We start from the raw sequence: 144,179 nt of genomic DNA on the forward strand, positions 1-144,179 counted from the left end.
CATTATGACTGAAGCAGAGTCATCATGGTCGAATCTGCATCACCATGGCCGAACCTGCATCATCATGGCCAAACCTGCATCTTCATGGCCGAACCTGTATCTTCATGGCCGATTGCCTAAGGACTGACTAGCAAATGGCCGACTGCCAAGCTACTGACTGTCAAATTGTCGACTATCAAATGGCCAACCACCACATGACCAACTCATATGACCGACTTACATGGCTGACTGCCACGACCAACTGATATGGCCGACTATCATGACCGACTGACATGGCCGAAGCAGCATCTTCATGACCGAAGCAATATCATCATAGCCGACTGACCATCATGGTCGAAGCAGCATCTTCATGGCCGACTACTTAATGGCTGACTGACCATCATAGCCGACTGACCGTCATGGCCAAAGCAGTATTTTCATGATCGACTGCTTAATGACCGACTGACCATCATGGACGACTAACCATCATGACCGAAGCAGCATCTTCATGATTGAACCAGTATCATAATGGTCGACTGACTAATTGCCGAGTGACTAATGATTGACTGCCTACAATCACGATACCACAATCATAGGTAACAACCACATACCACGATTGTTAGTGGGTATAAACTGCCCACTAACTCTATGATTATGGTCCGATAATATGAGTTAACTATTCTTAAGTACCATAAAAAGTGGAGCTCCACATTCGACGGCTACACCTAAGTTATCTATAAAGGCCCACTAACTCTGTGATTATGGTCCGATAATAGGGGTTAACTATTCTTTAGTACCATAAAAAATGAAGCTCTACGTATTCGACGGTTACACCTAATTTATCTATAAAGGAGAGATAAGGGAACAGCGATGGTAAGACACTTTTGGACTATTATTCTGTCGAAATCTACTTTCAACTATCATGTTCATCACTCTCCGCTGACTTAGGCATCGGAGGGTCTTCGTCGGACATAACTTCGATCAGTGTAGACTTTTTTATAAGTTGCTCTTCACTGGAGTCAGACACACTCGAAGATTGGCCGCAACAGATTGGTACACTAGGTAGGGGTTGGAATGAATCCAATCATGGTAAAAACAAGAGCCCAAAACATCTCCGTCATGCCGTCTTCCCATTAGGAAGATCTCCTGCCTCCACCTCCACCAGCAGAGCTCAGCTCCTCGCATTCGGTCATCACCGTGGATGCTCAACAATTTACTATCCTGATATAGCAGGTAAAAATACTGATGGAGGTAGTGCACAGCCTCCAACAGTAACAAACACAACAACAACAACAGCAACTACTGACAGAGGAGTCGGCATCGCACACAGTGCCATCTGGGCACAGTCGCCGCACCCCACAACAATCTCCTTCTCCATCTCCAGAACGACGGCTGGCTCGACGTTCCCATCATATCGAGCCACCACTATCCCAACAAGAGGAAAAGTCCAAAATACGTCCATTATTATTGAGGTAAGCCTCAAGACTCAGGTGAAGACATTCATCTAAGCTGTTCACAGTCTTTAATAGACTGTAGAACAATGACAACAGCAATCGAAAGAGCTGGCACCATAGATTGTACCTTCAAAGTACAGCCATCCTGTCCCACTCTGCATCGACAATACTCTTGGCACTTGCAGCGTGTCGACTCCTAGCCCCCCAACATTCATGATATGCCAGCTCTCGACATATTCGGCATTCATAACAAGCTGACTTTCGTCGATCGAATCTACAAACCAATTCTAGTCGGTCAAATCTACATGCTGAATTCGATCAGTCGAATCTATAAACCAACTCTGATCAATTGACTCTACATGCTAACTCCGATCGATCGAATCTACAAGCCGACTCCGATCGATCAAATCTACAAACCAACTTCGATTGATCGACTGTACATACTGACTCGACTACGGTCGGACAGAATAATATGTCGATTGGACTATAGTCGGATGGAAGAATATGCCAACTTAACTATGGTCAGATAGAACAATATGCTGACTCGACTACAGTCAGATGGAAGAATATGCCGACTCGACTATGATCAGATGGAATAATATGCTGACTCGACTATGATCGACAGAATAATATATCAATTTGACTACAATCAATCGGAAGAATATATCGACTCGACTACGGTCAGACAGAATAATATGTAACTCGATTACGGTCAGACGGAATAATATGCCGACTCGACTACGGATGGACGGAGGAATATGCCAACTCAACTATGGTCGGGTAGAAGAATATACCGACTCGACTCCGATCAGATAGAAGAATATGTCGACTTGACTCTAGTTAGACAGAACAATATGCCGACTCGACTATGATCTGACGGAATAATATACCGACTCAATATGGTCAGGTGGAAGATACAGACTCGACTACAGTCAGTCGAAAAATACATCAACTCGACTCTGCAATAGTCATCTATGACGAATGATGATCACATTCAGGGAGATTCAGCACTTAGAAAATTTCTATCATTATCGATTGAAGGCTACAAAAATCAAACTAAAGGTCCTACGATAAAGAAAAGTCGGACTAAGGTCCGATAACCAAAAAAAAAAGAGAAGAGAGCCGAGAAAGAAATGATAAAATGGCTGGAGATTCTATTTTTGAGAGAATCATTGATATTTGCAGCCGAAACGATCATAAAATCGGAGCTCGAAGTCATGACAGAAGATATGCTCACTCCCATCGTCCAACATGTCCGATCATCTTGGATTTGTGAGTGGGGGGAAACTATTGGGATGATCAGATCTACTCCCCCCAATTCGAGATCGGCTCCTTGCTCCACACCTATATAAGAAGAGTCAAGAGATCCCAAGAGGGGAGGCTCTGGAAGGAAAGAAATTTTCACAATTCAACTTTCATAAGGTGAGGTTCTAACACCTTCACCGGTCATCTCTTTCTTTTCTAGGTCTGCAGGTCATGACCGAACCAAACTCATCATGACCGAAGCAGAGTCATCATGATCAAAACAGAGTGATCATGGTCGAACCTGCATTATCATGACCGAACTTGCATCTTCATGGCCAAACCTACATCTTCATGGCCAAACCTGCATTATCATGGCCGACTGCCAAACTACCGACTGCCATATGACCAACTGACATGGCCGACTAACATGGCCGACTATCATGACTGACTTGCTAGATATATGTCCTAAAAGCCATATTGACTGACACTTATAAAATATTTTTAGGATATAATTTATAATTTAACTTTAAATATTAATAAAAATTAGATTATTTTCATTCACATTATGTCTAACATGTTTGTGAATCATCTATTGGATTAATGGGTAAGATAACACATACTCAAGAGTTGAGAATTTGAGATATGTGCTAATCTTAGTTAACTTATAAATTACTTCCGATCATAGGATCATCATGGAGATGGTGATTGACCCAAAAGATTGATATATGATCATTTTCTTCAGATAGATGAGTCTTAAATCTACGGTATGGAGACATCAGAGTGAAAGTACAGGTGCTTGTTAAGAATAAGAGTACTGAGTGTGACTAATTACGAATAGTCACAAAGATATCTACCTTTTCATCAGTGACTTATTCATAGTTGCTATTGTGTGTCTAATTTTCTGATCTGAGGTGCATCGACAGTTCACCTTGAGGGTGCCGTAGTTTGACTACAACATAACTCAGTCTTTTAACCATACAGAGTCTTGAGGTATATGTTGGCTGCAGTATGTTCATTATAAAAATTGGATTATATCAAGATGGGATCTATCGATGTCGGTAGAAGAGTAGTCCTATGTAGATCATGAGATTAAGTCCATAAGTCCATGACCATGACAGTGTGAAAGATAGAAAAGAGCTTCTATTGGATTTTATATCAGACTCGAATTAAATGATTCTGTCATATGATAGATATGAGGTTTGACGAGTTTATCTTAACTTTGATTCTGTCAGAACTCACGATAGAAGAACCAAATCGCATGGTAACTACACCTAGAGATTCTTATTCAGTTTTAATAGGTTGTCACTGCATACTGCTAGGTATCACTGATGAATTATGGGATCAATTAGAATTATTTTGATGATCGATAATTTTAATTAGCTAAATTAGAAAAACTTTCGATCCATCGAAAAGAGATTTCGATGATGTTGATGATAGAGATCACAATATATCCCATTAACATACAGAATTGAACCTATGGGGTCACACAATAAAGAATTTTGGTTTAGGATTGTTCAATTAGACTCAATTGATCCAATTAGGTCTAAAGTATTTATGCTAGCACATGATTTGATCCAAATTTCTCTTGATTGGGTTTTTCTATGAGATAGGGTTAAGCCTAATCCAATTGGGCTCTTAATTTGGCACTAATAATTGGTCCTACAATTGAATTTGAATTTGATTCAAATTCAAAAGGTGGTTTTTGGACATGGATGTTACCCATTCAATTTTGAATGGGTTGTTATTATTGTCATAAAGAGGTGCCCTACTTTTTTATCAGTGATTTCTCTCGAGAGAAAAAAGGGGTGCACGTCCCATTTGAATGTCAAATGGGGGCACGCCCTAGTGGATAAGAGATGAGGATAAGAGGTTGTTCCATTTAAATTTAAGTTTGATGTGTTCAAATTTAAATTAAGTTATTAGAGAGTTACCCATTTAAAGCTAAACTTTGAATTTGAAAGTTTCAAATTCAAAACAAGTGGTTAGGATGAGATCCTATCTAAATTCAATCGAATAACTCCTAACCCCTATCTGTTTTCTCTCGTGCAAAATGTTATATGAAGAAAATCATCAGAGAAATGAAGGGTTTCCTCCCCTCCTTTTCTGCATGGAGAACTTTAAGGGCCGACGGCCTTATGGATTAGGTGGTTGGGACGGCACCATTTGAATTGGAAATTTAAATGGGAGCCATTCCATGGATTAGGGTTTAAGAGTTTATAAAAATCCGCCTTGTAAAGGGTTCGGTATTCATTATTTTTAGACCCTGAAACCTTGCTAGCTCTCCACCTCCTCCTCTCTTCTATATCCACACGCCTAAAGTAGGCTCCCTCCATACCTCATGCCCGAAGGTGTTGGGCTAATTTCTTGTTCACTTGAAGGAGTTCATGCGTTGTCCCACCAAAGGAAGGAGAAAGGCTGCATCAAAAGTTGATCCGACAGCCCCCTCGGAGATCAGATTGTCACTGATCAAGAGCCCTGATCCACCTTGGAGTAAGTGGATTAGATTTGAAAAAAGTATCCTAGATGAAGGTCCAAGTGGATATCCGTAGAGGTCGGATACATACGTGGCTCAACAACGGATCTCAACCACACTATGATCATCGGACTATGGAGATCATCTTCGCACACAAGGTGATGAGTATTGTTCTAATTATTTTAATACATGATGAATTTGGACTAACGATCTATTTTTTGATCTATATTTCAGGTGCTGGATCAAAAAAAATAAATAAATTCTGTTGTGCTAAGTTTGATCGATCCGAAGAGTGATCTGCAACTTTTAACTGGTATCAGAGATAGGTTGAGGTCTGAAACATAAATCAAAATCAGATCTGAACAGATGAGATCTGATGTAGTTAATAGATCTAAAATAGTTTAGATTTATTTTTCAGTATGTGCTAGCTAGATCTAACGTAGTTCTTATATATGATATGTTAGAACTAGTTTTTACATATGTGATATGTAGTAGATTAGATCTAATTATTGTCCGAGTAGTCTAGTACTCGAAATAGATGTACCACTAAGTCATCCGATCATAGGAGCAAGTAGAGTTTAAAGATTCTCTCTTTTCATTCGATGAGGTGCTCTTATGGTGTGTAGAGGTACCCTATGAATACATCCATGAAGAAAAATCATGAAAAGAAAAAACTTATTTTTTTGTAAAATTCTAGATTCAAAATTTTAGATTCGATTGATTATGATGCATGATTAGTTATTTAGATATGAAAAAAGATTTTCAAATCTAAATTAGAACTATTTTTGTAATGCATATATGGATCAAAATAAGAAAATTATGAAATCCTAAAATCTGCTGCGGCACATTGCTGGGTCGACTCAGTCCTTGTTTGAGTTGACCCAGTACCCTGTGTAGGAACTAGATCTAGGGTTTCAAGATTAGATCTTGAAACTTTTTCAAGATCAGGCAGCGGAAGACTAAAATAAATCAAAATTTATTTTCTAAAATCAGAGAATCTCTAAATCTAAGATTTTATTATATGATTATTATATAGCATTAAATCAGAAATTAAAATATTTAGAGCATGAACTACATGTGGATCATATCAACATATTTCTATACTACATCTAATGTATGTATTAAACAATAGATCATATCTATTACCTTGCAAATTAGATGTTCTAACCTTGCTGATCCGAGCTTGAGGATGATGTTGCAAACCGCACACGCATCCGATCTCTAGGAGTCATCCACACGAGCCCACGAATCTCGACCAGAAGTCCTGCTTCAGAAAATCAACACAATATGCTAGTACTGCGCTGATCCTTCTTCGATGGTTGATCAGGTGCCTCATTCTTCTTGATTTGAGCTCTTCCAAAGATGAAAAGTAGGAGGAGGAGTTTTAGATTTGAGATGCTCTCAGAAAACTCAAGATAGAGGAAGAGTAGAGATGAAACTAACAACTCTAGAAGAAGACCCTCTTCTTCTTCTCTTAACTCTCTCCTAGACACCCTGTCTTGTGTCTATTATATCTCCATGACTCAAAGATCTTTCTCTCTGATTTTTGGATGCCCCAAAGGTCTCTCAAATCTCTGTGTTCTATAAAAATTTCATGAAGAAACTTATTTTATAGAGAGAGATATAATAGAGTCTTTGTCTAGGTCAAATACCTAGTCAAGGCTTATCCAAACATGGCAAGATAAGGGACGTAAGGTGAAATCCTAGTCTTACTAGGATTCTATCTTATGACTTATTTTAATTTGGTTTCTCAAACTAAATCAAACCAAAATTAGATCAATTCAATTAAAATAGGTCTTAACCCAATTAAGAACCTAATTTAATTAGATTAAATTAGATTTAAATTAAATTTAATTTTTTAATCAAATTAAAAATTAGATTGATCCAAGTCCTAATTGAACTAGGACTAGTTTTTTTCTTGCACTTGGCTTATCCAATAAACTAATTGGACTTGATCCAATTAAGTCCAAATCAAATCTAATTAAATCATATTCAATTAAACTTAATCTCAGCCTATTGACTTAATCAAATTAAACCAATTAGCAATCGAATTGCTAATCGATCCTCCTACAATACTTGCACTAGGTTAAATATCAATCATATTGATCATTTAACCCTAGAACGATTCTTAATCGTTGATCAACCATCCGATCGGATCATGAACTCTAATGTGTGTGACCTCATAGGTCCGAACCTAAGCCAGTAGTACAGGAATAAATTTTTGTACCAATCGAAGTGATCATCTAGTAATGATACCCGACGATCAGATAGGTCGAATGTATAGAACAATATTTTTAGAATCCATGCGGATATAGTTTTCATATAATTCATCTCCTTGACCAAAATGATCATAGGACACCTCAGAGTTCAACTGTCAACTCTGATCAGATTGTCCACATTGTATTTCAAAATATCAAATCCATCTGATGGATTATCCTGGCCAAGATTTTGCTAAATTAAAATACAGTAACTCACTCTTCTCCAACTCTTGAAGTGGTCAATCTCATCTCGATCACACTCTGACTTCGCAAGTACTTGACTATGCCCAGAAGCCTTCCGTCACTGAATTAAAAATTCAGTTAGTCTAGTACCAAAACACAATGAGTTGCTTGCAGGTCTAAGGGACACTTATATCTATATCCCATCAGAGACATTCTCGACAGCAGAATGCTCAGGAGTTGGTCATGTTCAATGATGATGTACCCTTATATCTCACTTGTATGTCATATCAGTGTCTCCACACTCTTTGGTTAAGAGAACAACCAATCCATATGGCCTACAGTGACCTATGCTCGATAGAAGCTATCGTCTTTATTAACAGCCTATCATTTAATCGTGAACAGTTTTAAAGACTAATCGATAAATCCTCTCTTTATCAAATCTAAATAGTCCTAAGGACTTCATCATAACAACAAAGTTCATTAGAAGATGAATGCTTATGATGAAAATATCAAATATATTTTATTTATTAACAAATCAATTACCATACTTGGTTGCTCAACCATCAACAGCTTGACGATTGACTTTTGAGACATATTTTCCAACAACTTTTACTTGTCTTAAAGCCACTCGGCACAGTATTTAATACCCATCTTCGACTTGTGGTTGTCGAACTCCTTTATCGCCAGGACTTTAGTGAAGGAGTCGGCCAGGTTCTCCTTTCCGTCGATCTTCTGAAGGTCGACGTTACCTCGATCCATGATCTCTCAGACTAGGTGGAAGTAGTGCAAAATATGCTTCATCCGCTGGTGTGCTTTAGGTTCCTTCGCCTGAGCTATGGCACTAGTGCTGTCGCAGTAGGGCAGGATCGAACCATCGAGGGAGGATGCTACTTCGAGCTCGGTGATGAATTTTCTCAGCCACACAGCTTTCTTTGTGGCATCCAATGCTGCGATGTACTTCACCTCACAAACAGAGTCTGCCACAGTATGTTGCTTAGAACTCTTCCAACAGATAGCTCCACCATTCAGAGTAAAGATATAATCCGACACACTTCTGCTGTCATCATGGTCAGATTGAAAGCTGGAGTCTGTGAATCCCACAAGTTTCAGATCTGACTCGCCATAAATCAATCATTGATCCTTAGTATTTCTCAAATACTTAAGGATGGCTTTAACCACTTTTCAGTGATTTTTTCTAGGATCAGATTGGTATCTATTCACTACTCCTAGTGAGTATGCCCCATTTGGTCTTGTACATGTCATGACGTACATGATAGATCCCACGGTCGAAGCATATGGGACTCTACTCATACGCTCTCTCTCTTCAGGAGTTGTCAGACAATCTTTCTTAGAGAGAAAAATTCTATGGTCTATTGATAGATAGCCCTTCTTGGAATTTTCCATACTGAACCTCTTCAGCACAATGTCTATGTACGTGGACTGAGATAACCCAAGCATCTTTTTAGATCTATCCTTATAGATCTTCATCCCTAGGATGTAGGATGTTTCACCCAAGTCCTTCATGGAGAACTGCGATGACAACCAAACTTTTATTCTCTGTAGTGCGGGGATGTCATTCTCGATTAAGAGAATGTCATCCACTTACAAAATAAGGAATACCATAACTGGACCATTTGCCCATTTATAGATGCAGGGCTCTTCTTCATTTTTAACGAAGCTATACATTTTAATCACTTTATCAAAATACATGTTCCAACTCCGAGAAGCTTGCTTCAATCCATAAATAGATCTCTGAAGCTTGCACACCTTGGACTCATCTGTGGATGTAAACCCCTCAGGTTGTATTATATATACCTCTTCGATCAGCTCTCTATTCAGAAAAGCTGTCTTTACATCCATTTGTCAAATCTCATAATTCAGATGGACAGCTATTGCAAGTATTATCCGAATGGATTTGAGCATTGCCACAGGAAAAAATATCTCGTCATAGTCAATACCATAACGTTAATGATACCCCTTGACAAACAGACGGACTTTACAGGTCTTCACCTTTCCGTCTGTGCCTCTTTTTCTTTTGAACACCCATTTACACCCAATGGGTTTAACCCCTTCAGGTGGGTCAACCAATGTTCATTCATCGTTGACACATGGACTCCATTTCGAATTTCATGGTTTCAAGCCATTTCTCGAAATCAGGTCTCTGCATTGCATCCATATAGGTGATCGGATCCTCATCATTCTCATCGAGTTCGATGGGATTACCGTTCTGGACTAAAAAACCGTAGTATCTATCTGGCTGATGCGGTACTCTATTGGATCGTCTTAATGGTGCAGGTATATTAAGCTCCAGATCTGATCTAATCAAATCTGACTCAGGTTCAGCTATTGGTGTCGGTCCTTCTACCTGTTGAACTTCATCAAGTTCAACCTTAAAGGCAACGATTCCTTCACCAAGGAACTCTTTTTCTAAAAAGATTGTCTTAAGACTGACGAACACCTTTTGTTCATCAGCATGGTAGAAAAAATATCCTTTGGTCTCTTTGGGGTACCCTATGAATGTGCATTTGTCAGACCTAAGTTCAAGTTTGTCTGTGACTAATCATTTGACATAAGCTGGATACCCCCAAATCCTAAGGTGTGAAGGTGCTGGCTTATGCCCTGTCCATATCTCATATGGAGTCTTAATTACAGACTTACTTGAAATCCTATTTAACAGATAACATGCCGATTCGAGTGCATATCCCCATAAGGATATCGGCAAGCTGGCAAAACCCATCATGGATCGGACTATGTCTAACAGAGTCTGATTTTTCCTTTCAGACACACCATTATGCTATATTGTTCCTGGAGGAGTCCATTGGAAGAGAAACTCACTAGAAAGATATTCTCCTTCTCGATTAGATCGAAGAGTTTTAATACTCTTTCCAATTTATTTTTCTACTTCACTTCGGAATCGTTTGAACATTTCAAATGAATCCGACTTATGTTTCATTAGATAGACATATCCATATCTGGATAGATTATCCATGAAAGTTATGAAGTAGAAAATATCCACCTCTAGCACTTGTGCTCATGGGCCTGCATACATCAGTATGTACTAGGCCCAAGAGCTCAGTAGCTCTCTCACCTTTTCCAGTAAAAGGTGACTTGGTCATTTTATCAAGAAGACAGGACTCACAGGTTGGAAGTGATTCACAATCACTGACTTCGAGGATTTCCTCTTGAGTCAACCTATTTATTCTGTTCTTATTTATATGACTTAGCCTATAGTGCCATAAGTAGATATCTGACACACACTATCTAATCTAGGGTGCTTGCCAGTAGAATAGACTCTTATCGAGCTTGATCTTTCTAGTCTGACCCTACACTGATGTCCCAGCCTGAACTTACACCTTTTTTACTTTTTTCTTCTTGTTCTTCTTCTCTTTTTTAAAGGATCGAGAACCAGAAGATGAACCTCCCACTAAGTTCACCGACTCCTTATGGAGTTGGTGATCCTTCTCAAAGTTCTGAAGTAACCCCAGTAACCCGTGGTAGTTCACTTCAAGCCTTGTCATTCTATAATGAGTGAGGAATGGGAGATAAGACTTGGACAGCGAGTTTAGTATTCCATTTTTTCCAAGCTACTCATACAAAGAAAAGCCGAGTTTGCTCAATCGTTCCATCAGCTCGATCATGTACAATACATGATTAGTGACAGAGGCACCATCCCGCATTTTGATGTTGAAGATGGCACAACTAGTCTTGTGCCTCTCCACGTCATCGGGTGTGCCAAAGATATCCTCCAACACTTGAAGCATGTCCTTTGGCTGAGCCGTCTCAAATCTGTGACTGAACCCATCGCTCATGGCAGCCAGCATGATTCAGCGCACCGTGGTCCGGTCACTGAGCCACTTCTGATAAGTATCTCTGACTGTTCTACGTGCATTGGCAGCTGGATCCTCAGGTGCAGGATCCATTATCACATATAAAGATCCGTTCATGCTCCAGGACTATCTTCAACTTTCGGTACGAGCTATCGAAGTTGGGTCCTACCAACTTATCATTGTCTAACAATGATCGAAGCGATAGGGAAGTGGTCATATCTGCACAAAAGAAAATCATAACCTAATTAGTAATTTATTCATTAAATCTAAATATTTAGACTTTAATCAAAAGGTTTCTTCCACTATTTTATTTGAATTGGTAGCCTCTACCTCCAATTCAAGGAATTATCCTAATTCCTTAGTGGGTACTAGAATCCACTTAGACTGCACACAAGCTCAACTTTGGTTGGCCAATCCATGTATATCTAAGGGTAGGTTTATAACCAATTATTTTTCTAAATAATTTTTAATAATTTTAATTTTGTCTCAGAAACCTAATCAGTAGGCTTTGGCCTCTACTGTAAGGATCCGGTTAGGTCCAACCATTAACATAACTATACTTGGTGCATCTAACCAACGAATGATTAAACTCAATTTTGGTTGGCTCACCTAACCACCATTAGAGAGACACTTCTAAGTCATTATATGATGAGTGATAATTTCATTAGTCAACAAGCACCAGGCCTTTGGGTCTGCAATGATTATTGAGTTAATGGACTCATTATCAAACACCTTAATGGGAGGTTATGACTCAGTTATCTCCATAACTTTATCATTTTAAGGATCTAATAATTTTAGAAGATTTAAATGACTTAGAGGATGAGATCAGATGAACCAGCTTATCATGATCCTCCCACTAGCTTCACCAAGTCAGCTTAAGGGAGACCATTAAAAGGGCTGGTCTAGAAGCACCTAAATCAGTCACACTGATTTACCTAGCTGACATGGGTCAGCTCGAATAGTCAAGTGATCCGATCAAAATATAATTTCACCAAGAGGCCAGGTAAGTTCGATCAGTGGGAGGGTCGGCCAAAGCTTGCCTTAGACACCATCAAAAATGGCTAGGTAAGCGGGCTCCCAATTAAAAACCACCAATCTAATTTACCTTAGATACCAACTGGTTTAATTAGTTTCAATTAGATCAACCTAACAGTTCATGCTAGACTGCTTAGCCAAGAATCAAGTCCATTTGGTTCTTGTTAAAAATATGGACTTGACCAACTACAACTATTGTAATTGATCTAGAGAATCCTTGATCTAATCTAAGATAATAATTGATTAGATTTAGTCAATTCTCTAATTAAGTCCATCTTTAATCTAACCATAGGTCTAACCTAATTAATGGACCTAACTTCCATTAACCCATTAACCCAATGTGTTATGGTTTGTGTCTTAGGTTCTTCAATTCACAATCCTAGAACCTAATCAAACAACTTCTTAATTCTTAATTAAATTTTGGGCTGAGGGTTGGGTTCGGCTTTTTGAAAATAATTTTTATATTTGTAAAATAATTTTACAATATGATTCTACCAACCATATTACATGTTTGATTCATAATCAAGATGCAAGTAAAATAAATATGAAACTACTTTAGATCTAATCTAAACAGGTTCATGTAATTGAAATAATTTCAACTTTAAACAATTTTTTTTACACAAAAATTATTAACAAAAAGATTTTATTTTAGATTTAAATATCTTTTAAATCTAATAAATTATAAATTTAATCTAAATCATATTTAACAAATTTATGATTAAAGATAGATCTACACGAACTAGGACAACCTTTGCACTGTAAGGGGTAAACCTTACAGCAGAACAACCTTGCAGTTCGTGATTGATCTAAAATTTTAATTTTAGATTTAATAATCAGATTATAAATTAGATCTAATCTAAGAGATAATCTAAGTATGTATAAATAATCATGTAATAAACAATCTTAAGCTCTGATACCAACTGTAGGAACCAGATCTAGGGTTTCAGAGTTAGATCTTGAAATTTTTTCAAGATCAGACAGTGGAAGACTAAAATAAATTAAAATTTATTTTCTAAAACTAGAGAATCTCTAGATCTAAGATTTTATTATATGATTATTATATAGCATTAAATCAGAAATTAAAATATTTAGAGCATGAACTACATGTTGATCATATCAACATGTTTCTATACTACATCTAATGTATGTATTAAATAATAGATCAGATCTATTACCTTGCAAGTTAGACGTTCTAACCTTGCTGATCCGGGCTTGAGGATGATATTGCAAACCACACATGCATCTGATCTCAAGGAGTCGTCCACACAAGCCCACGAATCTCGATCAGAAGTTCTGCTTCAGGAAATCAGCATAGTATGTTAGTACTGTGCTGATCCTTCTTCGATGGTTAATCAAGTGCTTCTTTCTTCTTGATTTGGACTCTTTCAAAGATGAAAAGTAGGAGGAGTTTTAGATTTGAGACACTCTCAGAAAACTCAAGATGAAGGAAGGGAAGAGATGAAACTAACAACCCTAGAAGAAGACCCTCTTCTTCTTCTCTTTACTCTCTCCTAGACACCCTGTCTTGTGTCTATTATATCTCCATGATCCAAAGATCTTTCTCTCTGATTTTTGGATGCCCCAAAGGTCTCTCAAATCTCTGTGTTCTATGAAAATTTCATGAAGAAACTCATTTTATAGAGAGAGATATGGTAGAGTCCTTGTCTAGGTCAAATACCTAGTTAAGGCTTATCCAAACATGGCAAGATAAGGGGCGCAAGGTGGAATCCAAGTCTTACTAAGATTCTATCTTATGACTTATTTTAATTTGATTTCTCAAATCAAATCAAACTAAAATTAGATCAATCCAATTAAAATAGGTCTTAACCCAATTAAGAATCTAATTTAATTAGATTAAATTTGATTTAAATTTAATTTAATTTTTTAATCAAATTAGAAATTAGGTTGATCCAAGTCGTAATTGAACTAGGACTAGTTTTTTTCTTGCACTTGGCTTATCCAATAAATCAATTGGACTTGATCCAATCAAGTCCAAACTAAATCTAATTAAATCATATTCAATTAGACTTAATCTCAGCCTATTGGCTTAATCAAATTAAGCCAATTAGCAATCGAATTGCTAATCGATCCTCCTGCAACACTTGCACTAGGTTAAATATCAATCGTATTGATCATTTAACCCTAGAATGATTCGTAATCATTGATCAACCATCTGATCGGATCATGAACTATAATGTGTGTGACCTCATAGGTCTGAACCTAAGCCGATAGTATAGAAATAAATTTTTATACCAATCAAAGTGACCATCTAGCAATGGTACCCGACGATCGGATAGATCGAATGTATAGAACAACATCCTTAGAACTCAAGCGGATATGGTTTCCATATAATTCATCTCCTTGACCAAAATGATCATAGGATACCTCAGAGTTTAACTGTCAACTCTGATCAGATTATCCACATTGTATTTCAAAATATCAAATCCATCTGATGAATTATCCTGGCCAAGGTTTTTCTAAATTGAAATACAGTGACTCATTCTTCTCCAACTCTTGAAGTGGTCAATCCCATCTCGATCACACTCTGACTTTGCAAGTACTTGACTATGCCCAGAAGCCTTCCATCACTGAATTAAAAATTCAGTTAGTCCAGTATCAAAGTACAGTGAGTTGCTTGTAAGTCACTGAGGTGATCTCAGGTCTAAGAGACACTTATACCTATATCCCATCAGAGACATTCTCGATAGCAGAATGCTCTGGAGTTGGTCATGTTCAATTACGATGTATCCTTACATCTCACCTGTATGCCATACCAGTGTCTCCACACTCCTTGGTTAAGAGGACAACAACCCATATGGCCTACAATGACCTATGCTCGATAGAAGCTGTCGTCCTTATTAACAGCATATCATTTGATCATGAATAATTTTAAAGACTAATCGATAAATCCTCTCTTTATCGAATCTAAATAGTCTTAAGGACTTCATCATAACAACGGAGTTTATTAGAAAATGAATGCTTATGATGAAAATACTAAATATATTTTATTTATTAATAAATCAATTACCATACTTGGTTGCTCAACCGTCAACAGCTTGACGATTGGCTTTTGGGATATATTTTCCAACACCCTGGTGGGTCGGCTCAGTTTTTAACTGAGCTGACTAAGTTTTCAGACTAAAGCCAATTGAGTTTCTATGTGTCATAGGTTAGTCGACTCAGTTCTTGAGTTGAGCCAACTAAGTGTATTGAGCCAACTCAAAATTTCAAGGTGAGTTGACCCAGTCCTACGAACAAAACTTGAATGTGATACAAATAAGTCTAAATTGTTTGGACATCTGAATTAGATCCATAAACTTAATTAGGAATTAAAGATGGAATTAAAAGATCTAATTAAGAATTCAAATCTGACACATTTTATAAATCATGAGTCAAAGGTGTGGACAGCTTAATTAGGTCTAGTGGGAGCAGTTGATCAAACCGACTCAAGAGTTAATTAGATTTGGATCAAGAGTACTTCAGACCAATCTAATAATTGTAAGTTTGGTCAGATCGATTAACAGCCATATGTTATCGATTAACTTAAGATCTAATTCGGTTCAGTGGTTCGAGCCTGGATAATAGGCTAACCTGATCGATTCTAATCCATCAATTTGATGTTTAAGGTAAGTACATAGACGGTGGTTTTTTAATTGATTCTGTTGTCTTGATGGCAATGGAAGGACTCTCACATATCTTAACTTACTTGACCATTTTGGAAGATTAGTTTCTATATTAAGTCAACTTGTTGAACTCGAGCTAGTCCATGTCACTAGATTAGTCATAATTATTATGACTAATTAAAAAATAGACCTAAATCAAATCTTTCTAATAAAATATTAAGTCTAGCGGTCTTCCACTGTTGTAATTATGTAGGCTCTTCTTGAAGTTGATTGTTCTCGACTGGATATAGTGGTTCAGTTGCACTGAAAAGATGTAACCATGACTATTATCCATAGGAGATAGAGTTGGGCTCAATATTTTGGATACGATGAGAGTCCCAATGACAGATCCATTTTGTGCAAACGATGGGTCTGACTTAATTAAGGAGTGGGCCAATATACTGGATGTAGTGAAGCTCATGAATTAGAGATCGAAGTTGACTGTAATCTATTTGGAGAAACACTAGATAAGAGTTGTCCACTTATCAATTGATCCAACATCAATAACTTTTAGGTGAGGTGGTGAGTCAATTGATGAGACTGCAGCACCCATTTAAGACTCTTAATCATAAAGGTCTTTGCTTCTCTTTCAAGAAAGTATGGGGAATCAAAAAAATAGTGGAAGCTCTAATTTATTTTAAAAATAAAATTTTTAAAATAAATTAGTTAAGTTAATTATAAAATCTAACTAGAATTTTTGACTCTCTATAGGAATCATGTCTGCTTCCAATCTCCTAGTCAGAATCTTAGAAACCAATAGATTGATCAGATCGAATTTTAAGGATTGGCTTTGAAACTTGAAATCATTTTGAGTTTTGAAAAATTGATCTGTGTCCTCGACCAGGACCTTCCCCCTCTACCAGCTCGTCCGACTGCTGATCAAAGAGCGTTTCATGAAAAGTGGTTGGACGATGACAATAATATTAGGTGCTATGTGTTGGCATCAATATCTAACCAATTGCAATGCCAATATAAGGACATGAGGACTGTAAGGCAAATGCTAGCTCACCTATAAGTATTATATGGTGAATAGAGCCACACAGCTCGCTATGAAGTGTCCAAACGACTCCTCAAAGTAAAGATGCATAATGGATAGTCGGTCCATGATCATTGTGTGATAATGATCAAGGATCTCAAGGAGCTTGAGAAGCTCGGGTTGTCCATAGATAAGGACTTATAGGTTGATTTCATTCTGCAGTCCTTGACTGATTCATATGGACAGTTTATTATAAACTTTCATATGAATAAGATTCAGTGCACCATCTACGAGTTGGTCAACATGCTGGTTACAATTGAAAAAATCTTGAAGAGTTCAAGAGGCTCTGTACTTACTGTGGAGCAGACTTCTTTCAACAAAAAATCTATTGGAAAGAAGAAAAAGTCTGCGAAGAAGCAGAAGATGGAAAGCAAGAAGGAAAAGAAGGCAGTCCCGAAGAAGAAGGCCATCGAAAAGAAAAAATATTTTCACTGAGACAGATGGCCATTGGAAGCAAAACTGCCCTACTTATCTGGCAACGCTGAAAAAGAAGGAAGGTGGACCTTCTGGAGGTATGCTTGTCATAGAAACAAATCTGACAGTTTCTTCTACATCCAATTGGATGCTTGACTCTGGATCTAGTGCTCATTTATGTACTTCTTTACAGAGTCTTGAGGAAAGCAGGAGACTGAAGGATGAAGAAATGATCCTACGCATTGAGAATGGAGTAAAAGTTACTGCTATAGCCATGGGAACCTATCCTTTGCGATTGCCATCAGAGAATGTTTTGATTTTGAGAAACTATTACTTTGTACCTACCACGAGCAGAAATCTGATTTCTATATCTTATTTAACATAGGAAGACTATGTAATTAGTTTCTTTAAGGACAATTATACTATTTATTTAAGAAATAATAAAGATAGAAATAATTTTCTTATCAATGATCTTTTTCAGTTATATGTTGATGTTTTTGTTCATTGTGTCAAGCAAAATGTGAATGCTATAGGTTCCAAACGTCCTAAAGATAATGTGAATGAAAAGTACTTGTGGCACCTTAGGCTAGGTCACATTGCAAAAGACAGGATTAATAGATTAGAAAAAATCGAACTGTTAAGTCCATTGACTTTTGAGTCGTATTCGATTTATGAATCATGCCTTTAAGATAAAATGATCAAACCATCCTTTATGGGATATAAGGAAAGGACCACAGAGATACTTGCTCTGGTATATTCTGATATTTGTGGCCCATTCAATGTGTCGGCCAAAGAAGATTTTATCTACTTCATTACCTTTATCGATAATTTTTTATGGTATGGATATGTATACCTTATGCATCACAAGTTTGGAACCTTTGAAAAGTTCAAAGAATTCAGATATGAAGCGAAAAAATAAATCAAAAAGCTCTTTAAGGCTCTTTGATCAAATCGAGGAGGTGAATATCTTAATGAGAAGTTTCTAGATTATCTCAAAAAATATGAAATTATCTCATAGTGGGCTCCATTTGGAACGCCTCAACTCAATGGAGTTTTAGAATGGAGAAATGGACCTTATTAGATATGGTCCATTTCATGATGAGTTTTGCAGACCTTCCTAATTTTCTTTAGAGATATTATATTTTGACTACCATATATGTACTGAATAGGATTCTATCTAAAATCATTCCTATCACACAGTATGAGATATGGCATAGTAAAAAATTGAGTCTGAGTCATCTCAAGATTTAGGATTGTTCGATCCATGTCAAACGACTACATGTGGATAAGTTAGAGACTAGATCGCTTAGAGCTCATTTTATTAGACATCTTAAAGGGTCATTAGGATATTATTTCTATCTTTCAGAAGATCATAGTATGATTGTGAGTCGACATGTAGTCTTTTTTGAAAAATAATTTATTCAAAATGGAGGCATGGGAAGATAGATTAGGATCAAAGAGAAAGTCTCTAAAGAGCGATGAGCCTTAGAACTTGAGGAATCTGTTCAGTCTGAGCCGATCCACATACTTCCTACCACACCTTGTAAGTCTAGTAGGATTTTTCATCCTCCTAAGAGGTACTTAGGTATTATCTCAGAGGATGTAGAGAAAATATTTCTCATGAAAAATAAGGTTCATGGAGATGACCTAAAAACCTACAATAAGGTTGTTGGTGCAGAATTCCATCGATGCCGGATGAAGCTGGAGTCGAAGGGATCGCGGTCGCCTTTGGAACCTGCAAGGAAAGTCTAAATCGGAGTTGGAGGTGCTTCAACAAGATCCTCCGACGCTCAAGTCAGTACTCTACTTCAACAGAAATGGAGCACTCGAATGAAATTTTAGCAGAATTTAGAGATAGTGTCTAGAGCTCAGAGGAGAACGTATCTGGGAGGTCTCTTTTATAGATGGAAGAGCATAACCGATTGACAGCGACGTCCGTAACTGCCTGATAGTGGGCCATTCGGGGTCGCATGGAGTTTGTTACGGAGAGTAGTGGTGTCCGTTGTCGCAACTTGTTGGAGAGTGGTGGGGCCACGTGGAGTTTGTTACAGAGAGTGGAGTGGTGTCTGTTGTCGCGACTTGCCAGGGAGTTCGGGCCGAAAGGCTGAAGCTCGGTTGGGACGTCTGGTGGAGCGGAATAGCTCTCTATCTCAACAATCTAAGAGAAGCTCGTTGTTTTCGAGGTTGCTGATGGGTTAACTGTTGTTGGGTGCCTTATACGTTGATGCTGCAAACGGAAGTTATCTGCTGTAGAAGCCCGAACGAAAATTTTCTGTTGGAAAAATCTGACTGGAGTCCGATTGCTAGAGAAGTTCATCTGGAATCCATCTGCTGTAGAAGTTCGAACGGAATCTGGTTCTTGCAAAAGTCCAGAAGGAGGCTGCTTACTGTAGAAGCTCAGATGGAGATCGGTTGCCATGGAAATCCAGATAGAGATTGCTTATTGTAGAAGTTCGGCTGAAGTCTGCTTGCAATAGAAGTTCGGACGAAATTCGCTTACTGTAGAAGTTTCGATGAAATTCGAAAGGCGGTCGACAACTGTAGAAGCTTGGATGGAGTCTGATTACTGTAGAAGTCCTGCTACTGGAGAAGTCCGGACATTGACAAAGTCCAGAAGAAACTCGGAGTAAAGTCGATCGTGACAGAAGAAAGTCTGGAAGAGATTCGGAGAGTAGTCGATCATTGTAGAAAATCGACTGATAGTGAAGCCCAGAGAGTATTTGGAGTAGTCCGATAGACGACTGAAGGAGCTCATTATCGAAGAAGTTTAGAGGGTACGGTAGGAGTTCGTCTACTGTAGAAATCTAGAGGACACTGTGGAAGCTCGACTGCTTGAGGAGTCCGGACAGTACTGTGGAAGCTCGAATGATAGAGGGAGTTCAGAAAGATGCCGCACAAGATCAGAAGCCGGAAGAGTTCTGGGAAGGTTGGCCTCTTATGAACTTCGACTGGGGTTATTTTATACCCAACACCAGTCCTCCTACTTTCGAGTTTGGATTTCGAATGAAGTACAGAGAAATTTTCACAGTCGAAGTTGTCTCCTTTAATTTTTGTACTCGATTGTTTCCAGATATCTTGGCGTTGGACGTACCGATGTTGGAGTCTTTTCAAATCGAGATGATCCGAAAAGATTTTTTCGAGATTTCTACTAGAGTATTGCCTCAGGTACGATACAATAATAATTCTGTCAGTCGTCAGCCGTCTGCCATGATGAGTGGGACACGCGGCGGTTGTAGGTCGGCCAAAAAAAATCTACAATCATTATTGCACTGGATCCTGAGGTCTATTTAAACCCATCCCCCTCCTTCAGGGGTTTCACCTTGCCTGAGATTTTTCTTCGATCTCCTCTTCTTCCCCAAGAGCTTCGTCCTCCTCCAGTATCCCTCACAGTGTTAGGCGCCCTTCAGGTTAACCTCCATCGCCTTCGCTGCCCTCCTGCACCTCTCGGACCAACCTAGGTTAGTTCCGAAATCCTTCTTTTTCTTGCTGTTCTTCCATTTTTCTTCCTCCGCATTTTGTCCGTTCAGTTTCTCCGCGAGCGCTTTGTTTTTTATTTTTTTTAATTTTTTTGAGATTTTTATTTGATTCAAAATGTCCTCCAACACTTCCTCCTCTAGCAATTCTAGAAGTTCGTCTGCTCCAGCCCCCTAAAATTTTGGTACTGTAGATGAATCCGCACTTAGGATCGAACCTCGTTCGGTCTTTGTACCAGATACCATTCCCAGTTCTTTGACCTCGGACGAACTCTCGCTGATTAGGATTCAGTACGGGGTTCCTCCGGAGTATGAGCTTGAGCTTCTCGGGCCAACTGACCGGGCTAGCGCCCCTCCCCCTGGCCACTTTTGCTTATACCAGGAAGCCTTCCGCGTCGGGCTTTGACTTTCACTCCCACCTTTTGTTGTTGTTTTTTTTTGCTTTTTAAATATTTCTTTAGTTTCTGTAGCATCGAACTCCTTTAGATTTCTGATATGATTTCTTTTCCTCTGTCATTTAGCTAAAGTCCGGCTAACTCTTTCCTTGTTTAGAAACTTTTATACCTTTAAGCGTCACCCTTCGATAAAGGACTGGTGGTACTTCTTCCTCCAGTTCGGTAGAAAGGGGTTGCTGAAAGGTGCCCCCTCTTCTATGCATAACTGGAAGGAGAGGTACTTCTACATCCAATGCCCGACCCTGAGGCTGGGGTTGCCCCCTGGGGCTCCCTGAGGGACTCCATCCGTTGGGCTTCTAGTCTGAAAAAAGATGATCTTGAAGCCTCCAATAAACTTAAGACTTATCCAGCTCCTCTCCTCTCTGACCTTCTGAAGGAGCAACTTTTATTCAATATTGGTCTGAGCCCTCTCAATCCTGCTGGTATTTTTTTTTCTCAAGTCATTCGCTGCTTCCTGTTTCTCTTATTCTATTTCTAAGCTGTGCTGATCTTTTTTCATTGCAGATATGGATGCAGACGCAGCTCGGATACTAGCCAAGAGTCTCAAGGCCCACAAAAGGAAAGGCGCCGCAACTTCTGGGTCGGCGAAGAAGGCAAGGGTAGAGGAGACAAGCTCGACTGTGCTTGCCTAGGCGGCCATTGCCAGTGACGGTCCCTCCGACATCAAGCCCGCAGTCCCCCGAGCTTCTTCAAGAAGCCCTTCGGTCGAGGTTTCCGCTCCCGAGTCATGTCCTGAGAAGGCACCGGGGGTCGAAAGGAAGAGAAGGAAGAAGATGGTGGTCCGCAAGATCAGCAGCAGCAAGACTGCCATCAAAAGATCCAACGGCTCCGAAGAGGATCCGACGGAGAATCCCTTCAACAATAGAGATTTAATAAAAAGGTTGGTCGACGGGTGCGTTTTGCCTGAGATCGTCCACAGGATCGTCTAGGCCGATCCTGAACAGTGGGTTTGGGACTCTCTGGGATCCTTTCTTGAGGTAAGCCGGTTTACTTTTTTCTTTCTTTCGCTTCTTCACTTAGTGCATTCCTTAGCTTTCATATTGACTTCCTGGCCGCTCTTGTAGATTGGACACCAGCTCATCGCCAACATTGAGGCGATGAATAATGCCAAGAAGGAAGCAGCCCAGGCAGAGGAAGGTCGCAAGGCCGAGGCCGCCCGTCTTAAGGAGAAGGTCGCCGAAGTCGCGAGTCTCTAAGAGACACTCCAGAAGGAGGAACAAACTTCGACGGATCTGAAGGCTGCTTTGGAAGAGAAAAGAAGGAAGGCAGAGGCTGAGGTCTCCAAGCTGAAGGAGCAGATCCCGACCCTAGTCTCGGAGGCAAGGGCCCAAGCAGTGGAGGAGTTCAAGACCTCCTCTGAGATGAGGGATCTGAATATCAAGTTCGGCCAAGCTGCCTTTATCGAAGGCTTCGAGCTTTGCCTAGAGAAGGTGGTCGGAAAGTTTTTCGAACTCGACCTCAGCTTCCTGGATGAAGCGTCCGACGATGAAGTCGGACCTTTCGAAGCTACTGCTGGTCTCCCTCCAGTCGGGACCTCTTCAACTGCCGCAGCCGTCATGACCGACCTTCTGGGGGCATCGAGCTCCTCCACTTCTGCTCCAGAGGTCTGAGACCTCTAACTTTATACTTTTTTTTTGTTATAATTTTTTTTTGTACTTAAGAATTATTCAATCAATAAAATCGGATTCCTCTTTACAGAGAGCTCTTTTTTTTTCTATTTTTTTTTCTTGCAATGATTTGTGTTGTGACGCTCTTGTTTCCCGACAACAGCACCCTGCCGAAGCTCTTCCCCTACTGTAGGAGATTCCTTTGAAGTCCATGGTCCAGGATCTGAGAAGAGAAGTTTGTTACCTGACGAAGAAATCAAAGAAGATGGACGACGAACTTCACAGGCTGAGGAAGAGCCATTCGAAAGCCACCGTGGAGGTTACTCGCCTTTGGAACCTGCACAAAAAGGACTTCATAGACTACAACCGGAAGAAGGCCAACTTCGTGAAGGAGCTTGAGGAACTCCAGAAATACGCCAGCGATCGATCTTGGACTCAGGCCTCCAAGATCAGCTCCCTTGAGGTCGAGTTGGCGGCTGCACGGAAGAAGATCGGCCAATTAGAAAGGAGCTCGTCCTGACTTACAACTCAGGCCGACTACGGTTGGGACTGGTCGAAGAAATTCTTCGACCTCCAGAAGCAGCTACAGGATGTCAAGACTAATTACAACACTCATCGAGTCAGCTGGTGCGGACAAATAGATAACTACAGTAGGAGGCTCAAGACGGCGACCGATGAGGTTGCTCGCCTTCAGAAGCAGTTGTCCGAAAGAGCCCAGGTCATTTCGGTTCAAGGCTCTGACGAGCTCCGATCCTTGAGGGGGACCATGAAAGAACTGTCCGTAGTCTTTGGAAAGGAGAAGATCGAACTGCAGCGGCTGAAAATTCAGCTGGCCTATGAGCAACAGGCAGTCAATGATGCAGAAGTGGAGTCCGAAGTTCTGAGGAAGAGGCTTCAAAAATCGAAGGGCGAAAGCCGGTGGTTTCACCAAATATATCGGAAGATACTGTTAAGAAAGAAGGAGCTGGAAGAAAAAGTTGAGAACTTAAAGCAATCCCTAATAATGGCTGGAACCGAGAGTTCGAAGTCAGAAGGAGCCAAGCTTCCTTAGAGCTTCTTTTATCTTTTGTTCCATGTATTCTTTTTTTTTCTTGTTGTTTTTTTTTTGGCCTTCAAAAGCTTTTGTAATACTCTCTTTACTAATGAAATGAAGAGGAATTTTCTTATTACCTTGTCTATTCTTGCTTTGAGTTGTCATTTTCTGAGCTTCTCTTGTCTTTTGTCTTATTCGATGTCGACGTTGTTTGAAGGTTTCTGATCATCGTCGTGTTTTCGCCCTTTTTGATCATGACTAAAGGTCTTTTCGAGGCCATTCGAATTTGATGCTTTCTCTCAATGTTTGAGCTTGGAGCCCGAACTTCTCGTTACTTTGAGGAAGTCTATTTTCTCCTGCTAGTGTTGGGTTTTCCCTTAGAGACTGAGAATTTTTGACAAGAGTTTTCTTCCTTGTTGAGATGAGGTTCCTTGTATCTTAGATGTAGTTGATTTTTTCCTTTTTCTCTACCCTTCTTTTTTTTTATGTTTGGGTGAGGATTTTCTCTCAGCTCCTAACGGGGTTGTAGGGGTGTAGAAAAGCCATTGAAGAGGCTTTTTTCCTCATCCGATCTTAAACGATCAAGTCTTCGTTTGTGTCAGGATGAGGTTCTTCTCCTGTTCTCGACACAGTCAATTTCAGCTAATGTTAGGATGAGGTTTTTCTCCTGTTCCTAACAGGGCTGTGGGGGCACATAAGGGTCGTTGCGAGGGCCTCTCTTTTCATCCGATCTCTTAATAACTAGGTCTTTGACTTTGCTCATGTTAGGATGAGATTCTCCTCCTGTTCCTAATATGGCTGTGGGGGCGCATAAGGGCCGTTGCGAGGGCCTCTCCCCCCATCCGGTCTCTTAATAATCGGATCTTTGACTTTGTTCATGTTAGGACAAGATTCTCCTCCTGTTCCTAACATGGCTGTGGGGGCGCATAAGGACCGTTGCGAGGGTCTCTCCCTCCATCTGGTCTCTTAATAATCGGATCTTCGACTTTGCTCATGTTAAGACGAGGTTCACCTCCTGTTCCTAACATGGCTGTGGGGGTGCATAAGGGCCGTTGCGAGGGCATCTCCCCCCATTCGATCTCTTAATAATCAGATCTTCGACTTTGCTCATGTTAGGACGAGGTTCTCCTCCTGTTTCTAACATGGCTGTCGGGGTGCATAAGGGCTATTGCGAGGGCCTCTCCCCCCATCCGATCTCTAAATAATCGGACCTTCGATTTTGCTCATGTTAGGATGAGGTTCTCCTCCTGTTCCTGACACGCTTAGTTTCGATTGTCTGAAGGAGCTATTTTCTGTTGTTATAAGCTCATGCCAAAAGGAAAGATATGCGAATATGAAACTTTTATTTAAGGCAAAATTATCAGTAATACATTCATAAATTTTTTGAATTCTATGATCGCGGAAGGTCCGCTCCTTCGAGCTCTTTTAGATAGTATGTTCCGGACCGGACTACCTCCATGACTTCATACGGGCCTTCCCAGTTTGGGGCAAGTTTTTCTTGATTCTGAGGTTGTGAAACAGTGGCTCGCCGAAGTACTAAATCCCCTGCTCTGAAGGCTTTTGCTCTTGACCCAGGAGTTATAGTAGCAAGCTGCTTTCTGCTTGTAGGTTGCCATCCGAACTTGAGCTGTCTTCCGCTTTTCTTCTAACCAATCGAGGTTGGCCTTGAGATCCCATGAGTTGCGCTGCTCGTCGAATGCCACGACTCACACCGATGGAAACTTGAGTTCAATCGGGATAACGGCTTCTGTTCTGAAGGCTAAGGCAAAGGGGGTCTCCCCTGTGAGCAGTCTTTGGGTAGTTCGGTATATCCATAACACATGATAAAACTCGTCTGTCCAAGTTTTCTTTGCTTTTTCAAGTCTCACCTTGATTCCTTGCAACAGAGTCCTGTTGGTCACCTCGACTTCGCCGTTTGCCTGTGGATGGGCTACTGACGTGAAGTTATGGGAGATGTTTAAGTCCTCACAAAATTCAGCAAATCTTGCTCCAGCACATTGTCGTTCATTATCAGTAATGAGAGTTCTGGATAAGCCGAACTTATAAATGATTGACTTCTAGACGAAGTCCTGCACTTTAGCTTCTGTGATTTTCGTCAAAGGTTCGGCTTCGACCCACTTGGTGAAGTAGTCAATTGCCACCAGAAGGAACTTTCACTGTCCAGACGTCATGGAAAAAGGTCCAAGGATATCCATCACTCATTGTGCAAACGGCCATGGGGCACTCAAGGATGTAAGTTCGGAGGCGGGTTGTCTTTGGATGTTCGCATATCTCTGACACCGATCATACTTTCTGATATATTCAATAGAGTCGTGGTACATTGTAGGCCAGTAATAATCTTGTCAGAGCAGTTTGTGGGATAAAGATCTGACCCCCAGGTGACTTCCGCAGACTCCTTCATGTACCTCCCACAAGGCAAAGTCGGCTTCAGAAGGTCAGAGATATTTCAGGAGGGACAAAGAGTATGACCTCTTGTACAGCTTGCCCTCATAAAGGATATATCGGGAGGCCTGATTTTTAAGCTTCCGAGCTTCTTTTGCATCATAAAAAAGAACCTCGTCTTTAAGGTATGCAACCAGTGGATCAATCCAGCTGGGTTCATGGCTGATCTCCATTACAAGCTGCAGTTCTTCTGTACTTGAATATTTCATAATTTCGAAGAGTACTTCTTTGGGTAGTTCAGTCGAAGCTAGTGTAGCCAACTTGGAGAGAAGATCGGCCCTGGTATTTTCTGCTCTTGGAATCTGCTTGATGTCAAAGCTGCCAAAGGTAGGGATGATCTCTTTTATCTTTTCGAGATACTTGGCCATACTGTCCTCCCGAGCTTCATAGTTTTTGCTGACCTGTCCTACCACTAATTGGGAGTCACTGTAGACTTGGAGCCGATCTACTTCTAATTCTTTGGCAATCTTCAATCCTGCAATCAGAGCTTCATATTCTGCTCTGTTATTTATCGCAGAAAATTCGAAGCGCAGCGCATACTCCATGATAATTCCTTCCAGATTGATCAAGATCAGGCCCGCGCCCGTGCCCGACATGTTGGAGGAACCGTCCACGTAGAGGACCCAAAAACCATCAGGGAGATCTGCTCTTTCCTCAAGGGAGTTCGGCTGGAGCCTTGGGTTGTCAGCTTCACCTCGTTCAAGTTTGGCTTGTTCCGGGATAGTGCATTCCACTATGAAGTCTGTTAATATCTGGGTTTTTATCATCGACCGAGGTTGATAGTTGATGTCGAATTTCGTGAGCTCGATCGCCCATTTCGCTATCCTTCCGGAAGCATCCGCTTGATGCAGAACTGTCTTGATCGGCTGGTCAGTGAGCAGTGTTATGGTGTGCTCTTGAAAGTAAGGTCGGAGCCTTCGGGCTGCAATCAATAGGGCGTAAGTTAGTTTTTCTAACTTAGTGTACCTGATTTCGACGTCTCTCAGTACTCGACTTATGTAGTAGATCGGTCGTTGAATTTTTGCTTCTTCCTTAACCAGAACTGCTGTGAGAGCCACAGGGGAGACCGCTAGGTAGAGGAACAACTCCTTTCTAGGTTCGGGCTTTGCCAATAGTGAAGGTGAGCCGAGGTAGTTCTTTAATTCTTCGAATGCTTGCTGATATTTAGTGGTCCAACAGAAGTTCTTCGGCTGTTTAAGAGTTTGAAAGAAAGGTAGGCACCGTTCGGCCGACCTTGAGACGAAGCGATTCAGAGCTGCTACTCTCCCAGTAAGATGCTGAACTTCCTTTATTGACTTCGGGGTGGTCATTTTTTGGATGGCACGAATCTTTTTCGAATTTACTTCGATCCCGCACCCCGATACCATAAAGCCCAATAATTTTTCTGAGATTACTCTAAAAGCGCACTTGATTGGGTTCAGCTTCATCTTGTATTTTCAGAGGGCACTGAAGGTCTCCCCAAGGTCGGTGACGTGGTTCATTGAGGATTCACTTTTTACAAGCATGTCGTCTACGTAGACCTCCATATTGCGGCCGATTTGCTCTTTGAAGATCTTATTCACCAGTCGTGGATAGGTCATCCCTGTATTTTTGAGGCCAAAAGGCATGATCCTGTAACAGTAAAGACCACGGTCAGTGATAAAAGCAGTCTTTTTTTCGTCCTCTGGTGTCATCCTGATTTGATTGTAGCCGGAGAATGCATCCATGAAAGTGAGAAGCTCGTGGCTCGAGGTTGCATCCACTAATTGATCAATTCTGGGCAGAGGGTAACTGTCCTTCGGGCAGGCTTTGTTCAGCTTTTTGAAGTCTATATACATCCTCCACTTGCCATTCGTCTTCTTGACGAGAACTACATGGAGATCCAGTTCGGATAGTTGACTTCTATGATGAACCCGACTTTCAGGAGTTTATCAACTTCCTCAGCTAATGCCTTCTGCCTTTCTGGTGCATGACCTCAGATTTTTTCCTTCATCGGTCGATGTTTGGGATCAACAGCTAGACGGTGTTCCATGACTTCCGCATCAATCTCCGGCATGTCCGTCGAAACCCAAGCGAAGACATCTGTATTTTTTTGTAAAAAATTGATGAGCTATCTCCGTACCTCTTCTCCCAGGTTGGAGCCGATCTTCACCACATGCTCTTCATTCCCATCGTTCAAAGGAATTGAGACAAGATCTTCAATTGGCTCACCCCGTTCTTCAGTAAGATCGTCGCGGGTGTCTAATCCATCAACCGAACAGGGGTCAGACTGACTATTTCTTTGTAAGGCTATGTTATAGCAGTGTCTTGCCAGAACTTAATCTCCTCTGACCTCTCCGACCCCTTGGCTTGTAGAAAATTTCAATTTCAAATGGTAGATCGATACCACAGCTCAGAGGGCATTGAGGCTAGATCGGCCGAGTATTGCGTTGTAGGCAAACGGCGCCCTTACTATCAGAAAATCCACTTGTGCTCTAAATTATTTCGGGCACTGACCTGCAACTATGGTCAAAATTATTACTCCTTCCACTGGCACAGCATCGCCAGTGAACCCTACTAATGGGGAGCTTACCGGCCCTAATCGATCATCCAGAATGGATATTTTTGAGAATGCATCATAAAATAAAAGATCGATCGAACTTTCATTATCAACAAGAATGCGGCGTACATCATAGTCAGCAATATTTAAAGAAACTACGACCGCATCATTATGGGAGAATTGAATCTCCTGAGCATCTTCTTCAGTAAAGGTTATATATTCCTCAGTCCTCTGCCGCTTGGACGATCCGGTCGATCCACTGGCTGCTCCCCATCAGGGTCCTCCAGAGATGATGTTGATGATTCTGATTGGAGGCAGATCTTCAAGCTGTTCTTCCCTCTTTGATGGCTCTGGTTGTGATAGGGCCCTCGACCGATCTTTCCTACCTTCAGGCCGGCGTCGGATGAATCTATTGAGCCAACCTCGTCTGATGAGCTCCTCGATCTCATCTCAGAGCTGAATACACTCCTCTGTGTCATGACCGTGGTCACGATAATAGAGGCAGAACTTGTTAGGGTTGTACTTCTCGGGGTGTGTGCGCATCCTTTCCGGTCTTGGCAGCTGCTCCTTGATCTCCATCAGCACTTGAATTTTTGGAGCATTGAGAGGGACATAGCTGTGGAATCTTTCTGAGGGAGAGCCCCGTCAAACTCTGCGGTCCGGGCTTCTCTACCTACGAGCTCGGGGGGAAGTTCAGATACGCTTGTATCCGGAAAGAGTTCGAGAACGTGATCGAGCTTCACTCGATCTTTTTTCAGCTATGGGCTTGCTGGAGTTACCCGCCTGCCGCTCTTTCACAGCCTCCTCATCCTTCAGCTTGAAGGCTTCCTCTACTCGGGCATATCCTTTGGCCCGAGCCAGCAGATCAGTGAAGTCCCTGGGAAACTTCTTTTTCAGAGAAAATAAAAGGTCATTCTTTTGAAGACCGCTCTTCAGGACGGCCATTGCAACTAATTGGTCCAAGTTTCGGATCTCCAATGCGACGGCATTAAAATGGTTGACATAAGTTCGGATGGATTCTCCCTCCTTTTGCTTGATGTTGATGAGGGACTTCGAACCTCTCCGGGGACGTCGGCTGCTGACGAAATGAGCCACAAATTGGTGGCTCATTTGATCAAAGAAAAAGATAGTACTCGACTTTAGTGCCAAGTACCAATTTCTCACTGCTCCCTTTAAGGTAGATAGAAAAGCTCAGCACAGGATGGCGTCTGGCGCACCATGGAGCAGCATCATTATCCGGAAGGTCTTCAGATGGTCAACCAGATCCGAAGTCCCATCGTAGCTCTCAAATTGAGAGAGCTCAAAATTCGACAGGATCAGTTCCTGCATAATCCTTTGAGAAAAAGGAGGGTCAGTACAGATATCCTCACCATAAGCAGAGGGAGCATGGCAGAGCTTTTCGATCCGTCGGTTCATCTCTTGAAACTTTTGATCCAGGAGATCCTCTCGATCACGAATCTTGTGGGTCTTCTGGCAGAATGGAGGTAGGGACCCTCCGAGGATGGAATCGTGATCAGACAAAGGACTCTCCACCTTCTTCTTCCCCTTTCCGGGGGATACAAGGCGACTGGCCCAAGTGGGCCACCCGATCATCGGATTCTGAAACTCCGACGATGCTCTTTCCAGCCGCACAGATGCCTGCGGCTGCTGCTGCTGCTGCTGCAAGGCCTGCACCACTTCGGTGAGGCTTCTGACCTGCTGAACTAACAGTTCGAACTGCTCCATGCCGACTGCCATTGCCGGAGGAGGAGCCTGGAAAATTGGAGACGAGGTCGGAGCTGGTGGATCTTGTTGAGATCTGGCCATGGAGGTCGTAGATCGCCTGATGGATACCTTTCAGGGAGGCATCAGGTTGGGATCTGGCCAGAGAAGAAGAAGAAGATATCGAAGAAGATGATCGGAGACAATTTCATTGAGTACTCCTTTAAGAACAAGGGTCCTGCGAAGACACAGCACCCTCCCTCTAGCGTCAATTCTGTTGGTGCAGAATTCCATCGATGCCGGATGAAGCTGGAGTCGAAGGGATCACGGTCGCCACCGGAACCTACAAGGGAAGTCTAAATCGGAGTTGGGGGTGCTCCGACAAGACCCTCCGACGCTCAAGTCAGTACTCTGCTTCAACAGAAATGGAGCACTCGAATGAAATTTTAGCAGAATTTAGAGATGGTGCCTAGAGCTCAGAGGAGAACGTATCTGGGGGGTCTCTTTTATAGACAGGAGAGCGTAACCGATTGACAGCGACGTCCATAACTATCTGATAGTGGACCGTTCGGGGTCACGTGGAGTTTGTTACAGAGAGTAGTAGTGTCTGTTGTCGCGACTTACTGGAGAGTGGTGGGGCCACGTGGAGTTTGTTACAGAGAGTGGAGTGGTATCCGTTGTCGCGACTTGCCAGAAAGTTCGGGCCGGACGGCTGAAGCTCGGTTGGGATGTCTGGTGGAGCAAAATAGCTCTCTATCTCAGCAATCTAAGAGAAGCTCGGATATTTTCGAGGTTGCTGACGGGTTAACTGTTATTGGGTGCCTTATATGTTGATGCTGCATACGAAAGTTATCTGCTGTAGAAGTCCGGACGAAAACTTTCTGTTGGAGAAATCTGACTGAAGTCCGATTGCTAGAGAAGTCCATCTGGAATCCATCCATTGTAGAAGTTCGGACGGAGTCTGGTTCTTGCAGAAGTTCGGAAGAAGGCCGCTTACTGTAGAAGCTCGGATGGAGATCGATTACCGTGGAAACCCGGATGGAGACCGCTTATTGTAGAAATTCGGCTGAAGTCTGTTTGCAATAGAAGTTCGAACGAAATTTGCTTACTGTAGAAGCTCGAATGAAATTCGAAAGGCGATCAACCACTGTAGAAGCTTGGATGGAGTCTGGTTACTGTAGAAGTTCTGCTGCTGGAGAAGTCCGAACATTGATGAAGTCTGGAAGAAGCTCAAAATAAAGTCGATCGTGACAGGAAGAAGTCTGAAAGAGATTCTGAGAGTAGTCGATCACTATAGAAAATCGACTGATAGTGAAACCCAGAGAGCATTTGGAGCAGTCCGATAGACGACTGAAAGAGCTCATTATCAGAGAAGTCCAGAGGGTACGGTAGGAGTTCGTCCGCTGGAGAAATCTGGAGGACACTGTGGAAGCTCGACTGCTTGAGGAGTCCGAACGGTACTGTGAAAGCTCGGACGGCAGGGGGAGTTCAGAAAGACACCACACAAGATCGAAAGCAGGAAGAGTCCTGGGAGGGTTGGCCTCTTACGAACTTCGACTGGGGTTATTTTATACCCAACAAAGGTGATATCAGATATCAACTCTGAGAAATAGTTAGAGACAATGAAATCAGAAATTGACTCAATACACTCAAACCAAGTTTGGACCTTAGTAGATATACCTAAAGGTATTATATCTATTGGGTGTCAATGGATGTTCAAGAGAAAGATAGGTGCATCTGGAAAGATAGAGACCTTTAAGGCTAGGCTCATGGTGAAAGGATATAGTCAGCATGAAGGTGTTGACTATCAGAAAACTTTCTCACCGTAGCCATGCTTAAGTCCATCTGCACACTGCTTGCCATTGCAGTGTATTTCGACTACGAAATATAGCAAATGGATGTAAATCGACTTTTCTGAATGGGTATCTTGAGGAAAATATCTATATGGAACAGCTGCTTGATTTCACTTTCAGTGATGATGATCACAAGATTTGCAAACAGTAAAAATTTATTTATAGACTAGAGCAAGTATCTCGGAGCTAGAATGCTCATTTTATAATGTAATAAAATTGTTTGGTTTCATCAAGAATGAGGAGGAGCTGTGTATCTTCAAGAAGGTCAGTGAGAGTGCTGTTATTTTCTTCATATTATATATAGACGACATCCTCCTGATTGAGAATGATATTTTCATATTGACCTCGATTAAGTTTTGGTTGTCTAAAGAGTTTTCTATGCAAGACCTAGGAGAGACATTCTTCATTTTGGAGATCAAAGTCTATAGAGATAGATCTAGGAGGATGCTACGATTGTCATAGAAGATGTACATTAAGGAGGTGCTAAAAAAGTTCAGTATGGAGAACTCCAAGAGGGGTTTGGTACTCTTCTGACATGACATTCATCTCTCCAAAATGATGTACCCCAACACATCGGAAGAGATTGAACGTATGAGCAAGATCCCTTATACTTCGGCTATAGGGAGTCTCATATACGTCATACTTTGTACACGACCTGATATCACTTATGCTGTGAGTATCATAAGCAGATATCAATCGAATTTAGATAAAAAGTACTAAACTTCTGTGAAATATATTCTTAAGTACTTGAGAAGGACTAAAGATATATTTCTAATCTTTAGAAATAAAGAACTCAAAGTGCAAGGGTATACTGATTCAGACTTCATGTCTGATATTGATGATCAAAATTCGATATCAGGAAGCATCTTCTTATGCAATGGTGTTGCTGTCAGCTGAAAGAATTTCAAGCAGACTGTGATAGCAGACTCTACTATGAAAGTAGAATACATCACCGCATCGGAGGCTGCGAAGGAGGTGTTCTAGTTCAAAAAATTTGTTGCAGAGCTAGGAGTGATGCCATCAAATACCATCCCTCTCTACTATAACAATAACGGCACCATGCCCTAACTAAGGAGCATAGGTCTCATCAGAAATCCAAATATATCGAGCGGCAGTTCCATCTCATCCGTGATTACCTCGAGAAAGGATACATCAGGGCCAAGAGAGTCGACACCGTGGACAACATGGCTGACCCACTGACGAAGTCGTTAAGCCAGCAAAAGACTGAATCTCATCTTAAGAAGATGGAACTTAGATTTGTTGTCAATTGACTTTAGGTTAAGTGAAAGTCTGTTAGATATATGCCCTAAAAGCCATATTAGCTTACACATGTAAAACACTTTTAGGGCATAATTTATAATTTAACTTTGAATATTAATAAAAATAGAGTTATTTTCATTCACATTTTATTTAAAGTGTCTATGAATCATTCATTGGGTTAATGGGTAAGATAACATATATACTCAAGAGTTGAGAATTTGAGATATGTGTTAATCTTAGTTAACTCATAAATTACTTTCAGTCATAGGATCATCATGGAAATGGTGATCAATCCAGAAGATTGATATATGATCACTTTCTTCGGATAGATGAATCTTGAATCTACGGTGTGGAGATATCAGAGCAAAAGTATAGGTACTTGTTAAGAATAAGGGTACTGAGTATGATCAATTAAAATAGTCACAATGATATCTACCTTCTTGTCAGTGACTTGTTCATAGCTGCGGTTGTGTGTCTAGTTCTCTGACCTGAAATGCATCGACAGTTCATCTTGAGGGTGCTGTAGTTTGACTACACTATAACTCGGTCTCTTAGCTATATGGAGTCTTGAGATGTATGTTGGCTGCAGTATGTTCATTGTAAAAATTATATTGCACCAAGATTGGATCTATCGACCTCGGTAGAAGAGGAGTAGTCCTATGTAGATCATGAGATTGAGTCCATAAACCCATAACCATGACAGTGTGAAAGATAGAAAAGAGTTTTTATTGGATTTTACATCGGACTCGAATTGAATGATTCTATCATATGACAGATATGAAGTTTGACGAGTTTACCTTAACCTCGATTCTATCGAAACTAGAAGAATCGAATCACATGGTAATTGCATCTAGAGATTCTTATTCAATTTTGATGGGTTACCACTACATACTCTTAGGTATCACTGATGGATTATGGGATCAATTAGAATTATTTTGATAATCGATAATTCTAATTGACTAAATTAAAAAGAGTTCTGATCCATCAAAAAGAGTTTCAATGATGTTGATAATAGAGATCACAACATGTCTCATTACCATGTAAAATTGAACTTATGAGATCACACAACAGAGGACTTTAATCTAGGATTGTTCAATTGGACTCAATTGGTCCAATTAGATCTAAGGTATCCATGCTAGCACATGATTTGACCCAGATTTCTCCTGATTGGGTTTTCTTATAAGATAGGGTTAAGCCTAATCCAATTGGACTCTTAATTTGGCACCAATAGTTGGTCCTGCAATTGAATTTGAATTTGATTCAAATTTAAAATGTGATTTCTGGACATGGATGTTACCCATTCAATTTTGAATGGGTTGTTATTATTGTCTTAAAGAAAGGATACGGAGGAGGGGCGCCAATACTTTTTTATCGATGATTTCTCCCGAGAGAATAAAGGGGTGCACGTCCCATTTGAATATCAAATGGGGGCATGCCCCAGTGGAGAAGGGATGAGGATAAGAGGTTGTTCCATTTAAATTTGAATTAAATTTAAGTTTGAAGTGTTTAAATTTAAATTCAGTTGTTAAGGAGTTATACATTTAAAGCTAAACTTTGAATTTTAAAGGTTCAAATTCAAAACAAGTGGTTAGGATGAGATCCTATCCAAATTCAATCGAATAACTCCGAACCCCTATCTGTTTCTCTCATGCAAAATGTTGTACGAAGAAAATCATCGAAGAAATGAAGGGTTTCCGTCCCTCCTTTTCTGCATGGAGAACTTTAAGGGCCGATGCCCTTATGGATTAGGTGGTTGGGACAGCACCATTTGAATTGAAAATTCAAATAGGAGTCGTTCCATGAATTAGGGTTTAAGGATTTGTAAAAACTCTCCTTGTAAAGGGTTCGGTATTCGTTATTTTTAGATCCTGAAACCCTATTAGTTTTCCACCTCCTCCTCTCTTCCATATCCACATGCCTAGAGTAGGCTCCCTCCATACCTCACACCCAAAGGTGTTGGGCTGATTCCTTGTTCGCTTGAAAGAGTTCATGTATTGTCCCACCAAAGGAAGGAGAAAAGCTGCATCAAAGGTTAATCCGTCAGCCACCTCGGAGATCAGATCATCACTGATCAAGAGCTCCAATCCACCTTAGAGTAGGTGGATTAGATCTGGATAAAGCATCCTAGACGAAGGTCTGAGTGGATACCTATAGAGACCAGATACTTGTATGGCTCAACAATGGACCTCAACCATACGACAATCATCGGACCACGGAGATCGTCTTCACACACAAGGTGATGAGTATTATTTTAATTATTTTAATAGATGCTGAATTTGGACTAACAATCTGTCTTTTGATCCATATTTCAGATGTCGGATCGAAAAAATTTTTGAATTCTGCTGTGCCAAGTTTGATCGATCTAAAGAGCGATTCACAACCTTCACGACTGACATGGCCGACTGCCACAATCGACTGATATGGCTGATTGTCATGACCGACTGACATGATCGAAGTAGCATCTTCATAACCAAAGCAATGTCATCATGGCCGACTAACCATCATGACCGACTGACGATCATAACCGAAGCAACATCTTCATGGCCGACTGCCTAATGGCCGACTGACCGTCATAGTCGACTGACCATCATGATCAAAGCTGCATCTTCATAGCTGACTGCCTAATGATCGATTGACCATCATGGCTGACTGATCATAATGGCTGAAGTAGCATCTTCATGATCGAACCAATATCATAATGGTCGACTAACTAATAGTTGACTGCCTACAATCACAATACCACAATCATGGATAACAACTATATACTATGATTGTTGGTGGACATAAACTGCCCACTAGCTCCATGATTATGGTCCGATAATAGGGGTTAACTATTCTGTAGTGTCATAAAAAGCGAAACTCTACATGTTCGACGGTTACACCTAAGTTGCCTATAAAAGGGAGGTAAGGGGACAACGATGGTAAGACACTTTTGGACTGTTATTCTGATGAAATCTACTTTCAACTATCCTGTTCACCATTTTTCGCTGACTTAGGTATTGAAGGATCCCAGCCGAACACAACTCCGATCAGTGTGGACTTTTTTTACAAATTATTCTTCACTGGAGTCAGAGGCATTCGGAGATTGGCCACAACAATATATATATGTATGTATGTATATATATGTATATATATATATATATATGTATATATATATATATATATATATATATATATATATATATATATATATATATATATATATATATATGTATCTATACACACACACACATACATACATATGTATATATATACATACATATACATACACACACACACACACACACACACATATATATATATATACATACATATATACACATACATACATACATACATACATACATACATACATACATATATATATATATATATATATATATATATATATATATATATACACATTCATACATACATACATACATACACACACACACATACATGCAATCAAAAAGATATATATGAATACATTACGAATATGAATGCAATCAAAAAGATCGCATACAATCAAAAAGATATATATGAATATATTATGAATATGAATACAATCAAAAAGATCGAAAAAAAGAGTATTATGGAGTACCCGCAGCACCTCAGCTAAGTCAATCTACACAACTCCTTCAGAGTGCTCAGCCATAAAGGAGGCCACCCAGTCCGTCGTACTATTGGTCTCATAATAAATGTGTCTGAAGTCAGTCGAGGAGCAATCCTGTACAAGACACCAAACATCACTGAGGAGAAGATGAGCATCTCAGACCCTCGACTGCTTTCGCAATCAGTTGATAACTATAGATGAATCATCCTCTACCATCAGTCTCTCCATCTGCAATCGCAATAGCACGAAGGAAACACCTGCCAGGCCGCCCGTAGCTCAGCTATAGAAATGGTACAATCAAAAAGAGGACACCCGCCAGTTGCCACAAATCTGGAGTCGGGGCCATGGATGACAAAGCTAGCACTACCTCTGGAATCTCCCACACTGCTGTCGAAGTTGACCTAGGCCTGCAAACAGATTTTCTTTCACATGAAGGAGTCCCTCCGTCCAACCTGAATGACAGAACTAGCTGTCTAAGAGTCATACTTATACTTGGCTCGCATCATCTCACTCCACATGGAGTTCGGCTAAAGCAGAAGTCTGGCTGCATGACGAGCAATCAGGATCTCACGTCGAGCCATAAGGGACTGAATCTCCAAACCATCCTTTCTAATCGGTTGGTAGATGATATCCCACACCGAGAGGTGGACTCCACTACCAACCCTCAGAGGAAGTGCCTGAATTGATCCATATATTTAAAAAACAAAAGAAAGCTTAAATGGTTAGATGTGAAATTGATCCATGATCATGACGTCTAATAATGCTGAGTGATGCTTGAGATTTTTTTGGAATCGACCGAGCAAATAATCTTTAGTAATTGTCTAAGATATGTTAAGATTTCATTGTTACATATGATTTTTCTTTTTGTTGAACTTCATGTCATCTAGTTGTATAGTCCAAGTGCCAGTGCATGCGTTATGCTGCACTGAAAGAGTGATGCAGCTTTAGACAATTGCATATCCTTTTGTTTCTGACTTTCGTCAGCGGTTCCAGACCTTCCCCCTAATCAGTGGTGGTTACCGAAGGATTCCTTCCTTTAAAGCCGCATTTGTGACCCAAATGGAATCTTAAATCATCATGACGTATTAACCGGTGGAAATTTAAGATCACTACTGTGCTAAAATTATCTCTGATATATTTCATATATTTTATAATTATTAAATAAAATTCTTAAATAAATAATGAAAAAAATACATTAACATAAATCAAATTATCCGAACCATCATTCCAGGCTCATTCAGCAAGATCAAAATTAATCAAAATCTATTAAAATAATTTTAAAAGATATATATATTTTTTAATAGGATCATCAATTCTTTTCCCTGATAAAAAAATTTTCTTTTTCAAAAATTGATACTTTTGAAAGTGATTTTTTTTTCACCGGATAGAGGGATATCTTTGTCTCTAAATTCCGATCCAACACTCCTATCTTAAGGTGGGTTCAATGCCACTAAATTCAATAATAATTTAAAAAGTAAAAATAATTTAGAATCATTATCATATATGATCACTGGGCATAATCAAATATGGTAATTTTGTTACATTGACCAATGTCACCTTTGATTTCGGAAATACTCTGACAAGAATATCAACTTTCATCCATGGTTTTTTTGAACCAGCGATCGATACATCAACTGTAGTTTCAATTTCAAAGAAGTGGATGGACCAGAATCTTAATACTTTTAAAGTTGCATTTAATAGTTAGTATTATGGATAAGAGCTCGGTCCGTCATGTGAGGTATTGTCTGCTTTGATTCATGGACATCAAGATTTTATCCTTTAAAAGGCACCTCACGTGGAAAGAATTTTTTCCTTCTTATAAGCACGAGTCTCCCTTGACTCACAACCGATGTGCTTCTAATAATATAGAGGGCACCAATAGTCCCACATCGGTTGTGAGTCAAGAGGGACTCGCGCTTATAAGGAGAAAAAAATTTTTCTCACGTGAAGCATTTTTTAAAAGACAAAACCATGAGATCCATGGGCCAGAGCGGACAATACTTCACGTGATGGACCGAGCCCTTATCCGCAACAATGGCAGCCAGGAAGGGGTCGAGGTCCATCTCGATTTTCTGAGGCTGAGGTCTGTCTCGACTGACTGTGAGGCTCCTCGGACTGTACACATCAGAGTCTCCCTTGACTGGGGGCTCTGTTGTGGTTCTAATAATGTGGAGGGTACTAATAGTCCCACATCGATTGTGAGTCAAGAGGGACTCGCGCTTATAAGGAGAAAAAAATCTTTTTCATATGAAGCGCCTTTTAAAGGATAAAACCGTGAGGTCCATGGGTCAGAGCGGATAATACCTCATATGACGGGCCGAGCCTTTGTCCGCAACAGCTAGCAATCTATCCAGATTACTGGTAATTTAAAGTGGATCCATCGGATTACTGTGTTTGATATACTTTTTGGGTGGCAATCCATATTACTTCTTAAGAGGTAATCTAGATTGTCTTGGAAAGAGGTGGCTATCCAGATTACCACTTATTTGGCAATGTTGTAAAAAAAATTTTGGATAAAATTATCCCTAAAAAAATTATATAAAATCTATCTCTCCACCCCTCTCCCCCAGCGACTCTCACCCTCCCCCTATTATATATAATTATAATATGATATAATATATTATAATATAATATACTATTATTATATTATTATTATATTTTTACAGTAACTATATTATATTACAATAATATAGTATATGATAATATATTATAATATATATTATACAAATCCTATTATATATAACAATAAATTATACTATATTATATTATATTATTATTATATTATATTATTATAATATTATATTACTATATATTATAATAATATTATTATTATATATTATAATAATATATATTATATTAATATCTTATATTAATATAATATAGTATATAATATAATGTTATTATATATAAAAATATAGTATATTATATTATATTATAATAATTTATTATTATATTATCACATAATATTATATATTATATTAATATATTGTAATATATATTATATAAATATTATTCTATATAATAATATAATAATTATATTGTTATATTATTTTATTATAATATATTGTAATATATTAATATATGAATATTATAATATATTATAATAATATATTTTTTTAATATAACATAATATATAATATAATATTATTATATATAACAATATAGTATAATATATTATATTAGTATATTATATTAAAATAATATGATATAATATATTATATTATAGTAGTTTATTATAATTTCATAATATAATATTATATTACTATATATTATTATAATATATTATAATAATATATATTATATTATATTAATATCTTATATTAACATAATATAGTATATAATATAATATTATTATATATAACAATATAGTATATTATATTATAATAATTTATTATTATATTATCATATAATATTATATATTATATTAATATATTGTAATATATATTATATAAATAATATTCTATATAACAAGATATTAATTATATTGTTATACTATTATATTATAATATATTATAATATATTAATTTATAATATATTGTAATAATATCTTTTATTAATATAACATAATATATAATATAATATTATTATATGTAATAATATAGTATAATATATTATAGTATTATATTATTAAAATAAATAATATATTATATTATAATAATTTATTATAATATCATAATATAATATTATAATAATTATATAAATATCATTATATATAATAATATAATATAATATAATATAATATAATAATATTATTATAAGATTAAGAGGATATTTTAAAATTTTAATTTTATATTACCGATAATTTGATTGTCATACCAAACATATCAATCAAGATTTTCAGTAATTTTACTGCAACATTACTTATATATATATCAAATACAGTAATCAACATTATTGATAATTTAATTGTGGCAATCTATATTGAAAGTAATTCATATTACCTTCTAAGATTGTCTGGTGATGCACCAAATGCAACCTAAGAGTAGATCTCACTCGCTCGTGCTCTCATGGTCTCACTGTTGGCCTTCAATCGGACATAAGGACATTAATTGCTCAGCCGTATGAATATTATTCTAGGAAAGCCAGATTTCTTTCCTCATAATTTAAATATTACTAGTTTATTATATGTATTTTAAAAATATCTATGATTCATACATGTTATCTATTTAAAATATTTATGATTCTAAATAACATATATTTATCTATTTTAGTGTGTATAAATATTTTATTATATATATTTTTCTTAATCCCAACGTAGAAGCCTCCATTTTAAAACAGCTTTCTATGATTTTAAACATAATTCCTACCCAAGCTTTCAAAATGCCACCTCCTATCTCACCAAGCTAACGTTCAGAAAGTAAAAAAAAAAAGGATATATGACACCATAAGCTTTGAGTCTTTGTTTATATGTATTTTAAAGATATCTATGATTCATGCATGTTATCTATTTAAAATATTTAGGATTCTAAATAATACATATTTATCTATTTTAGCATGCATAATTTTATTACATCTATTTTTCTTAATCTCAATGCGAAAAATCTTCATTTTAAAACTGATTTCTATGATTCCAAGCATAATTCCTACCCAAGCTTTTAAAACACCACCTCCTATCTCACAAAGCTAACATTTAAAAAGTAAGGAAAAGGATATATAACACCATATATGAGCCTTAAGTCTATGTTCATATGTATTTTAAAAATATCTATGATTCATGCATGTTATCTATTTAAAATATTTATGATTCTAAATAATATATGTTTATCTATTTTAGTGTGTATAAATATTTTATTATATCTATTTTTTTTAATCTTAATGCAAAAATCTCTATTTTAAAATTAATTTCTATGATTCCAAACATAACTCCTATCCAAATTTTCAAAACACTACCTTCTATCTCACAAAGGTAATACTCAAAAAGAAAGAAAATGACATATTATATTATAAGCCTTGAGTCTCTGTTTCTCTCGTTCTGTGGTGGTGCAAGCTAACATGACACACATTTGGCCCTTGAGTTGAGTAGCATGAGAAAAGTCTTGTTGATGCATCCACATTATAGTTCAAAAAGATGGAACAGTCCAGTGCAACTCTCACACCATGGATCTGGTATCATATTCATGTTCATTATTAATCTCTTCCCTTCCGCCGCATCAAAATAAGTGCCCGTAACCTGCACCCCTCGGCCCACCACTAAGCATTGGTGTGATTTCCATTAGCCTGCTGTTTGAATGGCCCCGTGTTTCGCCGAGTTTCCACTCGGCCCTTTTCCATTCCCACCATTGGGACCACCCTCCCCTGCAGGCGATGGATCGCGTCAAAGGCTCCTTCAGTGCGAGATTCCGGGAGCTTCCACGCACCGATCCTCAGCTGCTGTGCCTCTATAGGGCTCCTTCTCAATAGATCTCCGCATGCTTTCGCGAACAGAAAAAGAACACGTGGCACGCAGTGCGTTGAGGAAAGAACAATAGGCGGAGGCTTCTCAACGAGCGCTGAGGAAAGTATATATATATATATATATATATTAGATAGATATTAGATTATTAATATCCATTTGCTATTCTTATTGCTATTGTTATTCTTTCTCTGTATATCTTGTTTCCTCTACTCCGGGGTCTCATTTGTGTGCGTGTGCGATGGCGATGCGGGGGAGATCATCTTCGTGATCCGCCGCCGCCGCCGCCTTCGCCTTTGGAGGGCTGACGCTGACGCTGCTCCGCTGGATTGATTCGTTCTCTTTCTCCGCGGGCATGGGACCGATCTGGGGCCTCACGAGAGGTGTCCTGGATCTCTTGATCGTACTCTATTTCGCGGTCTGGTTCTTGGGCGCCAGGTTCTTGCTCGACCGCCTCGTCTACAAGGTACCAAACACACCAATCCCAAATGCTGCTGCTGCTGCTGCTGCTGCTCCGTTCGTTTCAGATTTCTCCTCTCTTGCTTTAGATTATTTTTCTCTGGGAAACGGAGAAGTGCCCAGAGATGTATGGGTTCTCGAACACTTGAACGATCCGTAATGGGAGGCGATTTAATAACTATATTTTTCTCTTTAGCCAGGCCAAGGTAGATGAGAAAACGAATGTATACTCGCCTAAATGTTGTGATAGGGTTATCAGGAACATCCGACAACAACATCTCAAGCTCACGCAGAAAGGGAGGGAAGGCCGGCAGTAGGTTGGTTTGGTTGTTGTAATTCCTAGCATGACCGACCTGACTTCTGATTTTTCTCAGCTTACGCTATTTTGAAGACAGGAAAATAATCGATGAGAAAAAGGAAAGGGGGAAAAAAATCAGATGCTCATCAAACATGTCTGAATTCTGAAATCACAACCTTGGTGACTTTTCAGGTCACGACATGGATCATTTGGCTCACCAAATAATCGTTCCTGAAAATCCGATAATTTCTATATGGTCTGCATGATGTGTCATGTATGCCCACAACTTTGTTTGTTGCACATATGGAGCTCTGGATCTGTTAGATCACATCTTCATCTGTCTGATGATGCAATCATACAGGTGCCTGTTGTTAGCTTTGCCTTGGAATCAAAATGTCTGCAGAGAGGTATCTAATGGTGGATCTTGAAATATCAAGAGGAACCAGTTGGCGTTAATTTGATAATCAAATGTATGCTGGTAATTAAGGTCAGTTCACTGGTAAATCAGGTCTGGGCTTGCAAAAGCTTGATCAGTCGCCGTGTATGATAATTTATAGTCCTTGTAATCTGATCTTTAGTGACAATCAAATATTTTTCTGGGCTTCTCTAAGAAAAATTACCATATCTACCAGTGCACGTCATTTGCAACCTGCTTAACTACTTGGGTAATGCTACTTATTTTTTTATGAAAAGCTTTTGCAAATTGCATAATATCAAAGTTTTAAATCTAGCCATTGCTGTTACTTGGAGTAATGGTCTGTTCTGTGTTGCAACGCTCCATTTGATTGTGAGTCAATTTTATATGCTGAAGCAAATTTTCAATGTGAAAGTAGTCAACAACTTGCTGTTTTGAAACTTACACACATGCATGGTTCACTTTCAGCCATTGGCTATAATATTATTGAGAGCTTTGCTGATCAATGATGAGGCCAGACAGTCAAGGACTGCAAAGTGTTCTGAGACAATGTGGAAGCTCACATATTATGTTAGCGTTCAATTGTGGGTTCTATCAATCATCAAACAGGAGCCTTGGTCATTGGATACAAAGCAATACTTTAAAGGGTGGCCTAATCAAGAACTGAGGCGAGTCTATAATTTTTTGTTGCTTATGGTAGGATTGTATGCAATTCTTTAAGCTCATGACTATACTAATGATGTTCGCTAGATAGCTCTAACCTTTCACATAATGTACAAGTTCTTTTGGCTGCACACTGACTCGCATGCCTTGTATGCTTCTGAACATTTTTTTTTAATATGTGCAACAATGCTTAAAGGTTAGAAAGATAGTTCTCTAGCCCAATATTTTCAATCCCGCAGGATGGGGTTGTCCCAGTTTTCCTATGGAACAGGATGTGTCCCCATCCTGCCCTGTTTCGACATTTGGGATAGGGGATGTTCAAGATATCCTGATCGGGATGCTGGGGTGCTAGGGGGATGGCCCTGTCTCGATACATGGGATGGTATTCTATCCCAGTGTCCCACGGAACGTCTCGCTAGGACTTAAATCCTTGCTCTAGCCTTGTGTCCAAGAATGTAGCATATGGAGAAATTATGCTGCAAACTTTTGCAGATCAAACTGCTAACATTATCTGTATGAGAAATGATTACTAGGTCTTAGTTTTTGTATCTAAGCACTTCTCTGTCCTCAATCTTCATAATAAATCCACCTACTAGGCAAAATAGGTTTGCTAGGTATAAAGAAACTTGGCTTTTTGATTCTTTGGTACATATTTGTTTGGCCGATAAGCTTTACTTTTCATTTATCTAATATACCTTTCTTAACTACAGCATTTAATTGCTTTTCCAGCTGTTCTTCATCAAACAAATTTTAAAAATATTTACATTTAACTTAGAGGGAGGGAAGAAGGAAATGAAAGGAAATATAGCTTCCTATGCATATTGTGCCCTGTAGAACACCATATTTGTTCCTTAACAGCTAAAGTGGAGAGTTCCTACAGCTTCTGTCTGGATTTATTTGACCAAAATATTATCCATCTCACATAATAATACAAGTTAACATTTATTAGAAGTCAAATAGCAATATGAATCATGTATTATAAGAAAACAGTGTAGAGTAGGTCATGTATTGGACAATCCATTGCTTATACATGAAAAATTCTTTAATTTATATATTTATTAGATTGATAACGTAACTGGCCAAATATCATAACTCTTGCAGAAATATATATGACATATAATTAGGTCATTCTCTTCCTCTCTAGTTTGTCCCCCCCTCCTGCCTTGGAACAATCTTTATTTTCAATTAGACAGCAGCAGGGAAACTAGTATGAATCAAAGATCTACTGGCCCTTGAATATGGCCTTTTATGAAAAATGATTAGTCACCAAACCAAGATGCAGAATATGGACTGAGGGATTCGCTGAAATGATTTCATCATCAAATATGTCATTTAGAGCTTAGTTTTCTGTTAAAGTAATATTTCCTTCCCCTCGAAATGTAATTGGTTTCTATTGGGAAATGCAAAGCCTGCTGAACTTCTAGAGAGATGGTGTTCACTTTTTAAGAAAAACAGTTCATTTAGGAGACATGCAGGAAGGTTTTGTATGTCTTATTGATATGAGTATCAACTAATTTCACATCTGGAATTTAGGACAACTAGCATTGTCCACACAAGACCTCAGAATTATGGTTATCATATATTACACCATTTTGGACTCATTCACCATATATTTGGTCTTGTAGAGGACTCATCCTATTTTGTGTCAAGTTTGTAGTTCTTTTCTGCCGGTTACTTCCTCAATCGCTCATGTAAAAAAAACACTGCAAAATGACCTTGTTGTTATTGAAAAGTGTCAAAGGCAAATCAGGACTTCTGTCATTTCCTTATCTCCATCTTCTTAGTAAAGAAGGCCATGTAATGTTTGTGCGGAAAGATCTAAATATCACTTTTAAACTGACCTCATGCATTGCATGCTCTAAAGTTACATGACTACTAATTCTTGTCTCCCCCTTTTGGTTAGGCTTTCATTGATGCTTTTGTACATGTGCCAATGTGGTTCCACATATAGAGCATCGGTGCTCTCGTTGCATGGGAAACCTGCAAAGATTTCTTTATAATGATGTCTCATCATATAATAACTTCCATTTTGATTGGATATTCTTATATAAGCAGGTATACAGCATTTCTGCTCTTGTTGGTGAACTTCATTATGAGTGACTTTAGTATTATATATGTATTGAATTGATTGTCGTACAATAACATTGTCACTAATTGATTATTCCTGTCCAAAGCTTGGATGTTCTTCTTCATGTAGGAGTGTTTAGAAACTTTCAGAGGAAAAAAACAGACACTGTCTGGTGGCTAGGATCATGCAATCAGATGAATGAGATCTATAGATTCTAGACCTATTTAAGTAGTGATCCTTTGATTGGTCTGTTGAGTAAGATGTAGTATCTTGATTGCATTCAAACTTTCAAAGTTTAAAGGGAATGGCAGTATATTATCAATATTCATCGGCATAGTTTCATGAAATAAACATGGACTTCAAATACCTCGAAAGAGTACAAGTTTTACATTCCCTGGCCGCCTGATAAAAAAGGCAGTTGTTGATGGAGCAATGCTGTAACATACAAATTTTTCTCACATCTCACGGAACAACATTATATCTTGACTGATCGCATGTGAAATGAGGGACAGAGAATAATGTGTTGCGTGAGGGCAAATTGCAAAATGCAGAAGCAGCACAACTGTATGCTATTATGTCATACATGTTGTTGATTTTTATTTTTATTTCTACAGGTCTTCCCTGTTCTCTTTTCACCTAAGGAACACTAGTATCTCTTCAAGTATTGAAAATGATCAGGCTAGATTGATGCATCTCTGATTACTTATGTTTTCGAATGTTAAGGAGTGTTCCCAATTGAGAGACCTAAGAAGAGCTTCCTGCCATTAACATAATGGATCAATCTTTTGAAAGAAAACTGATAAAAATTCACAACAGAAAAAGACCAAAGCAGCTCTTTGATCTTTATCCGATCCAATTATTTTTAAGGTTGGAACCAAGGTTCCTGTACCAGTACCGGACGGCGTGCCGGTGCCGGCCTGGTATGGTACCGATATTATACCGTACCGACACACGATACGCCAAAGCATACGGTTCGATACCGGTACATAATTTTTTTTTCGATTTTTATTTTTTTTTGGATGTTGAAGTTAATAATTGATAAATACAATCTCAAAATGGCATTATATTGCATATTATTGACATATTTGGGTTCAATTTGGAGTTAGGTAGCGGTACAAAGACTCTTAATCTAAAATTAGACATATATTTATTTACATTATATTTCAACTATATCATCTTAAAACTAAAGAAAAAATACATAAAATATGCATTAAAATATATTTAAATATTTAAGTACAAAGCACAATAACTGATATACGAACCTTAAGATTTACTTTGCATTTAATTTCTTGTTGAGTGTCTGTGATGCTCGTAGATGTCTGGATCATTAACATAGTCTGGAGGGACATCAGTTCAACCCTCTAGCCAAGCTGCACCGTACTCTCGAATATTCATCCCATAAGGCATCCTCTTTGGATTGTAAGACATCTCAGACCTCTCACTAAAACTCTAGCTCTGAGAAGTATTTCCAAGATGATGGTACGGCTGTAGAGGAGTCCATCCAAATATGCCAGTAGCAAAATCTGATCCGTAAGATGCTCCAAGCTACATAGGATAGTAACCACTAGAAGACGATGCTTCGGATGCACCATATGCATATGGATCATAAGGTAGCTGCAGATAATAGGATCAATAATGCGAGGATGATGCAGATACATTCATGGACCTTACTCCACGTGTAAGATCGTCTGCAGCTGCATCGTGTGCTGGACGACTTCTAGGAGCCTGTCGTCTATATGAAATCGGCTCTCCATGGTCTCTACCAACTCGTCCACCATGATCTCTATCCTGTGTGACATGTGTAAACTGAGACTCACCGGTGAATTGAATATCACCCTATGGCTGTGTCTCATAAACGGTGGTCTCCTGTCCTCCAGTTCCTCCTTGATCATCAGATCCATGGCTACTACTACCAGTATCATCATCACTCTCTCTGGTATCCGTATCTAAGCCAAATAGCTCTTGTACTCTCGAGAGTGGTGCACGTACAACTATTTTTTTCTTTCTCCCCTTGTGCTCCTCTGTGACTGAGTTTTCTGTGATTGGGAGGATGGATGCCTTCTTGCTGGCTGTCGGAAGGATCGTCTATACATCTCTCGCTTGAATCTCTGAGAAGATGTATCGGACAGCAAGTCATGTGATGAATGAATCCCTTGTGTCCCCTCAGGCTGTGGTTGATCAGCTGGAATCCTATGTGGAATATTTTTTTTTCCCCATTGTCCTGGATCCACCGTGATCTCTCTCGCCACCACACTGGCTGGTCGTGGAGGGGACCCCGGCTCATCAAGTTCTGGCTCCTACTGCTGACCTGCAAGCCATCCGATGATCGAATCGTCGTCCTCGTCGGCATAATCATTCAGCATCGAATCAGTGTATTTCAACTAAACTTCCTCTTGAATGCATTTTAGCCTCAACCTCAGATTGTAGTGAACATATACAAAATCATCGAGGCATTTTTGTATCAGACGATTTCTCTGTTTGCTGTGGATAAGGATGAAAGTGGATCAATTATGCTCACAGCCACTAGCAGAGACCGTCTGAGAAAGAATACGGACAGCCATATGTCTCAAATTTTCTGCTGATATTCCAAAATGAATCCACCATTCAGCTGCAAAAGCAAAATTACATATCAAATTTGATGATATTATTAAGCAAAATTACATATCAATTTATGTTGCTCATTATTGATATGTAATTTATTTGGATTCATCTGTTTTTTTGCTTACGACAGCTGATGGGACTCCAAAACTGTCTGATCCCTCTCTAAACTGTTTCGTCTGAAACAAAATATATTTATTATTTATAAATATATCAGATCGAATTCAGTTGAATAATTACATCTGTTTTAAACTAGCATACCTCTTGCAGATACGATGCGATTTCTGGATCGGGCACTATCTTATATATGACATTGCAAAGAGCAGCAAGAAGCTCGCTGTCCATATCTATCTCCGGAATGGTATACTGAAATCTCGGATTCAAGTAATAAGCTGCAGATAAATTTCAAGACTAATTAAGCACACTTTTATTTTCATGCTTCGAAAAAATATTTTAAAACATTCTTGAATCCAAACTTACCAGCTAGATGTAAATCTCTACCCATCTGATAGTCCCAACAGTACTCAATGATGTTAATGAATTCTTGAGTATGCTTGGGATCATTCTCACTGATCTGTTTCTTTGTCCTCTCCATCATGTAATATAGGAAGTCCATTTGGAGGTATCTCTCGCTGTCCACGATGCGAAGCACCTTATATAAAGGCTTGATAGCCTTCACTACCTTCTTAGCCCACTGCCAAAATGACTGACTCGTCATCAAGTTCTTCACATACTTCCATCAGTGCCGGCCCTCGCATATCTGCTCTCCTGCCACTCGGCACTGACAAACATCTGACATAGGGCTGCTTTCTTCTGAAGAAGACTATCAAGTGCTATGAGTTGGTAGCAAACCGTGTGATATCCGGTCGTAAGATCTTTCTCCCAGTATACGTCCGCATCAATGAAAGAACCCATGTATGGTTTTAGATAAATCTAGTAATGGTCTGGGCAATCTCCACTATCTGCTGCACCCTGCAAATCTTTTCAATATCCATCAATATAAGATCAATGTAATGTGCAGCACATGGGGTCCAGTATATCTGCGATCGCTGCTCCATCAGCAACTCTCCGGCAGTCTTATATTATGGTCCATTAGCTGTGATGACCTGCACGACATGCTGCTCACCCACTGAATCAATCACCTCCTCCATCAGACCAAGGATATATGTGGCATCGTGCATCTTATCTGAAGCATCAATTGATTTGCGAAAAAATATTTTTTCATCATAGTATGTCAAAAAATTAATGATGCTTCATCTGGTAGGACCTGTCCAATCATCACACATTACTGTCAGACCGTATGTAGGCTATTTATTTTTGTAAGAAGCAATCAATCTCTGCAAATCCTCTTTGTTACTGTCAAAAAGCTGACCATAGATGTCCTTAGGTCCTGGAGGATCTACATCCTGGCCGGCAGCCTCTATGGCTGAAATAGCAAATCGGTAGTAAGGATTGGCTGCTGTATTTGCTGGAATATGACTGAAATAAAACCATGATCTAATAGCTCACCACATATCCTTCTTCTTATCTTTTTTCAGCGTACTGTCAATTCTCTCCTGCTTTGAATCCTTGCTGGACAAAGCATGTGGATCCAAATCCTGAATACTGGCTCCTGCTGGAATATCTCTGGAGGACCTCCTCCTACTGCCAAAAGCTTCCAACAAAGAAGACATGCTGCGTCTACTCCCTCTACCACCAAGCTCTCTGACTGAGGTAGTCCTTCTTAACTCATTCTCCTGCACCAGTCGTTGATCCAGACTCTGATTCGTAACATGATGGTCCGAATCGCTCTTTGTACCGGGCCATCTCCTTCTGCCGGTACTGATCCACCAAGCTCGCCTGAATGGCAGTCTCAATCTGTGCCTCCTCATTATCTGGAGCAGAAGTCTCCTCTGACTCTCTAGAGTGATAAGAATGTGGTTCTGCAGCTCGACGGTCTACTTCGGTCCTTTTTTGCTTTGTCCTTTTCTTTGCTGCTTTCGAATTAGTAAAGTGCTTTTTCATTAATTGTCGGACCTTTTACGGATATTTTTGACACATGGACATATCAGGATAACCACCAGCCAGGTGCTGCTTCAACCTAGTTACCCCTCCTTCCTTGAACTCTGTGTTTCACCATTTGCATTTCCAATGATGCCGAGTCGAGAGCATCTCGCCGATCCCAACCGATGTCATGCTCTGGGTCTTTCTTCTTACTCATTTCTGCAGGTATAACAAAATACTAATTATTTCGAATTAACTGTAATATAACACTAATTACATATATTTTTTATTTGATAATATATTTTACTATTTAAATATTTACAAAAAGAATTTCAAAAAAATCTCAAGTTAGATTCAAATATTTCAATTGTTTTGAATCATTCTAAATATTATTCTCAATTTCAAAACTAACTCTGATTTTTTATTTTTTTATTTTTTAATAATTTTTATATAAATAATATATACTATAAAATAGCTGATTAAGTAAAGTGAACGAACGTCATGCTTTAAATTTTTTTCTTATAAATATATGCAAGTATAACAAAACACGATAGTTTAATGATAATTAAAATAATTATATATAATTTTAAAATAATTTTAATAATTATTTTAAAATTTATAAATTCAAAATAAATATGTTATATGCTTCAAATAATATTTTTAAATTAACTAAAATATAATACTATTTTTATATATTTTTTATTTTATAATTAATTTTTTTATTTAAATAATTAAAAAAAATATTTTTAAATTTTAAATATTTCAAAAAAAATTTTGAGATTAGATTTAAGTAGCTCGAATCATTCTAAACATAGTTCCCAAACTCTGATTTTTTTCTTAAATTTAATTTTTTTATTAATTTTTAAATGAATAAATATTTAAAAATATTTAAAAAATATATAATTAACAAAAATTAATAATTTTGATGTTATCGTGTAGATCTTCCAAAGATTTATCACATATAATTAAATCATACCAAAATCATAAGATTTTGGCATGATTTTCTTCTATTTTCATTTTACCTCATTTTTATCCTATTTCTAACAATAAAAATAAAAAAAAATATTTACTAACAAAATAACAGATTATCTTACTTCCGATCAAAGATCAGCCTCTTCTCAAATCACTCCTTCAATTTCACGAAATTTTATCTTCTTTTTTTAATTTTTTTAGGTCTCAACGAAACCATTGAGACTTGAGACCAAGGTTGCCCATAGCCACGGGTGTTCTCTGAGAACTCTCAGAGAACACTGAAGGCCTGGTGCTTATTAAAGCGCCAGGCCCTCCCCCCCTCCCTCCCCCCGGAGGCCTAGTGCTTATTAAAGCACCAGGCCCTCCCTCCCCCCATGTGAAATGGGCCACGTCCATTTCTTTCCCCCCTCCCCTCCCCCCCACCACGTGAAAAGGCCCCCACCTCCCCCCCCACGTGAAATGGTCCCCCGGGCGATACGATTCGGTTCATCCTGAACCGGTGATGAACCGAGCTATACCGTCCGGTTCCGAGCGGTATGGGCCCGAACCGCACCGAACCGGGCGGTTCGGTGCGGTTTGGGGTCGTTTTCGGAAAAACAGGCCCGAACCGAACCAATCTTTCGGTTTGGGGTCGTTTTCGAAAAAACAGGCCCGAACCGGACCGGTAAGAGACCGATCCGGCTCAGTACACAAACCCTGGTTGGAACAATGATTTGCTTGAAGAGATTAAATCACTTCATGGCAAGCATTTCCCATAAAGAATGAAAACACATCCATTGTTTTTGTTTGGTAACGAAAAACATGTCCATTTTTAATGAGCATATATTATCAAACATCAACATGACGGAACTGTTGAAAGGTCGAGAGCAATACTTGTTGCACATAGGTAATATGCTTGGGCCTGCAAACTTTCTTCCTTCTGATTATGTTTCTTTTCCCATGTAGTTATCTCCATTTCTGTTAGTGCATTGTGGCCATTACGAGTAATTCATTTTTACATCAATATGGTGGAAGAAATATATTCTCCAGGTTAGTGGGGCTACAAAGCATGCAGACTGAACATCGGTTTGACAGATTCTTTGAGTTGATGATCTCATGGCTTCTAAAGTTCTTTGATTGATTACCTGTTGAATGTGACTAGCATGACTCAGGCCATATTATACCTGTCTATGTGAAACATATCATTATCTGTGGAAGTGATACTGTGAATATGTCTGGAAGAATGTGTGCAAACTTTATTGGGAATTGAAAGAGCTTCTGGGAGTTAAGTTTGCCATTCCCTAAAATGATATGAACTTACACTTCATTGGATCCACATTCCAAGCTAATGGCTGGTCATGGTGAACTACTTAATGTTGCTAAAAGATCCAAAGATTGATGTGACAATTCATTTGTTTCAGTCATCCATCTTGATGTTTCATTTTATTTGCCAAGATGCTGCTAATTAGTTTACTTGATTTCTAGAAAACCTCATTTGAATTCAGTTATCTGATTCTTTGATATTCAAAAGATGCTCTTGTTTGATGTGTTTATAAAAAAAGATATGGTCATCTGTAGAACCAAAATCTATTGAAATGATGATTGAGCAAATACTTTAATGCATAAAATCAATCATAAGCTACTAAATTTTAATGCACAGAAAATTTTATAGTATGGAGAAAGATAGACAACGTAGTTGCTCAATCAGGTCCTAAGGCCAGGAATCAGGTTATTACTCATTTTGTACTTACATGCTACAAGGCATTATGTATAATATACATATTTGTTATGAGATGTCCTATTGACTGCAAATGTCGGTTTGTTGCACCAATAACCTAATAATTCAATATATCAAGCATGAACTGAACTATAGAAGGTGCGATCTAGGAGAGAGAACCTTTGTTAGAAACACTAAAAGAGAGAGAGATAGGTAAAGGTGGAGAAAAATGATTGTATTATATTTTATGTTACAAGAGGCTCTATATATAGAGCAATAAATGTCTAGATACAATGAATCATATAATAGGGTCTAGATACAATGAACCATATAATAGGAGTCTAGATACAATGAACCGTCTAGGCATAATACATCTATTGATCTCCTAATTGATATATTTTCTACACAGAATTATACAGGGAATATACACAATGATATATATGTTAACATAATGTATTCTAATATATGTTAATATAATATGCTACTAATTTAACACTCCCCCTCAAGCTGGAGCATACAAATTATATGCACCAAGCTTGTTACAAATATAGCTAATCCGAGGATCTTTAAGAGACTTAGTAAATATATCTACTAGTTGATCATTGGAGTTGACAAAAGTAGTGGATATACACCCCGATAAAATTTTTTCTTAGATAAAATGACAATCCACTTCTATGTGTTTAGCCTTTTCATGAAAAATCAGATTTGAAGCAATGTGTAGAGCAGCTTGATTGTCACAGACCAGCCTCATCTGTTTCACTAATCCAAATCTTAATTCCTGAAATGATTGCTTCATCCATATAAGCTCACATGTTGCTAGTGCCATAGCTCTATATTCTACTTTTGCACTGGATCTGGCAACAATATTTTCTTTCTTGCTCTTCCATGATACCAAGTTGCCACCAATGAAAATGCAATATCCTAAAGTAGAACATCTATCAGAAGGAGACCTTACCCAATCGGCATCAGTGTACCCAACTACCTGAGTGTGTCCTTAATCTTCATATAATAATCCTTGGCCTGGTGCTCCTTTCATGTATTTAAGGATGCGAATTACAGCATCTTGATGACTATCACATGGAGACTGTAGGAATTGACTGACCACACACAGCAAAGAAAATATTTGGTCTAGTAATTGTCAAGTAATTCAACTTCCCGACGAGTCTTCGGTATCTTCCTGGATCTGCTAGAGTCTCCCCCGTCTTGGTAGAAGTTTAACATTTGGATCCATAGGAGTACCAATGGATTTGCAATTGAGCATGTCAGTCTCCTCTAGTATATCTAACGCATACTTTCTCTGTGAGATGGCAATACTAGTGCTAGATTGAGCTACCTCAATACCAAGAAAGTATTTGAGTTTACCCAAATCTTTTATCTGAAAATGGTGTGAGAGATGCTGCTTCAACTGTTGAATTCCGTCATGGTCATCGCCTGTGATTACTATGTCATCAACATAAACAACCAGGTAAATGCTACGAGTCGAGGAAGTATGGCGATAGAAGTTCGAGTGATCTGCTTCACTGCGGATCATACCAAATTGCTGAATAACGGTGCTAAATCCCCCAAACCAAGCACGAGGGGATTGCTTCAAGTCGTAAAGGGATCGACGTAGTCTGTATGCCGGTCCTGACTCCCTTTGAGTAACAAAACCTGACGGTTGCTCCATATAAATCTCTTCATCAAGGTGGCCATGAAGGAAGGTATTTTTGATATCCTATTGATGTAGGATCCAATGATGCATGGCAGCCATAGAAAGGATCAGACGGACAGAAGCAATCTTAACAATCGAAAGGAAGGTATTACCATAATCCAAGCCATATATCTGGGTATACCCCTTTGCGACCAAACATGCCTTAAGATGATTAATCTGGCCATCAAGATCAACTTTGACGGTAAACATCCAATGGCAACCAATAATTATTTTACCAGGAGGTAAAGAGACAAGATCCCATGTGCCAGTCGAATGCAAAGTTGCCATCTTATCAACTATCGCTTGCCGCCACCCAGGGTGATTAAGAGCCTCACAGACAGTCTTAGGAATGGAGACAGATGATAAAGAAGTAATGAAAGCAAAATATGGTGCTAAAAAATGGTGATAGCTCAGAAAATTATAAATGGGATGGGGATTGCGAGTAGAGCGAGTATCTTTTCTCAGGACAATAGGAGGACTAGCATGAGGCAGGCTCGTGGCAGATGGAGACAACAGGGCATGGGATGAGTCGGCAGGAACATCAGTAGAAGGTGGTGGGGGACGTCGCGAGTAGACATGAAAAGGTTTAAGAGAGCAAATCTAGAGGAGCAAAATAGGGAAGAGGAAGAACTTCAGACACCTGAGTGGTCTGAGCTGCAGAGGAAGGAAAATATGGAGTTTCCTCAAAAAAGATGACATCGACAGAGGTGAAGTAACGATGGGTGTCTGGGAAATAGCAGCGATGCTCCCTTTGGAGATGAGAATATCTCAAAAAGATGCATTTAAGAGACTTGACGGAGAGCTTATCTTGTCCAAGGGTTAGATTATGAACAAAACAGGTAGAACTAAAAATATGGGGAGGAAGAAGATAAAGAGATTGATTTGGGAAGAGAAGTTGATGAGGAACTCGATGCTGCAAGACAGAAGAAAGCATGCGATTAATGAGGTAACATGCAGTGAGAACAGCATCTGCCCCAAAATGATGTGGAACATTCTGATGAAGAAGCAAAATCTGGACAATTTCAATGAGATGTCGGTTTTTACGCTCGGCTACCTCATTTTGTTGAGGTGTATGTGGACATGATGATTGATGAATAATTCCTTATTGAGACATAAAACTGAAAAAAAAGGCAGGAAAGTATTCGCGGACATTATCACTGTGCAAAATGTGAATAGAACCATTAAATTGATTTTTAATTTCAGCATAAAAGGATTGAAAATGAGAAAATAACTCAGAACGAGTTTTCATCATAAATAACCAAGTGCATCTAGAATAGTCATCAATGAAGGTAACAAAGTATTGAAAATCTAAAGTGGAACAAATACGATTTGGACCCCAAACATCAGTATGAACTAACTCAAAAAGGGACACAGCCCGATGATTGATGCATTTGGGAAACGAACCATGGGTTTGTTTGTCAAGCTGACAAGATACACTCTAAAGACAACAAAATAGAGAGATTAGGAACCATCTTCTAAAGCTTTAAAAGATTGGAGTGACCAAGGCGACTATGGATAATGGAAGGAGAATCTCTCGAGAGACAGGCTTGTGGAGATGGAGGGGTACTGAGATGGTAAAGTCCATGCAACTCATGCCCTATACCAATCATCCATCCCGTACCTTGGTCCTGCAAGGTGACAGTATTGTCAACAAAGATAATAGAACAATTTAAGGATCGAGTTAATTTGCTAATGGAAATAAGATTGAAAGGACATTCAGAAACATAAAGAACAGAATGTAAAGGGAAAGAGGGAAGGGGTTGGGCTTGGCCAATATCTTTGGCAACAGTTTTCGAGCCATTAGCTAAAGTGACATTAGGAAGGGAAGGAGAAGTAACAAAATGAGAGAAAAAATGTTGGTTACTAGACATATGATTAATCACTCTGGAGTCCAGAATTCAAGGGCCAAGAGATGAAGACTGTGTGAGGAAAGTAGTAGAGTTACCAATCTGGGTGACGGAAGTGGTGGAGGATTGGGTGGCAATCTGATATTGAAAATACTTCTCATAATCTGCACCAGTCAAGGTAATAGAGGAAGATGACTGACCGACAGAGGAAACAGGAACAGGAGGTGAAGCAGCAGTAGCCTGAGCAATATTAGCAGTGTGGGGATGGCTGTGGAGATCATAACAACGGTCTTGGGTGTGGTCAAATTTATGATAGTAAGTACACTGAGGATGCTGGCCTTTGGTGCGGACACTACTCCATCCACCACCTTGGCCCCCGTGGCTGGAAGATTAGGAGGCCAAGATAGAAGAATCAACCATCGGAGGAGAAACAGTTGGAGAACATTGAACACGGAGCAAACAAACAAAGGCATCCTCCAAGGTCAGAATAGTGGCACTGACAAGGAGCTGATCACGGATAGGCTCAAGCTCAGAAGGAAGGTCAAGAAGAGCCAAAATCAAGAATTACTTATCAGTTTGGGTCTCGTGCGTAGCAACAGTAGCAGTAGCGGGCATGAGAGGCATATACTCTTCCTTGAGATCCCAATTCGGCCAACATAGGTGGACATATCCATATTTTGCATTTTGAGACTAACTATATCAGACACAATGCGGTAAAAGTGCTGAATGTTATTGGTATAAAGATTTTTGGTCTTGGTCCAGACTTTATTGCAGGTCCGATAAGATCAAAAAATTGAGATTGCTATCTAATATAATATGCTATCTAATTTAATACTCCCCCTCAAACTGGAGCATACAAATTATATGCACCAAGCTTGTTACAAATATAGCTAATCTGAGGATCTTTAAGAGACTTAGTAAATATATCTAGTAGTTGATCATTGGAGTTGACAAAAGTAGTGGATATACACCCTGATAAAATTTTTTCTCAGATAAAATGACAATCCACTTCTATGTGTTTAGTCTTCTCATGAAAAATTGGATTCGAAGCAATGTATAGAGCAGCTTGATTGTCACAGACCAGCCTCATCTGTTTCACTAATCCAAATCTTAATTCCTGAAATGATTGCTTCATCCATATAAGCTCACATGTTGCTAGTGCCATAGCTCTATATTCTACTTTTGCACTGGATCTGGCAACAATATTTTCTTTCTTGCTCTTCCATGATACCAAGTTGCCACCAATGAAAATGCAATATCCTAAAGTAGAACATCTATCAGAAGGAGACCTTACCCAGTCGGCATCAATGTACCCAACTACCTGAGTGTGTCCTTAATCTTCATATAATAATCCTTGGCCTGGTGCTCCTTTAATGTATTTAAGGATGCGAATTACAGCATCCCAATGACTGTCACATGGAGACTGTAGGAATTGACTGACCACACTCACAGCAAAGAAAATATTTGGACTAGTAATTGTCAAGTAATTCAACTTCCCGACGAGTCTTCGGTATCTTCTTGGATCTGCTAGAGTCTCCCCCGTCTTGGTAGAAGTTTAACATTTGGATCCATAGGAGTACCAATGGGTTTGCAATTGAGCATGCCAGTCTCCTCTAGTATATCCAATGCATACTCTCTATGAGATGGCAATACTAGTGCTAGATTGAGCTACCTCAATACCAAGAAAGTATTTAAGTTTATCCAAATCTTTTATCTGAAAATGGTGTGAGAGATGTTGCTTCAACTGTTGAATTCCATCATGGTCATCACCTATGATTACTATATCATCAACATAAACAACCAGGTAAATGCTACGGATCGAGGAAGTATGGCGATAGAAGACTGAGTGATCTGCTTCATTGCGGATCATACCAAATTGCTGAATAACAGTGCTAAATCTCCCAAACCAAGCACGAGGGGATTGCTTCAAGTTGTAAAGGGATCGACATAGTCTGCATGCCAGTCCTGACTCCCTTTAAGTAACAAAACCTGACGGTTGCTTCATATAAATCTCTTCATCAAGGTTGCCATGAAGGAAGGCATTTTTGATATCTAATTGATGCAGGATCCAATGATGCATGGCAGCCATAGCAAGGATCGGACGGACAGAAGCAATCTTAACAGTCAGAAGGAAGGTATTACCATAATCCAAGCCATATATCTGGGTATACCCCTCCGCGACCAAACATGCCTCAAGATGATTAATCTGGCCATCAAGATCAACTTTGACGGTAAACACCCAACGGCAACCAACAATTATTTTACCAGGAGGTAAAGAGACAAGATCCCATGTGCCAGTCGAATGCAAAGCTGCCATCTCATCAACTATCGCTTACCGCCACCCAGGGTGATTAAGAGCCTCACAGACAATCTTAGGAATGGAGACAGATGATAAAGAAGTAATGAAAGCAAAGTATGGTGCTAAAAAACGGTGATAGTTCAGAAAATTATAAATGAGATGGGGATTGCGAGTAGAGCGAGTACCTTTTTTCAGGACAATCGGAGGACTAGCAGGAGGCAGGCCCGTGGCAGATGGAGACAACAAGGCATGGGATGAGTCGGCAGGAACATCAATAGAAGGTGGCAGGGGACGTCGCGAGTAGACATGAAAAGGTTTAAGAGAGAGCAAATCTCGAGGAGCAAAATAGGGAAGAGGAAGAACTTCAGACACCTGAGTGGTCTAAGCTGCAGAGGAAGAAAAATATGGAGTTCCCTCAAAAAAAGATGACATTGGCAGAGGTAAAGTAGCGATGGGTGTCTGGAAAATAGCAGCGATGCTCCCTTTGGAGATGAGAATACCTCAAAAAGATGCATTTAAGAGACTTGACGGAGAGCTTATCTTGTCCAGGGGTTAGATTATGAACAAAACTGGTAGAACCAAAAATATGGGGAGGAAGAAGATAAAAAGATTGATTTGGAAAGAGAAGTTGATGAGGAATTCGATGCTGCAAGACAGAAGAAAGCATGCGATTAATGAGGTAACATGCAGTGAGAACAGCATCTGCCCAAAAATGATGTGGAACATTCTGATGAAGAAGCAAAGTCTGGACAGTTTCAATGAGATGTCGGTTTTACGCTCGGCTATCCCATTTTGTTGAGGTGTATGTAGACATGATGATTGATGAATAATTCCTTGTTGAGAAATAAAACTAGAAAATAAGGTAGAAAAGTATTCGTGGACATTATCACTGTGCAAAATATGAATAGAAACATTAAATTGATTTTTAATTTCAGCATAAAAAGATTGAAAATGAGAAAATAACTCAGAACGAGTTTTCATCATAAATAACCAAGTGCATCTCAAATAGTCATCAATGAAGGTAACAAAGTATTGAAAATCTAAAGTGGAACAAATACGACTTGGACCCCAAACATCAATATGAACTAACTCAAAAAGGGACGCAGCTCGATGATTGATGCGTTTGGGAAACGAACCACGGGTTTGTTTGCCAAGCTGACAAGATGTACTCTAAAGATGACAAAATAGAGAGATCGGGAACCATCTTCTAAAGCTTTAAAAGATTGGAGTGACCAAGGCGACTATGGATAATGGAAGGAGAATCTCTCGAGAGACAGGCTTGTGGAGATGGAGGGGAACTGAGATGGTAAAGTCCATGCGACTCATGCCCTGTACCAATCATTCATCCTGTACCTCGGTCCTGCAAGGTGACAGTATTGTCAACAAAGATAATAGAACAATTTGAGGACCGAGTTAATTTGCTAATGGAAATAAGATTGAAAGGACATTCAGAAACATAAAGAACAGAATGTAAAGAGAAAGAGGGAAGGGGTTGGGCTTGGCCAATATCTTTGGCAACAGTTTTAGAGCCATTAGCTAAAGTGACATTAGGAAGGGAAGGAGAAGTAACAAAATGAGAGAAAAAATGTTGGTTACTAGACATATGACCAGTCACTCTGGAGTCCAAAATCCAAGGGCCAAGAGACGAAGACTGTGTGAGGAAAGTAGTAGAGTTACCAGTCTTTGTGACGGAAGTAGTGGAGGATTGGGTGGTAATCTGATATTGAAGATACTTCTCATAATCTGCACCAATCAAGGTAATAAAGGAAGATGACTGACTGGCAGAGAAAACAGGAACAGGAGGCGAATCAGCAGTAGTCTGGGCAACATTAGCAGTGCGGGGACGGCTGTGGAGGTCATAACAACGGTCTTGGGTGTGGTCAAATTTATGATAGTAAGTACACTGAGGATGCTGGTCTTTGATGCGGATACTACTCCATCCACCACCTTGGCCCCTGCGGTTGGAAGATTAGGAGGCCAAGATAGAAGAATCAACCACTGAAGGAGAAACAATTGGAGAAGATTGAACACGGAGCAAACGAACAAAGGCATCCTCCAAGGTCAGAATAGTGGCACTGACAAGGAGCTGATCACGGACTGGCTCAAGCTCAGAAGGAAGGTCAAGAAGAGCCAAAATCAAGAATAACTTATCAGTTTGGGTCTCGTGCGTAGCAGCAGTGGGCATGAGAGCCATATACTCTTCCTTGAGAGTCCCAATTCGGCCAACATAGGTGGACATGTCCATATTTTGCATTTTGAGACTAACTATATCAGACACAATGCGGTAAAAGTGCTGAATGTTATTGGTATAAAGATTTTTGGTCTTGGTCCAGACTTTATTGCAGGTTCGATAAGATCAAAAAATTGAGATAACCTTGGGATCAATAGACTGCCACAGAAGTGCACACAATCGAGCATCCACTTTCTTCGAAGTGGGGCAGTCAGTAGCAGGAATATCATCATCCGTCTTGATCAGATGGTCATCATATACTTGCCTTTGGAACCATAGTTCAATAGAAGCTGCCCATGCCATGTAATTGGCAGCACCAGTCAAGCAGTCGGTGGTGATAATCGGAGAACCTGAGACAGTACAAGAAAAGATGCTGTTGGGCCGAGAGGCAATGGAGGAACCATCCACACCAGCCATGGCGTTTGGATGGAAGGGAGCTCGCAGCAACAAGAGAAAGAAGAAGAGAGTGAATCCAAGTCGTAAAGGTCAGAAAAGGAGGATTAAACCTTAGAAATGAGTTGGTCGAAAACACACCACGGGACAAGACACACCGTGGAAAGAGTGGAAACATAGCATGGTAATCACCATCGGAAAGGATCTAGGGTTTTCTCTCCCCCCCCGAGCTCTGATACCATGTAGAAGATAAGATGTAGGAGAGAGAACCCTTGTTAGAAACATTAAAAGGGAGAGAAAGATAGGTAAATGTGGAGAAAAATGATTGTATTATATTTCATGTTACAAGAGACTATATATAGAGCAATAAATGTCTAGATATAATGAACCATATAATAGGAGTCTAGATACAATGAACCATCTAGGTATAATAAATCTATTGATCTCCTAATTGATATATTTTCTAAACAGGATTATACAGGGAATATGCACAATGATATATATGTTAACATAATATATTCTAATATATGTTAACATAATATGCTATCTGATTTAACATGAATAATTTTGTTATTTCGTATATCAAGTCATAGGATCAAGCAAGAGACATGTTTGTCAACCCATTGGAAGACACATCTACAAAAATATTTTCACAAGTTGTGCTGTCATGAACCATGATTTATAACTTTTTATGATTCAGACTCTGCAAGTGTTTAAGATTTGCATGGTTTGGTTGAATGTAGGTGTGCTTTTAGTTATTTAGTGTTTTAATGCAATGAGAGCTAGTTGACTTTATGCAGTTGTATCTTACATCTATACATGCTGGTTTAAAACCCACTATCCGTGGTGCAAGTTACATGAAATGCTAGGCATACCCTAAAAGGTTATCACTTGCGGACATCCTAGCCTATAAATAAGAAAATAGGGGTGCATGCTCAGAAAATATAGAGGGAACACCTCTTTTTCTATTTTTTTGGTTCTTATTCCCTTTTATTTTATGCTATTGTCTGTCCTTACCGTTTCTCCTTTGTAATCAATTTATGAATAAAGAACAACATCAGATATTTGCAGAGGTATGACCATATGTGAGATTGACTCAAGACTTGGAGGCTTTTCAGGGTCAAGTCTGGTGCCATAGTGTCAAGATCTTGAACCTTCACATCCTTTTGTACTTCATGGTTGGCAGTGGCCCATCATGGATTCTAGTGATCTGCTTGTGTGGACTCATGAATCAGGAATGAACTTACATTTAGGAAAGTTCATGGTATCCATGTGCATTGAAAAATAGAGAAGAAGAAGAGGAATTTTGTGGAAGAATGACTTGTATTTATTTCATGTTACAAGAGGCTCTATATATAGAGCAATAAAGATCTAGGTATAATGAATCTATTGATCTCCTAATGATATATTTCTTAAATTGGATTTGATATATTTCCTGTTTAGGATTATACATATTTGATATATATCCTATTTAGGATTATACAAGGAATATTCACATAATATGCTATCTAATTTAACATATTCTCAACATTCTCCCTTAAGTTGGAGCGTACATGTCATATGCTCCAAGCTTGTTACAAATGTATTCAATCTAAGAGCCTCTAAGGGATTTAGTGAAAACATCTGCTAACTGATCATTTGAATTGACGAAACTGGTGGCAATACATCCTGATTTAATTTTCTGTCTAATAAAATGACAATCCACCTCTATATGTCTTATTCTTTTGTGATCGGATTTGAGGCAATATGAACGGCAGCTTGATTGTCACATATCAACTTCATTTGTTTAACTTCATCACACCCCAATTCTTGAAGAAGCTGTCTTAACCAGATAAGTTCACACGTTGCAAGAGCTATAGCTCGATATTTTGTTTCTGCACTTGATCTAGCAACTACATCTTGCTTTTTACTCTTCCAAGAAATTAGAATCCAATCATGACAGTATCCTGAAGTAGATTGTCTATCTGAGGGAGAACTTGCCCAGTCTGCATCAGAGTACCCAACAATTTTTGAGTGACCCTTGTCTTCATATAATAGACCTTATCCTGGAGCTCCTTTGAAATATCTGAGAATGCGGATTACTGCATCCTAATGACTATACACGGAGCCTGAAGAAACTGACAAACCACACTTACAGCAAATGGAATATCTGATTGTGTGATTGTGAGATAATTTAGCTTCCCAACCAGTCTTCGACATCTACTAGGGTCTTCCAATGGCTCCCCTTGTTCAGGAACAAGTTTGACAATCGGATCCATAGGAGTGTCCACATGTTTGCAATCTAACATGCCTGTTTCCTCTAGTACGTCTAAAGCATATACTTTCTTTATGAGACAGTAATGCCTGTTTTGGACGTGCTACCTCAATCTTTAGAAAGTATTTTAATTTTTTCAAATTTTTGGTCTGAAAGTGGCTGAACAAATGCTGCTTGAGTTGAGAAATCCCATCATGGTCATTGCCTGTTATGACAATGTCATCAACATAGACCACCAGATAAATGCATTTACCATGACCATCATGATGGAAGAACATTGAATGACCAGCTTCACTTCAAAACATTCCAAACTATTGGACCACAGCACTGAACCGTCCAAATCATGCTCTTGGAGACTGCTTTAGACCATATAGTCACCATCGTAGACGGCATACCAAGCCAGACTCCCCCTGAGCAACAAACCCTGGTGGTTGCTCCATATATATCTTTTCGGCCAGCTCTCCATGTAAAAAGGCATTCTTAATATCCAGCTAATGAAGTGTCCCGTGATGCATTGCTGCCAAGGAGATAAGAAGACGGACTGATGTAATTTTAGCTACTGGAGAGAATGTATCACCATAATCAAGTCCATAAATCTGAGTGTATCCTTTGGCAACAAGACGAGCTTTCAGCCGATCAATTTCACCATCAGGACCTACTTTCATGGTATAAACCTAGCGACACCCAGTAGCAGATTTGCCCTGTGGTAGTGGAACCAACTCCCAAGTACCATTATCATGAAGAGCAGTCATTTCCTTTATCATTGCATCTCGCCACCCTGGATGTGCCAATGCTTCTCTAACAGTCTCTGGTATGGGAACATTAGACAAGGTAGAAACAAAGGCATAATACGATGGAGATAAACGATGGTAACTCAGAAAAGTATAAATGAGATGTGGGTTGCGAGATGAACGAATACCTTTTCGAAGTGCAATGGGTGGAGTTGCTGCTTCTGTTGAAGGCATGACCGGAGTAGGTGATGGAGGAACAAGAGAAGAGTCATCAGGAGCTGTCATTGTACCTGTATCATGGAGAGAAGTATCATTGGTGTTAGCAGGAGGGTGAGAATGACGTGACTAGACTTGGAGAGGAGGACTGACTTGTGATAGAGGAAGAATAGGAATTGGTAGAGTCTTAGGAATGAGATTTGTGTTTGCAGTGTTTGGTGAAAAATATGGAGATGTTTCAAAGAAGGTTATATCTACTGAGATAAAATATTTGTTTGTTGTTGGATCATAGCATTTGTAAACTTTTTGAAGATGGGAGTATCCTAAAAAGACACGACTGATTTGGGCTGGAGTTTGTCTTTTCTAGGAGTGATCATGAACAAAACAAATACAGCCAAACGCACAATGAAAGATGATGGGGATTTTATTTTGAAAATAGAATTGAGTGAGGACATTGATGCTGCAACACAAAAGAAGGCATTCGGTTAATTAAATTACAAGCGGTGAGAATAGCATCCCCCCAAAAATGAAGAGGAACATGATGGTGTATAAGATACGGGCAGTTTCAATAAGATGCTGATTTTTACGTTCGGCGACTCTGTTTTGCTGAGGAGTATATGCACAAGAGGTCTGATGAGTGATTCCCTGAGAAGATATGAAATTGGTAAAGGGGAAAGATAAATATTTTTTTGCATTATCACTGCATAATATGTTAATTGAAACACCAAATTGATTACGAATCTCAACACAGAAATTTTGAAATATAGAGAATAATTTAGAACAATTCTTCATTAAAAATACCCAAGTGCAACGGGAATAATCATCGATAAAAGTAACAGAATAATAAAATTCTAAACTTGAGCTGACACGACTTGGACCCCATATGTTTGAGTGAACAATATCAAACATAGATGTTGCCCTATTATTGACTCGCTTAGGAAATGAAGCTTGAGTTTGTTTTCCAAGTTGACAGGACTCGCACTTTAAAGAAGACAATGTAGAAAGATTAGGTACTAATTTTGGAAGTTTGGTGAGACTCAGATGACCCAGATAGCTATGAAGAAGATCGGCGGAAGCAGCAGAAGTGAAAGCAACCGGTGGACTTGGATTAGAGAGGTGATACAGTCCTTGTGACTCATATCCTGTTCCAATTGTCTTCCCCATACCCCGGTCCTGCACAATAATAGAGTCAGCCATAAAAGTGACAGAACAATCAAGATTTTTGGTTAATTTGCTATTGGAAATCAAATTGTATGGGCATTCAAGAGCAAATAAGACGGAGTTTAAAGAAACAGAAGGAAGAGGTTGAACTTTTATTCCTTTAACCATAGTCTGTGAGCCATTGGCAAGTGTAATTTTAGAGGAAGTTGGAGAAGAGGTGAGGTTAGAGAAAAGATTCTTTTTACCAGAGATATGGTCAGATGCACCGGAATCTAGTATCCGTGGGCCAATGGGTGTAGACTTGGTCAGAGAAGCAAAGAAATTATCAGAGTGGGAGATGCTAGATGAGGATGACTGTTGTTTTGCTGCTTGATACTGCAGGTACTCATTGTAGTCAGCTCCAGTTAAGGTAATGGAATTGGACTGTTGATCTTTTGCATCAGGTAATGGAAGAAGTCCATCTCCATAGGTCTGAGCCATATGAGCTGCAGGTCGGCTAGTGTTGGTCGATTGATTATTGCGTGGTGGTCGATCATGCAATGCCCAACAAGTGTCTCGAGTGTGACCATCTTTGTCACAATAGGTGCAATGTAATTTGGAGCCTTTTCCTTTCCCTTTTCAAAAACCACAGTCCCTGTTGATTTTCAGTCGGAACAGCTAACACAGATGTCTCAATCTCATTAGTATTATTTGCATTTAAAGAAATGCGCAATAGTCATGTAGAGACATCTTCCAAAGAAGGAATAACAGGACTTGTCAAGATTTGATCCCTTACAGAACAAAGATCAGATTGAAGCCCTATCAAAGCCAAGACCATAAAGAACTTATCTAGTTGCTGTTCCTGTGTAGTGATGCTGTCAGAGAATGGCATGAGAGAATTGAACTCATCCTTTAGTGTTTCTACATGTCCTAAATAACTTGCCATATCTTAGTGGTTTTGCTGGAGATGGATAATATCTGAGATGACTTTATATATGCGTTGCACATCATTAGTATATAAAGTCTTGGCCTTGGCCCAGACCTTACAACAGGTTTCACAGGACTGAAAAAAGGTGAGCAATTTAGGATCAAGGGAATGCCATAATAGACTACATAACTGTGCATCAATTTTAACCCAGGTTGTTCTATCAGTGGCAGCAATATCACTAGCATTCTTAACTAAATGATCATCATAACCTTGCCCCATAAACCATAACTCTACTGATGCAGACCATGATATATAATTATTACTACCTTGCAGTTTGACAGTAGTAATGGTTGGAGAAATAGAAATTGATTGGAAGAATGGTTTAAAGTCATCTGTATTTGAAGAATCTCCCTTTTCAGACATGTTTGTTAATCACAGAAACGAACATGCCCTCTAGGGTTAGACCAACAGCCCCAGGAAGGACCAAGAAAAACCGAACGGCAGCAGGGAAGACAAAACAGCATCAGGAAATACAGCGGCAACAAGAGAAGCCGAGCAGCACTAGAGTAGACTAGCGGCAGCAAGAGAAGCTGAGGGAAGACCAGGAAAAAAAAATCTGAACGGCAACAGAGAAGAGAGATCACTTGGAAGGTCAGGTTTTGGTGGTTGGTGGCTGTAGATGAATATCCTATGGCTCTGATACCATGAAAAATAGAGAAGAAGAAGAGGGATTTTATGAAAGAATGACTTGTATTTATTTCATATTACAAGAAGCTCTATATATAGAGCAATAAAGGTTTAGGTACAATGAACTTATTGATCTTCTAATAATATATTTCCTAAACAGGATTTGATATATTTCTTGCTTAGGATTATACAAATCTGATATATATCCTATTTAGGATTATACAGGGAATATTCACATAATATGCTATCTAATTTAACATATTCTCAACATGCATTTTATCACATACTATTCTTATATCTATTATATTCTCTCTCTCTTTTTTTTTGGTTTGTAGATTTCTTCTGAAATTTGCTTAACTTCATTGATGGTTATCCTTTTATCACTACAACTTTACGTCTTGCTAATGTTTGATCAAATCTATACAGTTGCTACAGTCCTAAGGCGAGTTCGCAGTGATCTAGAGTGCCTACAGAAAGCTATGGGTACGGGTTCGAAAAGGAATAGGACTACTAATGTAATGGGTTTTCTTTCCTCTATAGTAGATAGTAGTGGAATACTCAACTAAAAAATTATAGAAAAATAATTCTTTGAGAAATGAGGTTACATCTCCCCCCTTGGAAACGTAAATGTTTCATGTCCAGTATTTTTCAATCTTTTGTGGCAGAATGGCTATGTTTTTCCAAGAAGCAACAGTTTGAGGCTGCTTTCACACAAATATTTGAGTTCTAGTTTTATATCTTTAGAACTGATATCTGTATGAATTTTGTTAATAGGTTTGTGAAGCTTTGTGAAAACTAGGAATAATAAAAGTAATGAGTTTCATTTAGCAGATTTTTTCGAATTGGGACTATTATTCTTGCCCTACATGATCCAAGCGATGTATTTCTGGAAGCATCCAAAGTGTTCAAATATTCAGAGGAGAGGGCAGCTAGCGTGTTATTTGGACTTTTTGCAGTCTCATGGTTATTGTTACGATTAATATACTTCCCCTTTTGGATAATTAAGACTTCAAGGTCTGCTAGTGTCATATAATTGTTTGTCTAATCAAACTTTTGCTTTTAATTTTTCTTATTATTTTGATGTTTGAATTTCCAGCTACTATTCCATTGAGTCCCCGATGTCAGTGAACGGTTTTCCCACCACTTTATACTATGTTTTCAATACAATGCTTCTTACCCTGCTTGTGTTCCCCATCTACTGGTGGAAACTGAGATGTGCAATGATCATGAGACAGATGGGTAATAGAGGACAAGTAGGGGAGGATGTTCGATCAGGTAAATAATGTAGTTTGTACACAACGCATTTTACAAAATATTGCTTATAACCATATTTTGTTAAATCAATGAAACAAGCGGATCTTTGGAATCTGAACGGGGTTCTTAGTGCATTAGGAACCAGTACAATCATCTGCATGGAGCAGTAAATCACTCCACAGTAACCATATTAGAGAAAATATCTATTTTTGTCATACAACAAGCAAATGTGGTTTCACTAATCATAAAAACTGGATTTGCTGGAGGCCTTTTCTCCTTTTATGTTGGTCATTGTGATGTTCTGGCATATTCCTGAATAGTTGGAGCAATTTTGCAAAGAAGGTCTAGCAGGTGGACTATAGGCCTAGCATCAAAGTCATGCTGTTCTGATTGCTGTTGCTGCATTTACAACTTTTAACTTGAGTCTTCCAATGTACATAGTAAAAGTTTTTCACTTTGTCAAAGGTCCATATATGAGTTTCTCTTCCAAGGGAACCAAGATGACATTAGCAGATTGGTTTAGCGAAACCAGCATAGGGTTTATGCCATCAAAATGGGTGTAAAAAAGGTGGATGATACGCTGTTTTTGATCACCATGGTTTCTTTCCGTGGAGGATAATCCTTCTTCTTTTTCCCTCTTGACATTGCTTATGATTTCTTCAATTTCTTGATAAGCTACCTTTAGGTGCCGTGATCATACAGATTTCTGGCTTTCGTTTATCCAAATATAGATTCTGAATATGGGGACTGACAACAAGATGTCCATAAATCAGGAGTGACGGAGGCCATTTTTTACAGTTGCTACTCTCGGCATTCTTTATGGAATTATGGTCCAAAGCCCTATTCATATGTTTTCCCCCAAGAAGGCAAGTTCATGTGCTGAAAGATTTTGTTATTGATGTTTTAGGATTTTGGTCTTTATGATGAAAGTGTATGACATCTAGAATTTAAAGATGGGAACAGGATGCACATAGTGACTAACAGGCACGGCTGAGGTTTTTGTTGGTTATGGTCTTCCTTTTTTGTTCTTTTTGTTCCCAACATCTTTTTTGGACGTATGTTCGGTTTCTTTTGTATATCTGAATCACTTGTGCAGTTCATGTGATCTGGGCTTGTTATGAGCATTTTTATTTGATCGCTCATTCAGAATAGTCTTCTAATCTTTTTATTGAACTTCCATCTTGTTCCTCAGTTGTAATTCTTGGAGATGACCTCATTGCAAGACTTGTTATTGCTCCAAATTAAAAAAAGGGTGGGAAAAACTTAGGAGAACTTGTTTGATGTCAACCTTTGCCAGTGTAAGCGCATCAATATTCTGGGTCGTGAAATCATCATAATTCATAAGAAACTAGGAAACAAAATATTGTACCCATTGGTCCGAGTGATTCGGGAGAAACCATCCGGCGCTCTCGGTCCGTGGAGAGGTTGGGGTGCGGTGCATACTGATTGATATACACCAAATTCCAAGTTTTTCAAAGTCATCTTACCGGTTAGAACCTGTAGAAATCTTGATGTATCAGCACAATTTTATTTTGAAAAAAAAAAAATAGAGAGATGGCTTCTGAATAAGTTCCGAGCAGCACCTTTGACGGTATAAACGGACCAAACACAGCACGGCTCTTCCGAATTCCGTGGACTTTTTTATTTTTTTCCTGTTTTGGTAGAAGTTGGTTTTCTTTTTCTAAAATGTTTGAACAACATGGTTTGTTTGTGTATTATTGTTTCTGTTTTTTTCTTGACGCGAGGTTTGTCATGATTGTGTGTTGGCTGCTTGGGAAAGCACGTGGGTTCCTCCTTTTTCTTTTTTCTTTTTTTTTTAATGATTTAGTCGAATCTTGTGGGGAACGTGCGGTCGTTTGTCATTGGGCGTAGCTGAATGTAATAAATATCCCTCAAAACGCTGGCATGACTTCTTAATGGGCTCTTTGGGCCCCAAAGAATTGGGGCCCTGCAAGTTGCTAATTATCGTGCTCCTCGGAGGTGGTCGTTTAATTAATAAATAAAATGCTAATATGGAAAAGCGTTCGTCGTTACACGTTAGGTGGGAGTGCCAGGTAGAACTCACGGTGGTGGTGGGGGCCAAATCAGACATGCAGCTATAGAGGCCCTCTTTTTCTTTTTTTTCTTGATAACTTTGGTAAAAATTTAATTAATTTTTTTTAAAATATAAAACGGATAGTCGCACCATTCTAGTACGAGAGCAGCCCAAATAGCCAAAATACAAAATATCTTTCAAGCCCTGAGAGCAAACGTCGCGTTGATGCTAGATCCAAATTTCAGTATGCTGAGCAACAAAGAAGGCAATCCAGTTCATAGTACTGTTAGCCTCTCAGTAAACATGACGAATGATCATCTTAATGGAATGACGAAGGGACCTCCAGATGTCGTGCGCAAGCAGGTGAGCTTCCAAATACTTCGCCTCATCTCTGATTTAGCCAATAATCATGGTGGAGTCATCCTCAATAAATATCCTCTCAGTCCGCAACTCCTACCTCGCGTGGATGATGTCCTTTCAAGCAGCATGAAGTTCAGCATCAGGGATGATTGAGTCAAAGAGCTGTACCTCCCTATCGTCAAAAGTTTAGAATATGGGCTCCGGATAATAAAGCCCGACCCATCTCTGCCCTCTCAAACACTACCATCGAACTTAATCTTGACAAACCCTGAGGGAGGCAGCTCCCAAAAAATAAATAGAATCGACCAAGTCGCTCCACGCACAGCAGAAGAGTCCCAAAAGCTTGGAGTGGCAAGGCTCGGGCTAGTAGGATCGAAGTGGCAGTACTCTACAGCTAAGCAGCATGCTCGCTCCAGCACATGCCACATAGGCACAATCTCGTATCAAACACCAGGCTATTTTTGGATAGCTAGATCTGATAGATGACATATGCCATCCTGCAGCCCTTGGGTGAGCTTTCGACTGTGCTCCGACGAATCATATCTAAGAATGGTGGAAGCCAAGGGCTATCATTTGCCCCCCACGGCTGGCCACCTGCCATCTTCCAAATCAAACTCGTCCTCAAACAATGAAGAAGAACATGCTCCGTCGACTCCTCCTCCAACCCGCAGATTGGGCAGATGGTCGAAACCTCTGTTCCTCTATCTCCAAGAAGAGTCCTCATCGGTAGTCGAGTCTACGCAACCTTTCAGAGAAAGAGCCTGATCCTGAGATGGACAGCCACTTTCCAAATCCAAGCCACATCGATTTTCTAATCAGGCATCGATTTACTCATGTCGATGAGGTCTCTGACAGAGATCTTAAGGTAGTAAGATCGCCCCCACACCCTCAAGTCCTGGCTCCAATAGATAGGAATCAGAATGGCAAGAAACCTGTCAGCAAGTTGCCTACCAAATAGGTGGATGACCTCCAAAGCCCTCCAGCTCCTGCCATCAATAAAGATCAAGTTATAGACCCACAGGTGCTCGTCCACCTTAGTATTGACGTATGTTGGCTAGGGAGAGAGCGGCAGGTCGGAAATCCAAGCATCTTAGTACACATCGATCGAAGTCCCATCACTAATCAACCACCTCACTTGGGCAACCACTGCAGGGCACGAGTGTAGAACTCTCTCTAGATGAATGAATAGCCGCGATTAGTCCGAATATGGGACACCTGGCTCCATGCATCATAACGAGCCCTCATCATCCTGGTCCACAAACAATCAGATTGATGAGGAATCTAACGGCATGTCTGGATATCATAGTCTCCCTCCTGACCAGTAAGGATTGGATTTCGAGGCCTCCATCCCGTATTGGTTGGCAGACCACCTCTCAGAAAAGCAAGGGAAGCCCATGGCTCCCCTAACGAGGGCTTCATAGAAAATTCTAGAACTGTTACTCCAAACTCTCGAGAAAAGAGCACAGCAAAATAGTATTCATCAGGAGATAGATCGGAATGGAGCTCAGAACCGATCTCACAAGGATAGTCCTACCCATCATGGAGAGAGCATTGGCTGACCCGCCATCGAGGCGATTTTGGATCTACTACTCCATTTGTCTATAGTCGACGTTCTAAAGTCTTTGCCCTATGATAGGGATCCCCCAGTAGGTCAGGGTCACAGTCTGCTCAGGGATCCCCAATCTATCCCAAATCACCTATTTCACTTGGTGCTGCGTCTTGGGGCTAAAAGTGATAATAGACTTCTACAAATTCATGAGCTGGCCAAAAGCTCGGCAATAGGTCTCAACAATAGTCGCAAAATATCTCACATTTCGAATTGAGGTCCGACCAATAAGCAAGCAATCATCTGCAAAAAAAAGATGCAAGAGTGGCTGACTCCTAAGGGCTGGCCAGTAGGGCTCCAGCTCCGCCCTTTAAACCACCATCCGAAGAGTGCGACAAAGAGTATCAGCATACAAAATAAAAAGATAAGGGGAGAGGGGGCACCCTTGGCAAAGATCGAACGTCGCATGGAAGAAGTCCATCAGGGCACCATTTATCATGATGGCAATGCTTGAGGTCTCCACACAATCCATGATTCAGTCGATCTATCTGTCTTGGAAGCCAAACTCAAAGAGCATCTGACGAAAGAACTGCCAGCTCATCCGATCATAGTCCTGCTTTGTCCAGCTTGATCATCATCAAGCTCCGATGAATGGGTGCACACCGCAAATCATGCATAAACTCCTGTGCGAGCAAGACATTGTCGGTAATATAACGGCCACTGACAAAAGCATCTTGCTCCAGACTGATAGATGCAAAACAACTGACTTCAGATGGCCGATCAGGACTCTCGCATACTCTTTATAGAGAGTGGTGCAAAGATTGATCGGTCTGAAGTGACTCAGGATTGACGTATCAGGTCTCTTCGAAATAAGGATAATCAACATCTTCTTCCAGTCCATCGGGATACCTCTAGACTGAAAGACCAACTGCACCGCTTCAATCACCTCATTGCCAACAATAGGCCATTATCATCGAAAAAAAAGTGAAAAAATCCATTAGGCCCCAAGCCTTATCCTCCTTGAGAGATCAGAGGGCCCCACGCACCTCTTTAGTAGATACAAGATGGGTCAAGACCTCATTCTCCTCCTTTGAGATGTGGCAAGCAGGTTGGGACCCCTAGAGGGAGGCATCATCGCCCAAGGGGATAGTCCAATACGATCTGAAGAACTGCAGAATATGCCTCTGATCTCATCGTTGCCCTCCACTACTCTACCATCACTATCCCTTAGCTGTCTGATATGGTTGGTGGACCTTCGAATCATCGTCGACTGATGAAAAAAATATGGTGTTCCGATCATCCTCCTTGATCCACTGCACCCTAGACCTTTGCCTCTGCAACGTCTCCTGCTGTCTCAATGTAGAGTGGTAGATAGAGAGTTTGTGTTGAAGTTTCCTCAGGCCTGACTCCGAAGGCCCCCCTCCTAGTTCTCTCTCCTCTGAAACTCCACAATGTCCGCCTCCACCTCCTTGATCCATCTGAAGATGTCACTAACCTCCAGTCGGTTCTACTGGATAAGCCTGCGCCGCACTAATTCAAACCTCCTGATCGTCCGGTATCTCACATCACTACGGACCTGCATCCTCCACACATTCCTGATCAGTTCTCAGGATCTTGGATAGAAGGTTCAGAACTTCTCAATTCTGAACGGAGCCTTAGTCAAACGTAGGCCGTCATTAGTAATCAAAATCAGGCAATGGTCTTAGTCGATCCTCGGAATGTGCTGAACCTGATATCCCGATAAATGCTGAAACCAAGAGACAGTGGTCAGTGCTTGATCGATCCTCTTCCAAACTCTGATAGCTCCAAACCGGTTGTTGCATCAAATGAATCTGGACTCAGTGCAATCAAGATCAATCAAGCCCAAGTTTCTGATTTTTTTTTTAAATTAAGATAATACATATTACAGAATGACAACCGCATGAATTATGCATCTATTTTTGACAAATAAAGCATGCAGCTATATAGATGAAAAATGCACTCTTCGTTGGCTGGCAAGATCTTTTGCTTGACCAAAAGGATACGGCTGGTGAAGGAACCGGCCAATTTCTCTCTCTTTTTTTTTTTTTTTTTGTTTTGACTCAGCTCTTCTCAATTTAAAAAATTTAAAAACCATCCGACTTTTATGGGGCCGGCCAGCGTTTGTTCGTCTCCATCTTGATGAGTATACCTATGCCACTGACGTAGCGCAGCTTTCTCACGCTACCTTGGTAGGTCAGGGGAACCTAATCTTTTATTTTTATTCGCGGTATATACCCCCTCCACCCCTGTGGCCTCCCTTTCCCCTTTGGGCTTTGACCGACACCCATCCTTGGCCTTCCCCTCAGGATCGGAACCCGAGCAGGCAATTATCTGATTCTCGAGATGGAAGGCTCCCGGCGGACGCGGCTCCTGGTGGCGTCCCTCTTATTGTTCTACCTTCTGGCGTCGGCTCACTGCCTGGACTCGAGCTGGGGCAAGAAGAAGAAGAGGAAGCACGAGATTAAGGGGCCCATCAAGACGGTGGTGGTTCTGGTGATGGAGAACCGCTCCTTCGACCACATGCTGGGCTGGCTCACCACCAAGTCCTCCCGCCCGGACATCGACGGCCTCACCGGCCGGGAGTCCAACCGCCTCAACGCCTCCGACCCGGACTCCCCGGAGATCTTCGTCTCGGACGACGCCGTCTTCGTGGACTCGGACCCGGGCCACTCCTTCCAGGCCATCCGCGAGCAGATCTTCGGCTCCGCCGACGCCTCCGCCGACCCCGCCCCCATGAACGGCTTCGCCCAGCAGGCCCACTCCATGGGCCTCGGCATGGCCCGCACCGTCATGGGTGGGTTCAGCCCCGATGCCGTCCCCGTCTACGCCGCCCTCGCCGACGAGTTCGCGGTGTTCGACCGCTGGTTCGCCTCGGTCCCGGCGTCCACCCAGCCCAATCGCTTCTACGTCCACTCCGCCACGTCCCACGGCGCCATGTCCAACGTCCGCAAGGACCTCATCCACGGATTCCCCCAGAAGACCATCTTCGACTCCCTGGACGAGGATGGCCTCTCCTTCGGCATCTATTACCAGAACATCCCGGCCACCCTCTTCTTCAAGAGCCTCCGCAAGCTCAAGCACCTGCTCAGCTTCCACAGCTACACTCTCTCCTTCAAGCTGCACGCCCTCCTCGGGAAGCTCCCCAACTACGTCGTCGTCGAGCAGCGCTACTTCGACATCGATCTCCTGCCGGCCAACGATGACCACCCCTCCCACGACGTCGGCAGGGGCCAGAGCTTCGTCAAGGAGGTCTACGAGACGCTGCGGGCCAGCCCGCAGTGGGACGAGACCGCCCTGATCATCACTTACGACGAGCACGGCGGGTTCTACGACCACGTCCCCACGCCCGTCTCTGGGGTGCCCAACCCGGACGGCATCATCGGCCCCGACCCCTATTACTTCAAGTTCGACAGGCTGGGGGTCCGGGTCCCTACCATTCTCATCTCTCCCTGGATTGAAAAGGGCACGGGTGAGTGAGAGACTTTTTTTTTTTTTTTTTTTTTTTTTTGCGGCTTCGTTTCTCTCTTCCTTTTATCTGCGATCATTCTTTCTAGCTCCTTCCTACCTCGACACCTGTTCCCAATGAAATAAAACCTACCGGGATAATTAAGCTAATGAAGCTCAATGACATCCGCAATCTAGTCCTGCCATTCTGTGTTTCCTTTTCATCATTTTTTTTCCTTTTCTACAGCTCCTTTTTCCCCATGAGATTATTGAGATATTTGAAGGTATAGTGAGCTTCTGTTTGATTTTATCTCTTCATAACAATTATGTGTTTTCGATTCCAGTTGCGACTAAGACAGATAGCTGTATTTTTTTTTTAATATTCATTTCCTCTTTGTAAATTCATATTTCAATAGTCTATTGATTTTAACGGTCATGGATGAGAGTGGAGATCCTATACATGATGCATTTATTTTTTATTTTTATTTTAAGGTCCGTTTTATTTGAATGGACGGGACCATCCAATCAATTCGTTAGCCATCTGGATGGATCGGTTGGGTGGAATACCCAGTGATGTTTCTATCTGTTGTTCACTGTGTAAATCATATCGGAAGCAATGGGAATCTAATTGCTTGTCCTTGCCATCCAAAACTTCCTAAACGCATACGTGTGAAGCCAACCTTTATATATACACAACCGTTCTATAGAAAGGCTGTCTCAACACCAATGACGGCTACATTAATTTCCTAGAATTCCATTATGTTAAACCTCTTGTCTTCAAAATGGGCTTTTAAGGATTTATATTTTGCATAAGATCTAGATGGACAACATCCCTCATGCGTCAAAAATTTCAATCACCACCATGCCCAACCTTCATTTCATCAATAAATCTTTTGGTCTGATATTTGGTGACCTTGATCCTTTCCCCTTCAATTTTAGACCATCATCTGTGGCCTCTTTTTGCCGCAATGAACTCACTTCAGTGTTTTGGTCAAGCTTTTTTGTTGGTGAAAAGAGACATGTTGGCCTGCGAGATTCATGTAGCAGGTCTACACATGCATCTTTCTAGTCTGTCTCATTTACACTCTTGGAACACTCTTCCTGCTTAACTGTGTAGCTAATAAGAAAAGTTTCCTGACTGCATTACCAGTTTTTCTGGATTCTTTGTGACAGGTTCCTTTTTTGCCCAAATTTGGCCTGACTGGAAGTTGGGAACTGTTTAATTAAAGATTGACATCAAGTGAAGAGTCTATTTAAATGTTCTTGACTTTGTTTATAGAACTTCATATCGATCAGATTAAACCTGGAAGAAGAGTTAATTAAGTTTCAACCTTTCATGCTTTTATCACACACTTCTAACATGTTTGTTTGCACATGTCAGTGGAAACTTATAAACCTAAAAAATAAGAAACAATATTCTGTTGTGAGGTCATGTTGAGTCTTGATACATGTAATGATTGATGAAATGCACTATTTTCTAAAATTAAGCTTCCAATCAGAAGTCCAACAATTTTACTTGATCTAACTGGTCTGCACATTACATAGCTAATTATCTTGTCTGTCATGAGAGGAGTATACATATGGGAGTGTACCTTTCATCCTGTAAATGAGAAGTTCGAATGTGAGATAGTGATTGTCCTATATGCCAACTCTTGGTCAAATTGCTCATATGTTAACAAAAGCATTTGGAAATATAACCAGCAGGGTTTTATGAGATGTTTAATTTATTCAATATCTAAAGTACATCTTTTTTGGGTCAGGTGGGGTGGGGGGAATCATTGTCAATTAGATGGTTGCTTCTATCAGAGTTACTGCTTTTCTATGATTTTGTATGTTAATAAGGCTAATGCATTTCAGTCTACTTATATGGGTGCATATAGATTTTGACTAGGTGATGTTTTGTTACAAAGAACGAACAAGACAGATATGCTTCAAGGATGAATACATAGGAAAAGAAAAGTGCATCCAAACTTTCTTTGTATGGTTGCATTAAAGAAAGTGGATTGAATAAAGAGCATCATCTGTGTTGGTGGTGATGTGATATGATGGCAAGAGTTATTGGCCAGAGAAAATATCACGTGCTTATCATCTTCTTTTCAAATTCTAACTTATGGTGTGGCACTGGAACTCACCCAAACACTTGCCCAAACACTGCTATATGCCCTTTGGATTTTCAAGTTATGAAATTCTTTTATTTATTTACTGTTGCTCTGCCTCTCTTTGTAGGTGACAAAAGGGAGACCAGATCTACTGGTTTAGTTAGACCAGATATCTTACAGCAATTCTATTGGGCTACACTCTGCTGATCTGATTTTTATTATTATTATTATTATGAAAAAAAATGGGAGACTGCTTCTGAGAACCTTCACAGCAATTCGCTAAAGCTTTACCATTAATTGGCACATGTATTTTGTCATTTCCGTTAGAATTGTCTGTCAGTCTATTTTCTGTTCAAATGAGTACTAGGTACATCCACTGAGCTTAAAGAACTCATCCCTCTGTGCTAATGCACTTCAGGGGGAGGAGCCCCAAAATATAGCCTTTCCTCACCCCAGCTGTTTTAAGTTATGAAGATGTGAATGACTGTTCCTCTTTATAGGAAAAATGTGTTCTGAGCTTTGTATAGGTCTCATAAGAAATTGTGCGGTGCATTCAGATTTATTATTTTCTGCATCTTTCATGTTGAAGCTGTTGTAGCAGTTGCAGTGACTTTTTTCCCTGTGCAGTGATTCATGAGCCTAATGGACCAACAACACATTCACATTTTGAACATTCATCGATTCCTGCAACAGTGAAGAAACTGTTCAATCTGAATTCTAATTTTCTGACGAAGAGGGATGCATGGGCTGGGACCTTTGAGAGCCATTTCTCCCTCCGAAAGACTCCTCGAACTGATTGTCCAGGTTTGTATGATATGCATTTATGTACATGCGTGCAGCATGTAGACACGCACAGGCACACTAGCATGGACAGCTTTGGAATCTTTGGCCATGCACTTTCCTTTGTTTAGAATCTCATGTTGTTCAAGCATTAATAAGGACATCTTTTATATCTCTGCTGGTTGCATTAAAACCTAGGATGATGCATGCTATTGGAGCATGGTCAGTGGCAGGGCGAATTGCATTAGTTGGATCATTTTTTGAAATCTTCAGTTGAAATATGTGAATTAAATAGTCTGAGTAGAGTAGTGAGCGCTCAAAAACATCTGCATATCTTATGGTTAGTGTTGGTGGTTGGTGTCAGCTTGTTGTTAGTTCAGCTTTCTGTTCCTGAGTTTCTGCAATGTGGAATGCGCCCTAAAATAGGTTCAGGTAATATGCCCCAGCGTCTGCATGGGTGCAAGCATAAAGAAAAGCTTTTCACCTCAGGACTGCCAATTTGGTGCAAAGAGGGATCTTGTAGTTTCAGATCCTGAGATACCAAAATAGTTCATCATTAGCCTTGCCATCTATGAACATGTTCTCAATGAATATTTAACTACTGGTGCTACTGTATGGTGCAGAGAAGCTTCCTGAGGTGAAGACGCTGAGGCCTTTTGGGCCTAGGGAAGATGCAACTCTCTCAGAGTTTCAGATGGAGCTGATACAACTCGCCTCTCAGCTGAATGGTGACCATGTCCTCAACACGTATCCAGAAATCGGCAAGGGCATGACTGTGGCTCAGGCAAACAGATATGCGGAGGATGCAGTTGCAAGGTTTCTGGAAGCAGGAAGGGCTGCACTGAGGGCTGGAGCAAATGAGTCTGCCATAGTCACCATGCGGCCTGCCCTCACTAGCAGGACTTCTGGGGGGGCTACCAATCCATCCCTTCAAAACATTTATATTCAGTAAACATATACGCAACTGTCTTAGCAGAAAAACATATACACAACTGTAGGTATTGTACATGTACATGCCACTTTAAGCCCTGAACTACATGGTGCCTTATATTTGAACTGATTATAATCCACCTTTATTTTCGGATGATCCATTGCTGGATCGGGCCCCATGGTAAGATTTGATCGGAAAGATGATCATAGGATGATGGGACAAAAGCTTGATGCTTCTGCTAATGCTGCTATCATTTTATAACTGCTGAAGCCGATAGAACTGCCTTTCTGCTGGCCACCTATTTGTATATAAAATAGGGAAAATTATCAAAAGTCCCCATCAACTTCGACCTTGTTACATCTAAATCCCATCTTATTTGAAAATTTTTAATTGCACTCTTGGTATTATAATTTGTTGCAATGTGATCCTTTCATCCATCTTCTCTGTGATATCGTTGTCATCTGCAAATGACTAAAATGCCATAATACTTTATACAGATGGCTTTAAATCTTCCTGATCAACTCTTTTCACGTGTCCTCTCCATTGAGCCCTTAATGTTTTATAGAAACTTGTGTGCAATATTTTCTGAGAGCAGTCGTCACCAGTTTGCTCTGAAATTTTTTCACAAGAAAACAAACTTGATAATGAGAAAGAGAAATATGGCAACTTCAGTAAAATAGAACAAGTAATGGAAGGAACTGAAAAGAGAACTTTCTTTCTCGATGGCCCGGATGAAAAAAATCAAGCAAAACAAGAAGATACGTGTGTACAACTTAAACCCCTGGGAACTGAGAAGAAAATCAGCAAAGAACAGATGTTGTGATATCATTCGCTTTGATATCATTTATTATGTAAAATTTAATACTATATGTTGCAGCAAGAAGAAAGAAGAAATAAAACAAGAGTACAATCAAGTACGTAGATTAGCCAAAAGACTCGTCTCCACAGGGTATGCAAGTTTTACTATAAGAAAAGAGTAAATTTTACAAAAAAAGATCTTACCTTCAACTTTTGTACACCAATCTCTCTCTCTCAACGAGAAGTTCTCCCTCACAAAAGTTCTCTCTCTAAGAGATCTCCTGAATCCCTGAAATGACCGTTGTTCGCTGTCTGACTATCTGTCTGAAGCATCTGCTCTTTGTTGGTGCCTCTCCAGGGTCTACTGCTGCTGCTGTTGAACTCCCTCTCTCGGCTGCTGCACTCAGGTCTCTGTTGAACCACACCGTCACATTCTCTGTTTTATCCACAGGGCTGTTTATAGCCCAAAAGTTAGACTGTATCGGAATCGGACTTCAGATCGGACTCCAAAAGTGTTTGAACTATTCGATCCATGCCGCAAGCCTTATCAGCCGCTTGATCACGCCCGATCAAGCTTCCAAGATCACTGCCAGCTTCCTCAGCCATTAGATCAAGACTGAAATCACCTAGACCGTTGGATCATGTTGTCGGTCCACAAAATTTCTCATGGACCACAAGAAACAGCCAAAGAAACCGCATTAGTCCATCGTGGGCTGTGCGAAATGTCTAAAAAATGGGCGCTCGATCCACGTGCCCTCCCATGGACCGTCGATCCATGCATGGTGCATGGACCATGTGAAGAGGGCAGCGCCCACATATCCGCTGGGCCGGCCCGCGCATGCCCACGCATGCCTGTGCTGGGCTCGCCCGCATGCTGGGCTGCACATCTGCTTCGCCACTGACCTGCACTGCCTATGGCCCGTACTTTCTACTTTGATCTTTTCTCATACGTATCTCTTCCGTCTGAACTCCGTTTGGACTGTTCTTAGGCTCGTTGGACTCTATTCATCATCTTGGACATCATTCTGGGCTTATTGTAGATCGAATCTCGAGATACTTTTCTAACAATCTCTACTTCGACTCGATATTCGATTTTTTTTTTAACTCTGAGAGCTTTTGGATCTTTTTGGCCCCATACCCTGGGCCAAACGCTTGCTGATCATGAATGGACAAACATGGGAGTTGAGCCAGACTGCTTGATCTCATCTTCCTCATATACTGTGCTTCTCCTGACTTGAGATGTACTCGAAATAATCTCCTACGGTAATAGGAACCTCACCTTGCGATATCACCTCTTATCCTTCCTAGTCTCGCGTCTCGTATCCGATCCACCTCCATCTGGAGCTCCATCTCGCTCTGGACTCCTAACTTTTGAAGCTCTACTTTGCACTGGATTCTCCGTCAGATAGTAATGTCCTCTCGTCTTCTTCTCCCCTTCTAGAATAGTCTTATCACCATGCATAACCTCTAGGATTCCATCACCAGCTATCCACTTATAGCCGTTTGAATCCAATCTGCTCAATGAGATAAGATTCTATCTGAAATCGGATATGTATCGGACTTCACTCAATCTCCTTACTGCACCATCATGTGTCCTCCAATTGACCATCTCTATGCTCCTGATCGCACAGCTTGATCTATTTGGTAGATGAATAGTACCCTTATTGCTCTCCAGAGAGTTAAACAGCTCTTCTCTGCAACATACATGATGAATGCATCTAGAATCTAAAATTCATTATTCGAAAGAAGTAGATACCTCATCAGATATCACTAGAATATCATCCTCTAACTCACTATAGGCTGTCGCCGCAATAGCCATTGTCCAATCTCTAAGTTAAGAGCAATCTTTGACACGATGCCCCAACTCATCACACCGGTAGCACCTGATCTTGCTGGGGTCTCTCATCTTGGACCTGTGTCGTCCTCCTCGTAATCCTCTATCGCTCCATCTGCTGCCATCTGCTCCTCCAAAAATCACTAAAACTGAGCTACCACCATCTGAGTTTGAAGTCTGGTTCTCCCACCTGAGAACCTCATTTTGAAAAATCACCTCGATGATCTTGTCCATCTTGATGGTGCTCTTCTCCACTAGAAGAGCAGTCATCAAAAATTCATATGAAGGAGGAAGCGATGCTAGCAAGACCAACGTCCTGGTCTTCTCTTCAACTTTCTCACCTACACTGAGAAGAATAGTGAGAATCTTCTGGAAGTGGCTAAGATGCTCTTGTACGCTCTGTTCCTCGTTCATCCGCAGTTGGTAGAGCTGCCTTCAGAGGAATAAAGTGTTGGTGAGGGACTTCACCATATACAACTCCTCGAGCTTTGACCACAGCACCATGGGGAAAGTCTTGCCAAGCACATGGATCACCATCTCATCTGTCAGGTACAAACGGATAGTACTCACAATTTGCATCTGTAGCCGCTCCTAGGTCTTCTCCTCCATGGTGGCCAGCTTCTTCTCGTATAAGAGAGTATCGATCAATCTGTGTTGGATGAGCACGTCCTTCACCCTCACTTACCATAAGAAAAAATTGCTCTTTTCATCGAACTAATTGATCTCTACCTTGATTGTACTTGTCTTCTCCATCTTCAATCTCGATCAACACCATCTCTACTTAGATCGTCTGATACCATTTGTCTATGGTAACTAGGCTCTGATACCAATTATTGTGATATCACTTGCTCTGATACCATTTGTTGTGCAAGATCCGGTATCATGCGTTGCAGAAGAAGGAAGAAAGAAGAAATAAAATAAGAGTACAATCAAATACATGGATCAGCCAAAAGACTCGCCTCCATGGGGCATGCAAACTTTACTATGAAAAAATAAAAAATTTTATAAGAAGAGATCTCATCCTCAACCCTCGTACACTAATTCTTATCTCTCAACAAGAAGCTCTCTCTCACAAAAGTTCTTTCTAGAAGATCCTCTGAACCCTTAAAACGATCATTGTCCGCTGCTTGACAGTTTGTCGAAAACCCTGCTTCTGCTCCTTGCCGATGCCTCTTCAAGGTCTGCTGCTACTACTGCCGAACTCCCTCTCTCGACTGCTGCACTCATGTCTCTGTCGAACCACGCAGCCACACTCTTTGTTTCGTTCACAGGACTGTTTATAGCCCCAAAACTCAGACTGTATCGGAATCAGATTTCAGATCGAACTCTAGAAGCATCTGAATCGTTTGATCCATACCACAAGCCTTCTCAACTGTTTGATCGCACCCAATCAAGCTTCCTAGATCACACCAGCTTTTCACAAGACTGTTTATAGCCCCAAAACTCAGACTGTATCGAAATCAGACTCCAGATCGGACTCCAAAAGCGTCTGAACTGTTCGATCCATGCTGCAAGCCTTCTAAGCCGCTTGATCGCACCCGATCAAGCTTCCCAGATCACCGCTAGCTTCCTCAGCCAGTAGATCAAGATCGAAATCATCCAGAATCATCGGATCGCACTACCGGTCCACAAAATTTTTCATGGATCGCGAGAAACGGCCAGAGAAACTGCATCGGTCCATCATGGACTGCATGAAATGTCTGAAAAATGGACGCTCGATCCACGCGCCCTCCCATGGACCGTCGGTCCATGCACCGCATGTGGACTGTGTAAAGAGAGCAGCACCCGCGCGTCTGCTGAGCTAGCCCATGTACACCCATGCTGGGCCCACCCATGTGCTGGGCCGTGCGCCTGCTTCGTTGTCGGCTTGCGCCGCCTGTGGGTCTCTTCGATAGCTCATGGACCGTACTTTCTGCTTCGATCTTTTGTCGCGTGTATCTCTTCCTTCTGGATTCTGTTTAGGCTGTTATTGAGTTCGTTGGACTCCGTTCATTATCCTGAATCTCATTCTGAACTTATTGTGAACGAAATCTTGGGACGTTTTTTTAACAATAGAGGTATAATTAGTACCTGTGTTGGGTACTAACCTGTAGAGTAAAAAAAGAAAAGAAGGGGAAGAAGAAGAAGAGGAGCTCCTCTTCCAACCAGAGGAGTGATATAAAAGGACGAGAGGAATACGCGAATGGGGAGTGTTTGGCGACTGATATGGCAGGGATGCGGTGGCAATGTATGATAAGTTAATTGATAGATAAGGGCAGGCGGGGATTGGAGGGAAACATCTGGGAGAGGATGCGGCAAAGATATCCATATGATAGTTATGTGAGTTTTTTTTCCCCCTTATTGATGCCCATTTAACGAAGGATCAAGTTAACAACAATGGAAGGATACGTTACAACGAGTATAATATCTAAGACCTAATTGAAAATTTTTAGACGAACATTCATCATTGCGCGTGATTGCATGTAACAGGTCAACTCTCGTGAGCTGGTTTGATCGTAATCACTTGCTGGGGAAGGGAATAAAAAGGGGAAAAGAAGGTAAAATTCTTTATGCACCGCCCGCCCGCGGTGTAGAAAATCTGATGTGAAAAGCACCACTTTGTTCTATTAGATCATATAGTCATCGTTTTTCGATACGTATTTAATGTCTGCAGTTATATTTTTTTATTTGAAATTTTGAATGATAAAAATATTTCTTAAAAGGTATGACATCCCTTCTTAAAAATTATGACATTCCTTCACAAAAATTATAACACTCATTCTCTTCTAAAATAATATGACATCCCTTCATAGAATTATGACACTCCTCCTTCACAGAATTATGACGTCCCTTCATAAAAATTATGACATCCCTTCTTCACAAAGATGTCATAATTTTTGTGAAGGAGTGCCATAATTTTTGTGAAGGAATATCATAATTTTTAAGAAAAGGTATTATAATTTTTAAGAAAGAGTGTCATAATTTTTTTCAAAAGGTAAGAGTGCCGAAAAAGAAGGGATATTTTCGTTATACAAAATTTTTAAACGAAAAAAATAATATATTACATATATGTTGGAAAGTGATGATCATGTGAATCAATCAGACAAGACGATGCTCTCCATATTGGATTTTCTATACCGTCCATAGTGCACAAAAAATTTTTCGGAAAAGAAAACACCCTCGCAACTTCATTTGGGCCCCAAATCTCTAACCAAATCAAATACGCTTATATTTCATTTCGGCACGGACGTGCTCTTGCCTCTTGGATATGTCCTAATGCCCCTGTCGTCCAATCGACAAGTGAAGGGAAAAACAAAACTTTCGCACGAGGGGAGGAGGGAGGGTGATCGGCATTGTACGGAGGAGGAGGATTGTATCTTTTGCGCGAAAGAAGAATTCACCTTCCTTCCCACGAATCCACCATTGGATCGATCACCCACCGCCCAGATACGAAAGCATTCCAGACACGATGGATGCGTGGAGGTTGGCTACTTACATATGGTGTAGCCATTAGTTATCCTTTGTCTTTGGTCACGATACTGCAGCAACTCAAAGAAGGAACGCGAAGAGTGACTCACACATTTTGATGGCCTATGAATAATAGGATATTTGACAGATTAGATCGAAATTCTCGAGAGTTCTTCGTCAAAGCATTGTTCCAAGCCTCGGAGTTCGTCCTCTCCAATACCCTTCAGGAGGCATGGAAGCTCCCACCCCCCAACTTCCTCGGGAGGATTAAATGGCAATCCTGGAGTTGTAGTTTGGAATTCCCACTCCTCTTTCGTAGCAACGGGTGAAAATAACCTCTTTGATATCATAGCTCCTTTGATTGACCTGGCAGCATCTTGGAAAGTTCTAATTTACGCTTCATCCGAGGGCTATCAATACAGATCTACGGGGGAGGAGGGGGGACGCAAGCCAGCTCAGGTTTAGCACGTCCACACCTTACTTTGGGACATACGGCGGCTCACTTATTTCCTAGTTTCCTTACCTTCTCTGAAAACGCTCATACATAGAAAGCCACAAATAGCACGCTTCTCACATTGCCAACCATACTAGGACCCTGCTATGGATCTCCATTCCCTCTAATCCTAGACAATTTCATGACATTTTGATTTGGAATTGAGTTGCTACACGCGCACACACGCAATAAGGCTTTTTAAATATAGCCCGCCTTAACAAGAAAATAAAAAAAAAAAAAAACAGAAAAGAAAAGCAAAAAAAAAGAAAAAAAAAACCGAAAACTTCCATACGAGACCTTAAGCTAGCTGACACTGCAAACTTGCAGTCATATTTTTATCCAATTTTGGCACGAAGCATTCCACCATTCTACTTTCACATAATGCCTTTTTCTGGGTGTTTTTAGTATGGGTGCCTCGACAAGCTGCGTGTCCGGTTAACGCTTAACTAAACCTCTCATATGTAGCTTAGAGAGAAGCTTGTTTAAGGTCTGAAACCTTATTCCACCTGGCCACCTTTACGATTGAAAAAACCAATTGAATCCAAATGGTTATGAGAAAGCAAGAGAACCACATTATTTTAGAATGAAATGTACTCAACTGCCAAGAATGTGTGCAAAACGCGACAATTATCATAATCCACTTCAGTAGTCAATGATGGGAACTTGTGTACAGTTAAAAGGAATTGATGCCTCGTCTAAGTTCCGAGCAGATCATGCGTCATCAGCATCACTCCCCCCACATGAGGATCATGGCTCACCCAGTAGTGACTTCCATCAGGGCCTGAGACTTTAAACCTAGTTCAAGAGAGAGCCCAAAACAGTAACTTACACATGTTAATAATGTCCAGCAAGTATTCAATCAATAAACTTATCTGCCTTCTTGCTTATTAAATTCCGAAACCCTTTTTCGGCTAGATTTTATTTTATTCAATGCAAACAATCATATAAACATAGATTGTTTAAAGAGCACCTCTCAAGGATAAATTTTCCTTCCTTGTACTTCTGGTTCTTATCATGGGCAGCGTCCTGTAACAAACCACTGGGTCATCAGTAGATGCCATTAGATTGCACGAGTGACAAGTGAAAACAATTGAAAATTGAGTCTTACATATTTCCATCCCACAATGGATCCACAACCAACACAAAAGATGTCAGATACAGTGTGCAACCCCGTCATCATCATGCGGTCCTCTTTCAGTCCAACCGTTACATTCACTCTGTTACAGATTTGAAGAAAAGATAAATGGCATTCCTGCCATGGGCTGATAAGTACATGACAGATGGTGCTACAGAAAAGAAGTTTACATCCCCTCACTGCATCGCTCAGAAGGCTCACAAGGGTATCTTCTTGCTTGGCACCAGAGTGATCCATACACTGCTAACCGGGTAATCTTTAGCAGTGTCAGATGACTCCTAATAACCAGCATAAGACACCAACATTGCTCAATTTCATCTTGTTGGTTATGCAACAGTAGAATACAAATATTCCAGAAAGATGTGCCTTTGTACTGAATTACAGAATTAACTTGATTATGAACTCCAAATATCAGCAAGCAGTGAAAAGCTACTACATGTACACATATAACCATTTTCTGTATAGTTGAGGACATGCAAAAGAGAAGGCATGTTCATTTACTGTACCAAGAATGAAAAGTTATATTTATCTATTTGTAACCATTTCATCCTGGCACATTTCTATACTCATATCTCATTTTATGCACCTGTTATCATTTGGAAGCTGCAACCTACGAGATGCAATGAGATCAAAGAGATCACCAGACTGACAAATCACTGGGTTTTAGATGGAGCACAAGATAACTTATGCTGGCAATTGAAAATGTTCATTTGAATTAAGAAGGAACTTCAACTCACCCTATATACCAGTTGAAATTCTGTGAAAGCCAGCAAATTAGGTGCTTTGAAACTGTATAAGCAAATACCAAAATTATGAGGATATGATCATAATATCATCAAATTTATGCATTTATTTGTCAGTGGCTTAGATTTCCTTAATGAGTGAAAATGGGGCAGGTCATGGAAGCAGTTTTTTATTTCAGAATTCAATAAAAGAAGGTGAAATATACCAATTCTCCCCTCTCTAAGCATTCTAAGGGTCACACATGCATAATCGTCCTCCCAATAATAATACCAAGCCCCAGTTTTAAAAATATTTACCATACTCACACCCAAGGTTTTGAAGTCTCACTAGCACAATATACTAAGCTTTGTATCATTTGGTACATCAGTACTTATAACCAAGGCTCCCCAAACCAGTATCTAAGGGTGTATTGGCTGGTGATTGGTTCGGCACAATATGAGTTTGTATCATGCTGTTCTAGGGCATAACAAAAATAGAAAAAGGAAGGAGGAGAGAGGAAGAGATGGAGAGACAGAGAGGGAGGGAAAAATAAAAAAGGGGGGAAAGCGCGGGGGGTGGTTTGTGGGGGCCCTCCAACCCTAACCCTAGGAAATCAGGGGTTGGAGACGGGGAGAGGGGGGAGAGGAAGAGATCAAGAAAGGAGAGAGAGGGATGTATTCATGCAATTTTGCATATTTAAGAGGGTATACAAGCAAATAGCAACTTTGCCAAGCATTCATGCAATTTTATATATTTAGAAGGGTATACATGCAAAAAACCCTTTATTGGATTGACCAACAAATTTTTAGATAGTCTTCTAAGAGTAAGCCCATAACCGAATCTCCTTTTAGATCATTGCCCCCACATCTCCAATAACCTAGTTTCTCCATTTTCTGTTATTTTTTCTTTTTTAAGAGTAACCATGGACCTTATATGAAAACTTATGTGGAACTTCCAACTACACCTCCTTCCAACACAACTTAGTACTGATTCTTATAGCTTAGAATCAACTTTTTCAAGCATCTAAAAAATCTAAAGCCCCACATTGTCTCACCAATGTCAAGATTTACATATTGTCACTTGACAAAGGTGTTCTTAGTATGTATCTCCTTGTATTAAGCAACTATACCATTACCAAACTGAGCATGGTTTGCTGAAGCATGCTGAACCAGTTGGTCTAGGGCACATAAAATTGGACTGGTCATGACTAGCATGGTTCAGAGCCTTGAATCGAGACAGGGTCGATTCGCCATTAAAACCCCTCCCCACCCCCCCTCCTTTTTTTTTTTTTTTTTTTTTTTTTGTGGAGGGGTTCCCGTGCGGGTTGGGGGTTGGGGCACTCATGTAAGAAGCACATATATGTATAGATAGATAGGCAGATTGACCATTACAAACCTGAGAGATGTGGCATTTTGGCCTATGTAAGAAGCATTCATTCCATGCACCAAATGCCTATTTACCAATCGTTTGCCTTACCCAACAATCATGAACATCAGTTTTCTGCCCTACCATAAAGTATTACAAAACCCAAAAGTGCAGTACAAACAGTACAACATCTCAATTAACATTAACTGGTGCCTCTTCCAAATCAAGCTTGGGTGTAAAAATGAGGACTTCGCCTTATTTCTTACTGATGCATCTATGTGATGCCAAAAAGCCAGCTAAACTGAATGTATGACCACAAAATAGCAACTTGTTTTAATAAAACCAGCATTATTTTATTAGCGTCTTTACTATACTAAGCAAACTATATGGTCTTACAAAGTCCCTTACTTCCACAGCCCCATAGAACCAGCATATACTTTATCATACAGAAAAAAAGGTAGCTCTTTGTCACTTCTTTCAACCATATGGCTCTTGATTTCTCCCTCCAAAAAAATCTCCACTCTTTTTATTTTATTTACCAACAAATTTTTAGATAGTCTTCTAAGAGTAATCCCAGTTTCTGATTTCTTTTAAGAGTAAACATGGACCTTACATGAAAACTTATGCAGAAATTCCACCTATACCTCCCTCCAACACAAGTTAGTACTAATTCTACCCTTAGGATCCACTTTTTTGAGCATCTAAAAAATCTAAAGCTCTACATTGTCTCACCAACATCAAGAATTACACATTGTCACTTTACAAAGGTGGTGTCTTCAGTATAAAGGTGGAACTTTACTCTGCCCCATTGGATTCCAGATCCAATGCCAATGGGGTGGGTTTTATCCGACCCACAATGGGTCTAGGATAGGTATGGACAATGCTAAAACATTCCATGAACTTAAGCCGAACATATATCTCTTCACAAATCCCCTCCTCGAGGAAAAAAAATGTTTTGTATAAAAAAAAAGATTTTTGTAGCTTCACCCAAACCAATCTGTCCCACTCACCCTATCTACCTCTACCTGCTCTGTCTCTCGCTCCAAGACAAGTAACAGCCTATTTGACCTATATTCAAGCTGTTATCATCTCTATTTCAGTGCGTACCTTCTAGTACCAAGCATATCATACAAATACGGAACCAAGCATGTTTCATTGAATCACGCCGAATTGGCCAATTTGGGATGTATCGAATTGAATCGGTTGGGGGACCAACCCCAAATTGAGATGGAGCCGTTTCGCTATTAAAACCCTGCTCTTGGTCCGCCGGCTTGCATTCCCCTATTAAAACACCCCTTCTTGCTGCATGCATTCTCTCTCTCTCTCTCTCTTGCTCGCTCGAGGTAGAGTGAGAGTCCCTCCCTCTCCGTCAACCCTCCCCCTTCTTCCCTCTCCCCACCTTGACGATGATGACGAGGGCTTTCGAGCCCTCTTCTCCCTCCTCCGCTCTCCTTCCCTTCCTCCTGCTTTTTCTCTTTATTTTCCTCTCTATCCTCCCTATTTCCCTCCCTCTCCAACTCATGTTTCAGTATGCCCCAAAACGGCACAAACTTGTAATGTGCCAAACCGATCACCCACTAGTGTGCCCTTTTGTACAGGTTTGGTGAACTATGGAACCAAGACTCAGCAAGGGTCATACCGAGTCTTTGTATATCGAACCGAGCTCTATATTGGATGTACCGATACAGTACTAGCATGGTACTAGTATGAGATTCGATATCGAGATGACAAACCTTAATCTATACTATATTAAAAGGAGCATTAACGGTCCTTAGGCCTATCAAGTTTGTCCACAAATAGAATGTTATTTGATTCAAAAAGAAAACTTTATTATAATAAATCATCAACATGGATTGTTTTGGAAAGAAAAATACACACCAGGCTTTGTCATACTGGTTGGCACGATACCATATAGGACGTATCGTATAGTACCAATATTGAACTGACACATAGTATCGTACCATTTCGACATTCGATTTGCCTCACCGTTATATCGAATTGCATACCGACACTTTTAATAGGATGGTACCTGCACAGGATATGATATCGAGACGATGAACGTTGATAGCCACATAACTAATCTCAATTTTTTTGTGATCTAATGTCCAATAAAATCTTTCAAGCACCTCAAATTCCTTTCATCTCTATTCCAATATAATAAATTTTCCCCCTCTATCTCCCCCTCTAGCTATTCATATCTACCTCCAATATCTAACTCTCATATAAAATTTTATTTTCACTTATTTAAAATTATTTATTACTTTTTATTTGGTATTTTGCCCTTTGTAAAAATCATGATATTTATTGTCTTATCCATTTTTTGTTTTTAGTAAACGTGCATCGCACATACTTATATGCTAGTATGAAAAAAAATATCTAGATGAACTTATTGGTTAACATAATATATAAAATGTGACCTTTTCCTACAAAAGAATATACATATTCTTTTGTCTCCTAAAGTCATATACTCTTTGTATAGTTTTTGTCGAAGGAGAAAAGGGTGATGCTAAAATCTCCCTTCAAGAAACCATGGATCTAAGCACTTTCTCTTTACCCATTTAAATATTACTTGCTTCTCTTCTTTACAAAATAATGATCATAATGTGAAAAGTGCTCTATATTTAGTAGAAATTTGAATTCATCATCATTATAGAGCAACTACATAAAGACATAAATAGTTTTGATGATAACATATTTAACTCTACTAATACATAATGAAAAAAGGTAAAAAGATAATAATCAGATATGGATGGAAATCTGGTTATGTAAAAGCATTTTCATCCAATTGAGAGCAGTGCTAAATCTTAGAGTAAAATCTCAAGTGCCGTATTATTAAGCAAAGATAACCATACTACTTACACCTTATGGAAGAGATAAGCCTTCCCATGCCTGCAATGGAAGGACTGGACGGAAAATAAAAAAAAGTTGGTCAGTAGAGTTGCACCATCCACGTTCCGTATGCATGAATTGTAACTTATACAGACAACTTTATGTTTACAAAATTTCATAGCAAATAAGATGAGCAGTGCATCCATTAAGAAAAATTCAGAAAAAAATCATAAGAAAGCCCCTTGAATTTCATATTGCTCTCATTTTTTTTTTTTTAATCAACATGCCCATGTTTCCATGCATCTAAAATTTCGTAATGGAAGGCAGGAATCAAGATAGCAGCGTTAGATCAAAGAGGATGCCAACAGGACATTTAGACATTTAGATGCAATTAAGTCAAAAGGCTGCTGTATGAGATGTATTATAGGACCCAGATCTATCAAGCCAACACCCTTCTCCTTAGATACAGTGAACTTCATTTTGTGGAGAAAGGCAGCAGTGACTATTCAAGCAAAGTGGGAGTGAAGCAAGACTTAGAGATGTTAATATCTTCCTAGCTTTACAGGCAAATACTCTCTTGTGGCTCTTGGCCAAGTATTAATTGTAATCCTATAGGATGGCACCGAAAAATAGAAAATTCAGGAAACCACTCAATGGAATCAATGAGTGTTTCATTCCAATTGTGATGACTGATGTGTGTGCTAGCTACATGATAGTGCTGCCCCAAAATCGTGGGTACATGATGCTACTCTTTTAAGATCTGACAACTCAAATTCTCTCCTGCATGGTGAACCCCACCTAAAACAATGGAGTAACGTCGTTATTGACAAAGCTCTATACTATTCAAGGCAGATGCTCAGTGTTCTGCATGCAGTCATAGAAAATGGGATGACCTTCTATGAAAGAACATTATGCAAAACGGTTCCAAAATATCACAGCCTAAGAGACAACTAGCATTCATCATTTGTCCACATAAGCTGATTAATTGAAATCAATAAGTAAAATAAAGGGGCTTTGTGGGCAAAGTAAAATGAAAGAGTTAAATGTAGAAGGTAGGAAAGTGGTCAAGGGACTGGCAAGGAATGCATGCTTTCACACAGCATGCCCAATCCTGCCACAATGCATCGCCATGCTGCCTCGCATCTCTTGCATATGTGGTAGGTGAAGGAAATATGAATACAGCAAAGAGGTTGAGTCGAAGAGCTTGCAAGGATTTCTATGAAGGCATCGTCACATTTGTCCCAAATTTGCATTCAACAAGACCTTCCACAAATTCTTCTTGCTCTTCTTCCTTGAAAAGAGAAAAACTCCCTAATTTTCTCTCTTGAATGCAGGTAGTTTAGCATTTGGGTTGCATTTGATAGCTGGCAATTTATCCAGATTGTTGGCAATTTAACGCAGTAACCTGGATTACTGCGTTTTGTATGCTTTTTAGGTGGCAATCCAAATTGCCTTATAGGAGACTATCTGAATTGCTTTGGAGAGGAGTGGCAATCCAGATTATAATTTCTTTAGTAATGTTATAATAAAAATGATAAAATTATCCCTCAAAAAAATTACACAAAACCCATTGCCCAATCTCCCCCCCTCCCCCTTACCCCCCTTCACGTGCGCCCCCGACCTGTGGCTCCTTCATCTCCTTTTGCCTGTCCGCGCCTCCTCCGCCTTTAACCCCCATCCTCTCGGCTCCTCCACGCCCATCCCCACCACCCCACAGCTCTACATGCGCCCGCTCCTTCCCCACCCCCTAGTGTCCATGGTTACCCACAACCCTTGACCCGCCACTTCTCCACGCCACCATCACACTCACATAACTCCCGTTGCTTTTCATCAGAAAAAATGAAGAGCACCAACGCAAAATTATTGAGGGTATTTTAAAATTTTGATTTTTCATTACTGGTAATCTGAATGTCATACCAAACATGTCAATTAAGATTTTCAATAATTTTACTGCAACATTATCTGTATGTACTAATGTTGATTACTGATAATTTAATGGTGGCAATCTATCTGAAGGCAAACCACATTACCTTCCAAGATTGCCTGGCAATGCACCAAATGCAACCTTATCATCCAAGAAGATTACCGGCTAAGTCGCACAAAACGGAAAAAGCACGGGGCAAGAAACTTGCCAAGACTGAGAACTAACTGCTGCTTTTCTAAAATCTTTCAGCTGCCCAGTGTTTTTCTGGAATGCGGCCTTGGAAATTTTACTCGAGATGGTAGAAGTCAGCAGGAGAATGATTCAACTGGTCGTCCGAAATATCCTCCCGTCATCTCCCAAGGAATCAAATATCAGCAGCACGAAATGAATGAATTTTTGGATGAAAAAGAGAGGATGATTTAACAAACGAAGCGTTGAAGAAGAATTTAGACAGTCGAACAGATTCTTAGCCGTCCATGTACGAAAAAGATCACCATCAGCGTCGGCACTTCTTGAAGGAAAATGGGGAAGGGGGCAAAAAAAATCTTCCGTCCATGGAAAGGCACAAGATTTATCAAGGAATTTTTCGATGAATGGAAAGCCGCCGGGAGGCGAAAAAAAGAAAAGAAAAACAGTGGCGCTGTTTCGTTCGTGAGGAGGAAATTAAAGATCAGGAACACCAAAAAAAAAAAAAGGGCCCTCACCTCCTAATTAATTGCAAGAAGAAGAAACAAGGAAGATGGAGGAGGGGAAGAGAAAGATAGAGAGAAGACGGTGACGATGTGCTCCTATCCTACCTTGGACATGATGTCAGTGTACAGGGCGAGATGGGTCTGGCAGTGCTTGCAACTGTAGATCTTCCCCTCCAGATGTATCAGGAACAGCCGCCCCATCCCTCCTCTCCGTCTTTCTTCTTCTTCTTCTTCTTCTTCTTTTGTTTTTGCCCCTTATAGATAATAATTATTGATTTCTCTCTCTTTCAGAAAAAAAGAAAGAAAGAAGGATGGCGCCGTTCCCCCACCTACACCCTTTTCTCCTCGCCCTTCCCTTTCCGCCCGGCGACGGGAGCACCAGATACACCGATATCTGCGATGATTAGGAAAGGGAAGAGTAGAAAAAAATTGAAATTGAAGAGGGTACCTGAGAAGGATCAGGGTAATGATAGACCTGAACCAACCACGGAGGAATGGGACAAGACACGGCAAAGAAGAGAACGAGATGAGGAAAGGTTGGCAGACAGCTGCTGCTTATATATTATAATATCCCTTTTTTATGATTTTATTTTATTTTATTTATCTTATTTCGTTTAATTAATTTTGATGCATCCATCTATATATATATATATACATGGACCACCTGCAGCAGCAGCAGGAGGAAGGAGTTAGGTGGTATTTTGCTGAGCGGCTGAGATGATGAGTCGAGGCATCGTCTGCAAACAATCAGAAGGCCTTTAGGTCGCCGCGTTTTAGCTTGGCGGACCGCCTAAAAATATCTCAAGGCTGGCGTGAGCTAATGTGCTGGGCCGATAAGCTCGAGGGAGGGCAGCGGGGAGTAACCGGTCACAGCGTGATCGCTGGCGTGCTGGTGTCCTAGTGGCGGCCAATAGAAGGGGTGCCAACCGGCTGTGCCGGTTGCTTACATTCCAATACCAGCCCTCCAGTCGGTCGTACGCATCATTCTCTCTCTCTTTCCTGCTTTCGCTTGCTCTCTCTGTCTCCCTCTCCCTCTTATCCTTTCTACTGCCTTCTTGCCCTCTTCCTGCGGTCGAGAGGTTTTCGCCTCTTCTTCCCCTCGAGGTTAGGGCATCTTTCTACCTCCTTTTATTTTTTTTTCTTTTTAAATTCAATTTTTATCTTTCCGTTTCCTTTTTTTTCTGTTTTTTTAATTCGGTTTTTGTGCTATTCATTTTCGGTCTCGATCTGCTGATTCGTCTCTTGATTTTTGTTGTGTCTCTTGATTTTTGTTGTTTTTGAAGAGATCCTAACTGTTTGATGGTTCCTTCTCATATCCTATTCGATCCGTTCGTGGTAGTTTTATCATGTATTTATTTATATTATTTTGGCGCATAAAATCCATTTTTTTAGCATTTTGCAAGGTGCTTGTTGTCTCTTGATGCTGCTTTCAGGCTATTTGCCCTTTTGTTGTTGTTGTTGTTGTTGTTGTTGTTGTTGTTGTTGTTGGTTGTCAGTTGCTATACATTGTTTTGTATCTTTTATTATCTGACCTTCTGATCGGAGAGGATTTCGAGGAATCATGTTCCTGCTGCCGGATTGTACTGCTGCTTTTTCTCGTCTGTCTTCTTTTCTTTTGCTGCTGTGTATTATTTAGTCCCATGAACTTGAAGGTTTTTAACCCCACCTTTTTTAGGCTTGGAAAATCTTTTATCGACTTTATTCGATGATAACCTGGGGGAGATTTATTTGTACCTTACCGTTGCTTTATTGTTGTTGTTATATCATCATCATCATTATGATCATTATAACCATCTGCGCAATTTATCTGTTATGAAATTTATTCTGATGATCTACAGAGCTCTGCGTTCTGTTTTCGGTATATTCAAGGATAAATCTATTGCTTGTTGACCATGGGGGCATTTCTTCTTCACTTTTTTTCAATTCTGCCTTTTCTTATCAACTTCTTCCTGGATCATGCTACAGCTGTGGAGATTTCGAGCAAACATGTGGCCACTTATATACGCTGAATTAGTTTTTTTTTTGTTGGGGCATACCAACTGACCCCACTCACGCCGACTCACCGTTGGGCCTACATGATCGGCGTCCGACTCTGCCAACCGACGGCTGCCGTCGCCGACCGACCGAATATACGTCGGTCGAGCAGACTTTCTTCGCTCTCGATCGGTCGAACTATGGAGCTCGATGCCCGACTCCCACAATGCGCCCGACTGACTGCCGGAGGGTTCCCGAGCTTCCGCCCGACGCCCCTCAACCAGCCGTCGATCTATAGTCGGTCGGCTCCTCCAAACGCCGTACGACTGCTGGAGGCTGCCAGTCCTGACACCGGCATACGGCACAGCCGTCTTGGGGCATTATCTCACTTAAGGCATGGGTCAATCCTAGTGATTTGACAGTCCCATGGCGATTTGACAACCTCATGGTGGCTCTGACAGTCCTCGGCGATTTGACAATTCTTCCATTGTCTGCGCCATTAATGACGGCACCATACCGCACTCCACTATATATATCGGGGAAGGCAACAGTGCTGGGAGATCCTTTCGAAACCCTTGAATCCCTCCTCCTTTCTTGCTCTAGCTCTCACTCTCTCTCGTTGAGCTCTCCTTGATTCTTGTCTACTGTTGCCTAGTCTCCTCTCTAACTTAACCGTCGGAGGGTCCCCACCGAAGTCACCTCCGGTCAGTGCGGACTTCTTTTGCAGGCGCTCGTTCCTGACGACTAGGCGACGAGGGGATTGGCTGCAACAGATTGGCGCGCCAGGAAGGGGGGGCCTGTGACAGCACCAGGGATTGTAACTCCCACGGAACTCGGAACATCTCCTAAGATGACAAGAATAAGAGCTCAACGGTCGAGGGTCATCGGATCGGCGAGGCGCTCTTCCCGTCGGGAAGAGGCCTCTCCTCCACCCTCCATGGCGGAACCCAGCTCTCCGTATCCCGCGGTGACCACGGAGGCGCAGATCGCGGCGATCGTGCGGCAGATGATCATGCTGACAGACGCAGTCAAGAGCCTTCAGCAATAACCAATTCGGTTGCCGCCATCGCCGGCCGAGCAACTGGCGGCACGTCCGATGCCCTCCAAGAGCAGTCGCCGACGCCCGCGTCGGTCTCCGTCGCCTCCTCCGGAGCATCTGCCACAGCGCTCCCACCGAGAGGAGGGGCGGCCGCAGCGTGACACCCATCGGTCCCGACGGTCATCCCCCTTCCAGCTGGGACGAGCGAGGAAGGAAAAGCGGCCGCGAACACCGTCCGCCTCCCTTTCGGACTCATCGGGAGACTCCACCCCTGGGGTCTCTCAGCGCCGATGGGTCGACGACTACGAATGCAGGTTCGAAGAAATCGACTGTCGGCTTGCCCAGCTGCAGGTGGACGGACAGAAGTCCTCAAACGACGTAGACTTCCAGACCGTCCAACCTCTTTTCTGACTCATCCTCGACGAATCGATCCCTTGTCGGTTCAAGATGCCACACGTGGAGCCTTACGATGGCTCCACCGACCCGGTTGACCACCTGGAGAGCTATAAGGCTCTCATGACGATCCAAGGGACGACCGACGCTCTTCTTTGCATCGGCTTCCCCGCTACGCTCCGCAAAGCTGCCAGGACCTGGTACTCCGGTCTTTGATCAGGAAGTATCCACTCCTTTGGACAGCTCGAGCACTCTTTTGTGGCCCACTTTAGCACCAGTCGGAAGCCGCCACGAACCTCGGACAGCCTTTTTTTCCTCAAACAGGGAGAAAACGAGATGCTCCGACACTTCGTGATGCGATTCAACGAGGCCACGCTTGAGGTCCGGGATCTCAACGAAGACATGGCCATTTCGGCCATGAAGCGGGGGCTGAGGGCATCCCGATTCACATATTCTTTGGACAAGACCCTCCCTCGGACGTACGCCGAACTGCTGGAGCGCGCGTACAAGTACATGCGCGCAGACGAAGGAGTTTCCGACCGGCGCCTGACCGAGTCCAAGGGTCCGAAGGAGAAGCGAAGGGAGGGTCGGGACCCAGCCGAGCCTAGCAGGCCCTCGACTGACGGTCGGGTCTCACCCCCTCGACGGAACCAGAGGTCGCCTCGACGGCGGAGTCTAAGGCCGACACGTCCCAGGTACGACTCCTATACTCCTCTCTCTGCTCGTGCGCAGATTTTGATGGAGATCGAAGGGGAAGAATACCTGCGACGGCCTCCGCCTCTGAAGGCAAAGGGCCTCGACCGGCGAAAGTACTGCCGATTCCATCAGGGTCACGGCCACAATACCAAGCAATGCATCCAACTTAAGGATGAGATTGAAGCCCTCATACGTCGGAGATATCTCGGCAAGTTTCGGAGGAATCCGCTGATCCGGCCCGTCGCCGACCAACGACCCCATCCGACTGAAGAAGCGACGAATAACCAACCAACGGCCGGGGTCATCAATATGATTTCCAAACAACTGAGTCCGGGAACGTCTGCTGGAGGGGAGCCGACGAAGAAGCTGCGCCCGGATGATGTAATTACTTTTACAGATGAAGATGTTCGGAGCATTCAAACTCCCCATGACGACGCTGTTGTTGTCTCGGCAACAATAGCAAATTATGATGTAAAAAGAATCTTTGTAGACAATGGAAGTTCAACGAACGTTTTGTTTTACTCGACCTTCTCCCGGATGCGACTGTCGACCGACCGACTCAAGAGAGTCTTTACGCCCCTGATAGGCTTTGCTGGAGATGCTGTCACGGTGGAAGGCGAAGTTACTTTGCCCGTGATGGTTGGAACCGAACCACGACAGAGCACAGTCCACTTGACCTTTGCGGTCGTCCAAGTGCCGTCGGCCTACAATGCCATACTCGGAAGATCCGGACTAAATGCCCTCAGGGCGATAGTTTCGACGTATCACCTCCTGGTTCGGTTTCCGATCAGGAACGGAGTCGGGGAGATGCGCGGGGATTAGCAGCTCGCTCGGCGATGCTTTCAGATCTCTGCTCAAAGCAACGAATCGAAGGGCCCCCTGACGGTCGACAAGTTGGACCAATGGGAAGAAGAAGAACGGGGTGAACCGGCCGAACAGCTCGTTCCCATCTCGATAGCGGAGAATCCCGACCGAAAGGTATGGGTCGGGTCTCAATTACCCGACCCCGAGCGACGACAGTTGGCGGAGCTACTGATGGCCAACGCCGACATATTCGCCTGGTCGGCAGCGGATATGTCGGGCATCCCCCCGGAGACAATGACACATCGACTCAACATCGACCCAGCGGTGAGGTCGGTGAGGCAGAAGAAACGGTCTTTTGCTCCTGAAAGACAGAAGGCCATCGACGAAAAGGTGGACAAGCTACTCGAGACAGGCTTCATCAGAGAAACTACATACCCCGATTGGCTCGCCAACGTCGTCATGGTCAAAAAGGCCAACGGGAGTTGGAGGATTTGCATCGACTATACCGACATAAACCACGCCTGTCCGAAGGACAGCTTCCCACTCCCAAAGATTGACCAGCTGGTGGACGCGACGTCCGGCCACCGATTGCTCAGTTTCATGGACGTCTTCGTCGGGTACAACCAGATTCGGATGGCGCCTGAGGACGAGGAGCATACGATTTTCGTGACCGCCAAGGGCCTTTACTGCTACAGAGGAATGCCCTTTGGACTGAAGAACGTCGGAGCCACCTACCAGCGACTCGTCAATAAGGTCTTCAAAGACCAGATCGGGCGCAACATGGAAGTGTATGTAGACGACATGCTGGTAAAGAGTGCGCAGACTATAGATCACGTTCGCGATCTTGAGGAAACTTTTCGCACTCTACGACGACATCGGATGAAGCTGAATCCGACTAAGTGCGCCTTCGGAGTGACTTCAGGGAAGTTTCTCGGGTTCCTCGTTTCTCAACATGGAATCGATGCCAACCCTGAGAAAATAAAGGCAATCATCGACATGCGGCACCCGGGCACCAAGAAGGGGTCCAGCAGCTGAACGGAAAAATCATCGCCCTCAGCCGATTCATCTCTCGGTCGGTTGAAAGATGCCTCCCGTTCTTCAGAACCCTGAGGCAGGTGAAGGGCTTCTCTTGGTCGGATGAGTGCCAACGGGCCTTCGAGGACCTGAAAAGGTACCTGGCTTCCCCGCCACTGCTTGTGAAGCCAGAAGTCGGGGAGACGCTGTATCTCTATTTGGCCACCTCCCCCGAGGCGGTTAGCTCGGTGCTCGTCCGGGAGAACGAGAGCCGAATTCACCAACCCATATATTACACCAGCAAAGTGCTCCATGGTGCTGAAGCTCGGTACTTGGAGACAGAAAAGATGATATTCGCCCTGACTGTGTCCGCACAACGACTCCGTCCATACTTTCAAGTGCATGCCATTGTGGTCCTCACCAACCAGCCCTTGAGGGCGGTATTGCACCGACCCGACACATCGAGACGACTGGCGAAATGGGCGATGAAGCTCAGTGAGTTCGACATACAGTACCGACCGCGACCCGCCTTGAAGGTCCAGGTTTTGGCCGACTTTATCGCAGAATTCCCGACAACCGACCAAGGGTCGGAAGGCGAGAACCCTGGAGGAGCTGCGATCTCCGAGCCTGACCCGGGGTCCACTTGGGTACTGCACATCGACGGAGCTTCGAATGCTCAGGGGAGCGGAGCCGGACTCCTGCTCACCAACTCAGAAGGGATGGTCACTGAGTACGCCCTCCGATTCGACTTTAAAGCCTCCAACAATCAAGCCGAGTATGAAGCACTCCTCGCCGGTTTGAGGATGGCGAAGGAGTTGGGGATCAACAGCCTTCGAGTCTTCTCCGATTCTCAGCTGATCGTGGGACAGGTCAAAGGCGAATTCGGGCGCGAGACCCGGCTATGGCAAAATATCTCCAGAAGGTGAAAGATCTTGTTGCGCGCCTTGGATATTTCGAGATCTCCCACATCCCTAGGTCGGAGAACGCTCGGGCCAACGAACTCTCCAGGCTGGTGACTTCAGCTTACGACGCTTTGGGCCGGACGTTCGTAGAGAATCTCGAGCAGTCGAGCATCGACAAGGCCGAGGAGGTGCTACAGCTGGTGGCCGAACCAAGCTGGATGGATCCGATTGTTCGGTACCTGACCGACGGGATTAGCCCTGAAGATCCCGCGGAGGCCAGACGGCTCCGATGGTCGGCCTCCCAATACGTGATAATGGATGGCCGACTCTACAAAAGGTCAAGAAAGGCCGACTCTACAAAAGGCCAAGAAGTGCGAGCCCCGACATCCCGACTCGAACCTAACGTTCCACTGGGGACCAACGGTCCGATCGTCGACAACGCATCGAACGCTTAAAAAGGCCGATATATCCCCGACAAAGGGAGTTACACTCCTACAGTCAAACTCCCGGGCAAAACGATCGGCTGACTCGCCGACTGTCTTGGCCAAGAAAAGCAAAACGCCGACGCGACCAATGCCGCGTTCGCAACTTGCCGACAGGTCACGATCGGTCGAAGGATATTCGACTTACCACCGATTATCACACGGCGCGACGTAAGTACCCGGCCTAGGTCTAGGCAATGAAAATCCGACTTGTCATCGTTTCTCCGACTAAACGCGTCGGATGCCATTCGACTAAGCGCCTCGAGCGACATTTGACTATCGGACCATATGAAATGATCCGGCCATCAAGTTATGCCCGAAGGGCGATCGACCCTCGGCTCGACAAATGCGCCCGACTCACGTCTGGGCCACAGGCGCCTGACCCAAGCTCTCGACCGTCGCGTCGCACGACAATCGGGAGGCTGATCCAAAGTTGGAATTCGCTCTGCCTTTGCTACGGCGCGCATTACCGAACGTCCTAACTAATCTACCGGGCTAGCGACTTATGTGTTCAAAAGTGTCCCACGACACATTAAAGAAGAGAGACATACAAAGGAGAAGAGTCCAAGTTGAACAGACTTTGACTTCGATTTCATTAAAGTTCGGGTTAAGTTTACAAAACTGGGCCGAAACCCGAATACAGGTATGATAAATAGAAGTAAAGAAAAATGAAAGACCGACTAGTCCTCAGAGTCGGCCTCTTCCACTGGACGAAGATTGGGGACGGCCGGCGAATCTACTCGGGCTTCGGGAGTCGGAGCCGCTTGACCTTCGGTAGCTTGGTCCGCGTCTGCTTCGGCTTCCGCTATGGTGGTGCGACCTCCCGATGATGGGTCGGCCGTCTCCTCCGCAGCTGGGGCCTCCGACTCTGGCGGAACGATACTGTCGAGGTCGAGCTTCGGGTACAAGCTTCGGGTGGCTTCCCGAGCATCCTCGTACCCCACTCGGTATGAGAGGAAGCCGCTCTCCAGAAGTTCCTCCCGGTACTCTTTAGAGTCGCGGAAGTCTTCTATAGCCCGACCCATGGCTTCCTTCGCCGACTCCGCTTCCGCCCTCGCGATGTCTGCGTCGGCCTGAGCGATGGACAGACTTTCTTCGGCCTTAGCGAGGTTCCCGAGGCTTACTCGGAGCTGCTTGCGTTCTGCCTTGAGCTCCTTGGCGAAGCTGTCCCTCTTGTGATGCAGCCGACGGACGGTTCGGGACTTCTTCTTGGCGTCGTCCCGGGCCGACTGCAGCTCGGTCTCCGAAGTCGCCAAAGCGCCTGTGAGTTGGGAGACCTCCTCAGTAAGATGAGAGATCTCCCCCTCAAGCTGGGCCTCCCGATCGACCGACTGCTGCAGCTGGTCGACCAGTTAACCTTATCGGTTTCGGTGGCCGTGGCCTTGTCCTTCCAGGCCGCGTGCATGTCACCGAATCTTCGATACTCGGCCTCCAGCTCGGATATGTTATAAATCAGCTGCACAAAACGAAGCCGACCGTCAGAAGATCGAGCTTACAACAAACGGTAGTGAAAACGAAAAGAAGGAAGACTTACCCGGATCATAGTCGGGTAGAACGAAGACAGCATGTCAGAGACACGCTGATTCTTCATGGCCTCAATGTCAGCCGGAAGGATGAGCGCTTGGCATAGCCTTTTGGCCAAGTCGTGGTTGGCCAGGGCCGACGCTCCGTCGGGCAGTGGAGAGTCGGTCGACGCCCCGCCACCGGCCGACCTTCCTTCGTCGTCGGACGCCATCGGGACCTTCCTCCGTGCGGACACCCAGGCCCTGATATCGGAGAAGGCACGCTTGAGTCCGACCGGGTCCCTCCCGAAGGCGCAGCAGCAGTAGACGCGGGTGGCTCGGGCTCGCGCGCCTCCTCCCGAACCTCCTCTGCCGGCTGAGCAACCGGCACGTCCTCGATCGATTCCTTGGCCGCCCGCCCCTCGGGCGAGGCTGCTCCCTCGGTCGATGGTCCCTCGGACGGGACTTCGACAGGCACCGTCGGCGCCGACAGTGCGATGATAGGCTCCGCCTCTGCCCCAGCCGGCTCGCTCGGTGGAGCCACTTGAGGCCTCTTGGGAGGCCGCGATGGTCCGGCCCCTTGCGCCGGCCTCTTCCGCACAGTGTACTGCCGGACGTCGGCCGCCGTCAGTCTCGCCCTCGATGGCATGTCTGCAGACGACGACAGATGATCAGCACCCAAAAAGAAAGGAAAGAAGAAAGGAGGGGGAAAACAGAAGGCGAACCTAAGCGAGGGACCGGGCTGAGACCGGCGTCGTACAGGGCCTGCTCGGTGACGAGTTCTCTCTGTTTCGGCACCGAAATATCTTTCAGGCGGTGGAAGTCTTCCCGGTCCCCGGCTTCCACCCGACTGTTCTCATTCGGTTGGGTTCGGGGGTCCCCCCAACGGGCAGGGAACCCCCAAGGAATAGAAGAGACAAAGAAGAATTGGTTCTTCCATCCATGAATGGACGACGGAAGACCGATGATGAAAGAAAGCCCCTTCCGAGGATTAAAGTACCACCATCCTCGGGCTTTAGGGTGGGGTCGGAGGACAAAAAATGCTCGGAAGAGCGAAATCCGAGGGATAGTCGGCAAAAGCCGACACAGCAGGGCAAAACTGACTATTAGTCGAACCGAGTTCGGCGCAAGTTGTGCCGGACATAGTCCGTAATAGTCCAGAACGTTCCGGACGAACTCCGGGATCGGGAAGCGAAGACCGGCTCGAAGGTCCTCGACGTAGAAGGCCATCTGGCCCTCGGGCGGGCTGTTGACCCGACCGTTGGCACCAGGGGCGAACAACCGAAATTGCTCCGGGATGCAATATTGCTCCCGGAGCCGATCGATGTTCGGCCCCGAAAGTAAAGAAACCTCCACCTCCGGGGTCGACCGAGGATCGTCAGTCGGATCCCCCGACCGACCTTTTCTTGGAGATGTTCTAGCCATAGACCAGGACAGAGGGTAGAAAATGGGAAGAAGACGGGCAACGGGGGCAGGCCCCTAGGAAAAGAAAAGGGACCCCCAAAGAGGGGAGAAACGGAGACAGTTACCTGGAGCTGGGGACCGCACGGGCAGAGTTTCGACAGCAAATGGGAAAAGTGGAAACCTGGATGCAGGCGACCTTGTATATATAGTGCCCCCCGACGACCGAGATGGAAGCACGACCAACGAGGAACTCCCAGATCGCGCCACGTGGCGACATCCGGGCCATCTTTCAGCCCGACGGTTCGACGCACCCGTCCTCAGATCGAGCCACGTCACCTCCATCCGCTCGAACAGACCCGGCCCAATGGCCACCTGCCACGTGGCGAAAAGGCCGTGACGTTTCGCATCCCCGAATGGGCGACGGGAATGACGGTTTTCGTTCCCAACGAGACGGGACATCTGACACCGACGGGACATCTGACACCGATGGGATGTCTGACACCGGCGAATCGCCTGGCACTCATAAGGCACCTGACACCGGATCAGCCAGCGGTGCGGTCGTCAGATTCGGGACTTAATGCGATGGGAATCCACTCCTTTCGCCCGACGCTGCCGCCAATACAAAGACATTAGCCAGCGCACCATCCGACTCAGGAGTGGAGGGGGCAACTGTTGGGGCATACTGACCGACTCCACTCACGCTGACTCACCGTCGGGCCTACATGACCGGCACCCGACTCTGCCGACTGACGGCTGCCGTCGTCGACCGACCGAATATACGTCGGTCGGGCAGACCTTCGCTCTCGATCGGCCGAACTATGGAGCCCGATGCCCGACTCCCACAATGCGCCCGACTGACTGCCGGAGGGTTCCCGGGCTTCCGCCCGATGCCCCTCAACCAGCCGCCGACCTATAGTCGGTCGGCTCCTCCAAACGCCGTACGACTGCTGGAGGCTGCCAGTCCTGACACCGGCATGCGGCACAGCCGCCTTGGGGCATTATCCCACTTAAGGCATGGGTCAACCCTAGTGATTTGACAGCCCCACGGTGATTTGACAATCTCATGGTGGCTCTGACAGTCCTCGGCGATTTGACAATTCTTCCATTGTCTGCGCCATTAATGACGGCGCCATACCGCGCTCCACTATATATATCGGGGAAGGCAACAGTGCTGGGAGGTCTTTTCGAAACTCTTGAATCCCTTCTCCTTTCTAGCTCTAGCTCTCACTCTCTCTCGCTGAGCTCTCCTTGATTCTTGTCTACTGTTGCCTAGTCTCTTCTCTGACTTGATCGTCGGAGGGTCTCCGCCGGAGTCACCTCCGGTCAGTGCAGACTTCTTTTGTAGGCGCTCGTTCCCGGCGACCAGGCGACGAGGGGATTGGCCGCAATAATTTTCTTGTATTTTGTTGCATTTAAGCTGCTCTTTCATTTGACCTCTGAAGGGTTTTTTTGAACCTTGTGTCATTTATTTTTCTCACGAGACTTTTAGTTCGGTAATAGGAGACTTTTGGTTCAGCAATAGGGGCCCCCTTAAGGTTTATCTGAAAGCATTTACTAAGCTTCTCTCTGATTTGGAATCTGGAATTCTTTGCTTTGATGAGTTTGCTTCCAATGCCATGTCCTTCTATTTTATATCCTTTAGTTAGATAGCTTATTGAATGCTTAATGCATGCATCAAGTTATGTAGTGCATCCCTGGTTCTTGCCATAGCTTATATTGCTCTTAGATGGTTACTGGTTCTTCTTATTATTATTCTACAGCTGTTGCCATTTCTAACTAGCAACTTCTTGTGGTTTCAAGGTTTCATTGTTTTGGTTAACCTGATTGTAACAGGAGCTCCATTTGAAAATGAAGGGAGGAAAGGGAAAAGGGGCAACAAAGAAGGAAACTAAGGAAGTGCTGAAGCCAGCTGATGACAGGTTACTTGAGCTTTTTAATGCTGCATCTAGTTGACCACTGCAATGAAATTACTAACTTCATCTTATCTGCTGTTGTAGCTTACAGTACTTTCTGTTTGTGATGGTGGCCTATGATCCATCTTATTTGCTGAGTAAACTGATTGAGCCCATGGGGCATGGAAACGCTGAGTTTAAGTGCAGATACACACATGAGGTTCTAGGCACATTTGCATCAAGGCTGGGGCACACAAGTGGTTGTTTAGTAATTATATGAGTATGACCTATGAGTGAAACAAACATATGTTATGACGGAGGGTCCTTCTTCTGCACGTTCAGCATTAAGGATTCTACCGTATCAAAGATCCCTCTAGGAATATATTTGAAATAGGGATACGTTTATGCGTGTTTGGAAGATACTACCGCATTGGGAATCTACATGATAAAATTAAGTATTTGATGAGGTTGCATAACTTTTGTAGATGACAATGTTCAGAACACATGTATGTGCTAGATGTGGTAAGGCAATTAATGGAGAAAGATGGATAAAGGATAAATTCTAATGTATGGATTATAGTATTTATATGGTGCATTCATCAATGGCTAGTTGTGAAGATGGGAAGTCTCAGTATATGGGAGGCTCTTGACATAATTTATGAGAATTGCTGGAGATGGTGCACAAACACTATCTCTGCATTTGTGATGGTTGCTGTGTATGCTTGTTTTTTCTGTTTTGCATAATGGTTGGGAAATGCAAGGCTGCTAGGAAGCGGATAGGACTAAATATGGTTTATGGTTTTGTATTTTTTTTTTTTTTATTTCAGAAAGGTTGGGAAACGCAAGGCTGCAATTAAGGCAGATAAGAGTAGCAAAAGACAGGCCAAGAAGGAAAAAAAGGCCAAAAAAGATCCTAACAAACCAAAGAGGCCTCCAAGTGCTTTCTTTGTTTTCCTGTAAGTACCCTTGCAATTCTCTTGTTTCACATATAGGCTTCTACATTGTAGTGCTACATTTTGTTTCCAGAAATCATTAACTTCTCGCAACTTTAATCTCTCAGTGAAGAGTTCAGGAAACAATACAAGCAGGAACATCCCAATGTGAAGGCTGTCTCAGTTGTAAGGAGATGCACAGACAAAATTTACTATATTTAATCATACTGAATCATTATTTATACTTCGATTCATGGATTTATTTAACATCTGATGTTGTTACTGCAGGTTGGTAAAGCTGGAGGAGAGAAGTGGAAATCATTGTCTGATGCTGTACGTATTATCTTTTCAGCTAACAAAATAGGAATCTTTTCAATAAATCACATGATGATGATTACAGATCTGGATTTCTGGCTCAGTATTTTTGGAACTGTCTTTTTGTTTGCTTTATTTTTGCTAAGATTGCCTGTGACTGAAGCTATCTTGTCTTGGTGGTCTTTAAGATGGATAGAACTATTTTAATGCATACAGGCTTGACTCTATTTTAGTTGGATTGAAATGTAAAAACTATAGATAGTATGGTGGTGAATGTTGGGCTTTGTATAGTAGAATCTTTTCCTATCTTTGTTATCAGACACTTCTGAATGATGTTGGCTCCTCTTGTATTGCACATCGGATGTGCAAATAATTTGGTTTTCCTAATTTGTCAGGAGAAAGCTCCATATGAAGCCAAAGCTGCAAAAAGGAAGAGTGAATACGAAAAGCAAATGTCTGCCTACAACAAGAAACAAGTACTAAATAAAACTAGTCTTCTTGCATTTTCAAATGGTAGCATGTGGGACACTACTTTACAATAGTCCCTGGTTTATTTTACTATATTTTTTATTCAGGAAAGTGTGACTGATGATGGTGATGAGGAGTCTGATAGGTCAAAGTCTGAAGTCAATGATGAGGATGAAGAGGAAAGTGGAGAGGTAAGCTTCTTAGAGCTCTTCAAGTGATTAAAACTATACTGCATTATGTGACAATAAATGGTAGAAACTTTGTTATATATTTCACATTCTTTTCAAGACATAATGATTACCTAAGTGAAAAGTTCTCCTCTTGATTTATCTGTTTTATCTTGAATAAATGATTATATTTATTTGAGGGGAAATTTTTATAGTGTGAAGTGTCCTTTGTAATTTGTAGATTTTGTCATTGATATTATTGGTTGGGGGTCTTGTCTTGAAGGCTAAAAGTGAAAGATTAGTGAGCCAAAAGAGTGGTGAAGAATGCAGAATTTCATCCGTGAAGGGGGTTTCAGATGTTTTTTTGGGTCTCATCCAAACGTTAGATCTTGATATGGTGGGGGCTGGGGTTAATATTTTTTGTTAGTTAGCGGACTCTGACAACTATAACAGTGACATAGGTTATGTCTGGCCACTGCAAGGACTTGCTTATGAGTGAGGTTGATCATGAATGAGAGTGAGCTTGCTTAAGCTAGTGGATGGGTGAGCTTATGAGTGAGTCGGACACCCTAACAAGTTGAATGCGTCGGTTGAACATTTTAAAAAGCGGAGAAGGGACATGCTGTTTACTATGGGTGTGATGAAGGTGGTGAGCAAAGAGGAAAGAGACCCTACTCCTATTTGGAAAGAGGAAGGGCCTTCTCCATGTCTTTTCAGATGGCTCATTTTCGGGGCTGTTTGGTGTGTTGTGGGTTGAATACTTCGTCAGACTGATTCATGTTAAAATTTTCTTCTTTGAGCCTTTCAGGGCTATGCTTTATTTTTGTTGCTACCCTAAATCAGCTTAGGAGATCTCGTGAGCCGGTTGGAAAAGATATGCTTTGCTTCTAAAGAGAAGAAAGCCTGTTATTAACTCACTTGTGCATTATTCAGTGAGATGCTTTTCAACTTATTCTTGCAGATCTAAGTAGTGGGAAATTTCTAACGTTGCCTTCAGAATATCTTTTTGATAATTGGAAGAAATTAGATTTTGTAAGGTTGTGGCTAATGCAATTTATGGACGTGCAATTCGTGGGGGGTTTACTTTGCCAGCTTGTATATTTTGTGGGGTCAGGTGGTTGTAGCTTCTCTTTTCTATTTGTTCTACGGAACTTGTTGCTTCTGCTTCAGGTAGCGCTCTATTTGCAAGTGCTGCATCTTATTTCTGTGACCATGTGTTGGTTGATTTGTCTGGTTTTTATCTGCGCTTTACTATTTCTAGGCTCTACAGCTGGCTAATGAACTGGCATTATCATCTTCACCTTGTGGTATTTCCATGAATATTAGTTTGAATCCGTTGCATGTTATGCTTGAACGCCAGGTTGTGCAATCTAATACGAGGCATTAGGCTATGTGAAATTTGGTGATTTGATTGTTGTTTCTTGACCAAAGCAGCTGTTTTATTTTTATCTTTAATAAAAATGTGCATCACTCTTCAAAATAAAGAAAAAAGAAAAGAAAAGTTGCAAATGCGTCTGCATTATTCCGTCTGCATGAAGAATCGATAGCGCTGTATGACAATCCTAATAGAAACTGTTTTTTTTTTTTGGTGGTTTTTTGGTGGGGGTGGGGGGATCATGACCATCTTTCGTACATTCAATTTTGGGAATTGTCGGTTCTGATGTGAGCGTTACTGCAGGAGGAGGAAGATGAGGATGAGGATTGAAGACGGGGACATCCGGACTATGGAATTACAGAGAAGCCTCGGTTGTTTATGACGGTGCCTTGGGTCGAAGTCTTGGGCCTTTGAAATGATAATGATGTCGTTACTGTGCCTCTCTATTTCCAATGTTAGGCTTTGTATATTTGTTCACTTATCTTGCTTTTATGCTAAGTGGAACCTATGCTTGCAAAGAATACTCATCCTTGTAGTAAGTCTTATCAGTTGCTATTTTTTAATCGTATCCATAAACCTATGATGAATCTATTATTGTAGGAGCAGATGCGCTCCTGACAATGGTCATATTATCTGCAAGAATTTGATGATGCTTAGATGTCTGTGCTGATGGTAAGGTGCTTTTGGATGACATCTTGTTTGGTGAAGCTTCACATCATGGTGTACACCAACTTGTAATGACGCATAAACATACAAGTCTGGCTGGCGAGGGAAGTGACTGACATAGGGTGGTCTTTGTGATGAGTGGAAAGCGGTAAATTGTTATGTCGAATTTACTTGCGGTCCAGGACTGTCGAACGATGGACTCCTACGAGGCCCTCTTAACGGTGTGGTGTGTGAGAGTGCTTTGTTGATCCTTGATCCATTCAAGGGTATGGTAAGTAGGGATGGTAAAAGTCGATCCGATCTATCAATCTGATCCGCATTTGATTTGTGTTAAACAAATTTAGATTTGGATTAAATGGGTTCGGATCGATTTGTTTAATCTATTTAATAATCAAATTGGGTTCAAATTGATTTGGATTAAATGGGTTCGGATCGATTTGTTTAATCTATTTAATAATCAAATTGGGTTCAAATTTTAGATCACTGATATGTTTAACTCATTTAATAAATGGATCGGATCGGATCAAGTTATAATTTATTTAACCCGTTATTTAGATCCTTAAGTGGCTCAGTCTTAGGGTTAACTGGTTAAGTGGGTTAGGGATCCAGGGTAATCGACTAACTGGTTATATCTTTTGCCATTCGATCGTTTTCGTTCGTTTTCAAAATTCGCAGCTGTTTGTCTTTCCTCTAGGATTTTTATTCCATCCCTCTTTTAGGGTTTCCATTCCATCCTTTCTCTCGATCGAGGATCTTCCACCGTCGATAATAAATGGCTGTTTACTACTTGCTCCTCTTTGTTCGCGGTCGTGTTGAAGGGAACTCAGAGGAATTGTGAGATTTCATTGGTTCGAAGTTTAGATATTCTCCTCCTCCTCAACCTCCTCCCTTAAATGCTACTCCTCCTCGGTCTCCCTTCATCACGGGAGCGTCGGTCGAGATCTGGCCTCCATCTTTAACCATCGTGACACGCGACGTCACGATGACGGCAAACTCGAAGGAATCGTGAGATTCCACTGGTCCGAAGTTTAGGTATTTTCCTCCGATCTCTGGGATTGGTGTTCGATCTAGATCTGAGAATTTTTTTTTTTAGATTTACTTTAGGGTTTCTGGGATTCCATAGTGATCTGATCTATTATTTGGAATCCTCTTTATTCGATTAGTTTAAATTAGGAGTTTTAGTCCTTATTAGTAGTCATTTTTTTTTTCTTCTTGATTTTGCTCCGATTTATGAGTTCAATGGTACTAACCTATGAATGTTTGATCTGAGTCTCAGATGATCATTGTTCACCTGCGATTTATTTAATAAATAGTATCTTGAATGTGTCATTTGTATATTGTCTCATTTATATATTGATTTGCTGGTTTTTTCTTGGATTTACGTTAGGGTTCCTGAGATCTCATAGTGATCTGATCTTTGTTCGACTGGTTTAAATTAGGGATTTTAATCCTTCTAGATATGCATGAATCTTTCTTTTCCATTCTTTGCTATTTTGATGTTTTTCAGATGCAGCAACTTTATTATCATTTTTGAGATGGATGAGAATGTGGACTAGCAGATTTATATGTTTGAAGTTATGCCACATGTTTATATCCTTCATTTTTTCTCTATCAATATTTTGTATTCAATCAAACATTGCTAAAATATAAATTTTTCATGTAGAAATCAGGATGAGCAAGTTTTAAGGTAATATTTTGCTCGTCTACTCATTTTTCTTTCTTCATGACCTTAGTTGTCTATTAACTCGTATATTTCTAAATCTCTCTGATATTTCTAATTTGTTGTTTCATAGGGTTTAAGATGTCACTTGATTTCCTCACATGACCTATTCAATTTTGAGTTCTGGGTAGGTCAACTTCTGATTATCAGTCATATTTCATCGAATCACATGTTGAGCATTGAACTAAACATCTGACTTATGTGCAGGTAACTGAGGAGTACCAGGCTGTGAATGTTTCTGTAGAATAGTTTAAAAAAAATTCTTCCAGTAGATAAGGTATGAACGAAAGAAAAAAAAACTCACTCTGTTATTATACTACGTTGAGAACATGCATAAATTAAATGGGTTGCAAAACACATCTCATGTCTTGTTAACAAACAGAACTTGTGCTCTCACTTTGTTCTTGAAGAAGGCAGCATCTAAACAGGAATTCTCTCTTGAATATTTGCATATTTTTCTTTCCTAAGCTGTTATTAAGGGGCATTAACTCTTGAGCACCGAACAGTTACATATATTGATTGATGCTTTAATTAGATAATTCTGAAAGGATGTGTAACCATCACCTGATTTGGAAAGGATGGTTAAAAGCCTTCTGATTTCAATTCTTTTAACATCTAAAATCTTAACTTTGCAGGTTGTACACGGTGGAGTTGATCCAAGGTTGCAAACCTTTTTTTACTGGTAATCTTTCTGCACATCATTTTAATTCTTGCTGAAGCTTTGTAGCAGATCTTTCTTTGCACAGATACAAGATCAAAAAAATCTTGTTCAGAATGCAAATCATGTGCATCCACATGTTTTGGAGTCACAATCATCAGAAGCAGCCCAAGAAGGTTCTCATGAAGATTATCTGCAGAAGAAAAATGGCACATGTTCCTCTTACAGACCCATTACCTATCCAACAGATGCTGCACTTCTGAATGGTTATAATGATATGCATCTCATTTATTAAGGATATACACTTAGTTATTTCTCACTCATAATCTGAATATTTATTTATGAACCAGATAATGGCTCTTATAAAGAAGAAAAGCTCCAGTGAAACCTATTTGATGTCTGCAAGGCATAAATCTGAAAACTTTGGCTCAAAGAATTATTATGTAACAGAATGTATAGAACCTGACTCATCTAGCCCTGATACCATAGATGTTTGTGTTGCTACAGCTCAAGCTTCTATTAGTAATGATTTTGCTCATCTTGGATCTGGAAACAATCTTGTATCTCCAACTGTGTTGCAATTTGCAAAGACCCAAAAATTATCTGTTGAACGAACTGATCTCAAAAAATGAGTTTCTAATCCTTGTATATTATGCATGAGAAGTTGTTTTAGTAATCCTTATATAATGTGCAATACTAATTCTTGTATATTATGCATGCTTGAGAAGCTGTTTTAGTAATCCTTATGTAATATACAATACTGACTTTTTATTTATCTATTAAACAAGTTAAATGATAAATAGATTAAACGAATTGGATCGGATCGGTTAAACAGGTTAGCTGTATAATAAACAGATTAAATAATAAATATGTTAAACGAATTGGATCGGATAAACAGATTAACTATTTAATAAACAAGTTAAATGATAAACATGTTAAACGGATTGGATCGAGTCAAATAAACAGATTAATTGTTTAATAAATAGATTAAATAGATTAGATCGGATGATCTGTTTACTAAATGGGTCAGGTTCAGATTTGAAAATCTGATCTATTTAATAAACAGGTCGGATTTAGATTTGATATTTTTTAATCCGATCCGTATCTGATCCGATTGTCATTCTATTGATAAAGTTGAGGAAATCTTGATTGATCATCCATTTTCGATCGCTCCAGATCAGATGGAGGTGTTGCCTGGTCGGCCACCGCAAACCCACGTCCGGAGTGCGGGGCAATGCGGGGGATTGGCAGCGCCGCCGCTCATTCACGATCAGGGCAACGAATTCACGTGCGTCCTTTCGCACCTCAGTAAGCTCGATGGGCCGCCTGTCTTCCCCTCTTACCGTGTCCTGTTTTTGTATAAACAACAATGAATGATAAAGATTCGATTCCATGATGCTTTCTTCTGCCGAACGTGGACAGCCGGCACCACCGCATGGGTTGGGTCCGACGAAGAAGACGGGTTAGCAACAGCTCCTCCAGATGGCTCCACTCCAAATCAAGGGGCATTGTGTATCATTATCGGTGGAGAATAGCCGGCCATCCAACACATGCCGGCTCAGACTGCACACAGTCACGTACGTCCATTTGTGGTATCTTCTCTACAGATCAAGAGATATAATGCGCAGGCAACAGACCCTACAGGGCACTAGCTTGGCACTAAAAGGCTAAGGATATCACTGTCATTGCTTTTCTTTTCTTATCTCTCTTATTTCAGAGGTCATACATATTGGACTGGAGATAAGTGACATTGAGGAACCGGGAGTAAAAGGAGAGAGGAACAACTCATCATGACAGAGACTTCCTGCGTCGACACACGTTTATCGGGTAGCCCTTGAGAGTTCGGGTAGTGGGGAAGAATACCAGCTTGTCCTCCGCTGCTTCCCAACTGTGATTTTTATAATTTTTTTTTGAATAAGAAAAAAAGAAAAAGAAAAAAGGAAAACAAAAGGCGTCATCAGTGATTCATTCAGATGAATGATGATAGTAAAATTTGAGAAGATAGATCGAATTAGTCAACTACATGCTTTCTTTCTTGCTGTCAAATCAAGTGAAGTGCATACCTGAAACGGGTGACGAGGTGGTGGAGGAACACAGAAATAACAACCCGGGCAAGCTCGTAGCCGGGGCACAGGCGGGCGCCCCCTCCAAAGGGGGTAAATAGGCCTGCCCCACTCGCTTGCTGGACAGCATCATTAGTCTGTATGCACAGACCCGAGTTCAAACTCAACAACTAAGGATCCCAAGATAATCTAATTGCTAGTCTAATGGAAGATTTTGTTGATTTGGGGACTTGTGAGCGAATGTTGGGAGGTGCAAGAAGGATGGGGCAATACCAGTCAGCTCAGCGACCATACCTGCCATCTCCAAGGATTGAAGGTGCGGGCCTCCTCGTAGTACTCGGGATCGAGATGCACGGCTCGGAACGATGCAAAAACCTTGCTTCCCTTTGGAATCGTGTACCCTGTGAGACATGGAGAAAGGTTTTTTCCGCCTTAACAACGTTTAAAAATTGCGGCAAGTGAAGAAGAGTTGACGTGAATGGCGTCGTACCTTTGAAATGAAGATCCGTCACCGCTCTTCTAAAAATTCCGCCGACGATGTTGGCCACCCGAAGCGTCTCGTTGATCACCTGGACCAGAATTTAATTTATAGTGCTTTAGTTTATGTGAATCACGCTGCCGCAATATCCTTTATTGAGAGATTTGGAAGGGAGAGGAGAGCATCATCGTACGCATTGGGTGAAGGGCATGGACTTGTAATCGCTCCAGTCCAGGGGCTCCATCTCGTCCTTCTTCCTAGCTCTGATCTTCTCGTGCTCTTCCTGTTGCACCAAACAGGCGAGAGATCGAAAACAAGAGATTAGCATGCGCATCCTCGTGCATAACACCAACTTATCTGCTAAATCTCACTCTCTCCAATTGATTGGCATGGCCAAGACTAGTGTTGCGTCGTTGCATTCTCCGAAAGTGTCTGCTCCCAAATGGTCATCCGCAGCCCATGTCCCCACGAATTGGGTCGGTTTAACCACCTCGTTTGGTCATACAGCTAAATCTTCTACATACTACATACTCCAACGGGGAAATAAGGGTCTAATTATTACTTGGACCAGGTACAATGGACCACGCCAAATCCCATTACCCTTGTATCTCGCCAAATCCCGATTGCGCGTTATCCACCGTGCATATGCTCCCAGATTTGCCTGGTGCAATAACTTCTCCAAAGTAGGGAGCGAGGGTAGAAAGGATGGGTCCCATTTTCATGTAGGACGATGATCCACGGACGACGGTTCTACGGTTCGCACACACCACCACTCTTCTGGCACACTCATTCAAGCCTCTCTGGCAGGCATCCTCACACGCCCCTATCTGTCTATCCATCCTCTTGGACAGGCATCCTCCCACGATGCGAGGATCCGCGCGCATTCCCGTAATTGGAGGAGGAAACCGGGATGGGGACAATAAAAGCGCGCATCCTATCCTAAGGTGGGGATGTTGAATGGGGCGACTCACCGCGAGGAAGGAGAGGGCAGGAGGGTTGTCGGTGACGAACTTGACGGCAAGGGTCATGATGGTCGGGGTGGTCTCGTAGCCGGCCACCAGCAGAGCCAGCAGGAAGTCCACCATCTCCTCCTCCGAGAATCCCTCCTCCGCTTCCAAGAGCTCCGCAACCATGTCCTTCTTTCTCCTCCCCTGTCCCTCCTTGTCGTCGTGGTCGTCGTTCTGCCTCATCTTCTCCTCTTTCCTCTTTCTTATCACCTCCCTCAGCGCCTCCGCCACCTTCCTCCGCGCCTGGCACGATCCAAAATTGAGAAGACGGAAGGCAAAAAAAAAAAAAAAAAAAAAGACGGACGGACGGGAAGCAAAAGAAAAAAAAGGGGTAATTTGAAAATTTGGAATTGTGGACAGATCGATGCATGCGATCCGAAAAACAATCGATGGAGCAAGCAAATTACCCAAGCCTGCCAAGCTCTCACCTTGATGGCCCGGCCATAGGTGGTGAAGGAGAGGAAGGAAGGGAAGGGGATGGAGAAGAAACCCTCGATGAGGAGGAGGTACTCGCGTCGCAGGGCCTCCGTCCATTCCCCCGGGTCGTAGCTCACGAGCTGCTTGACCGTGAGCTCGAAGGTGATCTTCTTGGCCTGGTCGAGGAGAAGAACCCGGGACTGAGGGGCCCAGGAGTCCAGCGTGGTCTGGACGAGGCGGTCGATGTGGAAGAGGAGTGGGGAATCGCGGATGGCGGCGGGGGAGGCGAGGCGGGTGAGGGTGAGGGAGTGCATACGCTTGTGGAGGGCCCCCCTCATGAGAAGCAACGAGTGGCGGCCCAGCAGCGTCGAGATGGAGGAGGGGTAGCTGCACTCCACCGACCGGCCCTCGCCGCCCAGCACCACGCGGTTGAACTCCGGGTCCGCCGAGAACACGGTGCGCTCCCCGAACACGTGCGTCGTGAAGAGCCGCCCGTGCCGCCGCACCCGCTCGTCGATGAAGGGCTCCGGGTCCTCCGTCTTGTAGGCCGCGATCAGCCTCAGCGTCTCCCCAACCAGCGGCAGCCCCACGCTCCCCGGCGGTGGAAGCCCCTTGCCTTCTCCGCCGCCGCTATTATTCATCTTCTTCCTCATCCATGAGGAGCGGCGGAGGAGCTGGAGGACGAGGACGGCCACCACCGACATGAGCACCGGCAGGAGCAGGAACTGATGGTCGGAAGTGGAGAGGAGGAGGATGTAGCGAGAGTACGCCGACGCGGACGCGGACGCCGCCGCCGCCGGAGCCATGCCCCCTTTCCAGCTCTTCCTTCCCTTCCTTGCTGATTGATGGATCAGGCTGGTTGAGGGAGGAGGCAGCGGATGGATGGCAGGCAGGTTGGAAATCCAATCAGGAAGGGGAAAGGCGAAGATGGATGGGGTCGCTCGGGGTCGAGGAGGCGAGAAGAGGGCTCCATCTTAAATAAAGAAGATTTTTTCCTCTTTTTTTTTTTTATTTTATTTTTTGGGGGGGGGAGGTGTGTGTGGGGCGGGGAGGTGGTATGGAGAAGGGGGTGTAATGGATTAAAGAAAAAAATTTTTTTTTGGTAACATTAAAGAAAATTTGTTATTGAGGGGGAGGGGGAATTGAATTGGAAAGGCACGGGGAGATGTAATTTATGGCCCCACCCACCCAATGCAATGTATCAGCATTTTTTACCACGGCCGAAAAGGAAGGGTCATGAGAGATGAGATTGCAGTGGCATCTCCTCGTCCATCCGTCAGCGTTATCTGCTGGGCACCTTACCCCTTCGGATGAGGACGGGCTTAATTGGCAAGTATGGCGTTGTTTTGATTCACACTCTCTAGCTGTCTATCCATCCATCACGTGGCAAGTGTCTCTCTCCCCCCGCTGGTACGGATGGTGTTATGGGGTTACACCATCTTGAATTTTATCTTCGGAATTCACCTCAGAATCCATCTTATGGTATATTCTTCGGCTAACAATCTAGATGCCGGGATGATCCTCGACATCAAGCATCATTTGAATGTCCTGTTCTATTTGTACCTAATAAATCTGGACAATGAACAATCCTGCTCTTTTTATAAGAGAGCTCTTATCACTATGGCTCTAACTTAGATGACCCCTAGAGTCAAAAAAAAAAAGATGGTCCTGTTACGGCCAATCTCTCCTATTTGCGCATGTTATTGGAAAAGAGCACCTGTAAAAAAAATACACACTGATCGGAGTTGTATCCGGCAGGGATCCTCCGATGCTTAAATCAATGAAGAGTGATAAACAGTAGATTAAATTTTGAAAGTGACAGAGTCTCAGTCCAAAGCGTCTTATCAAATGCTGTTCATTTACATCTTTTTATAGACGAGTAGTTGGTAATCGTCTGTAACGGTTAGATACGTGGGTCCCACATATTTCGATATTATGTAATCATGGGATAAGTGGTTATATCCGTCATTGATCATGTTTTGATCATTATGCACTTTCTGCGCTGACAGTTTCAGGTAAGCCGACTATATGTCGGTAATAATAGTACGTTGATCGTATGTCGATAGTAGTCGTGGAGATCTGAATGAGCATCGGTCGGTAACTCTGATATGCTAATGGTGATCGATCTAAAATTAACCGAGTTATCATGACTAAGTCTGTCGATGGCTGAGGATAGCCGACTGTAGGTCGATCAACTGATCATTAATCGGCATTTTGTGTCCATGAGACCGATTTATAGTCAGAATCGGAGATTGGTTGGATTGTCTTAACAGTTATCCCCCACTCTCAAGTTCAAGGTAGTTTGACGTGCATGTAGTCACATGGTCTATCACGTTGGATGAAGGAAGTTGTCACGTGCTGTTTCGAGTCTCGATTCGACTGCAGACATTAATGATTTTTTGAAATACGAAAGGTCTCCAGCTATTTTGTTGTTTCGATAACTATGAGATCATCATTGAGATGTCATTTTGGAAAGATAATTCGGCATTCGAAGAATTCGGACAATTTGATTCTGACTAGTAGATTTTAGCCACATATCTGGATGTCATTGGCTCTGTGTTGTTCATATGAATAATGGTGAGGTGGCATGATCTGGAAGTAGGTGCATCGAACCGTCCGATTAATGATCGATTTTGATGTAGCCACATGTTGACATCTAAGGAGATCCTAATTTGAGTAACTTCATCCGAACCGTTGAGGGGCCCTGTGTATATGGAGTCGCTTTTATTTGGATTTTTTACTTTTGCATTCGTCATTCTCCTTTGCAACAGAAGGTTCTGCCCCAGTGTTAGGAGCTTTTCAAGTTTTCTTGTTCCTTGCAAAATCTGTAGCTCCAAGTCGAATTCTCATTCCCTTCTCTTAGGATTTTTTTTTTCTTTTTTTTTTGTTCTCATTTTCAATGGCAAATAGAAGTAAGAAAGCTTCATCTTCTCGGGATAGTCGGTCGGAGAATCTGATCAATGATTCTTCTTCGGATCTGGAGACGGAAGTCTCTTTCTTATCCGGGCCCAATATTGAATGGCTTCAGAAACAGTACCGTATCCCAGAGCAATATCAACTTTTCGCTCCTGATCTGGATGGTTGGGTAAACTCTCCTCTGGATCAAGTTGCATTTTATGTCGAGGACCTTCGGACTGGTCTTCGATTTTCGATTCCGATGTTCATCCAGAATCTTTTTGATTATTATGGTCTTTGTCCTGCTCAGCTGGCTCCGAACTCTATCCAGCTGATTATCAATTTTGCTTTATTATGTCATCTTATCCCGATTAATCCTCGCCCTTCTCTATTTCGGGCTTTCTTTATTCTCCATCCTCCCCCAAGATCAAGGGTTGGTGGTTTTTCAATATGAGGAAGGGCTTTTTTTTCATCTCCGATCTTCCATCGTCCATTCATGGATGGAAGAACCAATTTTTCTTTACTTTTTCTTCATCTCCTTGAGACTTTCCTTCATGCTGGGGCGATCCGAGAATCAGCCACAACGAGAATAGTCAGGTGGATACTGTTGATCGAGAAGACTTCCTCCAACTAAAAGATATGGAAGTTCCATCGCAGTGAGAGCTGATGACCTAACAGGCTGTCTATGATGCTGGTCTTAGTTCGATAACTTCTTTAGGTATAACATAGTCGGTCACTTCACTTTTTTTTTATTTATTTTTGAATTTTGTACTGATCTTTATCTTTTGATTGCAGCTACGCGAACGAAGGCACAAGTTTCAGCTACTGATATCCGCTCGTATGCTGCCAAAAAGAGGATAGTGACCAATGCTGGATCCTCCCGACCATCGAAAAAAGATCGGGTTGATTCTCCGTCGGTACCGGCAAGGGAATCCGATGTTCCATCGGAGACAACCCCTAAGTCGGTTCTAGCGTTGTCGGCTCCGACAATACTTTCTCCAACTGCAATGCCGTCCGCTGGAGTTGGGACAGCAAGAGATGAAGAAGCCGCGGCAGAACCATCAGTGGCTCCATTAGTAGGGGTTCGGAAAAAATCAGAAGTTGTAGCTAAACCCAAATAATTTGCTGCTGCACTGCTGTTCTTCTAGCGGAGCGATCTCGGACGCTGTCAAGCACTGACTTTATGGCGGTCTCAAGCGTGCGACCGCCGACTGGAGACCGGAGGAAGGCACCGGCTACTTCTGCCAACGATGGATCGTCTGCAGGCCTACCAACCTTCTTCGATATCAGAATTTCTACTGGTGAGTCGGCCCTGGCCAATCCATCATTGGCCATACAACTTATCGAGGCTGCGCTTCTTCCGACAGATAGGGAGAGCAGAAGAAATCAGATAATTTTCAAAATATATATATTTTTTTATCCGACGATGCTTGGGGTAATTTTTTGACATTCCACATTCCTTCTCTCCTCTTTTCTTTTTTTCTTTTCTTTTTTTGATCTGATTTGTCTTTTCTTTTCAACGGGCACACGATATGCATGCTTTAGAAAGCAGATATCAAAAAATCACTGATCTTCATTGGGCGTGGACGGATAAGGTGGCGGCCACCAACATCGAAAAGATTGCTGCTGTCGAATAACTTCAGGCAGCAACTGAACGGGAGAAGAAGCTTCAGGAAGAAATCTTTCGTATGACGGCTGACCTACAGTCCTCCAGAGCTGAGCTTAAGTCGGCTCATCAGAACATCATGTCTCTCAAGTCCCGAATCAATAGCAAAAAGCATTCCATCAGTTGGCTCCGGAGAGAAAGAGACAGATGCATTGAAGAGCTGGAAGCAGAGCGCGGCAGGCATCAGGCCACCATGGAAAGGCTGGCACTGGTGGATGCTGAGTCTACCTCTGCAAAGGCTGAAGCTGAGTCGGCGAGAGGCGCCTTGAGTCGGCTATCGAGAACTTTAAGGATTCAGAAGAATTCAAGAATAAGATTCTCGAGGGTTGATTCGCCTCTTACTGTGTCAGATACGAAGATGATCGAGATGTGGTCGAAAAATTATATCCGCGCTTAGATTTGAGCAGCGTTGTTCCTCCTAGTTCGAAAGAAGAGGCTACTGAAGAGGACGTCGCACGAGCTAGAAGAGATGCACAGGCTGCACCAGAACCTGCTCCAACCACCGAGGCTGTGCCAGAGCAAGGAGATGAAGAAACCAACTGGTGACTGGTGTAACATTTTTCTTTTTTCTTTTTGTATCAGACAGTTTAATTTTGTAGTCGGGCCTTGGTTTCAATTTTGTAATCTTCTCTTCAACAAATGAAAAGAAAAATTTTTTAAGTACAAATTCTCTTTTTATATTTGTACTTTCAATATCGTGGAATTACAGTCAGACAATCGATTATCCATCGATGAGTTGGATGTCCAATAATTACTGTAGTAGAGTTTATCCGTTAGTTGGATATCGGTTAACATACCTTGTATACCTGTTAGGTATTTAGTCAGTATATTTAGATATTTAGATAGACGATGGTAAGTCGAATATCTTTCGACTGACCGTAGTCAAGTTGGTGTATTTCCTACTCGATCAAGGTCGAGTTGGCATAATATTCCGTTTAGCTAAAGCTAAGTCGGCATAAATAGTCATTCGACTAAAGTCAATTTTTACAGTGAAAAATCAAGATATAGTCTGTCAGTCGATTTTTACAGTAAAAAATCGAGATATAGTCGATAAAAATTGATCGATTGTTTATCGATCTAATATCATTCTATAGATGTACTTGATTGAAGCTTTCTTGATCTTGAATTCTAATGTTTTATTTTGAACATTGTACATAGAAATAACTTTATTGGTAATACATCTTCAAATTATCAACATTCCAAGTCTGGAGAATAGTTATTCTATCAAGAGTTTCTAGCTGATATGTACTCGGTCGAAGTGTCTCGATTATTCTATAGGATTCCTTCTAATTTGGAGATAATTTTTTTTTGATCCAGAAACTTTGAAATTTTTATCTTTCTTAGGATCAAGTCTCCTGAACGAAAGACCTTCGACTTGATTTTAGAATTGTAATACCGGATCACTCTCTGCCGATATGCCGCCATTCGAACTTGAGCTTATTGTCGGACTTCTGAAAGTAAATCTAAATCGACTATCCAACATTCTGAATTGCTCGGCTCATTATACTATTCTATTCTTGTTGATGGTAATTCGATCTCAAGTAGAATCATCATCTCTGACTCATAAGCCAGGTTGAATGGCGATTCTTCCATCAATATTCAAGGAGTTGTCCGATATGCCCACAGGATCGGATATAACTCTTCCACCCTGAAGTCTTTAGCTTCGTTCAATCTGATCTTAAGACCATGTAGGATTATTTGGTTTGTTACCTCTATCTCACCATTGGATTGTGGATAGCCAACTGATGTGAGTTTGTGCATAATATGAAATTTTGCATAAAACTCTTTGAAGTTCTGATTGTCAAATTATCGACTATTATCGATGATAATGATGTGTGAAAAATCAAATCTGCATATGATTAACTTTTGAACTAAGTCTTCTATCTTATTTTTAGTGATCTATGCCAAAAGTTCGGCTTCAACCCATTTGGTGAAGTAATCGATGGTAACTACAATGAACTTTCTCTGATCGGATGCCGGAGGAAAAGGATCGAGTATATCGATTCTCTATTATGCGAAGGAACATAGTACCACAATTAATATCAGCTGACTGATCGGTTGATGTTGTATATTAGCATACTTCTGGCATGGTTCACATCTTCGGATAAGTTCAGCTGCATCTTTCTTCATGGTGGATCAATAATATTCTTGTCGTAAAATTTTATAAGCCAAAGATTTACCTTCCAAGTGATTTTTACAAATCCCCTCATGAACTTCTTGGAGTGTATAGTTGGCATCCATTGGTCTCAAACATTTCAGTAAGGAAAGAGAGAATGATCTTTTATAGAATTGTCTATTCATTAAAATATATTGTGAGGCTATCCATCTTAGTCATTTGACTTCTGAAGGATCTGCAGGTAGAGTTTTATTAGTCAGGTACTAGACGATCGAGTCCATCTAGCTTGGCTCGTCATTGATTTGTAGTACTTTTTTGACTTTGTCAATGCTCGACTGTTCGAGATGTTCGATAATCATCCATCCTAGTGAGTTGAATGAAGTAGTTACAAGTTGAAAAAATATGTCAGCTCGAGCATTTTTCATTCTTAGAATGTGAGAGATCTCAAAATATTTTAAAGTTAATATAAGATCTTTCACCTTCTGAAGGTACTTCATCATAACGGAGTCTCGGACTTCAAACTTGCCTTTGACTTATTCGGTAATCAACTGTGAGTCGGTGAAGACCTTCAGGTTGTCTATGTCAAGTTCTTTGGCAATTTTCAAACCAGCTAGGAGAGCTTCATACTCGATTTAGTTATTTAAAGCTTTAAAGTTAAACCGAAGGGCATATTCGGTTACAATCCCTTCAGAATTGATGAGGATGAGACTGGCTCTACTGCCTTGTGCATTGGATGCTCCATCAATATGTAGCACCCACATCGATGTTAAGTCAAGCTTAGAAATTTCAACGTGCTTTAATTTATCGTTGAGTTCATCCTCAGAGTTATTATCAGATATAGTACATTCAATGATGAAATCAACCAAAACTTGAGCCTTCATCGACGGTCGTGAGTGATATTAAATATCAAACTCATTGAGTTTTATTGCCTACTTCGTCATTCGATTTAAAGTATCAAATCGATATAAAATTACCTTCAACGGTTGATCTTTTAAGACAACAATAGGATGTGCTTGAAAGTACGGATGAAGTCGCTGTGATGATATGATTAGAGCGTAGATCATCTTCTCCACTCTTAAATATCTTATTTCAGTATTATGATGCACCTTGCTAGTGTAGTAAATTGATCGTTGAATTCGATTTTCATCCTCCTGAATGAATACCGAACTAACTGCTTCTGTCGAAATCGTCAAATAGAGATACAAAGTTTCTTCGATCTTTGATTTTGTAAGCAATGATAGAGATGCCAGATATCTTTTTAAATTTTCGAAGGATTGTCGGTACCCGTCTGACTATGTGAAGTCTTTTGCTTGTCTCAAGGTCTTGAAGAAGGGCAAGCATCTTTCTGTCGACCTTGAGATGAATCGACTGAGTGCAGCGATCCTTCCATTAAGTTATTGTATCACTTTCTTGAAACTTGGGTGCTTCATATTGATGATAGCCTTTATTTTCTCGGGATTGACTTCAATTCCTCGTTGTGACATAAAAAATCTAAGAAATTTTTTGAAAGTTACTCCAAATGCACACTTAGTTGGATTCAATTTTATCTGATATCATCGAAGTGTGCTGAAGGCTTCTTCCAAATCCCGAATATGATCAGAAGTTTGACAGCTTTTCACCAGCATATCATCAATGTAGACTTTCACATTTGTCCAATTTGTACTTTGAATATTTTGTTGACTAGCCATTGATAAGTAGCTCCAGTATTTTTTAAACCGAATGGCATTACTTTGTAATAGTAGATGCTTTTATCAGTTATAAAAGCTGTGTGCTCTTCATCTTCGGATGCCATCCAAATCTTATTATCGCCCGCAAAGACATCCATGAAGCTCAAAAGTCGGTGTCCCGAAGTCGCATTAACTAATTGATCGATTTTTGGCAAAAAAAATTATCTTTCGAATAAGCTTTATTTAGATTTGTATAGTCGATGCAGATTCTCTATTTTTCATTGACTCTTTTCACCATCACTATATTGATGAATCAATTAGGATAATTAGCTTCTCTGATGAAGCCAGCTGTGAGGAGCTTGTCGATCTCTTCATCGATGACCTTCTGCCTTTCAAGAGCAAAATATCTTTTTTTTATCTCATCGGCCTAACTTTAGGATCAATGTTGAGCCGGTGGGTTATTACTTTCGGATAAATTTTTGGTATATCCATTGCTGACCAAGCAAAAATGACAACGTTTGCTCTTACTAGATTCATCAGTTGTTGCCGCTACGGATAAGACAACTGCGATCCAATTTGGATCGTCCTCTCAAGATCTTCTTCCTTTAACGGGATAAAAATCAGTTGTTCGACTGGTTCATCCTTTTTTTCATTTCTCTTTGGTCTAATTTATCAATAGACAAAGAGTGTAGAGATCAGAAAGCAACGTTGAGCAAGTTGTTGATCTCCATATATTTCTCCAACTCCATTTTCTGTTGAAAATCAGATCAGTAAATGATATGTTGAAACTACTGCTCTCAGAATATTAAGTCCAGGTCGTCTAAGTATGGCGTTGTAAGCCCACGGAACTCGAATGACTATGAATGTCAGGAGAACAATACTTTATTATGGATCTATTTCCGTGGTTAAAGAAAGAGTAATTTCTCCTTCCATGGTAACTGTATTTTCGGTAAAACTGACTAATAGCGTCGAAACTCTTCTGAGTCGATCAGTCGGTAGTCACATTCAGAAGAAAATCGAGTAAAAAAGAACGTCAGTTGAGCTTCCATTATCAATTAATTTTTTTTTACATCATAATTTACTATCGTCATAGAAACGACGATAGCATCATCATGAAGAGTTTGTATTTTTCTAACATCATCTTTCAAAAAAGAGTTTATATTGTCTAATCATCATTTCTTCGCCGACTCTTCTTTGGAAGTTACCCTCCAATCCTTTGATCGTCCAAAAATCATATTGATTACTCCCACCATTGGCCAATTGTTGATCATCTTCTCAGCTTGTGGCTGAGGCTGTTGGTCGGTGGGAGGTTGAGTCAGACGATCTCATCGAATTTTTTTAAGGTAACCACATCGAATTAAGGCTTCTATTTTATCCTTAAGTTGAATGCACTATTCGGTATCGTGACCGTGATCATGATGAAACTGACAGTACTTTTTTCTATCATAGCTCTTCGATGGTGCTTTCATTGGTGGGGGATGTCGTAGATACTCCTCTCTTTCGATCTCCATTAAGATCTGCACACGGAGAACAGAAAGAGAAGTATAGGAGTCATACCTACCATAATTATTTGGCCTTGGACTCCATCATCGAGATGAAGTTCGCTTATTGGTAGTTGACCGACTTGGTTCGGTTGGAGCTTCACTTTTTTTTTATTTTTTTTCTAACATTTTTCTTCTATCTGGCACCGATCAAAAGTGCCCTCATCCGTGTAGATATACTTGTATGCGTGCTCTAAGAGTTCTGCATAGGTTCGGAGGAGAGTCTTATCCAGAGAATAAGTAAATCTGGATCCCCTCAGACCCCTCTTCATGATCGATATGGCCATATCTTCATTGAGGTCCCTGACCTTAAGTGTGGCTGCGTTGAAGTGAGTCACAAAATTTCTCAACGTCTCTATCTCGTCTTGCTTGATGGAGAAGAGACTGTCTGACGTCTGTGGCACCTTTCGACTAGTGCTGAAATGGACCACGAAAGAATGATCGAGCTGCTTGAAGGAGTCTATGCTCTCCGATTGTAACTCAAAATATCAGGCTCGAGCAGCCTTCCGAATAGTCGTCGGAAAGTCGATGCATAGGAGGACGTCAGTTGCCCCCTGGATCATCATGAAAGTCTTGTAGCTCTTCAGATGATCAATTGGGTCGGTGGAGCCGTCATATGGCTTCATCTGCGACATCTTGAATTAAGATGAAATCGGCTCATCCAGGATGCGCTGAGAGAGAGGTTAGGTATTGTGGAAGTCATAGTCGCTGGATGACTTCCGACCTTCCATCTGAAGTCGGACGAGTTGGCAGTCGATCTCTTTGAATTTGCGCTCGTAATCATCGAGCCATCATTGTTGAGATAATCTGAGGGTAGAGTCTCCCAAAAAATTTGAGGATGGAGAAGGAGAAAGTGTACGCAGGATTTTTCCCTTCTTGATACTATGTATGTAGGAAGGAGAAGGAGATCGTGGATGAATGGTGTGGCGAGAATGTCGAGAACGTGGTTGCTCGACTCGATGAGAGTGCCGAGATGGCCGTCATTCTGGGAATGAAGAAAGTGAGTGCTGTGGAGAATGATGGCTGTGCCTAGACGGCACTGAATGAGCTACCGGGTCCTCCACCGACGGTCGCTGCTGTTGTTGTGTTTGTTGCTATTGGAGGTTGTGAATTGCCTTCATTAACTCCTTTATTTGCCGTATCAAGATAATAATTTGTGCATCCATAGTAACTACAAGATGCGAAGAGCTAGGCTCTGTCAATCAAGGAGGAGAAGGAATATCTTTCCGATGGGAAGATTATCTCACGGATCTTGTTGAATGCTGAGCTCTGATTTTAGCCATAGTTATTCATATTCTATCTCCTCCTGACATGCCAATCTATTGCGGCTAATCTCCTGTTGCGTCCGTCATCGAATAAGAGCATCTGCAAAAGAAGTCCACATTGATCGGAGTTGTATCCAGCAGGGACCCTCCTGTTGCCCAGCTATGCAACCCAAGAGGGGGGGTGAATTGGGTTTTAAAAAATTTTAAGCTTAACTAATAACTTATGAAAAGTGTTTGTCAAAAGCTAAATGAATGAGGAGAAAGACTTTAGTTCAAGATTAATTACCTAAAGCAAGAATGCAAGGAAATAATGAAGAGTTAAAGAGAAGCAATAATGCACACCACAAACACAAGGATTTATAGTGGTTCGGTGCCAACCTTGCACCTACATCCACTCCCCAAGCTCCTACTTGGAAATTCCAATCCACTATACTTGTATTCAACCCGAATACAAACGTCGAAAACTCTGACACTAGCTATCCCAAGCTAGTCCACTTGTTTCTCGGGTACAAACCAACCCAATACACTCCGATTTCAGGTTCGGATCAACCTTTCCTTGTTTTGGAACCCCTCCAAAACAAAAATAATTACTCACAAAGAGTAAAACAGTTTATAGCACAAATAAGTACAAGAAAAGCTCCTTTAATGAGCGAATATAACTTTAAATATACTTTACTCAAGTGAAGAAGCCCCTTTTGGATTTCCTTAAAGTGGATGAAGAATTGAATGAACGCTTGAGGAGTTGGTGAGCTTTGATTGAAGGCTTCTTGAAGGCTTTAAATGAGCTCTTGATTAGGACTGAAAAGTTGGCTTGAGAAATCCTCTCTTTTGAATGCTCTTGAAAGCTCTCTTGAATGCTCTTCAAATCTCTTTCTTTCTCTTCTTAATGTCTTGCTTATCTCTTGTCAATCTCTTACTTATTTTCCACCTTTTGAAACCTTTTACAGCTTTAAGAAATAGAGGAAAATATTCTAGGCAGAAAAAGAGCCGTTAGAGCACATTAAATGAGCATTAAAAGCAACTAAAACGGGTTAAAAACTAGCCGTTGCGGAGAAATTCCGTCGTAGGGGTCGACTCATAAGTCGACTCATGCCTCAGGGGTCGACTCATGAGTCGACCTCTGTTGCAACAACCAGAAATTGGGTTTCTGGAATTTTTGGCCCAAACATGCAGAAGTCGACTCATGAGTCGACTCATGCCTTGTGGGTCGACTCATGAGTCGACTCACAGGTCGTGCCAAGCCAAAAATCTAGCGTGCCAACAGAAATTTCAGCGTGCCAAGCTGCTCATTGTGCCATGAGCTGACTCATGAGTCGACTCATGGAATTCAAACATGCATAACTTCAAAAATACAAGTCCAAAAATAATAAAATTTTCACCAATAGATCACAAATCTTTTGTTCTACCAAATGATACTATTAAATCAGGGTTTTGGTAAAATTATGATTTTGCCCCTGAAGAGCACAAAGACTTTTTCAAATAAAAAATATTGGTGCCCCTTCAATCTGCTTTGTAATCATCAAAATCAATCTTGGAGCAACAATCTCCTCCTTTTTGATGATGACAAAATACTTGAACAAAAGCATTTATGTGAATCATGAATTTCAAAAGGATGCATTATAAGTGCATATGCTTGAAAAGAGTATTGATTCTTTTGGCATGTGATACAAATGGTCATATGCATAAATAGTTTGCCCATTTGCTTAAAGATTTAAAAATTTGCTCATTGGATTATGTGATTTTGGTGTTAGAGCAGAAAATTCGTTTTTGTTATCAGAGCAAGCTGTATTTTGAAAAATTTTAGTTTTAGTATCAGAGCAAAAAATAATTAGGTGTGCCAATGCATGTCTAAGAGTTAATCTGAAAAGTGTATCAGAGCATTTTAAACTTAAGATTTATCAGAGCAAGTAAGAATTTTATAATGTATCAGAGCAAGTTAAGAATTTTAAGATGTATCAGAGCAAGTTAAATTTCTTAAGATGTATCAGAGCAAGTTGGAATTTTAAAGTATATCAGAGCATATTGAAATTTTTAAAGCAAATCAGAGCATATGTAAAGAAGTAATTTAAAAGGTTGCTCATTTGCATTGTACTTAGCATTTTACTTTTGATATTGTTCTTTAAATTCTTCAATTCATTCATTAATTTCTCATAATTTGTAGTTTTGCTTTTGATGGGTTGCTTTTTCTTTAATTTCTCATAATTTATGATTTTGCTTTTGATGGATTTTTTTTTCTTTAATTTCTCCCCCTTTTTGACATCATCAAACATGGTTAACTCCCACTCTTTTTCTGAATATTTTTTCTCTTTAATACTTTTAGTGCTAATCATTAATGTTTGCTCCCCCTTAATACAGCAATCATCAACAAAGAGAAGCAGTTTCAACAAGGGAATATATATAACCAAAAGATGATCATTACAAAGAGTAGATATATAAGTGAAAGATAATTAAAACCATAATTGTTTCAATACATATTTCATAATATAAAAGTCAACTAGCTAATGTCAATACATGGCCCCAAAATACAGATCCTAGACAGAACAAGACACTAACACCTAGGATCTAGTAAACATCATGACTAGAAGGATCGGAGTCGTCAGATTTGGGATGAGGAGCTGATGGATCTCGACCAGAAGTGCATCCTCTACCCCGTCTACCTCTGGCACAAGCAGGAGAGCGAGATGAACTAGGAGGCTGAGAACGCTGCGAGGCCAAGGACTGGACAGAAAGAGTGAGTCTGATGGAATCAAGTACGTTCAGTGCTCTGAAAACAGACTGAAGTAGAGCAGTGAACTGAGTGGATGCATGCTCACTCGATCCTCAGATCTCTCTCCTCAGTAACTCATATCCACCCTCCAGTGCACCTCTGAGCCTGCCAGCCTCTGCAATAAGGTCTGTGACCTCAATAGTGGACTCCTGTGGCTGAGGATGGGCCAAAGCTAGGACTTGCCCCTGCAAGTCAAGAACTCTGCCAGTCAGTCTCCAAACGGTGTCCTCAAGCTGCTGAATCTGGATAGACTGATCTGATATCATCTGAAACACAGTGGAGATATGGGGAGTCATGGTCTGATCAGATGAAGTGGCCCCTGGTGCAAATGTAGTACTGCTCCACTGACTAGATAGCAAAGAAGTCACACGCTGTGATATCTGCTCGATCTGATCATCAGCCAGTCTGAACTCTGATGGAGGTGCTCTGCTCTCTGGCTGATGTACTGGTGTGGGCATCCTGGTGAACTCTGAAGGGCCAGCCTCTGGATCTGGAATGAACTGGATATCTGGTGATGCTGCCCTGAAGTCATGGATAGGAGATGATGGACCTTCTTCTTCAGCTCTGTCTTCAGCTCTGTCCTCAGCTCTCTCCTCAGCTCTCTCCTCAGAACCCTTGATCCAACCACCATCAGTCTTTGTAAAACCCATTCGGTGCAGGGTGTGTTGGTTGAAGGTGTCTACATGAGAGAGCTTAGTAGATGCCTCCCCCTCACAGCTAACTCCAAACCTCCTAAAAATTCGAGTAAGGGCCATACCAAAAGGCAAGTGTGCCTTGGATCTGTTCAAAGTCTCTCTCATGGCCTCTATCATTAGTGCAGGGAGGTTCAGGGGGGTTTGAGTGATAACATGAAACATAATACAAATATCTCTGCTGAAAAGTAGATCATGCCTACCACTCCTAGGGAAGAAGAGCTTCGTCACCAACTGATGTAGGATCCTCATCTCAATAGACAAAATCTTTGCTTCCAATTTATTTAAACTCCCGGAGTAGGCTCCCCCTAGAATAACACTGATCCCCTTTTCCTTTACTGGGAGTTCCGTATAAGAGTAACCCTCACTTGGCAAATGTAGTATTTCTCCCAATATACTAGGATCCAAACAAATATCAACACCCTTGACTATTGAAGTCACTGACCCATTCTCATAATGCAAATTCTGATAAAATTCTCTGACTAGGTCTACATAAGTGACTTCCTTAAAGGAGCAGTAGAAACTCCATCCTTGATTTTTAATTTTAGTTCCAAAAGTAAAACCCTCTTTTTCAAAGAACCGAAAATCCACATTCTTTTCGGTTTCAACTTTCAAAGAGGATTCTTACTGGGGCTAAGGGATGATTGAGAAGGACCTTGAGCTGACACAGAAGCCGGAGTGGGAGCAGTGGAGGACTGAGCAGCTTGCCTTTTCCTTCGGACATTTTCTTCTAGCTCACAGACTGACTTTCTTCTTTGTGGAAGCTTCATCTTCGGAGCCATATTCACCACAGTAGCAGGTAGAGAGACTTGGAGGATCAAGTGGATGAGTGGAAGAAGGATTACAAAAGAATGGAGAGGGATTTTGGTGGAAAGAAGAGGCGGATTAGAGAAGAACGGAGGAGTGCTAGGGCACGCTCCAACCGTTTCAAACAAAGGGAGAAAGCACGAAAATCCCTTTTCCCAGGTGGCGATTTATGGTGGAGAGGAGAAGGGAGAAGAATCTTGAGCTAGATCCTCGGTTTTGGAGAGAATGGAAATGGGGAAGTCGGTTTTTGGAAGGAGGAAGACGAAAGGATGAGTCGGCTCACGAACAGGATCCCAAATAAAAAGAAGGAGCCCGTGGGAAGTTGGAAAAAATTACAAGTTTGCCATGGGGTCGACTCAAGGGGGTCGACTCATGAAGCTCAGACATTCAGAAAAAATATGAATAAATTTCAAAAAAATTTGAAATTTTGAGAGAAAGAATTTTGCTCAAAGACAAGTTTTGAGAATGATAAACTTGAGCTTTTGGGACCAAGATAGATGTTGGAAATTGAGCTCTAAGAATTTTTGACATCAATTCTTTGGAAATTGAGAAATATTTAGGCATATGGATCAAGAATTCCTAGATTTCTCCTAATTTCACAGAATCTGTCCTCACTAAGGGCCTTCGTAAAGATATCAGCTAATTGATTTTCAGTGCAAACATATTCAAGAATTATATTTTTGTTTTGAACATGTTCTCTTATAAAGTGATGTCTTATTTCAATATGTTTGGATCTTGAATGTTGAATTGGATTTTTAGATAGATTTATGGCACTTGTGTTGTCACATCTTATTGGTGTTTCATTGAGTTTGATTCCAAAGTCTTCGAGTTGTTGCTTAATCCACAAGATTTGAGCACAACAACTTTCGGCTGTAATGTATTCGACCTCGGCCGTAGACAGTGCTACCGAATTTTATTTCTTGCTAAACCAGGAGATTAGATTAACTCCAAAAAATTGGCAAGTTCCACTTGTGCTTTTTCTATCTAATTTACATCCAGCAAAATCAGCATCTGAATATCCTAATAAATCAATTTGTGAGTCCTTAGAGTACCATAACCCTAGAGTTTGAGTACCATTCAAGTATCTAAGGATTCTTTTAACAGCATTCAAATGAGATTCTTTAGGATTAGATTGATATCTAGCACATAAACAAACACTAAACATGATATCAGGCCTACTTGCAGTTAAATATAATAATGATCCAATTATACCTCTATAGTATTTTAAGTCTACACATTTACCTTCATCATCCTTGTCAAGCTTACATGAGGGGCTCATGGGTGTGCCAATAGGTTTGGAGTTCTCCATTCCAAATCTTTTGAGTAGTTCCTTGGTGTACTTGCTTTGGGTGATGGAGATTTCCTCTTTTGTTTGTTTGATTTGGAGTCCAAGGAAGAAGGTAAGTTCTCCCATCATGCTCATCTCGAACTCCCCCTGCATGAGCTTAGCAAAGTCTTGACAAAAAGATTCATTAGTAGACCCAAAAATTATATCATCAACATAAATTTGTATTACTAACATATCATTTTGATTTCTTTTAATAAAGAGGGTTGTATCTACATTACCTCTTGAAAAACCATTATTTAGTAAGAATTTGCTTAGCCTATCATACCAAGCCCTAGGTGCTTGTTTTAATCCATATAAAGCTTTATTTAATTTAAAAACATGATCAGGAAAAGCATGATTTTCAAATCTCGGGGGTTGTTCTACATAGACTTCTTCAGCAATATATCCATTTAAAAATACACTTTTGACATCCATTTGAAATAATTTGAATTTCATAAAGCAAGCATACGCAAGTAGAAGTCTAATGGCTTCTAATCTAGCAACAGGTGCAAAGGTTTCATCAAAATCAATTCCTTCTTCTTGATTATATCCTTTAGCAATCAGTCTTGCTTTATTTCTAATTACATTACCATGCTCATCTAATTTGTTTCTAAAGACCCATTTTGTGCCAATTATTGAATAATTTTTAGGTCTTGATACTAAGATCCAAACATTATTTCTTTCAAATTGATTAAGTTCCTCTTGCATTGCATTAATCTAATTATGATCATTTTCAGCTTCTTCAATAGTTTTTGGTTCAAGTTGAGATACAAAAGCACAATGATTAAATACATCTCTAAGTGAAGAACGAGTTTTCACCCCATGCATAGGATCACCAATAATTAACTCCTTAGGGTGGTTGTGAACATACCTTCATTTCTTGGGTAGGTCATTTGTACCTTGAGGTTATTCTTGAATTTCTTCACCTCTCTCATCTTGTTTGTCTTCTTGATCCTCGTCCTCTGGAGTTGTTGAATCTTTCAAAGTGATCTCCTTCATACCTTCTATTAGTGGATCTGCATCATCAACACCCTCATTCTTCCTTGAAGGAAGATCGTTAGATTCATCAAAAACAAAATGTATGGACTCCTCAACTACTAAAGTTCTTTTGTTAAAAACTCTAAAAGCTTTACTAGTGGAGGAGTAACCCAGAAAGATTGCTTCATCTGATTTTGCATCAAATTTACCAAGTCTTTCTTTACCATTATTTAATACAAAACATCGGCAACCAAAAATATGAAAATATGCAATATTTGGTTTTCTTCCTTTCCAAAGTTCATAGGAGGTTTTCTTTAAAATTTGTCTAATTAAAGCACGATTTAAAATGTAACATGCTGTGTTAATTGCTTCCGCCCAAAAATATCTTGGAAGGTTGCTTTCACAAAGCATGGTACGGGCCATTTCTTCTAAGATTCTATTTTTTCTTTCAACTACCCCATTTTGTTGGGGTGTCCTAGGAGCAGAGAAGTTATGGCCAATTTCATTTTCATCACAAAAATTTTCAAAGTCTTGATTTTCAAATTCAGTTCCATGATCACTTCTAATATTTTGAATTGAAAATCCTTTTTCATTAGTGACTTTTCGATGAAATTTAGTGAAAATATGAAAAGTTTCATCTTTGTGTGCCAAAAAGAAAACCCAAGTAAAACGAGAGTAATCATCTATAATTACAAAACCATATCGTTTTCCTCCTAGACTAGTGGTTCTAGTTGTCCAAATAAGTCCATATGCAAAAGCTCTAAAGGTCTAGAAGTTGAAACAATATTTTTGGATTTAAATGAAACTCTAGTTTGTTTACCTAGTTGGCATGCATCATAAATTCTATCTTTTTCAAAATTCAGTTTAGGCAAGCCAAGAACTAATTCTTTCTTAATTAATTTTGAAAGAGAATGCATGCTAATGTGTGCAAGTCTACGATGCCAAAGCCAACTAGTCTCATTAACTTTAGCATTCAAGGATACTAGGCATTGCATGTCTATTTTGGCTAAATCATTTAAATCTACCATATAAACATTGCCATGTCTATGTCCTATAAATTTAATGCCATCGTTAATAGGACTAGTCACAATGCAAACAGATGATTCAAAAACAACTTTATACCCTTTATCACAAAATTGACTAATGCTAAGTAAGTTATGCTTTAAACCTTTAACTAACAAAATATTTTCAATGTATTTGGAGGGAGTGATACCAATGTTACCTATCCCGATGATCTTTCCTTTGTCATTATCTCCAAAGGTGACCATCCCTCCATCCTTAGCATCAAGCGTGATGAATTATGATTCATCACCAGTCATGTATCTCGAGCATCCACTGTCAAGATACCATTTCCTATTTCCTCCTTGGGATGCTAGACACACCTGCAAGCAAAAGTCAAGTTTTTGTTTTAGGTACCCAAGCTTTCTTGGATCCTTTTTGGTTAGTCAAAATGGTTCCTTTTGGAACCCATATTTTCTTTATAGTTTTGTTTGCAGATTTGTTAAAGAGGCAAGTGTATAATTTATGTCCTACTCTACCACATTTGAAACAAGTAATATTGGTAGACTTGTTACTTGAATAGTTTACATAAATATTTTTCAGAAATTTTTGTTTCTTCAAGGGGTTATAGCCAAGTCCAGCCTTATCATATACGGCTTTTTGATTATCAAGAATCATATTTAGTTTGTTTGAACTTAAGGTGAACTTATCTACTATAGGTTTCAGCTTGTTAATTTTATTCTTTAAGCTTTGATTTTCTTGAAGCAAGGTGGATCTTTCAATTGAAAGGCTTTCAGCTTGTTTCACTAAGGACTGATTTTTCAATTTCAGTTCTTTGTTTTTCATCCCTAGTTTCTTTAATTCATCAATTAAATCATAGAATGCTTCATGCAATTCTTCAAATGTAAATTCACTAGGGATTTTAGAAATTACCTCATTTTCGTGTGCCATAAGGCACAGGTTGGCTTGTTCAGTTGAGGTTTCCTCATCGGAGCTTGAGTCATCACTCGCACTCCATGTGGCCATCATTGCCTTCTTCTTGAACTTTTTGGGACCTTTCTTCAGTTGTGGACATTCGGATTTGAAATGTCCCGGCTTCTTGCACTCGTAGCAGATAAGGAGTTGATCTTTCTCTTTCTCTTTGCTTTGTTCTTTTTTTGTGAATGGCCTCTTTCTCATCCCCTGTTTCCTTTTTCTTAGAAATTTCTTGAATCTCCGAGTGATGAGTGCCATCTCTTCATCCTGTTCTTCATCTTCTGTGTCATCAGTTTCTTCATCAGGAGAAGCTGTGGATTTGAGGACAATGGTTCTTTTCTTTTTGACTTCATCCTCTTGATGTTACTTCATGCTTAGCTCATGAGTCATCAAAGATCCAAGAAGCTCTTCTAGAGGTAGAGTGTTCAAGTCCTTCGCTTCTTGGATAGCAGTCACCTTGGCTTCCCAAGTTCTTGGCAATGACCTGAGAATTTTTCTTACAAGCTCACTGTTAGTATAGGACTTGCCAAGACTCTTTAAACCATTAATTATATCAGTAAAGCGAGTAAACATTACAGTTATGGACTCATCATGCTCCATTTTAAACAATTCATATTTATGCACAAGCATGTTTATTTTAGACTCTTTTACTTGATTTGTTCCCTCATGGGTTACTTCTAACCTATCCCATATTTCTTTAGCAGATGAACAAGTAGAAATGCGATTAAATTCGTTAGCATCAAGAGCATAATAAAGTACATTCATTGCTTTAGCATTTAATTGTGCCAATTTCTTATCAATCTCATCCCATTCTTTCTCGGATTTGGTTGACTCCTCACCATCTATAATTTTAGTGGGTGTGTGAGGACCGTTCACTATGATACTCCACATATCATAGTCGAGTGCTTGTATGAATATCTTCATCCGAGCTTTCCAATAGGTGTAATTAGACCCATTGAAAAGTGGAGGTCGGTTGGTGGATTGCCCCTCGGCTAGAGAAGTACCGACATGGGTTGCCATAGATCTTTGGCTCTTTGATTGTTTAGATCAAAGAAGGGCTAGAGCACCGGGCTCTGATACCACTTGTTGTCCAGCTATGCAACCCAAGAGGGGGGGTGAATTGGGTTTTAAAAAATTTTAAGCTTAACTAATAACTTATGAAAAGTGTTTGTCAAAAGCTAAATGAATGAGGAGAAAGACTTTAGTTCAAGATTAATTACCTAAAGCAAGAATGCAAGAAAATAATGAAGAGTTAAAGAGAAGCAATAATGCACACCACAAACACAAGGATTTATAGTGGTTCGGTGCCAACCTTGCACCTACATCCACTCCCCAAGCTCCTACTTGGGAATTCCAATCCACTATACTTGTATTCAATCCGAATACAAACGTCGGAAACTCCGACACTAGCTATCCCAAGCTAGTCCACTTGTTTCTCGGATACAAGCCAACCCAATACACTCCGATTTCAGGTTCGGATCAACTTTCCCTTGTTTTAGAACCCCTCCAAAACAAAAATAATTACTCACAAAGAGTAAAACAGTTTATAGCACAAATAAGTACAAGAAAAGCTCCTTTAATGAGCGAATATAACTTTAAATACACTTTACTCAAGTGAAGAAGCCCCTTTTGGATTTCCTCAAAGTGGATGAAGAATTGAATGAACGCTTGAGGAGTTGGTGAGCTTTGATTGAAGGCTTCTTGAAGGCTTTAAATGAGCTCTTGATTAGGACTGAAAAGTTGGCTTGAGAAACCCTCTCTTTTGAATGCTCTTGAAAGCTCTCTTGAATGCTCTTCAAATCTCTTTCTTTCTCTTCTTAATGTCTTGCTTATCTCTTGTCAATCTCTTACTTGTTTTCCACATTTTGAAATCTTTTATAGCTTTAAAAAATAGAGAAAAATATTCTAGGCAGAAAAAGAGCCGTTAGAGCACATTAAATGAGCATTAAAAGCAATTAAAACGGGTTAAAAACTAGCCGTTGCGGAGAAATCCCGTCGCAGGGGTCGACTCATGAGTCGACTCATGCCTCAGGGGTCGACTCATGAGTCGACCTCTGTTGCAACAACCAGAAATTGGGTTTTTGGAATTTTTGGCCCAAACATGCAGAAGTCGACTCATGAGTCGACTCATGCCTTGTGGGTCGACTCATGAGTCGACTCACAGGTCGTGCCAAGCCAAAAATCCAGCGTGCCAACAGAAATTTCAGCGTGCCAAGCTGCTCATTGTGCCATGAGCTGACTCATGAGTCGACTCATGGAATTCAAACATGCATAACTTCAAAAATACAAGTCCAAAAACAATGAAATTTTCACCAATAAATCATAAATCTTTTGTTCTACCAAATGATACTATTAAATCAGGATTTTGATAAAATTACGATTTTACCCCTGAAGAGCACAAAGACTTTTTCAAATAAAAAATATTGGTGCCCCTTCAATCTGCTTTGTAATTATCAAAATCAATCTTGGAGCAACACCTCCGATGCTTAAGTCAATGGGGGGTGGTGAATAGCAGATTAAATTTTGAAAGTGGCAGAATCTCAGTCCAAAGTGTCTTACCAAATGCTATTCATTTACCTCCTTTTATAGACAAGTAGTTGGTAACCATCTGTAACGGTTAGACATGTGGATCCCGCACGTTTCGACATTATGTGATCGTGGGATGGATAGTTATACTGGCCATTGATCATATTTTGGTCATTATGTACTTTCTATGCTGACAGTTTCAGATAAGCTGATTATATGTCGATAATAATAGTACGTCGATCGTATGTTGGTAGTAGTCATGGAGATCTGCATGAGCATCGATTGATAACTCTGATATGTCAATGGTCATTGGTCTAAAATTAGCCGAGTTGTCGTGATTAAGTCTGTCGATGGCTGAGGATAGCCGACTGTAGGTCGGCCAATTGATCGTTAGTCGGTATTTTGTATCTATGAGGCCGATTTATAGTCGGAATCGGGGGTCGATTGAATTGTCCCAACAGGCCCCATTGGAATTCATATCGAGATATTGTCCTCAGTCAACAACCAATGGCTTCACTGTACTATTGCCAATCTCTTGCTCGGACCTAGGCCGACGACTTTCAAAGATTTATAGACATTGAACCGTTACAAGAAGAATATGAGCCAGCATCACATTCCTTAAATGTCGGACGGTTACGATGGAACATCCAATGGTTACAACAAAATGTAGCATATGAGTTAATGCCATTAATCGCCCACTATCCATAGCCATGATTCTTCGTGATAGTTATCGGTGATCAAGATAACATATTCTTCCCCCCTCTATAAAAAGAAACAATAGAGGACCCTTGGATAAGTTTTCTTGGGCTAGAAAAGCACTCTTTTGTCTTTTACTATTCTCAAAGCTCTGACTAACTTAAGCATCAGAGGATCCTTAATCGAAAAATCTTTGATGATCGGACTTTTCTTGCAGGTCCTAGGAGCATCCAGTTGTTTTCGGATCATTGCCGACTATCGAGCTCTACTTTGAATTATCACCGACCTAACTACTCCTCGGCCCGAAGCCTTCCGAAAATAGTTTGGTGCTAGAGGGAGGATTGTAGCCCACTGAAAAAGAAAGAATTATGACAACTAAGTAAGATTTAACTCCATAGGACATCTCACTTATTACACAGTATGAGATGCCCAAATATTTTTTTTATGATTTTCAAAAATTTAAATATTTTATGAAGATTTTTTGGAATGTTAATATGAAAAGGATTTAAATTTTAAAAAACTTTAATCTCTAAATTTAAATACTTTAAAATATCTTTTTGCCGAATGCTTCTTTTTTAAGAATTTTGACTCTTCGAAAGTGAACGTTAATATCCGAAGAAATACAATGATTTTAAACATCGTATCTCTTTGAAATTGTGGCATCTCCTTGGTCCTCAGACAGAGTCTATAAATAGGCTACGATTCTATTGTTTTGGATCGTTTAGAACACTATCCAATTTTTTTTTCTCTTTATTCACTGTCCCGAGAGATAAAGACCATTCAGCTTGTTTCTTGCAAGCTGGAGAAAAAAAATTATTTAATGTGACAGTTTTTTTTGCTGAAATGATTGCTGGCTGAATATGTGCGCCACTATAAACAAATTTTATGCTACTCATATAATTTTGAAAGGAGATTCAATTACTGTCATGTATTGGATTGAGACGGATTATTTAGCGAACAAGGCTAGGGTTGGTGATTTTCAGTGGAATAATATAGCTGATGTTGATTCACATTGCTCATATCTTGTTCAAGCTGATACTTATGGAGTATCGTTCCAAAGGAAGGATCAAGCATAATATGCTTTTTCTAGTCAACACACGTACATTTCTGAGATTGCGGTGTCGCCTCAAACTAATGCTTCTTTTTTGCAGGAACATGTGTCTATACTCATGGAGTTATGTCACACAACCCTCTCAATCTATTGGAAGATCAAACTTAACCTGCTCATCATTTTTTACTGTTATGTTCTTTTCAGATGAGGATCAATATCTATGGCTCAAGCAGAAGCATTGGTGTCACACTAATGTTTTATTCTCAACTTGGACTATCTGACCTAAAACTACTCTTCTTTTCGTTCCAGTTATCAATCAAAACTTCTATCACAGAGTGGATATGAAATTGTATTGTTACAATGTTCTTATTATGATAGTAAAAAGAAAAGATTATCATCAAGAGTGTGGTAAGTATGACAAGAATCATAGTCTTATAAAAAAAAAAGAAGAGTGGAAAAATAATACATTGTGAAGTCATACAAAGGCAAAAAAGAAACAGTTTGGTTGAGGAGCATTGTAAACAGGTGACTAAGTGTTTCTCTTCAGCAAATCAGATAACTACTATTTCTCTCTTTAAATTGAGCCTGGAACTGGTTTCAAGTCAACGGAATTTTCAATTCCCACTGAGCTCAACTGCCAAGAGTCAAATTATCATATCATCAGATCTTCAATCATCTTTTCTGGAAGCCAATATGAGTTTCAATCCGAAAGATTCTAACAGATTTGGAAGATTTTATCTACAGATCACAACCGAAGTATTTCATTCCAGATACTCATTTTATAGCCTTATTGTACTACTATATAATCCTTAGATGAGGGATGCCTGGTTATCTCTATGGGAAGCTAATTGCATCATTGAATTACTGACAGGTTCTCTTTATATGAGTTATTCATATGTCATCATCTGCTTTGAAGAGTCAAGGGATCAAATCTTACTGCAAGCTTTGTATATATTTGTACTGGTGTGGAATTAGAAGGCAGGCCAAAATCACATCCTGCATATGTCTCAAGCATGTATGAGAAACAGCTTTTCAAAAGTGAGACAAAAAACAAAAGAAGGAAGAAGGAAAGAAAGAAAGAAAAAAGAAAAGAAAAGTAGAAAAAAGAAAAGAAAAAAGAAAAAAAAAGGAAAAAAAAAAGAAAAAGAATTCAAAAAAGATACGGATCATGAAATGTTTTACTCTAACATTTCTTGTCTTCATTTTTGCAGGCCCCAATAGTGTGATGTACAAAATCAGTCTATTGGCACAATGTGGGATATCATATATCTTATGTTGTATTCAATGGAAGGTGTATATTTCAATTACAACAACCTGTACACTCCGGTTCTACTGGTTCTCTTCCAAATATAAGGAGATAGATATTGAAATATACATTAAAGGCAATGTCAGTGGGATCAATGAGGAATATACTGTATTAATCTTGTTTGTGCTTCAATCTCCTGATGGTTACTCTTGCAAGGTATTGATAACTTTCTGGGACTACGATACTTTGATACTTGGAATTATAGGCTTCATATTTCTCTGGACTGTGGGACTGGTATTTATCTGCATCTGTGATACATTACATGAAGATCCACAGGGCTCATCAAGTCATTATTTACAGTATTTTTGTATAGTCTGTGACTATGGCTTTCAGGTCTACAGTTCACATACACATCAGTTATTGTA

The 144,179-nt window shown here is 41.0% G+C and overlaps 5 protein-coding genes and 1 pseudogene across 13 annotated transcripts; 3 read left to right on the top strand and 3 right to left on the bottom strand.

Moving 5' to 3' along the window:
• The first annotated feature begins 42,702 nt into the window (after positions 1–42,702).
• LOC105046373 (ASC1-like protein 3) lies at positions 42,703–69,760 on the top strand. Its single transcript, XM_029264912.2, is given in 6 exon segments — positions 42,703–43,361; positions 44,536–44,735; positions 46,634–46,665; positions 46,668–46,785; positions 69,294–69,476; positions 69,559–69,760. Coding segments are annotated over 6 exon segments (831 nt in total). The 5' UTR covers positions 42,703–43,250; the 3' UTR covers positions 69,746–69,760.
• On the bottom strand, positions 48,030–51,596 carry LOC140857766 (uncharacterized; annotated as a pseudogene).
• A 6,155-nt stretch (positions 69,761–75,915) lies between the features above and the next one.
• On the top strand, positions 75,916–81,090 carry LOC105046237 (non-specific phospholipase C1). The gene is made up of 3 exons (XM_010924757.4): positions 75,916–77,147; positions 79,849–80,025; positions 80,625–81,090. Exons 1-3 carry the CDS (start codon positions 76,022–76,024, stop codon positions 80,951–80,953), a joined length of 1,632 nt encoding a protein of 543 aa, XP_010923059.1. The 5' UTR covers positions 75,916–76,021; the 3' UTR covers positions 80,954–81,090.
• A 6,963-nt stretch (positions 81,091–88,053) lies between these two features.
• LOC105046235 (protein yippee-like) lies at positions 88,054–96,710 on the bottom strand. Of its 7 annotated transcripts, XM_073258724.1 has the most exons (7): positions 96,502–96,710; positions 96,278–96,426; positions 93,587–93,630; positions 89,377–89,428; positions 88,613–88,756; positions 88,475–88,530; positions 88,054–88,299 (listed from the first exon to the last, which is right to left on the bottom strand). In XM_073258724.1, exons 2-7 carry the CDS (start codon positions 96,371–96,373, stop codon positions 88,200–88,202), a joined length of 492 nt encoding a protein of 163 aa, XP_073114825.1. In that variant the 5' UTR covers positions 96,374–96,426; positions 96,502–96,710; the 3' UTR covers positions 88,054–88,199. The 7 variants fall into 7 exon arrangements, with proteins under 7 accessions (XP_073114825.1, XP_073114823.1, XP_010923057.2 ...); XM_073258722.1 differs by having other exon boundaries at positions 96,278–96,710; XM_010924755.4 differs by lacking the exons at positions 96,278–96,426; positions 96,502–96,710 and adding an exon at positions 95,587–95,783 and having other exon boundaries at positions 88,613–88,721.
• Positions 96,711–97,119: 409 nt separating this feature from the next.
• On the top strand, positions 97,120–112,193 carry LOC105046234 (high mobility group B protein 1). Its single transcript, XM_073258721.1, has 8 exons — positions 97,120–97,276; positions 108,216–108,301; positions 109,102–109,230; positions 109,335–109,392; positions 109,495–109,539; positions 109,917–109,997; positions 110,097–110,180; positions 111,835–112,193. Exons 2-8 carry the CDS (start codon positions 108,231–108,233, stop codon positions 111,859–111,861), a joined length of 495 nt encoding a protein of 164 aa, XP_073114822.1. The 5' UTR covers positions 97,120–97,276; positions 108,216–108,230; the 3' UTR covers positions 111,862–112,193.
• A 4,035-nt stretch (positions 112,194–116,228) lies between these two features.
• Positions 116,229–119,549, bottom strand: LOC105046233 (3beta,22alpha-dihydroxysteroid 3-dehydrogenase). 3 transcript variants are annotated; one of them, XM_073258719.1, is made up of 7 exons: positions 118,531–119,542; positions 118,088–118,366; positions 117,310–117,399; positions 117,129–117,207; positions 116,933–117,039; positions 116,639–116,775; positions 116,229–116,463 (listed from the first exon to the last, which is right to left on the bottom strand). In XM_073258719.1, the coding sequence occupies exons 1-7, from the start codon at positions 119,344–119,346 to the stop codon at positions 116,364–116,366; spliced, it is 1,608 nt and encodes a 535-aa protein (XP_073114820.1). In that variant the 5' UTR covers positions 119,347–119,542; the 3' UTR covers positions 116,229–116,363. The 3 variants fall into 3 exon arrangements, with proteins under 3 accessions (XP_073114820.1, XP_010923048.1, XP_073114821.1); XM_010924746.4 differs by having other exon boundaries at positions 118,552–119,538; XM_073258720.1 differs by lacking the exon at positions 116,229–116,463 and having other exon boundaries at positions 116,640–116,775; positions 116,912–117,039; positions 118,531–119,549.
• Positions 119,550–144,179: the final 24,630 nt, after the last annotated feature.

The sequence above is a fragment of the Elaeis guineensis genome, chromosome 5 (genome assembly GCF_000442705.2).
Source record: "Elaeis guineensis isolate ETL-2024a chromosome 5, EG11, whole genome shotgun sequence".
Classification (NCBI taxonomy): domain Eukaryota; kingdom Viridiplantae; phylum Streptophyta; class Magnoliopsida; order Arecales; family Arecaceae; genus Elaeis; species Elaeis guineensis.

What these genes read in the sequence shown, in the direction of transcription:
- LOC105046234 (XM_073258721.1), top strand. Translation starts at nt 108,231, where the DNA reads ATGAAGGGAGGAAAGGGAAAAGGGGCAACAAAGAAGGAAACTAAGGAA. An exon ending in CTGAAGCCAGCTGATGACAG is followed by an intron (nt 108,302 to 109,101) that starts GTTACTTGAGCT and finishes TTTTTATTTCAG; the next exon opens with AAAGGTTGGGAAACGCAAGG. An exon ending in ATGTGAAGGCTGTCTCAGTT is followed by an intron (nt 109,393 to 109,494) that starts GTAAGGAGATGC and finishes TTGTTACTGCAG; the next exon opens with GTTGGTAAAGCTGGAGGAGA.
- LOC105046235 (XM_073258724.1), bottom strand. Translation starts at nt 96,373, where the DNA reads ATGGGGCGGCTGTTCCTGATACATCTGGAGGGGAAGATCTACAGTTGC. An exon ending in GCTTATCTCTTCCATAAGGT is followed by an intron (nt 89,429 to 93,586) that starts GTAAGTAGTATG and finishes TTGCTTATACAG; the next exon opens with TTTCAAAGCACCTAATTTGC. An exon ending in AATTTCAACTGGTATATAGG is followed by an intron (nt 88,757 to 89,376) that starts GTGAGTTGAAGT and finishes AGCCCATGGCAG; the next exon opens with GAATGCCATTTATCTTTTCT.
- LOC105046233 (XM_073258719.1), bottom strand. Translation starts at nt 119,346, where the DNA reads ATGGCTCCGGCGGCGGCGGCGTCCGCGTCCGCGTCGGCGTACTCTCGC. An exon ending in TGAGAGCTTGGCAGGCTTGG is followed by an intron (nt 118,367 to 118,530) that starts GTAATTTGCTTG and finishes GGATCGTGCCAG; the next exon opens with GCGCGGAGGAAGGTGGCGGA. An exon ending in CCATGCCCTTCACCCAATGC is followed by an intron (nt 117,208 to 117,309) that starts GTACGATGATGC and finishes ATTCTGGTCCAG; the next exon opens with GTGATCAACGAGACGCTTCG.
- LOC105046237 (XM_010924757.4), top strand. Translation starts at nt 76,022, where the DNA reads ATGGAAGGCTCCCGGCGGACGCGGCTCCTGGTGGCGTCCCTCTTATTG. An exon ending in CTGGATTGAAAAGGGCACGG is followed by an intron (nt 77,148 to 79,848) that starts GTGAGTGAGAGA and finishes TTCCCTGTGCAG; the next exon opens with TGATTCATGAGCCTAATGGA. An exon ending in TCCTCGAACTGATTGTCCAG is followed by an intron (nt 80,026 to 80,624) that starts GTTTGTATGATA and finishes TGTATGGTGCAG; the next exon opens with AGAAGCTTCCTGAGGTGAAG.